This window comes from Antechinus flavipes, chromosome 1 (assembly GCF_016432865.1).
Source record: "Antechinus flavipes isolate AdamAnt ecotype Samford, QLD, Australia chromosome 1, AdamAnt_v2, whole genome shotgun sequence".
Lineage (NCBI taxonomy): Eukaryota > Metazoa > Chordata > Mammalia > Dasyuromorphia > Dasyuridae > Antechinus > Antechinus flavipes.
The window spans coordinates 346,723,904-346,868,082 of NC_067398.1; the positions used below are offsets into that span (position 1 = coordinate 346,723,904).

A 144,179-nucleotide genomic window follows, 5' to 3' on the forward strand; every position below is an offset into this window, starting at 1 on the left:
AAAAGTTATCAAACTGTGCATACCCTTTGATCCAGCAGTGTTCCTACTGGGCTTATGTCCCAAAGAGATCTTAAAGGAGGGAAAAGGACCCACATATGCAAAAATGTTTGTGGCAAGAAACTGGAGACTGAATGGATGCCCATCAATTGGAGAATAGCTGAATAAATTATGGCATATGAATATTGTGGAATATTATTGTTCTATAAGAAACGATCAGCACGATGATTTCTGAGAGCCCTGAAGAGACTTGTATGAACTGATGCTAAGTGAAATGAGCAGAACCAGGAGACCATTATACATGGCAACAACAAGACTATACAATGATCAATTTTGATGGACATGGCTCTCTTCAATAATGAGATGATTCAAAACAGTTCCACTTGTTCAATGATGAAGAGAGTCATCTACACCCAGAGAGCGAATCATGGGAACTGAGTGTGGTTCACAACATAGCATTCACACTCCTTTTGTTGTTGTTTGCTTGCATTTTCTTTTGTTTCTCTCTCTCTTTTTTTTTTTTTTTTTGCTGGTTTGATTTGATTTTTCTTGTGCAGCATGATAATTGTATAACTATGTTTGCATATTGGATTGGATTAATATTCCTACCATGTTTAACATATATTGGACTACTTGCCATCTAGGGAGAAAAATCTAAAAAGAATTAATACAAATATGCAAGAACAAGAACCATTCTCCCATAGATAGGGAATCAACAATTCAACAATGTTGAAGAATTGTCTGCGCGTATGTTTTGAAAAATAAAAAGATTTTTTAAAAATATGCAAAGATAGTTTTCAACATTCACCCTTACAAAGCCTTGTGCTCCAAATTTTTCTCCTTCTCTTCCCTCTACTCCCTCTCCTACAAAGCAATTAGTCTAATATAGTTTAAACATGTACAATTCTTCTATACATATTTCCACAATTATCATGCTGCACAAAAAAATCAAAAAGGAATCAAAAAGGAAAAAAAAATTAGAAAAAATTAAGGAAACAACAACAAAAATGGTGGGAAAACTATGTTTTGATCCATATTCATTCCCCACAGTCCTCTTTTTGGTTGCAGATGGCTCTCTCCATCACAGGTCTATTGGAATTGGCCTGAATCACCTCATTTCAGTAAGAGTTTTTATGCAATGTCTCGCCAACTCCCTGGTATTGAGAACCAAGGAGTTGGCGAGACATTGCATAATAACTCTTACTGAAATGAGGTTGGAGCTATGAATTCAAACAAATGTAAAGTATTATGTCCCTACTTGGAAACACATATTCTGTTTGGACTAAACATCTCAGAAGATGTGGTGTAAAATTTACCATACCATATAAGAAGCAGTCAGATGGTACAATAGAATAGACCACTAAACCCAGAGAAAGGAGAACCTTAGTTTAAATCTTGCTTCAGACACTTATTACTTATGTGTTCCTGAGCCTCAGTTTTCTGACCTCTAAAATGGGGATAATAATAATAATCACTCTCGAGGTCATTGTAAAGATAAAATAAGATAATATTTGTAAAGCACTTTGCAAAAAAGAAAATGTTTTTAAAAGACTAGCAATTATTTCCCCAAATACGGAACTTTGATTCTATAGGTTTAATTTTAGCATATATGGTTTAATGAGAAGAAAGTCTCAAGGGTCATGGGTGAAACTGATGAATGAATGAATAAGAAAGAATGAATTTAATACTATGTCTTCAGCACTGGGTATATTAATATGAAAACTAGATAATCCCTGCCCTTAAAAAGCTTACTGTCTACTTGTGGTGTGTCAGAAATGGAATTTGAACTCATCTCCCTAACTCTGAGGCTATTTTTCTAACTAGATTATACCATCATACTAGGTTAGAGCTATACCCTTAATAGAAGAACGATTGATTTAATATTAGGAAAATGAGCAAATAGTAAATCATATTAATAAAAAAAATTACATCATTATTGACATATAGAAAAAGCCTTTGCCAAAGCACATCAATCATTTGGTTTTTTTTAATCACTAAGATACACCTAATATGATGAAAGTAATTAAAACAAGAGTTCATGTTTAATAGAGAAAAACTCAATAAGACCTGTAGTAAAGCAAGTGTGTTCATTATCTCTATTGTTACTTTATGTAGTGCTAGAAGTACTGGCTATAGAGGAGAAAAAAGAACTAAAGAAATTTAGGCAAAAGAAAGTAAAATTATCTCTATTTGCAGATGAGATGGTAGTTTATTTAGAGGTCCCTAAGAATCAACAATTAAAAAAAAAAACTTAATAGTTTTACTGAAGTAAAAGGATTCCCAATTAAGACACAGAAATTATTAGTTTTTCTGTATTTTATTTTATTTTTTAATAATTTTTTATTGATAGAACGCATGCCAGGGTAATTTTTTACAGCATTATCCCTTGCATTCACTTCTGTTCCGATTTTTCCCCTCCCTCCCTCCACCCCTTCCCCCAGATGGCAAGAGTCCTTTACATGTTGAATGGGTTGCAGTATATCCTAGATACAATATATGTGTGCAGAACCAAACAGTTTTCTTGTTGCACAGGGAGAATTGAATTCTTTTCTGTATTTTATTAACAAAGCCTAGAAGGAAAAGTTAGAAAGAGAAATGCCATTTGAAATAATTACACAAATAAAATAAAAAAATCTATTTGGATGTTACCACACAAAAGATTATAAATGCATCTTTAAAAAATCTTTACAGAAATAAATGAAGACACACAGTTGGAGAAACATTCATCATTCATGGTTGGGCCAAAAAATATATAAAATTACTATATTACCAAAGTTATTTTTAAAATTCAGTACTATGCAATTAAATTGCTAATAGTCTACCTTATTTGATGTTATAGAATCATTTCATTTATATCCACTTTGGGATTCCATTTGAAGTTTTTTTGTTTTGTTTTGTTTTGTTTACAATGATACTGAAATGGTTGTCATTTCCTTCTGCAGCTCATTTTACAGATAAGGAACTAAGGCTAAGAGGGTTAAGTGACTTGCCTAGTCATATAACTAGTCTATTCATTGTACCATCTAACTGCTCAGTCTACCTCACAGAGACATAACACAGAGTTTATAATGAGGAACAAAGGAACTGTAATATCAAAAGTGACATTTTTTTAAAAGCAGAAAAGAAGGGCTTAAAGTACCAGTTCTCAAGTTATAATATAAAATGATATTGATCAAAATTATTTGACATTACCTAAAAAATGTAAAAATAAATCAGTGATACATATAGAGTAGATAAGCAAGACAGAAACAACAGTGTTTGATAATCCAAAGGTCAGAAACAAATAGGAGAAGATCTCCCTCTCTGAAAAGAACTACCAGGGAAAATAGGAAAACCCTTTAGTAGTTATTAGTAGTTCATAGTTTTAGTAGTTTTTATTAGTAGCTTATTTTTTTTAATTATAGGAGAATAAAAGACTATCTTTTAAATCTGTGGTGGGGGAGAATTCTTAACTAGGGAAGGTATAAAGCTAATTATACAATACAAAATAAACAATTTCAATTAGATAAAATCTAAAACATTTTCATGGAAAAAACTCAATGCATGAGATATGAAATTATCAATTGGGAAAAATCTTTGCATTAAATATTTTTGGTAAAAGTCTGGTATACACATATAAGGGCAATTAACACAAATATACAAAAACAAGAATCCTTCTCCAATAGATTGCCAAGAGATAGACAATCAAAAGTTAACAAATTGTTTTCAGAAGAAGAAATGCAAATGATCAAGATATATCAGACATTGAAATTGTTTATTTTGTATTGTATAATTGTACAATTAGCAACATTTGTATTGTATAATTTGTTGTCATGCCCTGAGACCATTCCCACCCTAATATAACCTTCTCTCATAATAGGAATTAGAGTTAAGCAAAACAAATCAACACTTACAATATCTGAAAGATTGTATCACATTCTGGACTTGTAGATACATTACCTCCCTAATCAGAAGAGAAAAACAAATTCTATCTCCTGGCTTTGGGGGCAAGTTAGGAAAGAGGGTTGGACAACAATGTAAAATGAGTATCATTTTCTTCTTCTTTTTTTTTTTTTAAAGGAATACATTGTAAGAACAGAGGAAAGACTATTAAAAGTCATTAACTATGCTAGAAACCACCAGTCTAAACCTATTAATTCACAAGTTTCAGTTCTTTTAAGTCTTTATCAAGGGTGAGTCAAATGTTACTTTTCAACCTTTGTTTTTGGAGAGGATAAATGACATCACTAAATAATGTCCTGACAGCCATCTCACTCTGTCTTCCAGAATTATCAAAGTCAGATAAATGACAAAAGTCAAGACAACTGGAAATGACCTGGGATGTGTGGATGATTTTGGCGCCTTCAGGGTTTCATTAGGCTTTTAAGTACTCCACAGCATCTGCTTTGGCTATGCCTTTATGGCAGTTGGAGCAAACTATTCTCATCTATCCATTCAACTGGGGAAAATCTTTATATGTTTGGGATAAACACCCCCCCAGATATGTATGAGGCTTGTTGGTTGGGAAATTTGTGAAGAACTTGGCCATTATTGCTAAGGCTCCAGATAACCTTATTCATGACTTCATATAATCAAGAAAAACTGAAAACAGAAGGGCAAAAAAAAGGACAAGGTAATCTGAATTCTCTGGCAATTTTTGGAGATCTCTGGGATGAACAGGTCTTCAGGGACTTGGTCAACTTTCCCTCACTTGCAGTAGTGTTGGCTTGTGCAGATCCAAGTGTCATCTACGTTACATACTGACACCAGCCTAAAGAGTTATGGAGTACTTTTATATCCAAAGAGCAATGTCTGCTAAAAGCCTATTACATTCTCAGTAAAAAACTCTTTGACAATGAGATTGATTATCCCTCTCTACATATTAGAGTTCTTAACTGTAAAGTGGCTGATCACTACTAATCTCTGAGTTTGTATGAATGTATGCATATATGAAATTAGTACAAATTTGGGAGGAAAAACCATTCTCCCACAGATAAGTGGCCAAGATAATCATATGATTTTTAAAAATGCACCAAATCACTAAGAGAAATGTGAATAAAATAATTCATAATTGATTTAACAACTCTACTTCACTTCCATAAAATTGTTAAAAGATAATAAAAGACAAAAATGTGAAATATTGGAGAGGCTGTGATTGAGGGAAATATGAATTAATCTAACTATGCTAGAGAATGATTTGATGTTATCCTAGAAAAGCCATAAAACTGTGCATCCTTTTTGACCTATAGATATTATTACTAGTCACCATTTTGAACATACAAAGAAAAGAGCAAAGAGAAGTGAAAGAACAGATTAGCTACATTCAAAGCTGAAAATGATCGATGTTACAATTGCTTTAAGTTGCGATAATCATTGCCCCTGCCTCATTGAACAATTTTTAAAAACTATAACAGTTTTATGCATATTTATTTTAATAATTTAAATTTATTCAATTTAATTTTATATTATTTTATTATAATATGACATAACATATACTGTGCTATAATTATATGTGATATTTTAATATATAATTATATTACATCATATAATTAATTATATATGATAATTTAATTTAATAATTTAAATCATGTTGATGTATAATCCATCAAATGCCTGGAATTCTCACATTGGCTTTGTCTAAAATTTATCTCATTCTGCCTTTTAAGTCCAAAACTTCTCTGGAAGGAGAAGAGTGATTGTTTGTTTCATTTTTGTCCTCTGAACTCATAGTTTGTCATTTCATTGTCCAGAGACCTAAAGTATTTGAAAGCTGCTTTTCGTTGTAATGCCATTTTCAATGTATTCAAAGATTTCCTGGTTCTTGTCACCAGGTCATAGACATCTCCCCAGCTTCCTCTGAAACTGTTCATTTCATCATTATTTATGGCAAAATAATTTTGCACTCATATATTACATTTTGTTTAGCCAGGCCCCAATATGTGAGCACTCCTCTCGTTTTTATTTTTCATTTTTTGGTTATGATGAAAAGAGCTGTTAAGTTTTTAATGTATTTTTATACATCCTTTTACTTTTTATTTGACTCCTTTGAATGAATAGGTCTACTAGTGACATAAAGGGTTCAAATATGCATACAATATATTAACTCTCAGGGCCTAGTTCTAAATTGCTTTCCAGAATGGTTGGGCCAATTCATTGCTCCATCAATTTCATTCCTTTATTTCATAACTTCACTAAGGTTTATCATTTTCTTTTTTTGTCACGTTGTCATTCTCATAGTTGTGAGGTGATCTCAGAGTTGCTTTAGTTTGCACTTTTCTATTAGTAATTTGGAGCAATTTTTTTCCTTGTGATTGTTGATATTTTGGACTTTTTTGAAAGCAACTTCTTAATTTTTTTTGGTGAATAAATCATAGTCATTATCACTGTATTAGATTTTTTTATTCAAATGTTTCAACTTCACATAAGCAAAATTATCCATTTTGTCTTTTGTTATCCTCTCTATCACTTGTTTAGTCATGCACTCTTTCCTCATACATAAATCTAAAAGGTAATTTCTCCTTTACTTCTCTAACTTGCTTGTGATGTTACTTTTTTTGTCTAACTTATGTATACCTTTGGAGTTTGGTGTAGTTTTTTTTTTAAGTATATGGTATATATTGACCTAAAAATAATTTCTGCCAAAATGGTATCCAATTTTCCTAGCAATTTTTATTGAATAGAGTACATACCTCAATAGAGATGTCTTTGGATTTATCAAGCAATAGTTACTATGTTTCTGTGCTTCTATATGTTGTACATTTAATCTATTCCATTGACAGACCTATATATTGCATTAATCAATTACTTTATTTTTAATCAAACCCAAATTACTTTAATGATTTAATGTAGACCATGAGCACATTGGTTCAAAACGCTCATAAATAAACGCTACATTGAAATATCACTTGAGCTCTAGTATTGATCATTGTCTTTCCTTCCCACATTTTTAAATAAGGGATCTAGAGCATCAGACTTGGAGTTAGGAAGATCTGAACTTGAATCTTGCGTTAGAGGTTGATAACTTTGTGACACAGCCTCTGGTTACCTGATTCCTCATCTATAAAATAAGGATAAGAATAGCACCTATTTCCTAGGGTTGTTGTGAGGATCAAATGAGATAACATATAAATATAAGTGCTTTGAAAATATTAAAGCACAACGAATGTTTGTGGCAGGTCTCTTTGTAGTGGCCAGAAACTGGAGACTGAATGGAGCCCATCAATTGCAAAATGGCTGAATAAATTATGGTATATGAATATTATGGAATATTATTGTTCAGTAAGAAATGACCAGCAGGATGATTTCAGAAAGACCTGGAGAGACTCACATGAACTGATGCTAAGTGAAATGAGCAGGACCAAGAGATTGTTATATACTTCAATAACAATACTATATGATGATCAATTCTGATGGACGTGAGTCTCTTCAACAATGAGATGAACCAAATCAGTTCCAATAGAGCAGTAATGAACTGAACCAGCTACACCCAGCGAAAGAACTCTGGGAGATGACTATGAACCATTACATAGAATTCCCAATCCCTATATTTTTGTCCACCTGCATTTTTTATTTCCTTCACAGGCTAATAGTACATTATTTCAAAGTCTGATTCTTTCTGTATGGCAAAATAACTGTTAAGACATGTATACTTATATTGTGTTTAATTTATAATTTAACATATTTAACATGTATTGGTCAACCTGCGATCGGGGAGAGGGAATGGGGGGAATGAGAGGAAAAAGTGGAACGAAAGGTTTGTCAAGTGTCAGTGTTGTAAAATTACCCATGCATATAACTTGTAAATAAAAAGCTATTAAAAAAAATATGAAAGCACAACTACAAGTTCTAGGTATTACTATTAGCAATAATAATAATAATAACCCAAGGATTTTTGACTTTTTGTCCCTCCATATGAGTTTTTCCCCTAACTCTATTTAATAATTTTTTGGTGGATTGATTGATATTTCACTGAAGAAATAAATTAATTTAGGCAATGTTGTCATTTTGTTTGTATTGGTTCAATATGTTTATAAAAATGAAAATGCCCATGAGCACATTGGTTCAAAACGCTCATAAAATTTCTCTATTTATATAAATCTGTTTTAATTTCTGCATAGAATGTTATATGGTTGTATTCATATAGTTTCTAGGTGTATCTTGATAAATATATTTCCAAATATCTTATGCCTTCCAAAGTTACTTTGAATGGAGTTTCTCTTTCTATATCTTCCTGTTATTATTGGTAATAATGCATTTTAAAATACTTTATTTTTCCCAATTACATATAAAAATAATTTTAACATTGTTTTTTAAAAATTAAATCCCAAATTTTCTTCTTCCATTCATTCACTCTCCCCCTGTAATGAGCTTTCTAGAGCTCCCAAGTTGGGGTGCCAAAATGTACTATGCTTTCTAGAGTCCCTACACTGGGGTGCCAAAATATACCATCCAGACTAGCTCTCTGGAGGATTTTGGGACCAGCCCTAGTCTTTGGTCTTAATGAAGGAGTGATGAAGTAGGGAACCCATGAGGATGGTCAAAGATGGAGTCCGTTTATTTCAAGTCCTCTCAGCCCCTAAATACCTTAGTACAATTACATCACCACTGAGCAAGTGCCAACTATAGTATCATTGCATCCCCACAGCACAAATGCTAACTATAAGCACCCTGCTATTGATATGTAAATGCCTTCTTACTGTAAGCATCACTTGCTTCAAGTAGAACACAGATGGTCACACTCTTCCTCCCCTCTCCGTGCCCCCCGCCCCTTCCCTACCTCCCTCAAACCCCAGATTTCTCAGGAAGGGTGAGATGCTCCAAGGGGAGATGAAGAGCCAAACCAGACATTGTCAACAGGTTCCCTCTGGCCTGAAAGGTTTTATACCTCATCAAGAGCTTCCTCCTACTGTGGCTTTCTACAACCTCCCCCAATCAAGATGGCAAGCAATTTAACATAGTTTATACATGTACAGTCATACAAAACATATCTCCATATTAGTCATGTAAAAAAAAAAACAAAGAAACATTTTTTAAATTTAGTAAAAAACAAATAGCATACTTGAATTTATATTTAAACTCTTTCTCTGGAGGTAAAGAGAAATTTTTTGTGACATAAGTCCTTCAAAATTGACCTGGAGAGACTCACATGAACTGATGCTAAGTGAAATGAGCAGGACCAAGAGATTGTTATATACTTCAATAACAATACTATATGATGATCAATTCTGATGGACGTGAGTCTCTTCAACAATGAGATGAACCAAATCAGTTCCAATAGAGCAGTAATGAACTGAACCAGCTACACCCAGCGAAAGAACTCTGGGAGATGACTATGAACCATTACATAGAATTCCCAATCCCTATATTTTTGTCCACCTGCATTTTTTATTTCCTTCACAGGCTAATAGTACATTATTTCAAAGTCTGATTCTTTCTGTATGGCAAAATAACTGTTAAGACATGTATACTTATATTGTGTTTAATTTATAATTTAACATATTTAACATGTATTGGTCAACCTGCGATCGGGGAGAGGGAATGGGGGGAATGAGAGGAAAAAGTGGAACGAAAGGTTTGTCAAGTGTCAGTGTTGTAAAATTACCCATGCATATAACTTGTAAATAAAAAGCTATTAAAAAAAATATGAAAGCACAACTACAAGTTCTAGGTATTACTATTAGCAATAATAATAATAATAACCCAAGGATTTTTGACTTTTTGTCCCTCCATATGAGTTTTTCCCCTAACTCTATTTAATAATTTTTTGGTGGATTGATTGATATTTCACTGAAGAAATAAATTAATTTAGGCAATGTTGTCATTTTGTTTGTATTGGTTCAATATGTTTATAAAAATGAAAATGCCCATGAGCACATTGGTTCAAAACGCTCATAAAATTTCTCTATTTATATAAATCTGTTTTAATTTCTGCATAGAATGTTATATGGTTGTATTCATATAGTTTCTAGGTGTATCTTGATAAATATATTTCCAAATATCTTATGCCTTCCAAAGTTACTTTGAATGGAGTTTCTCTTTCTATATCTTCCTGTTATTATTGGTAATAATGCATTTTAAAATACTTTATTTTTCCCAATTACATATAAAAATAATTTTAACATTGTTTTTTAAAAATTAAATCCCAAATTTTCTTCTTCCATTCATTCACTCTCCCCCTGTAATGAGCTTTCTAGAGCTCCCAAGTTGGGGTGCCAAAATGTACTATGCTTTCTAGAGTCCCTACACTGGGGTGCCAAAATATACCATCCAGACTAGCTCTCTGGAGGATTTTGGGACCAGCCCTAGTCTTTGGTCTTAATGGAGGAGTGATGAAGTAGGGAACCCATGAGGATGGTCAAAGATGGAGTCCGTTTATTTCAAGTCCTCTCAGCCCCTAAATACCTTAGTACAATTACATCACCACTGAGCAAGTGCCAACTATAGTATCATTGCATCCCCACAGCACAAGTGCTAACTATAAGCACCCTGCTATTGATATGTAAATGCCTTCTTACTGTAAGCATCACTTGCTTCAATAGAACACAGATGGTCACACTCTTCCTCCCCTCTCCGTGCCCCCCGCCCCTTCCCTACCTCCCTCAAACCCCAGATTTCTCAGGAAGGGTGAGATGCTTCAAGGGGAGATGAAGAGCCAAACCAGACATTGTCAACAGGTTCCCTCTGGCCTGAAAGGTTTTATACCTCATCAAGAGCTTCCTCCTACTGTGGCTTTCTACAACCTCCCCCAATCAAGATGGCAAGCAATTTAACATAGTTTATACATGTACAGTCATACAAAACATATCTCCATATTAGTCATGTAAAAAAAAAAACAAAGAAACATTTTTTAAATTTAGTAAAAAACAAATAGCATACTTGAATTTATATTTAAACTCTTTCTCTGGAGGTAAAGAGAAATTTTTTGTGACATAAGTCCTTCAAAATTGTCTTGGATCATGTGTTGTTGAGAATAACTGAGTCATTCACAATTATTCATCATACAACATTACTGTTACTATATACAGTAGTCTCCTGGTTCTGTTCACTTCAGTTTGTGTCCATTCATGTAAGTCATTCTAAGTTTTTCTGAAAACCTGATGTTCGTCATTTCTTATCACACTATAGTTTTCCATAAAACTTGCTCAGCTATTTCCCAACTGATGGGAAATAAGGTGCTAGAAATGTTTTTGTGTACATGAATTCTTTTATTTTTTAAAATCTTTTTGGGATACAGCATTGTAGTGGTATTGTGAGGTTAAAGAATAAGCAATTTTATAGCCCTTTGGACATAGTTCCAAATTGATTTCCAGAATGGTTGGATCAGTTCACAACTCCACCAACAATGCTTTAGTAGCTCAATTTTCTCACACCTTGTCTAACATTTATCATTTTCCTTTTCTGTCACTTTAATCAATTTCATAAGAGTGAGGTGGTACCTCAGAATTCTTTTTCATTTGCATTTTTCTAATCAACAATGATTTAGAGCATTTTTCTGTGATTATAGACAGCTTTGATTTCTTTGTCTGAAAATTGCCTGTTCATCTTCTTTAATCATCTATTAAATGGGAAATGATTTGTGTTTTTACACATTTGACTTAGTTCTCTATATATCAGAGAAACATGCTATAAAAATTCCTCTCTAGGGGCAGCTAGTTGGTGCAATGGATAGAGGACCCGCCCTGAAGTCAGGAGCACTTGAATTCAAATCTGGCCTCAGACACTTAACATTTCCTAGCTCTGTGACTCTGGGCCAGTCACTTAACCCCAATTGCCTCAAAAAAAAAAATCCCTTCCCCTACCCCCAGTTTTCTGCTTTTTAGATTTTGGTTGCATTGGTTTTGTTTGTACAAAAACTTTTAAATTTAATATAATCAAACTTACTTATTTTTCTTCCTGTAATACTCTCTCTCTCTTGTTTTATCAAATTCTTCACTTATCCATAGATCTGACAAGTAAACTATTCCAGATCCCTTAATTTGCTTATTATATCCTTCTTTATGTTTAAATTACATATCCATGTTGACCTTGTTTTGGTATACAGTATGAAATGTTGGTCTCTACCTAATTTCTGCCTAACTGTATTCCAGTTTTCCTAAAAGTTCTTGTCAAATAGTGAGTTCTTATCCCAAAAGCTTGGACCTTTGCGTTTATCAAACACTATGATCATTATCTACTCTATGTTGTGTACCTAATCTATTTCATTGATTCACCACTCTATTTCTTAGCCAGTATCACATTATTTTCATGCTATCATTTTATAATAGTTTGAGATTTGGTATGGCTAGGTCACCTTCCTACACATTTTTCATTAATGCCTTTGATATTTTTGATCTTTTGTAATTCCAAATAAATTTTGTTATTATTTTTTCTAGTTTTATAAAATATTTTTGGTAGTTTGATTGGTATGACACTAAATAAGTAAATTAGTTTAGGTAGAATTGTCATTTTTATTATATTTGTTCAATCTATCTTTGAGTAATTAATATTTTTTCAATTGTTCAGATCTGATTTTTATGTATAAAAAGTATTTTGTAATATGTTCATAGAGTTCCTACGTTTCTAGGTAGACAAGCATACTATTTAGTATATTAATAGCATTTATTTTTTTCAAATACATGCAAAGATAGTTGTAACCATTCACTTTTGTAAAACTTTGTGCTCCAAATTTTTCTCCCTCTCCTTTTCTTATCCCCCTCCCCAAGACAGCAAACGAGTATAGGTTAAACATGTGCGATGTGCAATTTTTCTAAACATATTTCCACATTCATCATATAGCATTACCTTAAATGGAACTTCTCTATCTCTTGCATTTAGTTGGCTACACACACACACACACACACACACACACACACACACACGTATATGTGTGTATGTATGTATATATGTGTGTGTATGTATCTGTGCATGTACATATGTGTGTATACTGATGATTTTTGTGGATTTTTAATATCATACAACTTTGCTGAAGTTATCTTCACTAGTTTTCTAGTTGATCATCTAGGATTCTTTAAATACATCATCAAGCTATATGCAAAGAGGGATGGTTTTGTTTCCTCATTACCTAGTCTTCAATTTCTTTTTCTTCTCTTATTAGTATACCTAGCAATTCTATTACAATATTGCATAATAGTGGTGATAATGAATATTCATGCTTTATTTCTCATCTTTTTATCATTACAGATAATCCTTGCTGATGGTTTTAGATAGGTAGTATTTACCATTTTAAGGAAAGCTCCATTTATTCCATGATTTCTAGTATTTTTAATAGAAAGAGGTATTGTATTTTTTCAAAATCTTTTTCTGCCCTATTGAGATAATCATATGATTTTTTTCTTGGTTTTGCAAGTTTTGTAATTGATATGGCCATTATGCCAATAGTTTTTCTAATATTGATCCAGCCCTGAATTTTTGGTATAAATCCCATCTGTTCTTGATGTATGATCTTTATGATATATTGCTATAATCCCCTCAGCTAATATTTTATTTAAAATTTTTGCATCAATATTCATCAAGGAAATTGTTCTATAGGTTTCTTTTTCTGCTTTGTTCTTCATGGTTTAGATGTTAATACCATATTTGTGTTGTAAAAGGAGTTTGAAAGGATTTCTTCTTTGTCTATCCAGATTCCTGTATGAACAATACAACAAAGTCCTGCACCCATTGCCAGAAAAGTGTCCCTTATAATTTCTTCTGGCCAGTTTTCTGAACACTTTACAATCTATGGATTGAGAGCTCTAAATTTTGTACTGCAGATTCAGTTACTCTTAAAGTTTGCACTGAATTGCTAAGGTACTATCTGCTGTGGATTATGCTCCACTCTTACCTCATTGAGACAGACCTTTCCTGTCAACCTTCCAAGTTGTTATGGGCTGGAAATAGCAAATAAGAAAGAAGTTAAAGAGATGAATAAAATTTAGAAAAATAGATCTCTAGAGAAAAGGGAGTGAGAATAGAAAGGAATATATCATTTTCTCAGCAGTACATGGCCCCAACACAAAAATTGACCATGTATATTAAGGGGATAAAAACCTCATAATTCAGTAAAGCAGGCATATTAAATACATCCTTTCTAAATCATAATTCAATAAAAATCTATTCAATGAAGAATGTAAAAAAATTGATTTAAAATTAATTGGAAACCAAATAATTTAATTCTAAAGAATGAGTGGGTCAAAGAATAAATCATAAAACAACCAATAATTCCATTAAAGAAAATCATAAAAATGAAACAACATACCAAAATTTATGAGATATAGTCAAAACAATACTTACAAAAAATTTATTTCTCTAAATCCTTACATCAATAATGTAGAGAAGGGCAGTTCAATAAATTGGTTGTGAAATTTTTAAAAAATAAGAAAAAAATTGTAAATCTCCAGTTAAACATCAAATTAAAAATCCTGAAAACCAAAGGAGAGATTAATCAAATTGAAAGTTGGAAAACTATTGAATAAATAAATAAAAGTATGAACTAATTAATAAAATCATTTTTAATGAAAAACATAATAAAATAGACAACTCACTGGTTAATTTGATTAAAGGAAAAAAAAGAAGGAAGCCAAATTACCAATATCAAAAATAAAGAGTGAACTGCCCACCAATGAAGAGGAAATTAAAGCAATTATTAGAAGCTGTTTTGCTCATTATATGCCAGTAAAGCTAACAATATAACTGAAATGGATAAACATTTAGACAAATAGAATATACTTAGATTAACAGAGGAGGAAATAAAATATTTTTTAAAAAGCAAATAAGCAATTAATGAGCTCCTTAAGACAAAATTACTAGAACAAAATAAATTCACAAGTGAATTTTATGAAACATTTAAAGAACAATTATTTTCAATACTATATAAACTATTTGGGAAAATAGGAAAAGAAGGAATCCATCCAAATTCCTTTTATAATACAAATAGGGTATTGATACATAAGAAAGAAAATAATAGACTAATTAAATAAAATACTAACAAGGAGATTACAACAATATACCATAAAGATCACACACCACAACCAGGTGGAATTTATAGGAGAAATGTAGGCCTGATTCAATATTAGGAAAACTATTAGCATAATTGACAGGTAATAACAAAACCGACAAAATCATATGATTATCTCAATAGATGCAGAAAAAGCTTTTGGAAAAATATAACACTCAATTCTATTAAAAACACACTAGAAAGCATAAATGGAACTTTCCTTAGAATGGTAAGCAGTATCTATCTAATTCCATTAGCAAGCCTTATTTGTAATAGGGATAAGCCAGAAGCTTTCCAATAAGATGAGGGGTGAAGCAAGGATACCATTATCACCATTACTATTCAATAGTGTATTAGAACTGCTAGCTCCATCAATAAGAGGAAAAAAAGAAATTGAAGGAATTAGACTAAGTAATGAGAAAGCAAAGCAATCTCTCTTTGCAGATGGCATTATGATACACTTAAAGAATCCTAGAGAATCAATTAGAAACCTAGTGAAAATAATTAACAACTTTAGCAAAGTAGCAGGATGTAAAACATATCCACAGAAATCATCAGCATTTATATATATGTCTGTCTGTCTGTCTGTCTGTCTCTCTCTCTCTCTCTCTCTCTCTCTCTCTCTATATATATATATATATATATATGTGTGTGTGTGTATGTGTGTGTGTGTGTGTGTATATATATGTGTATATATATATATATATATATATATATATATATATATATATATATATATATATATATAATGTGTATGTGTGTACATATGTATTACCAACAAAGTATAGCAACAAGAAATAGAGAAGTTCCATTTTAAGGAATCTAGGAAGATGACACAGTAAGTCAGAAAATTCCAAGCTCCCTGAATCTCTCCCACAAATAAGACAAAATATCCCTTAGGATGAAAACAGATCAGTAAAAATAAACAAGAGTTGGAGCAGAACAGTGGTCCTCCAGGGACAACCAGAAAAATCTGAAGAAAGTTACCAGAACTAAGGTCTGGCCCATGGGAAGTATAAACACCACCAGGCTACTTCCTTTGAAATAGCAAGCAGCAAACTCTGGGACCAGCAGGATTAGGAGGTAGCTGGGCCCCAACCCCAGGAATCACAGAAGATCTAGCAGCAGCATCTATCTTAAAAGACTTTGGATCTTGGAATACTATATATATCAAAGTAAAAAAAAAAAACTAGGATTAAAATAAAAAATATCATACCCAGCAAAGTTGAGCATAATTCTGAATGGAAAAAAAAGGGATATTCAATGACTATCCAGCTGTTCAGGATTTTATTGAAAAAATACTGGAAATCAAAAATGTGATACATAAGACGAAAGAGGAACATAAGGTAAACATCAAAGATTAATTTCAAGAGACTCAATGAGGACAAACTGTATGTTTTATTTGTAGAAATATAAACCCTATTTCTAAGATTATCATTAATAAGTGGGTATTTCAAAGAAAAGCTGGAGAAGAACTGAGTATGATGTGATTCAAAAAAACAAACCATGTAGGACAATGTAAAAAGAGTAATTAGGTTATACAAATGAGGTGTGAAAGCAATAACTGACAGAGGAATTAGAAGAGGGAGGAGGGCTAGTAGTTCCACAATCATACTTAAATTAGGAATAGGTTAAAGAGGGAACTCTGTGTGTGTGTGTGTGTGTGTGTGTGTGTGTGTGTGTGTGTGTGTGTGTGTGTTTAGAAGGGAATAAAAGTATTTTAAATTCAGAAAGAAATAAAAGAGTAAGGGGATAGGGATGGGGGGATGACAAGGGAGGGATTTTTAGAAGGAACCTTACTTAATCAGATCTGGATTAAAGAGAGGAAAATATATAAATTTAGAAAGGAATATTGAATTTATAAATAAGAGGGTGGGGGAATAGAATGGGAGAGTAGAGAATGGTGTATAGATTAACAGGAATGGGATAAAGGGGGAAGGAAAGAGTTGGGGGGAGGGAGAATAAGAATGGAGTAGGGTAAGTAATAGGAAGATAAAGTAGCTGATAGAAGTAAAACAGAGGAGTCAGGAGGAATAGGAACTAAGAGATATATACAAACATTATAATAAAAATCAGGGGTAGAATTAGGTAAAAATTATCAGGGATAGTAAGTATAGGTCTCAAATGTAAAGTTAAAACAGATTTAAATAAAAGAGAAAAATAGGGAAGCCACACTATATTTCAGCCATATTAATCAATATTATTTAAGGATATTTAAAATAACTAGACAGTATAACTTTGGGATGTTGCTATGGTATAGGAAATTATTAATTGGTGAATTTAGAAAAATATGGAAAAATTTGGATTTATGGAGGAAGATTTTATTCACATTCAGAGAAACAGAGGACAAATGAGCAAAGTATGGCCTTACACAGATGTATGCTAATGTGCATGTCTGTGTGTGTGTGTGTGTGTGTGTGTGTGTGTGTGTGTATATATATAATTATAGGTACCTATGTATGTGTGTATGTGTGGATATGTCCATGTTTAATTGTAGACTTCTTGAGGATTAAGGAATGGAAAGGAAAAAAAAAAAAAGAATAAAGTACAAAGCACACAGCAGAGAACAAAAGAAAACTTACAGGGAAGCAAAGAAAAGATGGCCAGCTCTGAACACAATGTATAGTATTTATTGTATAGGTTTTCTTAAAATGGAATTTTATTGTTTTATATTTTGAATCCTCTCTTATGGATTTGAATCCAAGCAAATGCTTGGATAAGGTAATTTTTTCTTTTTCTATTTCCAATTTTAATTTTAAATACATAAAAAAATTAAAATAAAATAATGCTAGACAATATAGAATGCTTAGGCGTATCCTTAGCAAGACAAACCAAAAACTATATGAACACAACCACAAAATCCTTTCCACACATAAAAATCAGATCTAAACAATTAAAAAAATATTAATCACTTAGAGATAAATTGAGCAAATATAATAAAAATGACAATTCTACCTAGATTAATTTATTTATTCCGTGCCATACCAAACAACCAAAATTTATTTCATGCATCTAGAAAAAATAATAACAAAATTTATTTTGAAGGACAAAAAGTCAAAAATATCAAAGAAATTAATGAAAAATATGTGAAAGAAGGTAACCTAGCCATATCAGATCTCAAACTATATTATAAAATGATAGCATGAAAACAATCTGATACTAGCTAAGAAACAGAGTGGTAGATCAATGAAATAGATTAGGTATACAATACACAGTATATAACAACCATAGTCATCTAGTATTTGATAAACTCAAAGGACCAAGCTTTCAGAACAAGAACTCACTATTTGACAAAAACTTCTAGGAAAACTGGAATACAGTTAGGCAGAAATTAGGTACAGATCAATCTTTCACACTTTATACCAACATAAGGTCAAAAATGAATAAATTTTGACATAATGATTTAGATATAAAGGATGTGATAAGCAAATTAAAGGAACATGGAATAGTTTCTTTGTCATATCTATGGATAAGTGAAGAATTTATGACAAAATGAGAGATAAAGAGCATTACAGAAGGAAAAATAAATAAATTTGATTATATTAAATTTAAAAGTTTTTGCACAAACAAAACCAATGCAGCCAAAATTAAAGAGACAGAAAACTGGGGGTGGGAGAAGGGAATTTTTATAGCAAGTTTCTCTGATAAAGGCCTCACTTCTCAAATATATAGAAAACTGAGTCAAATTTACAAGACTACAAATTATTTCTCATTTGATAGATGGTTAAAGAAGATGAACAGGCAGGTTTCTAACAAAGAAATAAAAGCTGTCTATAATCATATAAAAATGGTCTAAATCACTGTTGATTAGAGAAATACAAATTAAAAAAGAATTCTGAGATATCTCACTCCTATGAAATTGAGTAAAATGACAGAAAAGGAAAATAATAAATGTTGCAGGGGATGAGAGAAATTGGGACACTATAGCACTCTTGGTAGAATTGTGAACTGTGAAGACTGCGTTAGTACCTTGGATATTTTAGAATCAGCTGGAGTCAGGATCAGCAAGCTGTACAGCATTACCATGATCTTTATTCTTTTTGGGTATGAGCAGAATGGTGATACGAAGTGAGAGCAATCGCAGCACAAATCCAGCCAGCAGTGATTTTGGCTTTCTCACTCCATCCTCTCAATTCTCCACCCAATCTTCTATACAACAGATCAAGCTTGCACAGAGTAGTGGGCAGGGCCATTCTTTCTCCAAGTATATACTAATATTGTCCAATTGGTAATTAGCCTTAAGTGCTCAGATCTCAGTGCATCAACTGAATTTCGGCCCATTATATCTCTCACTTTCTTTTGTTTTAAAACACAGGTGGTCAAGCTATCCCTAACCTCTCAGGGAGGTGAGAGCCCCCAAGGGGAGGTGATCATACCCTCCCTGACATCTCAGGAAGGGAGATGAAAAGCACCAAAGGGAAGTGGAGATTGCTAGTGGGTTTCTGGGCTGAAGGGTCTTATTAGAAACAGGTAAGCACAAACCCATCAGCATGGGAGGTATTACACAACCACATAGTAATAATGCACAGGCTATTAGTGATGATTCTCCTCACAGTCAGTGCAGGTTCAATGTGGTGTAACAAACATGAATTGTACATGCAAGTAGTGATATAACAAAGACTATGAATCAACATGGTGTTATAAAAGATTTCCAGAAGTCCTAGAAGGAGGGTATGTAAACAACAGTCACACATACGCTTTCTTCAGCAGCCAAGAGATAGTCCAAAACCAATCTATTGTCCATTGCTTCACATGTCAGAGAACCCAATGATCCTTGCAAGTTTTTTAAGTCCTGCAACAGTCTTTTTATGTGTTAGGGAATCCAATGGTTCCAGCAGATTTTGAAGTCCTGTAACAGTCTTCTGGTGGTCCCCTGATACCCAATGATTCTTTAGGGCTTTCAAGTCCTACAACAGTCTTATTATATCTCAAAGAATCCAATGATTGCTGAGGGTTTTCAAGTCCTACAACAGTCTTATCATGTCTCAGAGAATCCAATGATTCCTGAGGGTTTCCAAGTCCTACAACAATCTTCTCATGTCTCAGAGAATCCAATCATTCCTGAGGGTTTTGAAGTCCAACAGTTTTTGATGTCCATGATTCAAACGCCATAACTGCCACACTCTTTCAGTGGTGAGCAAAATCAGCAACGGAACCACCCGATGTTTCATGGGTCTTCTTCATTTCAAGGGTCTGCTCCATCTCTCTCTGATGGACAAGGCGAAAACGGCTCGTTGGCACCCATCTGATTCCTTCTCTACCTGTAGAGATACAAGCAAATCCTCTCCCCCAAGCAGTTAACCTATTTGGTCCCTTCCATTCACCACTTTCTGGATCTCTCCACATCACCTGGCAATTATCTAAAGATAGTGGAACTGTTCACACTGGACACTGACCTTCCAGTGGGTTATAAAACCTGTCTGCCGGAGCCAGTGCATCTTTGTCAAAAATCAAGAAGTTAATAGTATAAAGGGCGAGATTTAGAAGTTCTTTAAGGTTACCTGTGGCTCCCCCTTTCTTTTGTTTTTGGAGCAGCGTCTTAATGCCTCTGTTTCTCCTCTCTACTATTGCCTGTCCTTGAGGATTAAAAGGTATGCCAGTGGTGTGTAAAATCTTATACTGTGCACAAAAGTGTGCAAAATGTTTGGAGGTATATGCAGATCCATTATCTGTTTTTATTGCTTATGGCACACCTATAATTGCAAATGCTTGGATAAGGAATTCAGCGACCACTTGGGCTATTTCTTTTGCTGCTGGTATTGCAAAAGTGAATCCTGAAAAGGTGTCTACCACAACATGGATAAAAGACAGGCGACCAAAGATTTATAATGGGTTACATCCATTTGCCAAATTTCACTGGGTCTCAAACCACGAGGGTTCTTCCCTGGAGGCAGTGTAGGAGCATGGAAAGGAAGGCAAGCTGTACAGGCTTTTACTATGCTCCTTGCTTCCTCTCTTGTTATTCCAAATTGTAAACATAAAGCTCGAGCAGCCTGATGATATTTAGAATGAGATTCCTGGGCTTCTTGAAATAAAGGAGTATTGACCAACATAGTTAGAAGACTATCTGCCTTTGAATTACCATCAAAATTAGGCCCTGGAAGTCCACTATGAGAGTGGACATAAAAGATATAAATCTTACCTTGTTGGAATCTTTACAAACTGCTAACTCATTAGAGTTGATAGATTATTGATCTGATCTTACAAGAAGATGTTTTGGGCCAGAACCTGAAACAAGGTACTAAGTAGAACTAATTGATACAATGCTTGTGTTCACATCTTTACTCATTGGAGTTCACAAGTACAGGAGATTCACAAAGTTAATTTTGTAACTTTGTGAATTCACACCTCCCTTGAAGCTCTTAGGGCCAGAAAGCACTCTGGGAAGACACCCATAATCCCTCTCTCTCATATCCCACAATTCCTCTCTCTCATATAAAAGAAACAGACAGAGGCTCTTGGAGAAAATTCAGCCAAATTACATGGAGAGAAGAGTTTTCAGAGGAAGAAGCTATGTCAAGATTTCAGCGGAATTACATGAAGAGTGGAGCTGGATTGAAGGCTGAAGAAAGCAGAGGCAGAAGCAAAGGACAAAACTGAAAGAACTCTTAGGACCAAGGAGAGAGAGAGGCCTCTAAGAATCTAGCTCTCCGGACCCAAGGAAAGAGACAAGACTTGGAAGGAGAAATAAACATTTGTATTTTTACCAGTTGGCTGCATTTGGGGTAATTATTGATCTGAACTGAAACTAAGGCTGCCTCCAGAAAACCTTCCTCCAGAAACCTGCTCTCTCCCCCAGAGAGAACCTTTATATTATTTTAAAGAAGAACAAGAACACTGCATCAACTAAGACTGCCTCCAGAAAACCTCCCCTGAGAAACCTTCTCTCGCAGAAAGAATTATATTAAAAAAGAAGAAAATCATCACATGTGGTGTTCTTCTCTCTGGGGGAGAAAGAGTTTCTCAAGGAAGATTTTCTGGAATTAATTTTTCTTTTAATATTTTCTTTTGATAAAATTCACTTGTAAATCTATCTAGACCTGGAATTTATATTTAAAGAGTTAATTTCTAACTTGTTCAATTTCTTTTTCTGATATTGGATTATTTGAATACACCATTATTTTATGAATCTCATTATTTTATATTCTTGCAAGTATTCATACATTTCCTCTAAGTTAAGTTTTACTTTTTTTACTATTATTACTATTATGTAATTGGCAAAATAGTTTATGATAATTTGCTTCATATATTTTTCAATTACTGTGAATTCTCCTTTTTCATTTTTTATATGAACAATTTGGTTTTCCTCTGTCTTTATTGAATAAAATTTTTATGGTAATCAGTAAATATCTGGTCATTTTTTGCAAATGTGCTATGTACAGGTGATTAATGTATAAATTCCTTTCTATACTCTATTATACCATACTATAATTTCTAATAGCTATCACCTCTAGTTTAAAAAAAAATTCTATTCAGATATTTAATTTTTTTCTTCTTTCTCTTTTGGTTAGATATGCCTTAGTATGAAAGATATACATTGAGATCCCTCACTATTATAGTTTTGCTACCTATTGCTTCCTCCAGTCTGATTAATTTTTCTTTCAATGTTATGCTATTTAGCTCATATGTATTTAATATTGATATGAATTCATTATTTATTGTATCTTTAAATATAATATAATTTTCCTGCTTTTTCCTTTTCTTTTTTTATTTCTTTTCTTATCATGTCTATATTTAGTGCAACCTTATGTGACAACATAATTGTTATCCTTGATTTTTTGAATTAAGTTGAAGAATAATAGATTTTGTTAAAGTCCTTCCTTTTAACTCTATGTATCTTTGTTTTAAATGTTTTTCTTGTTAAAAAAAGATACTATTGGAGTGTATTTTATTCCATCATGCTGTTTTATGGGTGAGTTCACTTTTTTTTCATTTACTTTTATGATTGTTAATTTCATATTTTTCTCTATCCTTCTCTCCTTCTTCTCTTTGTTCCTAGCCTCCCTCTTTACAAATAAAAAGATGGTTAAAGAAATGGTCTATTTCCACTCTTGTAACCTTTTCTTCCTCTTGTTCTGCTCTAATCCTAATTTACTCTTTATTTCTTTTCTTTTAATCTCTCCTTCATTTCCCTGTCTCTGATATTCAAGTTTATTTTACTTATGACTATTTCCTCATCCATACTGTCTTTCTTATCAAACTTCTCTCTACCCCTTTCTTTTATTTGTCTTCTATTTCCATTTTGGTTTTAATAAATTTCTATACTTAGATATCTCTCTCTCTCTCTCTCTCTCTCTCTTTCTCTGTCTCTCTGTTCTCTCTCTGTCTCTGTCTCTGTCTGTCTCTCTCTGTGTCTCTGTCTCTCTCTGTCTCTGTCTCTCTTTGTCTCTTTCTCTCTCTCTGTCTCTGTCTGTCTCTCTCTCTGTCTCTCTGTCTCTCTCTCTGCATGTGTGTCTCCCTCTCTGTCTCTGTCTTTGTCTCTGTGACTCTGTTTCTGTCCATCTGTCTGTCTGTCTCTCTCTCTGTGTGTGTGTGTGTGTGTGTGTATCTTTGAGATACACACATATTGTAAAATTGTATTCAAGCTTCCTTTATCCAGTTCAAATGAAAAGGGAAGTTCATGAGATGGCCATTTTATCCAACTCCTTTTTCCATGTACAAAAACTATTCAATATGCCTTTTCTTTTATATAACAGTGATTTCATTCTCCTTCCTTCACTTTTCTTTCGTAGTATAATTTCTTATCTTCATGAATAATCAGGGAATCCCACTTTTAGGATTACATTTGCTATACAATGGATGGCATGTTTAAACTGCATCCAGTTTTACTTAGAATATGCTTCTGAAACTCTCTGGAAAACTTTCTAATGTGGCATAGTTCTAATTCTACTTTCCTCATCCTGAGTGGGCTAATCTAAAAACATTTTTAAACAGTTAATTTTTAGAAACCTTGTCTTCTGTTACTGGCCCATGCTTCCTACCCTATCACTCTCCCAGTGACAAGGTGGCTACTACTATAGAATTTGTCTGAAAAATTTTATACACATGGACAGCTATAGACCCTGAAATTTCCACCAGGGAGTACATTTTACCACTTATTCAGGTTATCATACAGAATGTTATCCCAAGGGAAGGTGAGAGCAAGATAGGCCATATGAGACGCTTTCCCTGACCACATCTATCCACACTCTCCTCTGCTGTGCATGATTATGAATATCAGTGAATCATTCTAACCATCCTGATACCTGCCATTCATCCAAATTCTACTTTAAATTTGCATGGTGTTTCTATTTTTGTTTCCTCCTAAAACTATGAAAACAGAACAAAACCATCTACAGGCCTTCTGTTATGCTTCTGAGAAAACATTTATTTCCTATTCCTGTTAGCATGTAAATAATTCATTCCCACATTTTCCCTTTTAGTTAAAAAGATACATTTATCTTTCTATGTTTCTTTGACTCCAGCATTTCCAGTTCAAAATGTCTACTCAGTTCTTGCCCTTTCATCAGGAATGCTTAGAAATCTACTTTTCAATCAAAGATTCATTTTTATCCAATCATTTTATACTTAATTTGTCCAGATAAGTTACTCTTGTTTGCTTAGCCTTTATATTATGAGTGCTGGGATTTTATATTCCAAGCAAGGTCTCTTTTTTACAGTGGTAGTTACTAAGACTTAGGGATATATGGGGTGCTTAAGGAGGACTAGCACCTTTGGTGTGAGGGCTTGCTGATCTCTTTTCAGGGCTGCTCATCCACCTTTGGTGGATGTCACCTGTCACCCAACTGTAGCATGTGCATCGGGCCACGTTTCCACAAAACTGTTCCAGTACATAGGTTAATTTAGGTTGAGGATAACCTACAGATCTGAAATCGATTGGTTAGTTAGTGGGAGGGTCTTAACCTCTTTATTTTCTGTACCATTCATTTCTTATTTAGCATCTGCTACTCTTTATTGTTTTTATTTGCTTTCTCAGTCAATTGTAAATTCTTAAAGTATATTTCTTATATGTTTTTGTATTCCTTGAGTCTAAAACAGTGCTTTAGAAGTACTAAGTGCCAAATAAATATTTATAGATGACATGTGGCTAAAGCATACCTTTTTTTTCACTTTTTAAAAATTCTTAGTTTCCTTCAAGGCTCAGTTCAAGCAACACCTAAATAACATTTCTCAATCTCTTCCACAAACTAACTGCCCTTTCCCCCTTAAAAAAAAGTTTCTTTATTTCTCTGTTTTGTTATATGTATATATGTAGAGCTACTTCCTCAATGAATGGAAGGTCTTTTAAGGTCAGGGGTTATTTTTCATTTTTTGTTTCATATTACAAGTGCCATACTCAGAATAGATTCTTTAAAGTTATTATAATAATAATAATGAAATGCTTCACTAATTTACATGTCATCTTTGCATAGAGCCAAAGCTAATCTGGATTGTTCCAATTTTAGCAAATGTATTGCTTAAGCAAGCACATAGAATAGACAGAATAAATGTTTATTGCTTGACTGATTCATATTTTACAAAGCAATTTCCCATAGACCTGGTTCAGAACACTATGATATGGTTACATTTAGGATCGCAGTAGTTAAATTCAGAAGAAACTTAGAAACCATCTAATCCAAACTTCCTATTTACAAAAGAGGAAACCTCCAGAGGGGTGACATAACGTCCTCTACAATTAAGGTAAGACTGCAATTCAGGAAAAAAGTATGAAAATATATACGAAAATATATGAATGAAAATATAATAAGAGTTGGGGTAGAGCAGTGGTCTTCCCAAGACAAAGAAGACTAAAGAGAGAGATTAGAATAGAGGCCTGGCCCCTGTTAAGTGAAACACCTCTAGGCTAATTCCACTGAAATAACTAGCTGCTGATCCCTGGGGTTAGCTAGGGAAGAAGCCTTGGTCCCAGCCACAGGAACTTTCACCTCCTGGACAGTATCTGAGTAGAGGAAAATTGAAGGAAACTCTGCTGATAAGGAATACCAAATCCAGCTGTGCTGCCCAAATGAAGCCCTAGGAGAGAAAGAACCAGCATATACCTGCAGAAGCAGTGGAGCAGGTGCAACCTGCTGGCACCCACAAGAGGCTGGAGTTATTGGTTTTGAGTTTGAGGTCAGAGGGGAGAACTAAAGGAGTACCTCAAGACAAAAGCACCATCCCCTATATCCCAGGACTAGAGGTGAATTCACCAACAATCTGCTACAAAATGAGGAGGCAAAGGAAAGAGAACCAAACCATAGAACATTACTATGAAAATAGGGAAGACCAGGGTTCCTCTTCAAGGGAGGATACTGAAATTAAAAAAAAGCCTCTCCTACCCCAAGGAATAATCTCAAATGGTCACCTATCCAAAAAGAATTCATAGAAGAATATTTAAAAGATTTTTAAAAACAAATAAGAAAGATTGAGGAAAAACTAAAAAAAAAAAAGATTTTTAAAAACAAATAAGAAAGATTGAGGAAAAACTAAAAAAAAAAAAAGGAAAGAAAAAAAAAACAATTCAAGAAAAACAAGATTATATAAAGAAAGACAAAGAAAAGGAGATCTAAAAATCTTAGGAAAGAAAATGATTACTTGAAAACTAGAATTGGAAATGAAGAAGCCAGTAAAGTTATGAGATCAAGAAATAATAAAACAAAATATAAAGAATGAAAAATAGAAGAGTATGCAGGGCATCTTATAAGAAAAACTATTAATATGGAGAACAGATCAAGAAGAGAAAACATAAAGAATAATCAAACTATCTGAAAGCTGTGAGCAAAAAAAAGAATCTTGATATGTTAATACAAGAAATAATTTTTTAAAAAATTGTTCTGAACTGTTAAAACAAGAGGGGAAAGTAAAAAAAGAAAAAAAATCCACTGATTATTACCTGAAACAGATTCTAGGAGGAAAACCTACAGAAACATCATAGCTAAATTTTGAAACTCACAGATTAAGGAGAAATTATTACAAGCAAAAAGAAAAAAACAATTCAAATATAATGGTGCCATAATTAGAATAACAGAAGATCTAACAGCAACTACATTAAAAGACTGCAGGTCTTAGAACACTATATATCAAAAAGGAAAAGAACTAGAATTACACCCCAAAATATCATACCCAGCAAAATTAAGAATAATCCTGAATGTAAAAGAAGGATATTTAATGAATTCCTAGACTTTTAGAATTTTGTTGAAAAAATCTTGAACTTAATAGAAAAGTAACATATAAGATGCAAAAGAAATATAAGTTAAACATCAAAGAATAATTTCAAGGGACTCAGTAAGGACAAATTTTATATTTTATATATGAAATTGTAAACCATATGTCTGAAATTGTCATTAGTAAGTGGATAATTCAAAGGAAAGATTGTGGTAGGGCTGAGTATAATGTGATTCTAAAAAGCAAAACTGTGTAGGAAAAGGTTAAAAAAAAGATAAATTATTCATATGAATGAAGTACAAGAGCAAGAACTGACATATAAGGTTTAGATAGGGGAGAGGGGTTGGTAGTTCTGGAATCCTGTTCTCATTGGGAATGGGATAAAGAGAGAACAATACATATACAGTATATTTGGTCATTCCCTAGTAGATGAACACTTCCTCAGTTTCCAGTTTTTTGCTAATAGCAGAATATGTACTGATGGATGGATTTCTAGGAAGAATGGCCTTTTTTGTGGTATTGACAATTGTAAGTTGTCCAGTTTTTACGGAAGATTATTTTTAAAAGATTACATCAGAAACAAAAATATAAATCTAGTTATATGATCAATAATAATAACACATTAAGTTTTCCAATATTAACACTATACGAGATCATCAAAGTTCTGAGCACATTTAGAGCATCCAAAATTGGGGCTAGGGATTGTAACAAAAGGGTAACTCTAGAACCTCATCACCTTCTTCTCAGGGATAGAATAAACAGTCCTATGAACAGTTGTCAGGCTTTACCTCCTAGAGCTGTTGTCTCCTTTCTCAACATCTAAGATTTGAACAGATGCCAAAAAGACACAGTAGCTGAAACAGTAGCAGCAATGCCTATGAAAAGAAATTCTGTTTAGTTTATTTTAGGTTTTTAAAAATATATATTATTGTTATTGTTGTTGAAGAGAAGGAGGGAAGGAGAATATATGAAAGGCATTATGCATTTGGGGGAGAAAGGAATATGGAGAGGGATTGAAAATAACTCCTTTTTAACAATGTATTCTATTGAATAAATAGGACTGTGGGTTTTAAAAAATAAGGAAAATCACACGATTGTACATAGATAGGCTATATTGGATTCCTTGCTGTCTTGGAAAGGGGAGAGAGAGGGAAAAGATTTGGAACTCAAAATTTTGTAAAAACAAATGTTGAAAACTATCTTTACCTATAATTTTTAAAAGTATTATTAAGCGCAAAAAATTAGTGCAAACCTAGTTTATTTTCTTGGAAAAAAACTCATTTGTCAGAATTCTCAGTATTGAGATTATAAACCATTTCACAGTTTTGCTTTTCTGAAACATGTTCTGTTTTGGATAAAAATATTTTTGAAGATTTTGAAATAGTTCACCTTTTTTTCTGTCAGTAATTTGTACCATTTGCCATTGGCTAAGAGAACCAGTATTGGGATTGATGATCTCAACTATAGAGTTTTAACTTTGTTTTTGCTCCCTCTCAGTATGTAGTACTCAAGTGCTCCAAACTTACTGCTTACTATGGCTAATTTCCTTAACCATTCTTCAATATGGTGTTTGATCCCATATTCAAAGCTCTGAGTCAGATGGGCAAATCAAATAGGTTGGGACAGCATGTTAGAACAGGATAAAGATTTCTAAATCTAAAGCACTTCGGCAGGAATATAATGACCTTGATAAGCAACCTCAGCTACTTAAGAAAAAAAAAAATTATTTAAAACTTAGACACTAAATAGAAAAAGAAAAAAAACTGCCATGTGCACAACAGAACATGAGAAAATTCAAAATATAAGAGAAGTTTCCATATCAAGAAAGTTTTTATAGTAAATACTTACACATTGTATTCAGAGCTATGCATTTTTCTTTGCTTCCATGTAGGCTTTGTTTTGTTTTCTGCAGTACTCTTTTTGTCCCCTTTCCTTCCCATCACTTCCTCCAAGAAGGTTACAGTTAAGCAAGGATATATTTATATATGTATATATACGTATGTCCACATACAAACATATACAGATATCTATAATCACACACATATATATATAAATTCATATACATTTCTATAAGGCCATACTATACTTGTTTGTCCAGTTTTTCTGAAGATGGATGATGCCTTTATAATTCCAAGTTTTTCCATATTTTTCTAAATCTACCATTCAGTCTCCTTTGTTCTTTTTCCGGCTGTAGATGGCATTTTTCTGGCTGCAGATGGCATTTTCTGTCCAAAGTCTTTTGGGATTATTTTAGGTCAGTGAACCACTGAGAAGAACCAAGTCTTTCATTGTTGATCATTACACATTCTTGCTGTTATTGTCCAATGGTCTGCTTGTTTCGCTCAGCATCAGTTCGTGTAAATTTTTCTAGGTTTTTCTAAAGTGAGCTTGTTCATCCTTTTTTTATAGAACAATACTATTCCATTACCTTCATATACCACAACTTGTTCAGCCATTTCCCAATTGACGGGCACCTACTCATTTTCCAAATTCTTTACCACCACAAGAAGGGCTGCTACAAACATTTTTGCTCACGTGCGTTACAGATCCTGCTGGGTCAAAGGTGTATGTACAGTAAAATATGCATTTTGGACAAGGTCAACGTCCCTTCCCCCCCCACGTATATTTGTTATAAGAGTTTTTTTTTTTTTTTTTCCTTCAGTGAGGTGGGAGGAGAAAAGTTGTGTGTGTGCGTGAGCATGTGTGTGAACTTTTCCCTTCCTTATCAGGTAAGCAGGGCACAAGTTCAAGAGTCAGATTGCCAACACAGATCGGGCAGCACGCCTTCCTCACCACGCCCCCTGAAGACTCCGCCCCCTCAGATTTGCCCTGCCTCCAGGTGCCCCAGCCACGCTGCCGCCTGGGAAGAAGGCGGTGCTGGTGGGCGTGGTTTCCCTTGGTCCCGAGGAGAGGGCCTGGAGGCTCAGCCAATCACCAAACGCCCTGTTGGCTCTTCGCTCGGTGTTTCGTTCCCTTCGCCGGCGGGCCGCCTTGTCCCAGAATCCAAGATGGCGGGGTCCAGGAGCAAGGGTCCCCGGGCCGGGGCCGGGCCGCTACTCTGCATGCTGCTATTATCTCTGAGCCGTTTCTCCAATGCCCAAGGAGCGGGCGGGGACCCCGTGGCGGGTGGCGGAACTCCTGCCTCCACCCCGACTCCACAGCCCCACCGCCGGTTCGAGTACAAGTACAGCTTCAAGGGGCCGCATCTGGTGCAGAGCGACGGGACCGTTCCCTTCTGGGCCCACGCGGGGAGTAAGTGCAGACCAAACGTAGGGGAGGCAGTGTCCCCTTCTTGGACCCCTCCCGCGATGGCCCTGCTCGGCTAAGAGAAGGGAAGCCCCTGCAGCCGGGGAGAGGGGAGGGGGAAAGGGACAGGAGGGGGCGTCTGAGAGGGGCCCCCTCATCCTCCTCCAACCGTCGCCCCACGACCCTTCCCTTCCTCCCCAGGCCGGACCACCACGGGCCCCCTCCCAGTGCCTTCTCCCCCATTCCATCCCCACCTCTCCGAAACCTTTGGTTTCTTGGATCAGGTTTCCCTGATCCCGCCACGTATCGCTTGGGGGATCCCGCCCCCTTTCCCGGGAAGTGGCCGAGCTACCAACACTCGGTGCTGGTCTTGGGAACTCGGGGTTCATTTCAGCAGACCTCACTTAACTTGCTTTTTAAAAAGTTAAATAATATTTCAGGATAATTGATAAATGTAACTGTTTATTTTATCTTAACTCTTTTAAAAACGTTATTCCGGGAAGGGGTCCTTAGGCTTCCTCATACCCTCAAAGGAAGTGGGGTAGGTCAGGACGCCCGCATTCACTCAACAGATTTAGTCAGTGGTTGGACACTGTGTGGGACTTCAGCTTGTACCTGTGCATAAGCCATCCACCTTTCCCCTACTCCCCCCTCCCCTCTAGAATGCTCTCTCAGTCGCCTCTGCCTCGAGCCTTTTTCCATGCAAGTACCACCTCTTATTTGATGCCTTTTCTGATCACCTCCCCCCTTCCAACTGCTGCTCATGCTCTACTTCGGAATTTCTTTGTATTTACTATATATATATATATTTTTTTTTTTCTATTTTTTAATGTGTTCATCTTTTTCCATTTAGACTATAAGCTCCTTGAAGGCAGCCATGCTTTGACTTATGTCACTTAACCCTAGTGCTTGTCACAGTTGCCATTTAACAGATATTCTCTAATGGTATCTGTGCCAAGCAGGTATTAGGTAGGCAGTTGACAAAATGCCATTAAATTGTGTGTTGAGTATATGTGTTGGCTGGGTGATAAGAAAATTAAAGTGAAAAAAGGATCCTTATTCTCTATCTTATGTTTATAAAGTAGAAAATTTCTTTTAAATCTTAACTTATATATATGATTAATTCCCCCTCCCAACGGCTGAAATGACCTCTGTTGACTTTAGTGTTATTTCACAAATTCTTTTAATGTAGAGAATAGTTTTCTTAAAACTGAAAATCTACCTTCAGTTTGTGGCTCCTTTAAGGAGTAACTTGGCTTAGCCTTTATCTGATAAGTTTTCTTTCTTGTATTGTAAAGGGTGTAACTTTATATGGATTCTTTTGTTTAGAAGAGGTGAGAAAGAACATTTTTAGATGTTTTTGAAGTTTCATATTTAGACCTGCTATCAGATCTGATCATAAGATCTAAAATTTAGATCTAGAGCCATTTAGATTCTCATTTTACAAATGTGGAAGCTTATTCCCCCATGTCAGTTTCTAATAATTTTTCAGTTGGTTCTCTAGGATTCTCTAAATATACCATCATGCAATCTATAAAGAGTGATAATTTTGTTTCCTCATTATCTACTCCAGTCTTAAAATTTCTTTTTCTTATTACTAAAGCTAACTTTTCTAGTACAATAATAGTGGTGATAATGGGCAACCTTGGTTCATCCTGGTCTTATTGGGAATGCTTCTAATTTATCCAATTTAATATATAATGCTTGTTGATGGTTTTAAATAGATGCTACTTATCATTTTAAGGAAAACTCCTTTTATTCCTATGCTCTTTAATGTTTTTATTAGGAATGGGTGTTGTATTTTGAAAAATACTTTTTATATATTTATTGATTGCTATAAATATATATTTATATATATGTATATATATAGACACATATATTTATATATTGATCATTGATGATTTTATGATTTCTAGAAGTCAGTTTTAAAAGGAAGATTTGAATCCAGTTTTTCTGACCCAGAGCCCATGTTGTTATTATATCCAGTTGTCATATATAATGCTAACTTTATACGTTCAGTTGTTCATTTGATCTTCTAGCCCTGAACATAACACATTACAAAATATAGTAATATGGTTGGAATACTTTTAGGATTTTTCACTAAAGCATTTATTGTAGACTAAACTATGGTCATCTTAATTTCTTAATTATAAGTAATAAAACACTGATTTGTATAAGCTTACAAACAATTTTTTATATGTGGATGTGTATGCTTCAATCAAAATACTGGACTTCATGACTGGCTTCTGAGTTGAGCATGTATAGAAAGTATACATGCAAGCAAAAGCTCTCTGTTGCATCTTAATAACTAACATTATAAACTCCTAATGATTAGATCCTGTGCCTTTTGTGTCTCTTCTGCTCAAACCATAGGCAGATTTTTAGGGTTACAATTTATTTTCATGAATGGAGCCCTTAAGGACGACCACATACAGAATCCATAATCTTGATTTCATTAACTTCCTTGTAATCAGCTGATCTAACCAGATACAAATTGTTGAGTTGATGTGACTCTAAATTAGAGTTCATTCAACAAACCTTGAAATGTGATTTTGTGCAATTCCACAAACATTAAGTATTTTACAGGGCGTCTGCCAACACTGGAGCAGATACAATAGTTAAATGCAGCAATTTCCTATTCTTAAGAAGCTTACAACTTGTTAGATCAATAATACTATGTTTTTTAATAAGTGACCATATTCTTGAAGTAGGAAAAGACCTAGTTCAAATCTTACCTCTAACTCATAAAAACTGTGTGACTGGTCAACTCACTTGTCAGTGCTCTATGCAGTCTTCTAAGACAGTCACTTATAAATCAATGACTTGTATGCATTGGTGGAAGGAGTTTTCCAAACCAGAACTGATGAAATTATAAGTACTACTTCTCCCTACCCCCATTTATTTGTGTGTGTGTATATATAGATAGGGGGGTGATGTGTAGTACATAAAATAGATCTAAGCTATCCAGGGATTGAAAGGTATTTGTTGTTTCTCACACTTAAGAATTATAGGGATTTGAGTGGATGGATTTTCAGGGCAGTTTTCAAGGCATTTGAACTGGGTCTTGAAAGATAAGGAGGATTTTGTTAGAGTTTGGTAGAGAGCAGAGAAATATGCTTTAATAATAGGGAAATTGAGGAAAGGTGATGTAAGTGTGAAATATTTGGGATTTCAAAGTGTCCCAAATATTCTAACCCTGGGAATCAGACCTGTGAATTTCAACCTTATTAAAGATTCATAGATATACATAGATTATTAAAATGTTCTTTACAGAACATCTTATTTACCTTTGCAGTTTTTATATGTTAAAATCTCTAAACCCCCTTCTTTCTGTCTTTTCACCTTTAAGTGCACTGAGAATTGGGAAATTAAATAAGTTTAAAGATACTTTATTATAAATTTTTAGAAGCCATGATGTATGTGTTCTTAAATCTCTAATTTAAAAAAAGTTTTTCCTTTTGTATACCTATTATCCCACCAGTGTACAAGGTAGAACTGTTTGATTAAGTTCCCAATATATAGTGCTTTGTACTAGTGAATTAATTGAAGATAATGGTAACAATGAAGAGTATCCAACCTTGTCCAAGTGTCTTAGCTTTTCTTTGCCTCAATTACCCCATAATAATAATTTTTGGCTTAGACAATTGTATGTGCTCATGTAGATCAAATCATGGAACTTAATGCTAGAAGGAACTCTAGAGATCATCTACTCTAATGTGTTAATCTTGAGATAAGGAAACTGAAATTCAGAAATAGTGACTTGTTCAAGATCATATAATCAGTGATAGAGTCTTGAATTCCAGTCCAGTGTTTTTTTTCATATAGCTTCATATATTTTTCATATAGTTTCATATTTGAACTTGGAAAAAAGAATAATAAGCCTTTTCCTTATGAGAATATTACTCAGGTCTTTTTGAGATGTTCAAAGGATGTTATTCACAGACCCTAACTGCAAAGTTATCCTTTTCAGTCATAACCCTTTATTGTTTTTCACACCGAGAATTTTAAATATGTAACTGTAGCTTTCTTTAATCATAGGTTTCAAGCACAAGTTTGACCATATTACTCCCCTGCTTAAGAATCTTCAAAGATCTCCGGTTCCTCCTGGATGAAATATAATAGTTGGGGATTTAATAGCCCTCATGGTTTAGTCTCAGCCTACCTTTCTACACTTGTTTCACATTCCTATAACCACTTGGTTGTGAAGTTTTCTACATTTACACCATCTTTTTGAGAATATCCCTTGTCTCTATATGCACAGTTACCACTTTGGGGCAGGCTCTTATCACTTTATGCTTGGACTGTTGCAATAGCCTTCTGGTTGAACTCTTTGCCTCAGACTTCTCTCCCCTCCAGTCTACTCTCCATTCAGCTGCCAAAATGGTTTTTGTCTGACCATATCACTCCCCTATTCAGTAAACTCCAATGGCTCTCAATTACCTCTAGAATCAAGTAGAAAATGTCCTATTTAGCATTTAAAGTCCTTCCTTTAAATGCTGACCCCTTCCTGTCTTTCCTGTCATCTTATATTTTATTCCATTTCACATAATGTACTATGCAATGACACTGGTCTTTGTGTTGTCCTTTGAAGGTGTTGCTCTGTCTCCTGACCTTTTTTTTTTTTTTTTTTTGGCTGCTCTACTACATGCCTGTTGTAATGTTATTTCTCTTCATCTCTTCCTTCCTGGCTTCCCTTGATTTCTTCAGGTCTCAGTTTCACTCACCTTTGGCAGAATAGCTTTCCAAGCCCTTCTCACTGCTAGTGTCTTCCTTCTGAAATTACTTTCCCTCTACTTGGTATATATCCTGAATATCCATAGTAACTTATATGTTGTCTTCTCCATTAAAATGTGAGTTTTTTGGTGGTGAAGCCTATAATTTTGTATTTTTGTTATAATTTTCTTTGTATATCAAGTATTTAACCACTTGCATGGCACATAGTAGGTACTTAGTGTATATTTGTTGACTTATTTGAATGACTTTATACATTCTGCATACTGGCTTACTTGCTGTTTGTTCCCTGAATTCCTGCCTGTCACCTTTCCATAAGTTTTCTAACTATTCCTTATCACTACAATGTTCTCTTTCTTGAAGTCCCCTTCTTAAAATCCTTAGCTTCCTTTAAGATTCAAATTATGTTCCATCTCTTGAAGGGAAGGGTAGATTCTTTCTTGATCCTAATCTAATTGTTAATTCTCTTTCCCTCCTTAAATTTTCATAATATATTTAACCTGTATATCTCTGCCCCACTTTAAGATGAATGAAAGCTTTTTGAGGGCAGGAATCATTTTTTAAAATTTTCTTTGTATACCAAACACCTAGAATAGTGCTTTGCATAAAGAAGGTGCTTAATAAACATTTGTTAGATTGGGTTTAATTGAATTGTAAACATATGATTTTATTGTTCAAAAGTATTAAATTTTGAAATGCCTGAAGCTGGTTTTTAAATATGGAGTATTTTTTAAACTGAATTGTTCTACTTATTATTGAATTGCCATTTTCACCTCATATTTTAGGGTCCATCTTGAAACACTTTAAAAGATCAGAATTATTATTTGAATATTATTGAAATGTCACTTAAAACTTTTCTTTAAAATATTTTTTTTCAGATGCAATACCTAGTTCAGACCAGATCCGAATAGCTCCATCTTTGAAAAGCCAAAAAGGCTCAGTCTGGACAAAGACAAAAGCTTCATTTGAAAACTGGGAGGTTGAGGTGACGTTTCGAGTCACAGGAAGAGGACGAATTGGAGCTGATGGCTTAGTATGGAAATTTGTTTAACTTTAAAATATACATTAGTATATACTTCTAGCCTCCTAAATTTTTCTGTACTATATTAACAGGCAATTTGGTATACAGAAAATCAAGGCTTGGAAGGTCCTGTGTTTGGATCAGCTGATAATTGGAATGGTGTTGGAATTTTCTTTGATTCTTTTGACAATGATGGAAAGGTATGTTTAATTGTTAGAAGGATAATATGCTTTAATATAGTATAACAACAACAGTGATAGCTTAACATTTATCTAGTATATTAAGGTTTTCAGAATACTTATTTTTTCTTATTTAATCCTTACAACTTTATAATTTAATTCTTTTATTATCCCCATATGAAACTGAGATAGAGAGAGGTTAAGTGACTTGCCTAGGGTTACTTTGGGACACTTATGTGTCCAAGAAGGGATCCAAGTTTACAATGTGATTTGTTAGGCCGTGCTACCTCCCATTATGACAATGATATTTATTGAGTTTATTAATTTTTTTCAAGAGTATTATAAAAGGGATATACACTTTTCCATACATAATAGCAGTTTATTTTTAACTTTTTTAGATAACTTGTATAAGTATTTTATAAAAAGTTGCCAATGTTAGAGGAATTGTGGAAAAACAAGTCCCCTCGTATGCTGTTGTTGAGCTGTAAATTGATGTAGCCATTTTGGAAAGTAGCTATAAAATAACAGAGATATCAGTGATTAAAAAAAAAAAAAGTACATATATCTTTGTTCACAGCAGTACTTTTTGTAGTAGCCAAAATGTAGAAATAGAATAAATGTCCATCATTTGAGAAAACAAATTATAGTATATGAATGTAATACATAGTAGTATGCAATAAAAAATAATGATTCTGAAACATGCAAATATTGAGAAAATGTATAAGAATTCTTATGGAAATAGGTTAAATAGAACCAAGAAAACTATACACCATGCTTACATCAGTGTAAATAGAAGTAATGATGCTCCTGAAAAATTAAAGCTGAATCCTTTGAAGTTATACCTCTCTTTATCTCTACACTCATTTTAGAGGTTGGGGCCTGTGGAGATATAGAACACTGCATATAATTGTTTGGTTTTGCTGGACTGTGGGTTTTTTTTTTCTTTTAAAAAATTCTTTGTTATAATGATAGCTCTTTGAGAGGGAAAGGGGAAAGTAGGATATTGGTAAATAAGAGTGATATAAAAACAAAATGTGTGAACAACATTTTTAAAGTGTTTTATGGTTTATAAGAGCTTTCACTTTATTTAATGCTTATGACAACCATATACATTGTGCCCACAGCAAAACAGGTAATACTTTCCACATTTTATAAAAGAGGAAACTCATTTTGAATGAATTAGATTGACTTTCCTGGACCTTCTCCCCTTTTCTTCTGGCTCCAAGTCCAGTGATCTTCCAGCTCACCACACTCCACAGAATCCTCAAAGGTTTAATCAATATTAAGAATAAACAACTATGAGAATACAAAAACCAGGACTATATATCCATTGTGTGCTTAGTAAATGTTAACTAGCGTGACTGATATTATCTACAGTTCTTTAGATGCCAACTAAAAGCATGTTATGGTCATGCCTTCTGTCAGCAGGCACAGAATTTAGCTTACTATTTTTCCTTTTAGTTCTTTACCTACCAAAATTTATTGCTACCCAGTTTGGCCTGTTAAGTATAATTTTTATTTTTCTTGCCCTATTGCTTTCCCCCTCTAAAATTACATTGATGACTTGATTACTTTTGGTTTGTGCAACATGATCATTTCATCATCTGGCTTCCCTCTTCCAGTGGAATCCTTCTTTGTGACCAAAAAAAAAAAAAAATTTGAAAAGTATTCGGGTAAAGCAAAACTGATCAACATAGAAAAAGCAAGTGACAGACATCATATGGAGTAATGCACGTGTTAGTTCCCTGTCAAGTTACTGAGAGAATGGTGGTGTGTTTTATTTTCCATCATAGGGAACAAAATTGGTCATAGCAAAAAATTTGGATTTGTTGCCTTTTTGATTTGAATGATTGTAATAATTCTATATATAAATCTTATAGTTCTGTATTCTTCATTCTGTATTAGTTTATACCAGTTTTTGTGTTTCTTTAAATTCCTTAAGATTGTTGTTTCTTATACTAGTTATATTCCATTATATTTATTTACCTAAAAAAAAGCTATTCAGCCATTGGTACTCACTTTATTTTCAGTTTTTGCTACCATAAAGAATACTCCTATAAATTTTTTAGTAATAGTAAATTGAACCTTTACCTCCCTTGGGTCTGTTCCATTTATTGAGATCTATGGGTCAAAAGGAAGAAATAGTTTAGTCTCTTTTCCTTTCACAATTCAAAATTATTTTCCAGAACACTTGGCTCAATTTGTAATTCTACCAGTAGTGTATTAGTGCACCTGACTTCCCCACAGCTTTGGCAACACTGATTTTATTTTAACATTTTTGACAAATCAGGAGAAAGGTGAAAGATGCAAGGTTTGTTTGGTTTTTTTTGTTTTTTGTTTTAGTGATTTTTGAGGCACTAAAAAATTTAACTGTTAATATTCTTTGACTTACCGGACTTTTGTTCCTATTTTTGTGTCAATTTCTCATAAAACATCTTGGATATTAGATTTTATTAAAAAAATTTTTTTCAAAATATTCAATTCAATAGTTTTTCCTCATTCTAATTTTTTCATACAGGTAAAAGCTTTTGAATTTTTGTCTGTTTTGACTTTTAACATCTGTCCTGTTTTGGTTATATATTGTCTCATTAAATATAGTTCTCTTATTTTCTAGTTTGTTTTATCCTGTGATTTTTTTTCATGTAGATTAATTTTCCTTGACTTTCTTCAATTTTTGATTGTTTTTTAAGAATTTTTACCATTGATCACCATATGAATCTCTAAAGGACTTTAAAATAATAAAGGGAAAAGTTTAAACATTTTAGAGGGTTTAAAAGCTATCTCAGACTTTTAGGCAAATATAGCATATTTCTTTTATAGCTTTTCTGCTGTTTGCTGATCACTAACTCTCACACTTACTCCCTTTAATATCTTGCCTCCAGAATCACCTAGCCCCAAACCATTTGAGTTTGAAATATCTCAGTTCTCAGGTTTTGGTTTGGCTACTAGGTTTTTCAGTTTTATTAATATCTGTTTCTTAGCACTGTCTCCCGGTGTAGGGTATTTGGCTTGTTATACCTCCCTCCCTATCACCTACCTACCCAGAAAAGAGAATTGCTGGGTGGTGAAGGATTGGGGGCGGGAGACACTGTCTCTGGGACAAGATGACCTGGGTTTGAATCTCAGCTCTGCCCTTGGTATGTGGGTGATCTTGGGCAAGTTGCTTAGCTTCTGTGGACTTCAGATTGCTTATTGTGAAATGAAAAGGTTTGGCTACATAATACTTTGAGGTCTCTTCCAGCTTAGAATCTGTGGTACTATGAATTCTTCCCTAGATGTCATACTACCCTTGCAAAGCACGTTCTTTTACCATAAATCTCAGTGGCTTTTGGCCCATTTGAAGACCCCACCTTCATTTCTGATTCCATGGACAAGAGCCTCTAAAGATTGCTTACATCCTTGGATCCAGGATATTCTACTACTAGGCAGTCACTTCCATCACCAGGTCCTGTGTGATCTAACTTGACCTTGATCTGTTAGCATCTCATTGGTTTTCCTGAAGTGAATTTAGCAGCTGATAACACACCAGTATTTTGTTTAATTCATGAGCCTGGTTCAGATAACCTTTTCTGTCCACTTCCCTGTGTTATCAAGTTAATGATCCATTTTCACATGACCTCACTTTCCTACTTCCTATAAGGGTGTGGTTTTCTAGAATCCATATTACTGACAGAAAAAAGACATTCCCTCCCTCCTCCAAGCTGTTTAATTTGTTTCAGATTCTTATTTCTTATTCTCTTTCCTGCCCAATAAGAACATGTTAAAAAAAGAAAATACAGTTATGCTAATAATTAATTTAAATGAAATAATTTGCTTTATTATCAATATGTGTGCATGCTTAATGGTTAATACATATTTTATAAATGTATTTCTAAATTCAGGTTGCTGGCTACCAGGTACATTCAGGCTAATGCTTCTGATGTTTTACTGAATTTAAAATTCAAAACTGAATTATTTTGAATAACTTATTTATCAGTCTTAAGATAGTCAAGAATCAAACACATCATTAGCTACATATAGTAACAGTATGAAATTTTAGAAATTACCTTTGTTAACTTTTTAGTTTATGTTAATTAAACTTTATTTCAAGCGATCATCAAGAGATTATCTTGCTATATGCTAGGCACTATGCTAGGTGCAAAGTTTACAAATGTTGAGAATAAGAGCCCCTCCAGTTGGGGACCTTCTGTTCTGTCAGAAGACGTGTGTGTGTGTGTGTGTGTGTGTGTGTGTGTGTGTGTGTGTGTGTAAGTAAATAATTATAAGATAAACAATAGGTGATTATATATGGAGGGCATTAGCAGTTAAGAGTCAAGAAAGATAGGGTATAACTAGAGGCCAGCAGTTGACTTTTGTTTTTGTATAGCCAGTGAGCTATACAAAAACACATTTTAAAATAATGTTTTAGTGTTTTAAAAAAAAAAAATGAAAACCATTTTTAGCTCACTGGTCACTTGAGCCTCAAGCCATAGTTGATCCCACTTAAAGGAGTACCTGTTTGAGCTTTATCTTGAAAGGAAGTTGAGGTAAGGAAGAAGTATATTTTAGACATGAGGGATCTCTAGTGCAGAAGAGCAGTGTGTGAGATATAAAGACAGAAAAAGAAGTAGGTTTGGCAATATCATAGAGTATAGAAAGGGGAATGGCAAATAATAAGATTAGAAAGAAAGGATAGGGCCAGGTTGTGAAGGAATTTAAAAGCCAAACAGAGGATTTGGGAGCTGAGATTATTGTATAGGAAGTGACAGTCACATCTGTGATTAAGGAAAATAACTTTGACAGCAAGGTTGAAGACAAATTGAAGTGAGGAAAGAATTGAAGGAGGAAGACAAATTAGAAAGCCATTGCAATAGTTGTGTTGAGAGATGATGAGCGCTTGGTCCAAGTTGGTGGCTACATGAGTAAAGAGAGCAGCTTCAAGATGAGAAATGTTGTGGAGATGGAAAATGGCAAGATTTGGCAACTAATTAATGTTAGACTAGGGGAGAGTAAAGAGTGGAGGATAATGCTGAAGTTAAAATCCTCAAAAGACTTGAACAATGGTGCGTTTGGAAGACAGATGGGTTTTAGGAGCAGGGAAATAAATTTTGTTTTTGACAAAGTGTGTTTGAGATTTCTCTGGGATATATAATTTGAAATGTTCGTTAGCTAGTTGATGATTTAAGACCAACTCCCAAAGGAGAGATGAGGGCTGAATATATTTACATCTGAAAGTCATGTGAATAGAAGTTATAATTAAATTGGTAATTTTTTAGTGAGATCATAGAAAGTGAAATGAGAGACAGAGAGAGAGAAGAGGTTCCAAGACAGGGCTTTGGGACACGCATGCTGTTAGGGAGCATGATGTAAGTGATGAACTAAGAAAGAAGATTGTTGTTGTTCAGTCATTTCAGTAGTGTCAGGCTCTTTGTGATCCCATATGGGGGTTTTCTTGGCAAAGGTACTGCAGGTTACAGGTACTATTTTTGCCATTTCCTTCTTCAGATCATTTTACAGATGAGGAAATTTAGGCTAACAGAGTTAAATAATTTGCCCAGGGTCACACAACTAGTAAGTGGCTGAGTCCAGATTTGTATACAGAAAGAATCTCTCTGACTTCACTATATTGTTGCTCTAAAGAGGACTAAGAGGAGGAGAATCAAAAGCAGTGTCTTGTTTTCCTTTCTCTAAAATTAGGAAAGAGGTCATTTCATAGTATAGAATGCAGCAGATAAGTCCAAAGGGTGATGACTAAAGAAAGACCCTTCAGGTTTAGCAATTAAGAAATTATTGGAAAATTTTGAGAATATAATTTTAGTTGAATGATGAGATTAGAAGCCATACTTAAAAGGATTAAGGAATGAGAGAAGAATAAGCAGAGATAACTGTAGATTTTTTTTCTAGAAGTTTGGCTAAGAGAAGACAATAATTTAAGGAGATATTAGCATAAAGTGAATGTTTTTTTAAGGATTTAAGGGAAGTGAGAATGTCTGAAATCAATTTACAAAACAATCTATAGATACGACATTGAAGATTCATGGAGAAAGATGGAGATGCATGCTTAAAGGTCATTCTCTTGGAGAAGACTGCGGGGATCAAAGACATGTAGGAGACCTGAATTTGCTAAGTTCACTTGGCAAGAAAGGGCTTCACCAGACATTGTGGAGGAAAGGAGGAAAAAGTGGGATGTGTTTTCAAGGTTGTAAGATGAAGAGAAAGGAAGGAGGGACTTCAGTGAACAGCCTCAATTTTTTCAGTAAAGAAACCGTATGCTTAGCTGATAGAATGAGAGGAGTGTGGAACATTTGAAAGAAAAGGTTTGGAATAACTTCTATAGGGACTCAGATTCTTTTCAGAAAGTATTTGTTTAATGCCTGTCATGAGTTCTGATATTGTAAACACATCAAAATAAGGTTTTGCATGTATCTTGAAACAAAATCCATGTAGCCTTGCCAAAGTTAACTTACATACATGTATTCTTACTCCTTTTTTATCCCCGTTTCCTTTTCAGTCTTGTTCCATTAATCATCACCTGCCTCATGTGTTTCTTCATTTTTTTCCCCCAGTTTTTGTTTCCTTCATTTTATTCTATTAGCATTCTAAGGTTTTTTCTAGTGTTTTTTTTAAAAAAAAAAAAACAAAAAAAAAAAACCTTTCCCTGACCCTAAATTCATTGTTTCTATCATCCAATTTCCTTTTTACTGGCAAATTTCTAGAAAGAATAGATTACTTATTGTCCTCATCTCCGCACTCTCTCCATTCACTCCTTATCCCTTTATAGTCTAAGTTCTCTCCCTACTACTATACTTAAAAATGCCCTCTCCAAGATAACTAATTAGCTCTTTATCACTAAACGTGATTTTTTTTTCCTTCTTGCTACATTTCATTATCCCTTTTTGATACTCTCAAAACCCTTTTACTCTTTTACCATTATTTTATGCTTATAATTCTCCTACCTCACTGACTCTTTTCTTTATTCTCATCCCACCCCTTAATGGGTATATCCCTCTAGGTTGTCTTCTTAACCCTCTTCCTTTCATATATATTCAATCAATCAGTAGGTATTTAAAAAACACTCAGCATGTGCTGGGTGCTAGGGACACAAAACAAAAATCAAATTGCACCTCTTTGCCCTCCCCCCTATACTCTTCACTTAAGCATATAGATGCATATGAAATAGCTGCAAAGTAACTTGAGAGGGCAGGCCCATAAAGCATCTCAATAAATCAATACTGACTTCATATAGAAGGTAGTGTTTGAGCTGAGTCTTGAAGGAAACTAGGAATTCTAAGAGGTGGAGATAATGAGAAGGGGAATTCTAGATGTGGGAGACCTAGTGCCAGAAACAGGAGATGATGTATCTCATGGTGATCTTGTCCATATAAACTGCTTTCAGTTGTCATAAATCCCAAAATTCTCTCCCCAGAGTCTTGTCCTTTATTTCTAAATTTTTGTGGGTTATTTCTATTTATATGACATACTAGCACCTCAAAATTAACCTGTCTAATATTCATAAGTCCCTAAAATTTGGCCCTTCTTCCAAAATCTCTGCTTTTACCAGTGGATCTTCATTCCTTTAGTGAATTTGGAATGTTTTATTTCTATGTGAGGGAATAGAAGTTATTTGCCAAGTCTTGTCAATGCAATCTCCAGTATTTCTCTTGTCCTTTTCCTCTTCATTTTCATGGTGGAATATAAAATATATATCTTTGGAATAAGAGGACCTGGGTTCAGATTCTACTTAGGTCTTTAGGCAGTCATGTCTCCTCCTTGGGCCTCAGTTTTGTCATCTGTAAAAAAAAAAAAAAGAGGGGGTGGGGATTGGATTAGATTGGATTAGCTGGCCTCTGAGATCTTTTTCAGTACTGTGTCTTTGTATGGTTTTAGGACCCTAATTCACACTCACTTTTTCTCACCTATGCTATTATAATCTTCTAACTCCTGTCTCTATGAATTTTGTCAGTCTGTTCTTCCTGAAATAGAATTCTCTATTTCTGTCTGATAAGAAATTATTTTCTTGCTTTAAGGCTCAGTTCAGGTGCCTTCTCTTCTGTTAAACTGCCTGACCTTACTTTTCCTTCTTAAGGGAAAGTCAGTTCTTTAAATTTCATGTACCATTTTGCCTGGATCTTTACTTTGCTCTTATTGTCCTTATAGTGTAGTTTGTGCATTTGTCTTCTCTCTTCACTGCCCTCTTCATGCTCTCCATTCTTATTATAGTGTCTCACATGTTATGGGTGCTTAGACAATATTTATTGAATTGTTAGGACTTGAATTTCATGTCACTAATAATAATAGTATTGACTTTTCTCATAGACTAGTTAAAATTACAGTTCTACTTTTATTAGTTTCCTCCTTATGTTTTTGTGTAATGGGCTGAGGCTTGAGTTGATGCACTGAGGTCCCAAGCACATGAGGCTAAATAGTAATTGGACCATACTCTTAATATATAAGCTTGGAATAAGAATGGCTCCCGCTCACTCTTTGTGCAAGTCCTGATGTGTTGTATAGGAAATGACGATTTTGGTGGGTGGAGGCAGGGGAGTGGAAAAGGAAGGGGAGGAGATGGCTCAGTGGATAGAGCACCAGCCTTGAAGTCAAGAGGACCTGAGTTCAAATCCAGCCTCAGACACTTAACAATTCCTGGTTGTATGACCATGGGCAAGTCACTTAACCCCAACTGCCTCAGCAAAAAGCAGTGGGTAGAGCAAAAAAAAAAAAAAAAAGCAAAACGAAGAAGAGAAACAAACAGGAAGCCAGCTAGCAGAGAAGGTGGAGCCTGAGCTCTCCTCCCCTTCCTTTTCCACTTCCCTGCCTCCACCCACCAAAATCGTCATTTCCTATACAACACATCAGGACTTGCACAAAGAGTGAGCGGGAGCCATTCTTATTCCAAGCTTATATATTAATAGAGTATGGTCCAATTACTATTTAGCCTCATGTGCTTGGGACTTCAGTGCATCAACTCAAGCCTCAGCCCATTACATTTTTGCTCAGCCAAATTAAATCTTGTACTTGGACTTTTTTCACTTTTATCAAAACTAAAGGAGCTGTAACTTTTAAGCGTAATTAAATCCTCACAATTTAAACCGCAACAAATTTTTGAACATGGGCATTCTGTATATTGGGAAGGGTGTGTATATGTGTGTGTATGTGTGTGTGTGTGTCTGTGTGTGTGAACAAAGTTAATACTTAATACTTCTATACCATTAAGATACAATGGTATCTTAAGTCTGTGTGTGTTTTCATGTGACAATTGGCAGGAGTTTAGGAATGATGAAAATCTCTGGGTCCTGTGCTTATTTTTTATTTATTCTCATTTAATTTTTTTCAATTGATTATATTTCTATTATTTCATTCTTTGAGAATTTTTTTATTAATTTATGTATTATTTTACATGGGTCTTGTCAAGCACCTTTGCATTTATCATGCTTTTTGATATTAATTGCATTGCACATTGTTAAAAATTTGTTTTGTATTATATTGCAATGAAAATCTGAACATACAGGTCTTTTAAAATTATTGTATTCTCAAAGTTTATATCCCTAGTATCCTTGTATAATTCAGTGCCTTTGGAATTAATAAATTTGATATCTAATAAAACAGTCAAAATTTGAATTGGAAAGGACCTCAGATATCTTCTAGACAAAGGGCTCATAATTTCAGTATTTGTGAATTAGGTTTTTAAAAATATTTTGATAACTATGTCAGTATAATTGGTTTCCTTTTTTACTATATATTTTATTCATTTAAAAACATTCTGAGAAGTTCATAGGCTTCACCAGATTAACAAAGAGGTCCATGACAAAAAGAAAAAAAAATTTAGGCTAAGCTATTGATTCTTCTTATTAAGAACTCTATAATACTATATTATGTTTATTTTGTTTTGTAGAAAAACAATCCAGCTGTGGTTATCATAGGCAACAATGGACAAATACAGTATGATCATCAGAAGTAAGTGTTTATATGTTGTTTCTGACTTGTGGCACTTATTTTTTGTTCTATACAGACCTCAAACTAAGCATTTCCAGAATAGTTCTTTTTTTTTTTTTTTTTAAACCTAAAACCTAATTTTCTTTTGAACTGCCTGATATCTTTTGAGGGTATTGCCATGTTTCTAGCCTACTTTCACCTCCTTGAAGTATCCTTGATAGTCTTCTTTAGTCCAGCTATTCAGTTGCCAGTTCTTATCTAATTTACTACTTTATCTCTAGCATCCATCTTATTTTCTTCATTCACATAGCTACTACACAAGAACAAACTATCATTAACTCTGATTTGGAGTTGGAGTTATTTGCAATAGCTTCATGATTAATTTGTCTACTTCCCATATCTCCTTTATCCAGGCTTTTTTTCCACAAAGCTGCCGAAGTGATGTTCTAGAATTCAGATCAGATCATGTCATACCTTTACTTGGTAAACTCCATGAACTAAACTAGAATAAAATACAGTGATACTTCTTGTTACCATTTTATTAAAGCTCTTCACAATCTGACTCCACTCTATCTTTATTCCACATTAATTCCCTTCATATTCTCTAATTTCCAGCCTGTTACTCAAACATGAATATCTAGTCTCTGTGACTTTGAATAAGCTGATTCTCATGTTTGGAATACATCCTCTCATCATTCCTATCTCTTGGAATTTCTGCTTTCCTTCAAAACTCAGATCAAATGCTATTTCTTACATGAGGCCTTTCCCTATTTTATCCAAATTTCTAGTTTCTAACTCCCTGACTTTTTTTCCCCCTGAGGCAAGTGGGGTTAAGTGAGTTGCCCTGGGTCACAGGTAGGAAGTGTTAAGTGTCTGAGGCCAGATTTGAACTCAAGTCCTTCTGACTTCAGGGCTGGTGCTCTATCCATTGGCACCACCTAGCTGCCCCCATATGTTGGCTTTTTATATAATAAATCCTTTGGAATTGTTTTGGAACATTGTATTGATCAGAATAGCCAAGTCATTCACAATTTCCCTACATCCTCTTTTCTCCCCTGTATATACTTTTGTTCTCTTTTTCCACCCTGACCTTAGTAGTAGATTGTTGTTTTGTTTTTTTTACCCACCCCGCCCACTACCTTGTTTTCTTTTATCTTCTCCCCTTCTTTTATCTTTTTTTTTGTCTTCCCTTTTATCCAACCCCTCCCTTTTCTTTCTTCTTTTTCCTCCTACTTTTTTATAGGGTTAGATCAATTTCTATATCCAACTGAATGATTAAGTTATTTCCTCGTAGAGCCCAAACTGATGAGCTCAAGCTTCAAACAATGTTCATTCCTGCCCATACCCCAATTCTTTCCCTCAGTTGTAATAAGTCTTTTTTTCTTTGATATCACATTAGAGTCCATTCACAACCACATCTTCTGTCCATGTGTTATTCCCTTCTGTCTGCCCCAGTTACTGATAGGTTTCATTCCATCAGACTCTATTCAGAGGCTTCGTTCCATATAGTTTTCGAGGGAAACTGGGAGAGCTCGAACAGCTTCTTGGCTTCACTCCACCATCTTGGCTCTACCAGTTATTCACAATTGATCATCATACAGTAATACAGTTGTTGTGTTCATTGATCTCCCAAAGTGCTCATTGCACTTTGCATTAGTTCATACAAGTTTCCCCAAGTTTTTCTGAAATTAGCCTGCTGTCATTTCTTTATGCTACAGTGGTTTTTCATCACAATCATATAACACAACCTGTTCAGTCACTTCCTAACTAATGTATATACCCTCAATTTGTAATGCTTTGCCACTACAAAAAGAGCTACTATAAATATTTTTGTATATATAGATTCTTTTTCTTTTTTTATTCGATCACTCTTCTTTCTCACTAGCATATTTTCCTTTTTACCCTCTTTTCTTTTCCCCCTCTTCATATCCTAAGAACAAAATCAATGCATTCCCAGAATGCGGAGGGGGGGAAGAGGGGGCCAGGTAGGGAAGGCTGTTTTCAATTTAACTCTCTTAACAACTTTTGAAGACATGAAGATTCTGATAAGGCTCCTTATTTCTCCTTTCTTATTAGAATATTAACACTAGCTCCTTCTAGTTACTCAAATTTACCTTTTTTTAATTTCATCTTAAGTCTTGTGTTTGTATTTCATAGTGCCTACTCCACTCTTGTCTTTTCATTAGGAATGCTTTATGTCCTATTTCAGTAAAGTCCTTTTTATTCCTCTATAGGATTATGCTTGGGTTGGAAGGGTAAATTATTCATAGTGATAAATTTAACATCTTTTGCCTTTTTGGAATATTGTATTCCAAGAGCTCTGGTTTTCAGTAGAAACTGCTGGGTCTTCTGTAATCTACACTTCTTGGTACTTGAACTCCTTTTTTGATATTTGATAATGATTTTCACTTTAACATGGAAGTTCTGGATTTTTTGTGACTTTTCTAGGTATTTTCAATTTTGATTTCCTTTCAAAAAGTAATTGATAGAGCCTTTTCATTTTTACCTTGTTCTGTGGTTCTAATATATCTGGGCAATTTTCATTTATGATTTAAGGAAACATAGCATCTAAGCTTTTTATTTATTTATTTATTTTAAAGCATGGTTTATTAGAAGTCTGATGATTCTTAAATTGTCTTTCCATGTCAGTTGTTTTTGATGGAAGATACCTTATGTTATCTTCTTAATCTTTTGATTTTATTCTAATATTTCTTGCTGACTCATGGAATCATTGATTTTTGATTAGTCTACTTTAATTTTCAGGTACTTTTGGGATAGATTTTCTGCTTTCTGTTCTAAGCTATTTATTTTCCTTCCAAGAACTTTTTATTTCACTTTTTGTCTCTTTCTTTATTTCCTATAGATTAGGTTATTCATCTCCAATCTTAGTTCTCAAATGGAGGTTTTATGCCAGAGCCAGAGTCTGATACATTTTTTGGTGGCATAATTATACCTGCTTGGTCTTGAATTGTACCATTTAGGTTCTTATGCTAATCTCCCACTTCTTTCAGTTGGCCCTCTACCTCTAAGATCTTAAGTTTCAGAGCACTGGTTCTTTAGAGACTTCTATGGGATCTCAAGATAAAGTACTGGGGACTTTGGAGCCTTCACACCTGAGCTCTTTCCATCTGAGTGGTATAGCTGCTGTCAGCCTAATTAATTTATAAGTTACCTTGCTTGGTTTCAGACCATCCTCCCTCGAGAGAACCTTCCATTCACTGCCTTAGGATACAGAGTCCTATAGGTTATATGTGAGTGTCCAGTCTCTGGTCCACTAAAAGGTTTCTAGTTTTTTGTCCTATGCCAGGGGCTGGCTTAACTGAGAGGGAAGGCCCTTTTTCCTTTTGAGTTTGGTTTTCTAACATTTTTATGCAGTTCTAGAGTGGATGAAGTCATTCATTGAGGTTTCTATTTGGATTTCTTAAACATCATTCAGTTTGGTGTGATTTTTAGGGTTTTGCTGAAGAAGATGTGTGGCAACTGGGTAATCTTGCCTCTATTCAGGAAATCACCTTACTTAGAGATTTACATTTGATCCTAGGCTTGACGTATTTAAAAATTATTAGTGGATTACAAAGCATATGTAATCATATGTGGATCATTTTAAAGATGGAATTTCTTAAGGTTTTTTTCCTCTCTCCATAATACAGTGATGGTGCTAATCAAGCTTTATCAAGCTGCCAGAGGGACTTTCGTAATAAGCCATATCCTGTCCGGGCAAAGATTACTTATTACCAGAAAACACTGACAGTAAGTAACAACAATTAACAGTGATAATATTAGTAGTTGACATTTAGCTAGCTTTTTAACCTGGAATAAGGCTTTTCATACATTTTCATTTTAACCTCATGACAACCCTATGGGATAGAAACTACAGGTGTTATTGTTCCCATTATACAGTTGAGGAAAATGAGACTAAGGAACTTGTCCATAGTCACCTACCCTATAATTATTGGAGGCAGGATTTGAATCCAGTTCTTCCTAACTCCCAAATCTAGCATTCTATTCATAATTGCCATATTGCTTTTGCAGGAATGATATTTGAATTAGAGTTAGGCGATATTTTCTTTATACTAGCTTCCTTATACTAGATCTACTTGGTAGCCATTTACTTGATACCTCAGGATTAGTATAAAACAGTAATAATTGCCTCAAAAGTTATGCTTAATATGAACATCAAACATGCAACCTTATTACTATCTCTGTATAATAATATTTCCTCTTTTAATTCTGGACCCTGCCTTTGAAAGGCTTAATTACTTGGTGATTCTTTACTTGGAAATAGAAAATCAATTCAAAATTTTTTATTTGGGTCTTTTTCTTTCCATGGTGCCAAGAGTCACTTTGCCTACGCCCTAATTTTAGCACAAAGTCAGTATGAGATGACCCCTATTTATATGACTTAAAACATAAAAACAAAACAAAACAAAACAAAACAAAAAAAAAAACCCTCTCCCTACCCTTTTAGATATCCCCTTGATTTCATAGCCAGAATCCTAGCAAAACCTTGTTTGTTCTCTCCTCCACTTCTCTTCTCAGTCCCTTACAGTGTGGTTTCCAACTTCATTATTCAATGGAAACTGCTCTCTAAAGTTACAATGATCTCTTAATTGCCAAATCTGATAGCCCTTTTTCAGTCCTCCTTATTCTGAACCTCTTTGCAACATTTAATACCTTTGACTACTCTCTTCACTCTGAGTTTACATGACCCTGCTTTCTGTCAGTTCTCCTACCTGTCTGATCACTTCTCAGTCTCCTTTGTAGAATCATAATCCATATCATTTCCCTTAATCATAATTGTACCCGAAATATCTGTGTAGGCCACCTTCTTTTCTCATCCTGCATTTTGTCTCTCCTGGTGATCTTATCCTGCGTTTAATTATCATCTTTATGCAGATGAAGCCTGACACATTCTCTTTTCCTGAGCTCAACCAGTTGCCTGTTGGACATCTCAGTGTATCCAAAATAGAACACCTGTTTTCCTCTAAATGTGCCTTTTGAGTCTTCCTATTTCTGTCAGAGAGTTGTCATTCAGGTCCACAACTGCAGTCATTCTTGATTCTTCATCCTACTTATCAAATCAGTTGCTAAATCTAGCTCGTTCTGCTTATGCAGTATCTCTGTGCTCATACAACCACCAATCTCATTACCTTTTTTTTGAATTCTTAAGAGTAGTCCCCTAATTGTTTTCCCATAGCCTCTCCTCTTCATTTCATCTGGCCATGCTCCTTCTCCCTGCTTATTAAATTGCAGTAATTTCCCTTTTCCTCTAGGATCAAATCTAATCTTTTTTATTTGGCTATTAAACACCTTCTATGAGTCAGGCATTGTGCTAGGCACTAGAGATACATGGGGGGAAGAGATAGGAGGCCCCATTACCAAAGAAATTATGTTATAGAGTGGTATGGGAATGGGTGAGAAGGAAGCATCAGTACACAGAAACATGTATAAACAGATACAAGCTAATTCTTTTGTGGAGGATGAAGGCACTTAAAAGTTTTAGGGAATCAAATATAAACTCTTTGATAGCAGGGATTATTTCCTTTTTTTTCTTTTGTATCCCTAGTACCTAGCATAGTTGATAAAATATAGTAAGTATTTTTAAAATGCTTTAAATTGATGGATTATACAAAAGTGGGGGTTGAAAAGAGTAAATACTTTGCTTTACAGGATCCAAACAAATCTTGATAGACTGAATCAAATAAGATGACAGTTGAGGATTTATAAACATGTCTTCTACTAGAGTTAAAAAAAAATCAGCTTCTCAAGTTCAAAATAGAAGAGGCGTGGTTTATCATCATTATGTCTGAAAAAAGTCTTAAGAGTTTTGATGGACTGCAAGCTCAAAATGAATCAGCACTATAATGTCGTGGTCCAGAAATGTAGTTTTGGGACTACACTAAGAGAATCAACTTCCAGGAATAAGGGAGGAATATTTCTTCTATAGTCTATCCTGGTGAGACAATATCTAAAATATTGAGATTAGTTCTGGGTGCTATAGTTATTAAATGCAAACTATGTTCTAGGCACTGTGCAAAGCACTGGGTATACAGAAAGAGGCATAAGTACAAATAGGCTACATTTAGGATAAATAGAAAGTATTTAACAGAATCAGTTCTAGAATTAAGATGGCTTGGAAAAGAGTTCCTGTAGAAGGTGGAATTTTATTTGGACCTAAAGGAAGCCGCCAGACAAATTAGATAATAGAGATGAGGAAAGAAAGTATTTCAGCCATCGGAGAGAGCCAGAGAAAATACCTGGAGCTGAAAGATGGAGTGTCTTATTCATGGAACAGCTAGGAGGGCAGTGTCCCTGGATCAAAGAGTACAGTATGAAGAGTAAAGTACAAGAAGACTGGAAAAAGTAGGAGGGGCTACATTATGAAAGGGTTAATGGCATGCCAAAAAGCCATTTGTATTTGATCCTGGAGGTGATAAGGGATCAGTGGAATTTATTGAGCAGGATGTGTTATGGACAAATAGGATTTAGTAAAAAATCACTTTGGCAATTTTGTGGAAGATGAATAGGATTTAGGAGAGATGAACCAGGGAGACCATGGTCATGTAAAAAGGCTATTGTAGGCATGCAACTGAGAAGTTACAAGGATTTGAACTAAGGTGATAGCTATATAAGTAGAAAGAAATGGACAGATAGATACAAGTGATGTAGAAATAGAAAAAAAAAAAACTGGAAACTTAGAGGATATATGTGGTGAGGGAGAATGAATTTGGAAGGTACTGGAATTATGTGGGTTACTGAAAGGATGGTAATGCCTTATATAGAATACTTTGTCACAATACATACAGAAATGTGTGTGTGTGTGTGTGTGTATGTGTAATAAGTTCGCAATTAAAAAAGAAAATTTTAGAAATTAGAATAGGGAGCTTAGGTAAACAGGTAGATTTGAGGGAAAAGATAAATGTAATGAATTCTGCAGTCGATCACAATCCATTCATGCCTACTTATCCTGTTCTCTGTCTTACCCAAAATTCCTGCTTCCCCATCAGTCATAGCATAGTGATCCTGTCCTCTGCAAAAGGTTACTATCAAAACCAAATTATGAATTGAGGATCAGAGGAGAAGTATGCTGAGGTAAAGAAATGTAATTTTCACAATGATACCCATGAGACTGCTGTTGTAGGTGTCCACATGTCTTGTTGTGTAGTTGTCATGAGACACTGATCCCTAGTTCAGAAGTAGGGATATTGGAACCTTTCATAAGAGGGAAGAGTAGACAGTGGGGAAATCAGATTGGAGGTAATAGTAGCTATGATCATGTTGAAGGAAAGCACTATAATTTGTCTACAACTCATCTTCCTATCCTCTGGTTGATCAGAGACTTCTTAGAGTAAGGCCATGATACCTTATGATCAAACCATTGCCTCTTGGAGGATTCCAGTCCTCAATGTTTCAGACTACATCCTGAGTATTTGATACCTTTCTTCTAGACCAGAACCCCAATATGGGGTCATATAACTGAATGTAGAGACCAAAATATTTGGCAACAAGTAAAAGATTTCTGAATCTCTGTGTTCTGCAATATTCCACCAAGATTTAGTTCTTTATGTTTAAAAAAAAAAAAAAAAAGCACATCCATCTCATTGGTGTGCATCTCATCTTTAATAAGTGATAAAATTATATGTACACCAAAGAACTGTTTTAAAATAAACATTATTAAATCAATAAATGTTTGATTTGTATTGGAATTTTATTTGGACCTAAAGGAAGCCGCCAGACAAATTAGATAATAGAGATGAGGAAAGAAAGTATTTCAGCCATCGGAGAGAGCCAGAGAAAATACCTGGAGCTGAAAGATGGAGTGTCTTATTCATGGAACAGCTAGGAGGGCAGTGTCCCTGGATCAAAGAGTACAGTATGAAGAGTAAAGTACAAGAAGACTGGAAAAAGTAGGAGGGGCTACATTATGAAAGGGTTAATGGCATGCCAAAAAGCCATTTGTATTTGATCCTGGAGGTGATAAGGGATCAGTGGAATTTATTGAGCAGGATGTGTTATGGACAAATAGGATTTAGTAAAAAATCACTTTGGCAATTTTGTGGAAGATGAATAGGATTTAGGAGAGATGAACCAGGGAGACCATGGTCATGTAAAAAGGCTATTGTAGGCATGCAACTGAGAAGTTACAAGGATTTGAACTAAGGTGATAGCTATATAAGTAGAAAGAAATGGACAGATAGATACAAGTGATGTGGAAATAGAAAAAAAAAACTGGAAACTTAGAGGATATATGTGGTGAGGGAGAATGAATTTGGAAGGTACTGGAATTATGTGGGTTACTGAAAGGATGGTAATGCCTTATATAGAATACTTTGTCACAATACATACAGAAATGTGTGTGTGTGTGTGTGTGTGTGTGTGTGTGTGTGTGTGTAATAAGTTCGCAATTAAAAAAGAAAATTTTAGAAATTAGAATAGGGAGCTTAGGTAAACAGGTAGATTTGAGGGAAAAGATAAATGTAATGAATTCTGCAGTCGATCACAATCCATTCATGCCTACTTATCCTGTTCTCTGTCTTACCCAAAATTCCTGCTTCCCCATCAGTCATAGCATAGTGATCCTGTCCTCTGCAAAAGGTTACTATCAAAACCAAATTATGAATTGAGGATCAGAGGAGAAGTATGCTGAGGTAAAGAAATGTAATTTTCACAATGATACCCATGAGACTGCTGTTGTAGGTGTCCACATGTCTTGTTGTGTAGTTGTCATGAGACACTGATCCCTAGTTCAGAAGTAGGGATATTGGAACCTTTCATAAGAGGGAAGAGTAGACAGTGGGGAAATCAGATTGGAGGTAATAGTAGCTATGATCATGTTGAAGGAAAGCACTATAATTTGTCTACAACTCATCTTCCTACCCTCTGGTTGATCAGAGACTTCTTAGAGTAAGGCCATGATACCTTATGATCAAACCATTGCCTCTTGGGGGATTCTAGTCCTCAATGTTTCAGACTACATCCTGAGTATTTGATACCTTTCTTGTAGACCAGAACCCCAATATGGGGTCATATAACTGAATGTAGAGACCAAAATATTTGGCAACAAGTAAAAGATTTCTGAATCTCTGTGTTCTGCAATATTCCACCAAGATTTAGTTCTTTATGTTTTAAAAAAAAAAAAAAAGCACATCCATCTCATTGGTGTGCATCTCATCTTTAATAAGTGATAAAATTATATGTACACCAAAGAACTGTTTTAAAATAAACATTATTAAATCAATAAATGTTTGATTTGTATTGCTATTTTATATACCTATATACCCAGAGTCACATATACATTTCTCAGACAAAAAGGGATCACACGTGGAAAAAAAATTAAGAAATTGTGATCTAGAGGGTAATTCTGAGTTGGGAAGTCATTATCATTACAAAGAACTTAACACAATAGCCATCTTACTCCTTGGTACTTGTACTCAGAGCTTTGTTAAGAATTCTATCTTAAATAACTTTGGTTATCTTATTTTTCAACTTACAGTATATTAAAAGCAGCAAACTAGAATAGTGGTTAAGTACAAAAGTCAAGAGACAAAGTTCATAATAAACATCTTGCCAATGTGCCAGACCTTCCTCTGACATACTAATTATGTGACCACAGGGAAATCACCTAACCTCCCAGGTAATTCTCTGCATTTAAGTTAAAGACAAGTTGCAATTTTGTATTGGTGAAATGAGTTTCTACACCAGGAGTTCTTTGCACAAATGAAACTACAAGTCCAGGCCATTACAGAAAAAGGTCCTTTGCATTTTAAAAATTCTATTCTAACTCTTCCCTGCAATAACATATTAGAAATAATATGAAGATCAAATTCAGAATTAAGTTTGAAGTTTGAATTAAGTTTCTTAGGCTAAAAATTAATTCTGTATCTATTTAGCATAATGCTGAATAACTGTTTTTTAAAAATCTGTAACCAAGATGTGTTTTTCTAGGTGATGATCAATAATGGCTTTACACCAGATAAAGATGATTATGAGTTTTGTGCTAAAGTGGAAAATATGGTAATCCCTGCACAAGGGCATTTTGGAATATCTGCAGCAACAGGTGGTCTTGCAGGTAAATTTTTATAACCTTTAAATATTGAAAGTTTGATGGTTAAATTTTACTGGGAGCCTTGTATTTGTTTAGATATGCTAGAAATTTTTATTTTAATTTGGCCTTGCTAGAAAATAGTTGATGTCATCTTATGCCTGTTCATCTTAATTTTTTTAATTGTATTTTTATTTTCATTTCCAAATTCTGTCCTTCACTTTACTCCTTCTTGATCTATTGAGAAGGCAAGAAATTACAATACCCATTATACATATAAAGGCATGTAAATCTTATTTCCATATCAGCTATGTTCAGGGGGAGGAGAGATGGGAAACAAGAAAGGCAAGAAAATAATAAAGAAAGGGGGGAAAAATAAACTTGAGTCTGCATTCTGAGTCTATCACTTTTCTATCTGGTGATGGACAGCATTTTTCATTATGAGTTCTTTGGAATTATGGTGGATCATTGTATTGATCAGAAGTAGTTAAGTCTTTCTTGATTGGTCATCCTTAAATGTACTGTGTACATAGTTCTCCTGATTCTCACTTTGTATCACTTCATATATGACTTCCCAGGTTTTTTGGAAACCATCATTTCTTATAAACCAGTAGTATCCCATTATAATCATATACAACAATTTGTTTAGCCATTGCCCAGTTGATGGGCATCCCCTCAATTATCAATTCTTTATCACTGCTAAAAGAGCTGCTATAAATATTTTCTATATATGGGTCTTACATACCTACCTTTTGCTAATGATTTACATTTTCATATTCCTGTACCCATGTCATAAATATACCGCATTCAATGCTTGGGGAAGAAAACAATCCAAGATTGAATGTAGAGAATCCCCTTTGTTTTTTTGTAAATATGGCCAACTGAGAGTAGCAGTTTGCTAAGGCAGCATGAATTCTACCAGTACACATTTTCAACTAAAGTGATGTAAAATTAATTTTTCTCTGAGCTTTAAAACTAAAGTATTAAAAAATATATATAAAAAATATATACTTGGTATCTGTTCAACACTTTTTGCAATGACAGAGTTTAACCAAGATTACAAGCTTAAATACCTATGTAGCTTTGTAGAACACTGACTACTTAAATATATAGGTATAGCCTGTGATAGAACTTGATGTAATTTTTCAAAGGTGTATAAACCTGTCCTTTAAATTTCTCTGATTCTTTTGCCTCTCTGTACCTCCATGTGTCAAGTGTACTCCCCTCCACTTCCCTTCCCAGAATACCTATTTCCCAGCAAATCATATCTCAGATACTGATTTCCTCTGCAAAGCCTTTCCTCGTTTTTCCCTTGCCCTAAATATTTTGGTCATTTTCCCCAAGATATTTTGTGTTTACTTCTCTGTATACATTACTTCCAGTAGAATTTAAGCCCCTTGAAAGCAGTGACTGCTTCTGCTTTCCTAGATTACAAAAGTTTCTTGAAAATTGAAGTATATTTAACAGATATCTGCTTGAATTGGGTTTTGGGATGAGTATCTTGTCTTTCAAGCTAATTCACTGAATAATTTTTCAAATCTTAGATTTAAATTAGTTCTTAGATATTAGTTCTTAGATTTTTCCTTGGTTGTACATGATTATCTTCATGATTATTTATTGAAGAAAAACAAGTTTTAAAGACAACAGAAATTATTAAGTAAATGAGTGATTATATAGAAAAATTAAATGTGATCATTTAGTTCAGAGAGTAGTATAGGATGGTGTATAATGTACAGATTTTTTTTTTTTTTAATTTGTAGACGATCATGATGTTCTTTCTTTTCTGACTTTCCAACTGACTGAGCCTGGAAAAGAAACAGTAAGTGCATAATATATTATGCTTTTTTATTTAAAAGTGCTTTTTCTTTTTAGCACTTATAAATATGCTATAGCTTAAGTTAGACTCTAACAATTTTTTATATACTTTAGTATTGCAGCTTGATTTTATCACTATTTTTATAGTAGAAAAACAGCAAAAAACCTTTTTGCAAAGGTTTTTATAGTAGTTCAAAATAAGTAAAGTTAATTATAAAATATCTTACTAATATAATTATTTTTTTCCTTATTTATTCTTGAACTATAAAAGCCTGCACCTGATAAAGAAATTCCTGAAAAAGACAAAGAAAAATACCAGGAAGAATTTGAGCATTTTCAACAAGAGCTGGATAAAAAAAAGGAGGCCTTCCAGAAGGACCACCCTGATATTCAAGGGCAGCCAGGTAAATTTAAATGAACTTAACTTAAGTTCCATAGGAGAATATGTGCCCATTCATGGAGCTCCATTCCAGCTAGTTGCCTGGTAACTGTTGCATAGATCCTATTTCTGCTCTGTATTAAAGTAGAATGGCTCATAATAAGTAATTTCTTTGTCAGTGACCAAGAATTTTTTTGCAGATTAGTTAGGCTGTTGAATGTTTAAGTGGCTTTGAGAACTATCTCCAGCTTTTGATGAGTATCCTGTTGTTGGTCTCTTTAGAGAAATAAACTGATATCAAGGGATTAGAGCCTATTTTGTCTTTGGAGATTGACAAATGATAATTACCACTGAAATCAGAATTATCTTGGGCCTTCGCTAGCACTTGACAGAAGTCATTACAAGATCCCAAAAAATTAATAGGCCTTAAAGGACATTTGTTCCCCGAGCAGATAGTCACCTTAAGTATACTCCTGGAATTGAGATGTTAGGCAGGGGAAATCATTGATTGTTCTTCTAGGCAAAAGCATACAGTCAAAAATTCACTGAGCTCTCCTTGTGATAATGTTTATTGGAGAGACCAGAATTCAGAAAGCATTCAATTGTGTCATTGTGCTTTCTGTTCAATAATACTGGGAAACTTCCTATAATCCAGAATGTCAACTTTTGGGAAGCCATAGCTGATTGCTCTGAAGAATCACTTCGCATTGATAATTGAAATTTACTTAGTTGTTATTCTGTTAGAATATAAGTTTCTTGAGAGTAGAGATTCTGTCATTCTTTGTATTTATATCCCTAGTATTTAAAGATACAATGTGCCTGGCTTATTTAGTGATTGTTTAAACCTAAACATTTCAAATGATTCTTTTATAGTTTTAGTTTTTGAAAGGACTTTTTCAAATGCCTCCCCCCTTTTTTTAAACAAACCACATTAACAAATATACTTTATTTGAAATTAATGAAAAAGTAATAAAAGGTTGTACTTTGGACCAAAATTCAGTAATATTAGGTTCATTCCTATCTTCATAAAAGTCTTTTATTATCTTTCATCCCTGTATGATAGAGATTTATTAATTCAACTCTACCAGCTCTGTTGTAAAAGCAAAGTGTTTATTATCTTTGGCAGATTATACTACAAAATATTTAATTATTTAATAAATGTGAAAATTAATTTTCTTAAAACCATCACAGGCTGTCTTATTCATAGCTTTACATGATTCTGGGCTGTTTCTATGTCTTCATTTGCATTAGTGGATATGTGCTTAGGGAATACAGATTAATTTTTAACATTAAGCCAAACCCAGTATATTGAAAAGTAAATATGGGGGGAAGGGGCGGAGGGGAGGAGGGAGGAGGGGAAAAAGTCATAATGTATATTCCTAAACCAGAGATTTCTTTTGGATTATTTTGTTTTTAAGACCTTTTCATTACCAATCACTCAGCAAGCATTTATTAAGCACCAGTGACAACTAAGACAAAAAATGATGCAATCTCTGTCCTCAAGGATCTTAAATTCTTATGGAGAAGTATACATAGAAAATATACCAAATAGACACAAGGTAGTTTGGGGAAGGATATATATATATACTCACTGCCAGGGGACCAGAAGAATCTTGAAAGAAATCAGAATTCCAAGCAGAAGGAGTGAGGCTAGAATGTATTCCAGTCCAGGGAAACAGCTAGGGAAAAGGCCTGGAAACTGGAGATGGAACATTGTGAGTTTGGAACAAAAGAGAGCCAATGTTCTTGGATCACAGAGTGTAAGGAAGGAGAAATGCACTGGAAAGATAGGAAGGAGGTTAGCCTACTTAGGTAGGGGCCAGCTTGGGCACAACTTAGTGTCACATAGAAGCACCTCTCTTTGATTTTTGTGGCTTTTGGGATCCAGGAGTTTATTAAGTTGAGAAGGGTTGATGACATGTTTAGATCTTCATTTTAGGAAAGTCACTTTGACCAGTCTGTGAAATATAGTTGGGAGAAGGAAGAGACCCAAGACAGAGAAATCAAACAGGAGACCTGTGGCAGTGATATAAGTATGAGGTGTGAGGGCCTGAACTTGGGTGGTAACTATAAAAGGGCAAGAGGGGACACTTGTAAGAGATTTTGAGGGTGTAGACAATAATATTTACAACATATTGGCTATATGAAGTAAGAAGGAGTCAGAGATTACATTGAAGTTGTGACCTTGAATGATTGGAATGATAGTAGTCCCCTCAATAGGAATAGAGTAGTTTGAAAAAGAAATATGAAGCAGGGGGAAGAAGAGGATATTAATAATAAATTCTGTTTTGGATATGTGGGATTTAAGCTTCCTGTGGAACATCCAAGTTAAAATGTCTCATAAGGAGCTGGAAATGCATGAGTGGAATTCATTGGAGTCTTCTGCATTTAGATGATAGTTGAGTCTAGTAGTTAATGAGATGAACAAGGAAAAGAAAGTATGTGGAGAAAAGAGAAGAGAAACATGTATAAGACTGCCTGCCATCTAGGGGAGAGGGTGGAGGAGGAAAGGGAAAAGTCAGAACAGAAGTGAGTGCAAGGGATAAATAATATTGTAAAAAATTACCCATGCATATGTTCACTCAATAAAAACTTAAAATAATTAAAAAAAAAAAAAAGAGAGAGAGAGAGAGAGAAGAGAAGAGGGCCCAGGACAGGGCCTTGGAGTTTACCTATAGTTAGTGGGTGTGATGTGGCTGATGAATCAGTCAGTAAAAGAGACTGAGAAGGAACAGTCATAGAGGTAGGAGGGGAACCAAGAGAGAGAGAGGAACATCCCAGAAGCCTAGCAAGGAACATATCCAGTAGAAGGTGGTGGACAGTAGTGTCAAACGAAGCAGGAAAAGTTGTTAATGTTGTAGTGCTGTCTCTGAATCTCTTATAGAAGTTCTATAGTTCCTTATGTGCTGAGCACTGGGAGGGAAAGTTTAAGTAAGGCTTGGTGTTATGTGGTATTTAATCAAAGACTTTGGTCCATCACTAATCATTATTCTTAAAATGGAAAATCTGCCCTGCCCTTCTCAAAATTTGTCTTTTTCTGTTGCATTATCACCACCTTCCTGCCTTTGTTTCCCTCAGACTTCTGTTGATTCTTCTGCCTGTTCAGAGCCGATTTAGGCATTATTCTCTGTGTTCCACACCTTGTCTGGATACTCTTGGGAAAAGCAAACACTAAGGGATAAATGAAATTGAATTTTCTGCTTTTCATTAGCTCTGTCATTGATACTTTGCCATCTATCACCATGCTAGGTATATAAGTGCTGAACTTTTTTGGAATTGACTAGAGAAAGAAAGAGAGAAAATGATACAAGAAGGAAGAAATTATGAGGGAAAATGCATTATAAGAAACTTTGTTTGGGCCTTTGGGATTAAGGGTATCTTCATCTTTTTTACCATAGGTTAGAAAAAGAAAAGAAATTATATTTGAAAAGGAAGAATGTGAAGAAAAAAAAGACAGTCATTTTAATAATGACGGCTCCATTTGTGACTCCAAGCAATGGAATCATTGAATTTTCTTTTCTTTTTTTTTTTTTTAAATTTTTATTTAATAATTACTTTATATTGACAGAATCCATGCCAGGGTAATTTTTTTTTTTTTTTTTACAACATTATCCTTTGCACTCGTTTCTGTTCCAATTTTTTTTTTCCCCTCCCTCCCTCCACCCCCTCCCCTAGATGGCAAGCAGTCCTTTATATGTTGGATATGTTGCAGTATATCCTAGATACAATATATGTTTGCAGAACCGAACAGTTCTCTTGTTGCATAGGGAGAATTGGATTCAGAAGGTATAAATAACCCGGGAAGAAAAACAAAAATGCAGATAGTTCACATTCGTTTCCCAGTGTTCTTTCTTTGGGTGTAGCTGCTTTTGTCCGTCATTTATCAATTGAAACTCAGGTCTCTTTGTCAAAGAAATCCACTTCCATCAAAATATGTCCTCATACAATATCATTGTCGAAGTTCATGTCGTATAATGATCTCCTGGTCCTGCTCATTTCACTTAGCATCAGTTCATGTAAGTCTCTCCAAGCCTCTCTGTATTCATCCTGCTGGTCATTTCTTACAGAACAATAATATTCCATAACATTCATATACCACAATTTACCCAGCCATTCTCCAACTGATGGGCATCCATTCATTTTCCAGTTTCTAGCCACTACAAATAGGGCTGCTACAAACATTTTGGCACATACAGGTCCCTTTCCCTTCTTTAGTATTTCTTTGGGATATAAGCCCAATAGAAACACTGCTGGATCAAAGGGTATGCACAATTTGATAATTTTTTGGGCATAATTCCAGATTGCTCTCCAGAATGGTTGGATTCGTTCACAACTCCACCAACAATGCATTAGTGTCCCAGTTTTCCTGCATCCCCTCCAACATTCATCATTATTTTTTCCTGTCATCTTAGCCAATCTGACAGGTGTGTAGTGGTATCTCAGAATTGTCTTAATTTGCATTTCTCTGATCAATAATCATTTGGAACACTCTTTCATATGAGTGGTAATAGTTTCAATTTCATCCTCTGAAAATTGTCTGTTCATATCCTTTGACCATTTATCAATTGGAGAATGGCTTGATTTCTTATAAATTTGAGTCAGTTCTCTATATATTTTGGAAATGAGGCCTTTATCAGGACCTTTAATTGTGAAGATGTTTTCCCAGTTTGTTGCTTCCTTTCTAATCTTGTTTGCATTAGTTTTGTTTGTACAAAGGCTTTTTAATTTGATGTAATCAAAATTTTCTATTTTGTGATCAGTAATGGTCTCTAGTTCATCTTTGGTCATAAATTTCTTTCTCCTCCACAAGTCTGAGAGATAAACTATTCTATATTCCTCTAATTTATTTATAATCTCGTTCTTTATGCCTAGATCATGGACCCATTTTGATTTTATCTTGGTATATGGTGTTAAGTGTGGGTCCATGCCTAATTTCTGTCATACTAATTTCCAATTATCCCAGCAGTTTTTATCAAATAATGAATTCTTTTCCCAGAAGTTAGGGGCTTTGGGTTTGTCAAACACTAGATTGCTATAGTTGACTATTCTGTCTTGTGAACCTAACCTTTTCCACTGATCCACTAATCTATTTCTTAGCCAATACCAAATGGTTTTGGTGACTGCTGCTTTATAATATAATTTTAGATCAGGTACAGCTAGGCCACCTTCATTTGATTTTTTTTTTCATTAATTCCCTTGAGATTCTCGACTTTTTATTGTTCCATATGAATTTTGTTGTTATTTTTTCTAGATCATTAAAATATTTTCTTGGAAGTCTGATTGGTATAGCACTAAATAAATAGATTAGTTTAGGGAGTATTGTCATCTTTATTATGTTCGCTCGGCCGATCCAAGAGCACTTAATATTTTTCCAATTATTTAAGTCTGACTTTATTTGTGTGGAGACTTTTTTATAATTTTGCTCATATAATTCCTGACTTTCCTTTGGTAGATAGATTCCCAAATATTTTATGGTATCAACAGTTATTCTGAATGGAATTTCTCTTTGTATCTCTTGCTGTTGGGTTTTGTTGGTGACATTGAATTTTCTTAATTATTTTTTAATAATTCAGCCCCTAGAACAGGAAGAATCAGACAATTGAGCTCAGTAATCCAGTGAACCTTGAACCTAAGAACAAATATTACTTGGGGAAAAAACTCCCTGTTTAACAAGAATTGCTGGGAAAACTATAAATTGAATATTAAAGGTCACAACATTTTATTAAAAATAAAGAATCAAGGACAGCTAGATGGCACAGTAGATAGAACACTAGCCTTAGAGTTCAAATTCAGCTTCAGACACTTATTAGCTGTGACCTTGCACAAGTCACTTAATCCCAATTGCCTGCCTTTCTTAACCCTTCCCCACCAAAAACTAGAGAATCAAGTTAACAGACCTTTCACAACTAGAGCTGGAGGGAAAATTTTTTTTCTTTTAAATGTAAAGTTTATCTTTTTAGAGGGAGAATTTTTAACAAAGCAAGAGATAAAAAAATTACAGAAGACAAAATAGGTAATTTCATTTACATGAAATTGAAAAACTTTTGCACTAATAAAATATTCAATTGGGGGAAAGAATTTTACATTAAATATCTCTGTTAAAGATCTTATATCCAAGGTATATTAAAAAAAGAAAAAGTTAAAGCAAATATATTGTTCAAAAGTAGTTCCAGTGGTAAGTACTCAAAACATATGAACAGCCTATTCGCAAAAGAAAAAATGCAAGTTATTAATTACCACATAAAAGATTGTCCCAAATCATTGATAAAACGGAATTCAAATCAAAACAACTTTGAGATTTCTTTTCATAGTTAGAAAATTGGCAGAGATGACAAAGAATCAAATAGTTAATATTAGAAGGAACTGAAAAGACAAACATTAATATAGTATGGTGGAGCTGTGAACCATTCCAGAAAGCAATTTGTGTAATTTTGCTTTAAAAAAAAAAATAGTAATTATTGAGCCCATATCCTTTGTCCAAAGAGCCTTCAGCAAGTATATCTACTTCAATAAAGCTTTGCAGAAGTGGGAACTCTGGTTATTTAATATTGTGTGAACTGATATATGAGTTAGTATGTTGGTTAGTTTTAGTGAACTGTATTTTTTTTTTTTTTGGCTTTTTTACTCTATGTTATAAGGAATGGCTTTTTAGGGGAAGGAGGCATATATTTGGAAATTTAGATGACATAAAAACAAGATTTCAGTCAAAATGAAAAATTAATCATTGGAAGTGGTACAAGTGAATAGCATTTTATATTGTCTAAATTATCTACTGGCAAAATGTTGCTGTACTTAGTAGATTATGGTGTTCTTGTGCTAATTTTGAGATATGTTAGAACTATATTACTTTAACAACTATATATATATATATATGTATATATATGTATGTGTGTGTGTGTGTGTGTGTGTGGTTCTGATACTCTAAATTTACTTTTTGTAGCTGAAGAAATCTTTGAGAGTGTAAGTGATCGTGAACTAAGACAAATTTTTGAAGGGCAAAATCGTATCCATCTTGAAATCAAGCAACTCAATCGACAATTAGATATGATCCTTGATGAGCAAAGAAGGTATGTCTCTGCCTTGACTGAAGAGCTCTCCAAAAGAGCACATGGAGGCCCAGTACAAGTTGGACAGGTGAGCTTAAAAATGTATTCACAGCTCAGCACATGAGTGAGAAGTGGAAGAGAAATAATGGAAGATAAACTGTGTGAGTTGCATAGTTATTGAAGAAGATAATCAAAATTTTTTGCATATCTCATTTTAGGCCCCTCAACAAGAACTTGATACTGTAGTGAAAACTCAGCAAGAGGTCCTAAGACAAGTGAATGAAATGAAGTAAGTATGCATAAAGATAGACAGTATAAAACAGGTGACTTTTTAAAAAATTTATGAAATAAAACAAGCTTTTCCATAATGTAGTAAAAGAAAAAAAAATGAATGCATGTGAAACCACAAATTTACTATGTACAACTAGCTATTCCTTTTAAATACACAACAAAGTTTTCATGTAAATTTTCTTCCCCCTGCCTTTTTTTCTTCCCTTCCCCCCACACCCCTTCAGAAATGACAGCCATCCATAGAGACAAATAGGTATATGTATAAAATTATTATACACATATTTCTATTAGTTCTTTCTCTGAATGCAAATAGCATCTTTCTTCATATGCTCTTTATAATTAATTGGGTTATTCATTCATAATAGTCAAAATGACTTATTCAAAGTTATTCTTAAAACATTTCTGTTACTGTATACAATATTTTCTCAGTTCTGCTCATTTCACTCTATTATTTTGTGCTTTTTTTCTAAGATCAATGAGCTCATCATTTCTTATAAATATTAGCATTCCATCACAATTATATATCACAGTCTGTTTAGCCATTCCCCAATTGATGGTCATCCCTGCAATGTCCAGTTTTTTGCCACCACAAAGAAAGCTGCTATAAACATTTTAGAATATATAGGTTATTTTCCTTTCCCATTAATCATCTTTGGAAATTAGTAATGGCATTCCTGGGTCAAAGAGTTTAATAATTTATACTTTAATTTTAATTAAATTTTTATTTTAATAATTTTATCATTAATATTTTTATCAGTTATTAGTAATAATATTTATTTAATAATTCTTTGGGCATATTTCCAGATTGCTATCCAAAATAATTGGATCAGTACATAATTGTACCAACAATGAAATAGTATACCAATTTTTCTGTATCCCCTCCAACATCTGTCACTTTCCTCTTCAGTCATTTTAGCCAATTTGATATAAAATGATATCTAAAGGTTGTTTTTAATTTCATTTCTCTAATCAGTAATGATTTATAGCAGGCTTTTTTTCCTTATAACTATAATTTGTTTTTATTTCTTGATTGGAAAATTGCTTGTTCAATGTTCTTTGACCATTTAAAAATTAGGGAATGGCTCATATTCTTATAGATTTTACAAGCTTATTTATATATCTGAGAGATGAGATCTCTGAGAAACTGGTTTTTTCCTCTATTTTCTGCTTTCCTTCTGATCTTGGTTTTAACAAAACCTTTTTAATTTAACGTAATTGCAATTATCCATTTACACTCCATTTTACACTCAAAAAATTGCTCTCTATCTCATTCCTCTATCATTAAGTCTATAAAATATGTTCCCTGTTCTTCAAATTTTCTTGTAATATCTCTTTATGTCTAGTTCATGTATGTTTTGATGCTATCTTCGTAAATGGTGTAAGGGATGTATGTGTGTGTGTGAACACACACATATGTGTATATATGTATGCAAGTTGTTTCCTATAATAAAAATGCTAATGAGATACTGAATTCATATATGTCTTAACAAAGAATTCAGATATTTTCTTCTCCAGCTTATCAGGATCTTGTACTTATGATATTTTAGAGAAATTTTAAGCTAATCCAAAACATGCAAAATTACTTTTAAGTAAAGAGGGAGCTTCAAAGAAGAAGGCATAGAAGGAATTAGCAGAAGGGATGAAATACTAGTAGTTCTCACAGGGATCTCTTCTTGATCAGAATAAAAATATGGGGCAATACAGCTTTTTGGTTCTCTGTTTTTCTGCTGTTTTCCTCTGATCCTTGAAGACAGAAAGTCCAGGTGAATACCAGAGAGAAGTTAAGTGGAGAGAAGATTGCAAAAGGAATTTTATTTTTATTTATTGTGATTGACATTTTTGTTTAGATATCAAAAACTTATTTATACTGCTAAATTAAAAACTCCATGAGGCCAAGAAAAATATTTTGATTTTTTTTCTGTTTTTTCTGTTTTACTAGGTTTTTTTCCATGTGATACATAACAAAATGTTGATCAAATTAATATTCTTTTGAGGCATTCTTAAATGCATCTATTTGATGACCATAATAAAACATCATGACCATTCTACAATATTTGATTCTTTAAAGCATAAACATAGATTCCTTATTATTCATATTATGAGCAATAATAACAATACCTCTTATTTAGTGATTAAAGTTTTATAACACTTCACAACAATCCTGGGAAGCAGATTACAGGAATATTAATCCCATTTCAAAGGTCAGAGAGTTGATATGACTGTCATTGTCACAAACCTGGAACTTGTAAGGTGGGCTTCAAACCCAGCTCTCTAACCCCTGTTCTGGCATTCTTCACTGCCTCACAACCCCTGCCCTCTCAGTTTATATCATTGAAAAGCTTTTTTCAAAATGATCTGTCAGATTTTTCCTGTTTAGCCTGTTAAGACTTGACTAGTGAATTTTCTTAATTTTCAAATAGGTAAGACTTTTTTTTAACGTTGTTCTCCATGACCAACTTGTTGTTATATTGATTTCTGGACTTTGATAGTGCTTTGATCTCACACATTCTGTCTTAACATAATTTTATCAAGTGTTGGGGATTTTCTTTTTCAGGAATTCCATGGGTGAAACCCTCAGGGTGGTCAGTGGAACTCAGCACATGGGCACAGCAGGCAGTGTGTATGAAACAACACAGCATTTCAATGATATCAAAGAACACCTTCATGTAGTAAAGAGGGACATTGAACACTTAATACAACGAAATGTGGTAACTTTATTTTCATTGAACTTTTTACGAACTGTATCCTTGTCTGGTTTTAATTTCATTTAAGAAAAGAAATCACTATTGGCTTTTGATTATTCAAACTTCAGGTTTTCATTTTTTTTCTCTCTCAATAATGAGTTTTAAAATCATAAAATGAACTGAAATACTTTATATTTCCTAAGTAGTTACCTAATAAAGAATATTCTCAGCTCTTTTGATTTTTTTTTTTTAAGCAGAAGTGTTTTTTTTACTTTTTTAAGCAAAATAACAAATATGAGTTGTTAAGACTAGTTGTAAGGTTGTTCCACTCCAGGTTTTATTTATCATTATTCCTATTTTCTATATGCTTTTGAAATGCTGTGACTAACATTCAGGCCTTTGAAGAGGAAGAAAGTGTTAACCATTTTAGGCTGCTATTTAGCAGAATAATATCATACCCTGAGTAAAAGTTGCTGGTCACAGTGATCTGTCTTACTTTTTACATATCCTTTTACTGGGCAGAGTAAGACTTATTGAGGTTTATAATAGTGTTAAAAATTGTTCAAAAATGAAATGCACATATTTTTATTAGAAAATTGTATACATGCTTAACATGTTTGAGACTGCCTGCCGTCTAGGGGAGGAGGTGGAGGGAAGAAAGGGAAGAATTGGAACAGAAGTGATTGCAAGGGTCAATGTTGAAAAATTACCCATGCATATGTTCTATCACTAAAAAGCTATAATAAAAAAAGAAAATTGTGTATAAGATAAAGTAATGGCCAGTGCTAAGTGGGAGAATGTAAGAGAAGAAAGTCAATTTTTTTTTATTTTGGTGAATTTTTACTGTTTTTCTTTCAAGTAATTTTTTCGGTAATCTTAAGCTTAGTTAGCTGAGATTCATAGACCTTGAGTGATTATTCCAAATACCATTTCTCTTTTGTTTTGCAGCTGAATGGGGAGGGTTGGGTCTGAGATCTGAAAGATTTGAGTTCAAAATCCAGCTTCATTCGGACACATACTAGCTGTGTGACTTTATAGTCTTCAAAATACTTTGATAAACATTTTCTCATTTGTTTGTTACAACTCTATGAGTTAGATAGAATAGGTATTTTCCACATTTAACTGATAGGAGAACTGAGGCTTCTGGAGACTGTGACATGTCTGAGTTCACTGAGGTAAGAAAGTAATAAAGATTAGTCCAAAATACAAGCCTTCTCATTCTTCTTCCGTTTTTTTTTTTTTTTTTTTTTTTGAATGAGGCAATTGGGGTCAAATGACTTGTCCAGGATCACACAGCCAGGAAGTATTAAGTGCTTGAGGCCAGATTTAAACTCAGGTCCTCCTGACTTCAGGAGTGGTGCTCTATCCACTGCACTACCTAGCTTCCTCTAAGCCTTCTCATACTTCATCTATTTCTCTTCTATGCCATGCTGCCTTTTTGCAGAGATTTTATATATATAAGTTGAGTAAATTTACTATATCCAAGTAACCTCAAGTCATTTTCACAAGGGTATGGGTGTGTATATGTGAAGGTAGAGAGGATTAATTGCAGTGACACATGAGAGTGGCAAGTAGACTAATTAGTGAATTTTGGAATAAATTGCTTGCAAGTCATTGATCTGGAAGTGACTAAGATCTGATTTTTGAAATGCTAAATGTGCCAGGAAATTCTTTAAATATTGTCTCATGTGCTTTTTTTGTCTTGTAGCCATCGAATGAAAAAACAAAATGCCCAGAACTACCACCATTTCCATCTTGTTTATCTACAACACACTTTTTAGCATTTGTAGCAGTACAGACAATGTTATTCATTGGTTATATCATGTATAGGTAAGTTCCTTTTATAAAATCTGACCAGATTTCCCCCTTTTTCCATACATAGGTAGATTAATGGTAGTTGTCTATTTTAATGAAAACAAAGAATTTATCTTAGCACTAGTTTCCAGGTTCAGTGATGGGATAGAGAGATTTCTGTATTTTGAAATATGCCAAAAAAGAAGCTCTATAGAGGAAGGTTTTATTTTTTTACCCTTAGTTAATGATATTTTCAGTTAGAGGGGCATGTAAAAGTTTTTGGAGGAGAACATAACTTATATCTTAAAACGTCTTGGTTATGCATTCTAACAAGTAGTAAAATAAAATAGGTTGTAATAAAGTGTTATGTTTTAATTTGATTTATAATGCTAATTTAAAGTATTTTAACTTGTCTTAATATGTTTTGTGTGTGTATTTAGGACTCAGCAAGAAGCCGCAGCCAAAAAATTCTTTTGATCACCATTTTTGTACATGTACATGTATGTATGCACAGAATTTTGACTGTAAATGAGGGAATTTTTATGTGTTTAAATTGCTTCAGTGGTCTAAATTATTACCTTTTTGTTAAAATTACCTGTTAAAATGTTAAGTTGTGGTAAGAATAAACCTTACAGAAGTGAGAACTACAAGAAAAACTGTGCACAGTATATAACTTTATTTAAAATTTATTGAGTTGATAGTTGATGGTAGAACAGCCATGAAAACAGTACGTTTATTTCCAGTGTGATTAGGGTAAGAAAAACTAGGGATATGGCTCCCAAATGATGATTAGTATATTTGATTTCTGGGACAGAAAGTTTACTTGTAAGAATATAATGTTATAAGTAAATTTATTTAAATGAAAATTTATCCACAATTAAGAAGTTGACCTAAAGTCCAAAGTATATAATTCCCCTATAGTGGTAGTTAGAGTAACCAAAGTCTTACAATGTAGGAATCACTGTATCCTAATCAAAGACTTACTCCTGTCATCATTTATGTTGACGTAACTCCCTCTGAAATCAAAGGTCATTTTGCCCAAGTGGAGCTTTTTTAAGATCAAGTTGTTAGCATTTCATAATGCCTCTGTAGAACTTTCAGGGTTTTTTTCCCCCTTTCAATGTGGTTATAGTACATTTTATTTTGAAAGGAAGCTGGGGAGGGAGAGACTTAAAGCTGCTTTTTGCCTAATTTTCATTCAGATGAAAGGCATTCTTTTGATCAACGGTTCTTACGGGTATTTTGCCTGCTAATAAATTCATTTCATACTCCTAAATGTCTTCACCTCAAAGAAAGTCGCTTAAATCTTCTTTTAAAAGAGCTTTTCTTTTTCCTCCCAATTCATTGTTTAACTCAATCTTACTATATTTTAAAGTATAGCATGTAAATTCAGCTCTAGTGTGCACAGGATTTGAATATTGTAAATAACTCAAAAGTAACCACTGCATTTGAATTACAGTGCCATTTCACTACACAACCTTGAACACGTGAATTTGTACAGCCCTTAAAAATATGGAATATTCTTTCTCATTGTAATTTCAAGGCTTTCATGAACAGTTTTTAAGAAATAAAAAAGGTAGACTTTTGTGAATTTTTTTTAAAAGAGCTTCAAGTATTATACATTTGTCAATAGGGTTTGCCTTTTAATGTCTAAGTATGAAGGGTCTTCATAAAGTTCTTGAAATTTTTACACTTCTACCTTCTGAGCTTTAATGATTAAATTTGTATGCATGATAATAATTTGTTCAATTGAATTTAAAAGATTGTCAGTTTTTTTTCCTCTCATAACTGAACCTGATCTAAGTGTTTCATAATTAACAAAACTTGCCTTCTCATCTATTCCAGCCATTTTTTATTTGTCACAGATCTTGGAGTAAAAATATATGGTATGTAACTCCATAAGGTCCCAAGCTAGTGACTGTTTAATACCACTTAGATGTTGATCCTTTTATGCCTATAGCTTACATGAGGACTCTATGAAGACTCTAGTTTTGCAGTATTCTATTAGTGCTATTATGTGAACTGACAGTCTTACAACTTTTGTGAACATTTGATCTGGGGTGATAAATAAGATTATTCCAGTCAGTGATATTTCACTCTACCATATTTACTTAGCTATAATAGGAATTAATTTTTCCCCCTTTATAATGTTAACATTTTAAAATCTATTTGGGCACATGGATCATTTTAAAGACATCACAAATTTATTCTTTTTTAGCAGTCCATAAGAAATTTTAATAGGTTCAAAAGGAAGTTTAGATTGTAAAGTAAGAAATTCATGCTAATCACCTCTAAAAAAAAAAAAAAAAGCTGCCAAATCCAGTATTAAAAACTCCACAGTCACACTGTGCCTGAAACACTGAAAGGAATACCAAATCTATGCAGAATATTTTTGTCAGGCTAGAATTCAAGTGGTCTCATTCTGATTACAGCCTAGACAAGTGGATACCTGCACTATACTGAGAGGGCATAATCATGCATTTTAAACTCCCTATTCCCTTAAATATTGAATTGCTTTGAAGCATTGTAAGTCAAGTAGTTGGTAAGGGGCAGTGGTGTACCATTAATTGGGTCTGGTTTATCTTCCTCAAAATAATTGAAGATAAGTAGATTACTTATGAAGAAAAATGTTTAAACTTGGTAGGGGAAAAAAGTCACTGCCAGGATTCTTTAACTTCTTTGTTATTTCAGATAATTAAATTTATTCACTCTCACACCAGCAAATATTTTACAGGGTGCCTTGGATTAAAAAAAAATTATTTAGAATATATCAGTGTTCTTTGTGCTCAAAAAGTCACTTTTTAAAGAATGCAATAACACGATTGTCAAATATTGATTTGATATACCTTTTTTTCATGTTCCAACCCTCTATAGCTGTTTTATTCAATTTGAAATTTTAAAATAATAAAACCACACCAGTATATCATGTATTATCTGTTGATAGGGTCTAACAACGTCTTCCCTGGTTTAGAACTAGTAGCATAACATAGTACTTCCATCATTGATCCCATAAGCTTTTGTGCACTGATTCTTTTGTACACATAACTTCTTACATGCTCTTTTTTTAAAATTAGGAACAATTCTTATATGTTATTAGTCACCCAGAATGATGCCTGACTCTTGAGTCAGTTTAATAGATGACTTTTAAACTCATTGATATTCAGCCCACTGTGTTAAATTCCATCCAAAACCTGCCTACCAAAAAACTTATTGCATTTAATGGTAGTCACAGTTGTGTTGTTTTGTATAAAATTAAAGATGACTTTTTAATTACAAAAGCAAAATAAGAACAGGAGAAACTACTTGAATAAGAAGTTGCCTGGCATAATGTGTTACAAAGATAACAATCTTGGGGAAAAAAATGTAATATTGAATATTAAAATCTGGTGACTGGATTTCCCTGACCAAATGTTCATTACAGGAACATAGTAATAAAAAAAAAGTTATATTGTTTTTTTTTTAATTGATATAAAATCTATACTTGCAACTTTTTAGATCTGTTGCCTATTTAAGATAACAATTTTATTGATGTTGCTGTAAAATTGAAATGATTTTCTAGCCACTGTCAATTGGATACTCTTTCTCAAGTTATTTTGTTTTCTGACTAATGTTACTTGATGCTAGCTGGAATTCAAGAAAAGACATTAACCTTATTCAAATAAAGAAATATTTTATTAAAATTATTTTCTCTTTTATTGAACTCTGATAATAACATAGCCATATATTTATCAAGGCAGTATTTCATTTTTTAAATTGTCATATAGGAGATACTATGCTGGTCGTTGTATAAAGTACCAGTATATAAGTATCCCTGGCCAAAAGAATTAACACTCTTGGTGAGAGGGTGAGAGGGTGTGTGTGTGTGTGTGTGTGTGTGTGTGTGTGTGTGTGTGTTTTACTATAAATGTATAGACACATATAAAACATGTTATGTTTTTCTCTCTCCTGCTGAAAATACAGTATTAAGTTTCTTAATCTTTTTTTTTATTATTATAGCTTTTTATTTACACGTTATATGCATGGATAATTTTATAGCATTGACAATTGCCAAACTTTTTCTTCCAATTTTTCCCCTCCTTCACCCCACCCCCTCCCCCAGATGGCAGGTTGACCAATACATGTTAAATATGTTTAAGTCCTTAATCTTTTTTAATGTAGTCCTGATTCTCACTGGCTTTTTTTTTACCCCAATTTTCTCTTCTCATTTGTTACTTTTTTCTCTTAAGGGTTTGTTTATTAGTTCCTTTTTTTCTCCTGCTTTTGTCAACTTGTATATTTCTTCTCAGTTTTTTTTTTCTTTTTCAATCAAGTTGCTCCCTCCTTTCTCTCCCCTTCAGTTAGTCCTTTTATTTTTAACTGCTTTCCAAAAAGGATTTCTCTCACTTTCTTCATTATTCATGTTCTCTATTTATTCTAGACCACCCCTCCCACCCCCCATTCTCTGATTCCTGATCTCTATATTTATCTGGTCTCTTTATTCTTCAAACAATCAAAGCTTCCAAGGTATCCATTCTAGGCTTTCTCCTTTAGGGCTTTCTACCATTTCCTCATATAGCTAACCCCTTGAATTCCCCTTTTCCATGGTGCCGCATTTCTAGAACAATGCAAATTATTGCAGGTATCAGAAAGGGCACTGCCCCATGGTAAGACCCTTCCCCATCATGTCCCTAATTACACAGCTTACCACGACATTATATCTTCTCTTTTTGACCTTTTTTTTTTTTTTTCACATTTGCTTAGAAATCTCCCTGTGTCCAAATTCTCCCATTCCTTCAGGTTCAAGTTGCCCATGGGATTCCAATTCTCCACCTCCCAGGACGAATAGACTTTTCAAATCCTCCAGCCTTCATCTAATATGTTTCTCTTCTCTCTTCCCAGATATCCTCTTTACCAAATGAGCTTCATCCTCATATCTCCTAAGTAAAACTTCCTTCTTTCTCCCCATCCTTATCAATCCTTCCTTCCTCCATATCATTTATCATCTAGAGTCTTCTCTTTTTGAAACCACAAAAGTCACCTTCCTATGGCTAGCCCTTAAAACCCTGGCACATCCCACATCCCACTTAACCCTGCTCTCCTTATCCAACAACAACAAAAAAGCATTGATTCACCTAAAGGCAGGGTATGGCCAGCTTTTGTCAATAATGCCTCTTTTCTGCCTCTTCACTGTTACCTCTACCAAATGTCTACCTTCATCTCTGTCTCACATTTTAAAAAGAAGTCACTTTCTGGTGATCTCTTTGTTGTCATTTTGTTGCTGTTGCTTTTCTTGCCTTATATAGTTATTCACTTCTGTATTTTTATTGTTTAGGGAGTTTAAGAAGCAAATAATCTCTTCTGGATTTCTTCCTAAAAATGTTTCAAACCCTTCTTTATTATTGAGCATCTTTTTCTTGCCCAGTATGATTAAGCTCAGATTTGCAGAATGGCTCATCCTGAATTGTATCATGAACTCCATAGATTATATTATTCCATTCCCTTCTCCTTTTTTCTAGTGAGTGTAATCTTACATTATTCTAATATCTCAAAAAAAATTTTTTTTGGACTAGGTAAAAAAGGCCACTTTTTGCCTTATTACTTAAATGGACATTGTATCATTCAGACCGAGAAGTGGGAAAGATCTTAGCTTGAAAAAGCTCATCTCCCATTACATCTGGGGCCATTTCCAGTCATTCTAATTTATATCTTGCTATTGAACCCAGATGGTCCCTTCACTCCCCGGAGCCAGCATGGGTCACGTTCAGACCAAGACTGAAGACAGCGTGAGTCATCATTGAAAAATATTATACCCGCTTAGGCAGTGACTTCCACACCAACAAGTACTTGTGTGAGGAGATTGGCATCATGCCTGGCAAGAAGTTCTACAACAACATCGTGGAATATTCTACCCATGGGATCAAGCAGATCTGGAGAGGCCCCATGAGAGAGATCTCCATCAAACTGCAGGAAGAAGAAAGAGAGAGGAGGGATAACTGTTCCTGAAGTTTCTGCTTTGGATCAGGAGATCATTGAAGAGATCATTGAAGTGGACTATGATACCAAAAAAATGTTGAAACTCCTAGACTTTGGCAGTTTGTCCAACCTGCAAGTTACCCAGCCCACAGTTGGGATGAATTTCAAAACACCAAGAGGAGCTATTTAATATTTACGTTTGTCTTCTTTCCAATAAACTTGGGAAACTCCACTCCCCCCCAAAAAAAAAAAATCTTTCACTTAAATCCAATTTATTTGTATGTCATAGCATCAATCTTTCTGATGTCATGATCTTCTTTAAGAATGAAGGAGATGGTGTAGCTAGGTGGAGCAGTGGATAGAGCACTAGCCCTGAAGTTAGGAGGACCTGAGTTCAAATCTGGCCTCAGACACTTAACGCTTTCTGGCAGTGACCCTGGGCAAGTCACTTAACCTCAATTGCCTCAAAAAAAAAAAAAAAATGAAGGACAAACAATAGTAATAAGGTTTTTGTCTTGTCATAGTCTTTTTTTTCCCCATGTTTTAATATTTTTTATCTTCCCCAGTTACATTTGTTTTTAAAACTCTTGAGTTCCAGATTCTCTTCCTTCCTCTCTTTACCCCTCATTGAGAAGGCACATGTGAAGTTATGTAAAATATTTCCATAAAAGTCATGTTATGGAGAAAAAAACCCCACAGATCTTCAACCCCACCCAACCCTCAAGAAAAGTTTACAAAAACTATGCTTCAGTCTATATTCAGACACAATCAATTCTTTCTCTGGGTATGGGTAGTATTTTTTGCCATGAGTCATTCAGAGTAGTCTTTGTTCTTTGTACTGCTGAGAATAGCAAAGTCATTCACAGCTGATCATCCCACAACATTGCTATTACTTTGTACACAGTACATTTCACTTTGGTTGCACTCATGGAAGGCTTTCCAAGTCTTTCTTAAAGCATGCTGCTCATCATTTCCCATAGAACAATAATATTCCATCATAATCACATACTAGAATTTACTGAGCCTTTCCCAACTGATGGGCATTTCCTAAATTTCTAATTTTTTGCCCTGAAAAAAGATCTGCTATAAATATTTTTCTACATATAAGTCCCTTCACTCTCCCCCCCCTTTTTTTTTAAATCACTTCTGGGATTCATGTGTAGTCGTAATATTGTTAGGTCAAAGGATATGCATGCTTTTATGGCCTTTTGGGCATGGTTCATAGATTTTGACCATTTAACAGCTGGGGAATGGCTCTTTTTTTTTTTTAAATAAATTTGACTCAATTCCCTATTCATTTGAAAAATGAGGCCTTCAGAGAAACTTGCTTCAAACTTCTTTAAATAATTACTCTTGCTAATTGTATCTACCCCCCACCCTGTTTATTTTATTTTCTCTCTCCTTTCACCCTAGCCTTCCTCACAAGTATTTTGCTCCTGACTGGCTCCCTCTCCAATATGCTCTCTCTTCTATCACCCTCCCACCTTCTCTTTTCCCTTTCCTTTCCTACTTCCTTGCAGGGTAAGGTACTCTATACCCATATTGAGTGTCAGTGTTATTTCCTCTTTGAGTCAATTCTGATGAAAGTAAGGTTCCCTCTTTCTCTTCCCTTCTCTTTATAAAGCCTTTTTCTTGGCTCTTACGGCAAATAATTTGCCCATTTCACCTCTCCCTCTCCCTTTCCCTTTCTCCCAGGATATTTCTCTCTCACCCTTTAATTTTTTAGATATTATGCCTTCATATTCAACTCACATCTGTGTCCTCTGTCTATATATACTCCTCCTAATTGCCATAATAATAAAGTTGTTATGAGTTACAAGTTATTATCTAACCATTGAGGAATGTAAGTAGATATACCTTATTAATTTCCTTAAGATTTCCCTTTCCTGATTAACTCTTTATGTCTCCTGAATCCCATATTTGAAAATGAAATTTTCTGTTCAGTTCTGATCACTTCATCACAAATGCTTGGAAATCTTCCATTTCATTGAATATCCATCTTTCCCCCTGAAGAGCTATACTCAAGTTTTGCTGGGTAGTGTGATTATGAGTTGTAATCTTAGCTACATTGTTCTTCAGAATATCATATTCCAAGCTCTTCAATCCTTTAATGTAGAAACTGCTAAATCTTCTGTTATCCTGACTATGGTTCCACTATACTTGGAATTGTTTCTTTCTGGATGCTTGCATTATTTTCTCTTTGATCTGGGAGTTGCAGAATTTAGTTATAATATTCCTGGGAGTTGTTTATCTTGGAATTTCTTTTAGATGGTGATGGCTAGATTCTTCAAGTTCTATTTAACCTCTGGTTCTAGAATATCAGGACAGTGTTCGTTGATAATTTCTTGAAAGATGATGTCCTTTTTATTTATTTTTTATTTTTTTAATTTTTGATCATGACTTTCAAGCAGACCAATAATTTAAAAATTATCCCTCTTGGATCTGTTTTCCAGGTCAATTGTTTTTCCAGTGAGTTATTTCACATTGTTTTCTAATTTTTCACTTTTTTAGTTTTGTTGTATTTTTTTTCTTGATTTCTCATAAAAGCATTAGCTTCCATTTAATCAATTCTAATTTTTAAGGAATTATTTTCCTCAGTGAGATTTTATACTTCCTTTCTCATTTGGCCAGTTTTGCTTTTTAAGGCGTTCTTTTCCTCATTAGCTTTTTATGTTTCCTTTGGCATCACTTTGATTTCTTTTCTCAATTTTTTCCTCGACTTGATTTTCAAAGTTCCTTTTCAGCTCTTCCAAAGCAAAAGACCAATTCTTATTTTTCTTGGAGCCTTTGGATGTAGGAACTTTGACTTTGTTATCATCCGAGTGTGTGTTTTGATCTTCCTTGTCACCATGGTAACTTTCTATGGTCAGAATCTTTTTCTGTTGCTTTTATTCATTTTTCCAGCCTATTATTCAGCTTTTAACTTTCTTAAAGTAGGGTTTTGTTACCAGGGTGGAGGGTGAATGTCTCAAGCTTCAGGGGTTTTGAGCAGCTGTTTTCATGGATCCTTCTAGAAACCTGTACTGTGAGCCAGCACTGCTACGGAGATCTGAGTATGGACAAAGCAACAAAGTCCTGCCTTAGTGCCTGCAAAGCACCAATTTCCTTCTGACCAGTTATTTTGCCCCGCTACTTATGGATAAGGTCTCTAGAAGCCACCTTGTTGCTGCCTCTGCTGCTGCTGCTGCTGTTGATTCAGTGGTTCCCAAAGTCTGCTTATGGTTTGCTGGGACTCCCCTCATACCCTGGTGGGAGAAACCTTTCATGCCAATCTTCCAAGTCATCCCTGGTATCTATTCCATGAGAGGTCTGAAAATTGCCATCACTACTGCCAGTTACACTCTAGACTCACCCTGATGCAATAGACCTTCCTGCCAACCTTTCAAGCCACTTTATGCTGGAAAATTGTTTCATTCCATCTTTTTGTGTGTTCTGGTGCTTGAAAAAAATTGAGTCATTATTTAAAGGTATTTGAAAGGGTAGGGAGAAATAAGTCCCTGCCTTCACTCCATTATCTTGGTTTCACCTTTTGTCTTGTCATGTTCTTTTGGAATTTCTATGATCCTTAGATTGTCCCTATGTATTCTGTCTTCAAGGTTAGTATGCTTTATTTGCATAGTGAGCATATTTTCTTTTAGTTCTTGTTTTTTGCTTCTCTTGTAGATTATCCTTCACGTCTGCATTTTTGAATTCCAATCTTTACTCTCTTTTGTTTCTTTGGTGAAGTGTGCCATTCCAGATTCAAGTTTTTCTATTCAATTCATTATTTTTGCTGTGTGGGAGGTAAATTCTACTTCTCATTTCTCTTTTAAATCACTCAGTAACAGCATATTGCAGCTCCATGTTTTCAAATTCTGCAGGGCTCTCTATCTTATCAAGTATTGGATCATTTTTCTTTATTTTGTAGTATTTTGATCTGGATGCCCAGATCAAAAAAAAAATCATTTACTAGATTTTAAGACTATATTTCCTTATTTTGTTACTAGTTTTCCTAGGATTTATCTCTTTATATTCAATGTCTTTGTTTATTCTTCCTGAAATCTGTAATATTTTTAGTTTACCATTGTTCCCTTGCATTGTTTTCCTTACCACTCATTTTTTGACTTCCTGCCCTATGATGGCAGTTTTGTTGGGGACTGGATCACAAAGCATCTCATCTTCCTCTAAGATTGGGCAATTTATGAGTAATCAATTCATAGTTTGCCTTAAGGAACTTTTGGGTGGTCATAACCAGCCCTAGCTCCTTCTTTCAGGTTTGGTGTAATTCTGTATGGACACATGGCATCAAGTTGGTGACTTGTCCAACTTCCTCTGTTGTTCAGTTCTCTGGGCCAGCATTGGTATTTAAGAGCCTGTTTTCTCTAGCTCAGAGATATACAGCACTGGTGCTCTTGGTTTGCAGCCCCTGGCAGACTTATACTCCTGAAAGGATGTCACCAAGCTGACTGTTTTAACAGGCCAAGGAAACATTCACAGCTTAGAGCTGGGATCTCACAACACTGTAAAGAGGAAGGGAGAAATGAGAAGTAGAGAGGAGTTGATATAAGTGAACCAAGGCTGTACATTTGCACAGGTAGTACAACCTTGGTACTGGTAAGATGGGAAGTGGAGGAGGAATGCTAAGCTCAGGGTTAGTGAGCATCAATTTCTGGATTATTTGTTTGTTTTTAACCTTATTTTGGATTCTGGGTGAGTTAGACCATAGAGCCAGCTGAAATTGGTTTGCATTTGGTATATAATTTGTTTTCGAGAGATTCACAAGGTTGTGGGGATTACAGAAAATGTCTAGTCCACCATCTCTTGTCATGTGACCCAGATGTCATGTATCCACCACTGTACACATTTGCAGTTCAAGGGACCACTCCTATTTCCTTAGAAATAAGTTTGTCACGGTATTCAGCACAGTAGCTATTGAGCAGGACAAAAATTAAGCAAGCTCAAAAGCAAATCCTTGCCCAGTGCTTAGAGCCCAATGAGATAAAATGATAGATAAAAAAGGATTATTTTTGTTTAATGAAGCATTCTGGTTCTCAAAGCTCACTGCACTGTTTTCAATAGGAATGTTGTAATAAAGGGTTGGAATTTGGAAATTCCTTCAAGTTTTTTTTTTTTTTTTTTTTTTTTAATGAAAAAGTTCCTGATAGCAGCCTGCTGCACTTGTAATAAAATTTAAAAAAAAGGATATAGAAAGTAGTCAGTTTCATCTAATGGTGGTGGGATGGGCTTTCCCCCCAGAGTAATCTGAACCATCTGCCTCTGTACACTAAGGAGTTCACTGCTTTAATCCAGCTTATGGCCGACAAACCAATTTTGGCAACCTCTTTTCCCCATCATTATGTCCTTGAAGAGCTGATGAGGTTGTGTAGAAAACCTTTTGCTGTTAAATTATTTACTATCATTAGGTAAATTTTGAGAATTTTTTTTAAAGATTTTATTTGAGGCTTGGTTTTCACTTTTTTGGAAAGAGACCATGACTTTCTTCATTAAAAGCATGGTAAGTAACCAAGTCAAGAATTTAGGCCTTGGCGGTGGTGCTGAAGAAAAAAAAGAAGAAGGAGGCACTTCTGATCCCGCTGCTGCACAGGGAATGACTAGAGAGGAGTATGAGGAATATCAAAAGCAGATGATTGAGGAGAAGTGAGTACATGGTTGTGGCTGCAAGACAAATCTGGGCGAACTGCGTGTTTGAGTCATTTCCTTTCCCTCCTAGGTGACAGGCTTCCCCCTCCTTATAGATCTCTGTTTTTCTTCATATGCTAAATATGGATTCAGAACAGCAATACTCACCAGGAGGGCACAACCAAAAAAGAAATCCCAAAGTCAAACTTTCTCTCTGCTCCCCTTCTCAGTGTTGTGGGTGAATGCCTAGCTAACTTGTTTGTATTCTGCTTGCATGGATTGGAGAAAATTCATTTTGGTCTATTAGGCAAAGATCAGAGAAGCAAATTTAAGTCAAAATTCCATAGTCATGTTCAGGAATGTACTGGAAAGCATGTAGTGGAACTTCCATATCCCAGAGAAATCAAGTGCCTTCCTCAACATCAGATAGATAATAATTGTAAATGATAAGGTTTGAATCAAGTACTCTTTTCCTCTGTGCCAAATGCTGGGTATGACCCATTTTCATTTTCAAAATTGAAAGTAAATAAATACTAGGAAAAATGAGCCCAATTCTTCCTCGTTGCAGTTCATAGAAGACTGGGAGTTCAGAATCCTAGAGAAATGATAAAGAACCTAAGACTCGGGGTTATTTTGTGACATTCATTTGAAGAGGTGAAAAGTACATTGGGCTCATACAAATTGTCTTCCAAATAGTTCTATAAACTTTGAAAAAGGAAAAAGCAAATCAATGTGGCAATATTCCAATATACACACAGAGATATATGTGTGTATGTTTTTATATATATATAATTTCCATTTCCTTTAAAGCTCATAATAATGATGATTTGTTGATGATGATAATATATCATTTGGGAGAAAATTGCTTTTTTCAAGCTAGAGAATTAGTGGTTACTAATGCTTAGTAAAAATCCATCTTTTTTTTATACGAAAAAAGTTAATTAAAAGTGTGTTTAACAGTCAACTCAGAAGTGAAGCAAATAACCATCACTTAGAGTTTGAACTGGACAGCTTATGATTTCAAGGACTAGCATTTCTAATGCTGTGTTTTGCCATTGCAGCTATTTCACTAATAATCAATTATGTAATGGTTTTCTAAATCTGATACTAAGGTGATTATGGGTGAAAAGGTTAATGACTTGAGAGATCTAAGACGTGTAAAGGGTTGAGTTTAATGGTCACTATTCCCGTTGTTTTGTTGGGAAAAATATGAGTGTTTCTGTCCAACTCAGCCTCTCGGAAGGGGCTATGTAGAGGAGCAGACCTGAAGAAAAGGGGATGCTCCTGTTCAGTAATGTCTCAGGGTAAAGCCAGGGATTGACAGTCAAATAGAAAGAAACTGCCTTATGCCAGTTGAGACCCTTCAAGTCTGCAGTGCAAGCATTTGTAATACTCTTTCATCACATCAGAAAAACAAGTAGAATGAAGAAACAGTAATTGATCTAGAATCCTCAGTTCTCAGACTTCTTGATCTCAGGACTTTTATACTGTTAAAATTATGAGGACTCCAGAGAGTTTTTGTGTGAGTTATATCCATCTATATCAATACAAATTAAAACTGATAAAACTTTAGAATATTCATTTAAAAATAATAAATTCATTATATGTTAATATGACATATTTCATGAAAAATAACTTTTCCAAAGCAAAAAAAAAAAAAAATTATGAGAGTGGTGTTGTTTTTACATATTTTTTTTTGCTAGTCTCTTTAATGTCTGGTTTAGCAGGAGACAGCTGGATTCCCATATCTGCTTCTATGTTTAATTTGTGCATCTGTTGTTTTGGTGGAAATATACAAAGAAAATCCAGCCTCTACAGATATGTAGTTGGAAAAGGAAGAAGTATTTTATAGGCAAATGATATCTTAATATTAAAATGAATTATTATGATCAGACTCCCTATAAGGGTATTGGGGACCTCCAGGGATCTTCAGATCACCCTTTAATAACTGCTGGTGCAAAATCTACATATTATATAAACACATACATATACATACACATGTATACATACACACATATATGTAATGTGTATATATGTGTTATAAGTACATAAATATTTATATCTAATCTCCATATAATCAAAGAAAAGCTGTTTCTAGTTAACTGACTTCATAGATTCTTCCTAGATGCAAATCTAACCAATAGCACAGTGCCAACATTTCAATTATTTTAACCCTTGTACCTTATCATGTAAAGAGTGCTCTAGTTTAGCTACTCAAAACACTGAGTCTCTGAAACTGCATCTGACCAGACCATGCTTCGCAAGAGTCAAAAAGCATGTAAGATCTGTGACTTGTCTTGAGTTAGGATGCAAGTCCCTTCCATTTAGCTTATGACCCATTGTCATCTAGTCCAACCCTTTTCCTTCTGACAAGATTACCCTCATTTGCCCGGAAGCTATCCCTTGAATGATATATTCACCACTCACAGGTCATATTTTGACTTCAGAGGAAAATAGTAACAGACAAGTGGGCAAGACTATTGTGATTCATAATAATGACTATTATAATGATGATGAGAATATTTCACTTTTATAGAACTTTTAAAAAGTATTTCATCTGTTCTTCACAATACTTCTATGAGGTAGGTAGTGAATGAAGTAATCTCTCTCTAGCTCTATTTCAGGTGAAGAAATTGAGACTTTAGGGAGATTATGTGACTTGCTCAAAGTCATTCAGCTAAAGCAGCAAATCTGGAATTCAAATTTAGGTCTTCTAGTTGCAAATCCAGGTTTATTTCCATAGTACTATGCTGCCTTGTAAGCTTTGTGAGATCGGAAGTTGTAGAAATTAAGTGGTTTTCATTCTTTCCTTCTCTTATAGACTTAAAAGAAATGTTAATTTAATTTAAGGTCCCACGAAGATTCGTTGCTGAAAGCATGGCCTAAGGATAGGACTGGCAATACCTACATTCAAATTTTGCCTCTGACCTAGACTAGCAGAGTGATGTGAACAAATCAAACAACTTTCTAAGGCCAAAAGTTCAGGACAAATTGTAGATTTATGGAAGTCAGTTCTCTACATTGATGGATTTGTATGACATCAAATTAATATTTAAAATTTTAAAAAATTGATTTTGTCTAAAATGGACATTAGCTTATAAGTTCTTTAAAGGCAAAGATTGGTTTTTGATTATTTTTTGCTTTCCAAGTCCTTAGCACAGTGCTTGGCACAGTAGATATTTAGTGAGAACAAGTTTGGATAACTGTGGCAGGACCCAACTAGGGCGAACCTAAGGGGTTTGGATTACACTTTTTTGGCATTGGGGAGCTTTTTGAGCATAAGAAAGACACAATGAATACAAAGTTTTAGAAATATTACTTGGGAAATTTTTAGGGACAGGTAAAGCAAAGCTCTTGTAGTATGATTGGATTGGGGTGAAGACAAAAGGAATAGAGAGGGATGGACTAGAGAGTTATGTTAGGTGGTTATTAACCTTTCACAATTTTTATTGCTAGCTTTTACTTTTATATGGTCATCAATCTCCATTACATACTCCTTTCTCTGAGAGAGCCATGCTATAAAAAATTAAAAAAAGGAAAAAAAAAATCCTAACAGTTCAGCAAAACTAACCAATATGTCAACCAAGTCTAATATTATGCTCTCCTTTCTATAACTTTAGTGGCCAACCTATGTAAAAATGGAGGAAAATTTATTCAAATATCTCCATTGGGAAAGGGCCATGCTTGATTATTATAATTTCAAAGTATGCAGTTTCAATTTATTGTTGGTATTCTTTCCAGTGACATTGTGCAGTAATTGGTCATATCATTTTCCTAATTCTGCTTACTTTGTATTGCATCAGTTTTTCTAAATTTTCCCATGCTTCTTTATATCCTTCATTAATATTTTTTTATATTAATAATTTTAACATTTCTGTTAGGTATAAAACATTAATTTAGGTAGAAAGTTTATCCCAGGGTATTGACTTTTATTTCAAACTTTCACTTTTTACTAATTAATTTCTTTCTTTTTCATACACACTCATCCAGAGTCATAATTCATGATGACAATGATTAGACATTATACATTCTTGGGCTCATCCTGTCATTTTCAGTATGAAATCTCTTACTGTCCTTCAGTGTTTAGTGTTGAGGACAAAAAGTTAAGCCACTGCAACAAAAAGGGAAGGAATTTTTTTTTTTTTAAGTTTATAGGATCATAGATCTAGCACTAGAAAGGTAAAAATCACATGGTCTAACCTCTTTATTTTCTTTTTTTAATTTTAATTTTTTATATAAAACTTATTTTCAAAACATGCATAGTTTTCAGTATTCACCTTTGCAAAACCTTGTGTTCCAAGCTTTTTTCTCCCTCCCCTGCCTCTACCCTCTTCCAATGGCAAATAATCTATGTTAAACATGTGCAATTCTTCTATGCATATTTCCACAATTATTTTGCTGCACAAAAAAATCAGATCATAAAGAAAAAATGAGAAAGAAAACAAAATGCTGACAAAACAATGGCCAAAAAACATGAAAATACTATGTTGTGGTCCACACTCAGTTGCCACAGTCCTCTCTCTGGGGCAGATGGCTCTCTTCATCACAAGACCATTGGAACTATGCTCTAGCTTATTAAACTTTGTTTGTGACTCTATAAATAATGGATAATCATTCTCAATTCAGGAAGCCCTGGATTCAAGTCCTACCTTTGGCATATAGTTTGGACAAGTCACTCAATGCTCTAAGTCTCAGTTCTTTGAGGGTCTCATAACTGAATTGGAAGTCGCAAAATTATGAGTTATCATCAGTAAATGTTTGATTTGAATCTCTATATACTCAGAGTCATATAAAAGTTTCTTAGGTGAAAAAAAAAAATCATGGTTAGAAAAAGTTTAAGAAGCCCTGCTCAAAAAGAAAGGAAGGAAGGAAGGAAGGAAAAAAGGAAGAAAGAAAGAAAGAGAGAGAGAAAGAAAGAGAAGAGAAAGAGAAAGAGAAAGAGAAAGAGAAAGAGAAAAGAAAGAAAACAGAAAAAGACAGAGAAGAAGAAGAGAAAGAGAGCAAGCCTTAGCTAGATAGGCCAAATGCAGAACTCAGTGAATGGCAACCCTGCCTTGCCTCTTGCTTCAGTTTCGATTCTGTTTTAGAGCACAGGTCATAAGATCAAGAGATCTAGTATCCATGATCCATTTCAGGCCAAGGCAATCACATATCTGGTTTGAAATCAGATTTCTCAATTAAGGGATTCCTAATGGGCATTCTGTAGATTTCTTGCTTTCAGGTTTCTCCTAGGTTTTATTTTGTTTTGCTTTGTTTTTGAAAAGGAAAGATAGGCAATAAAATAAGTATAGTTCATGGATTGCTACTGGAAACAGGGAGATACTGGGAAAGGCACTGGATTTCAGCTGAGGCTATAGTCCCAGCTATTCCTCTTGTTCAATATTGATCACGTCAGTTCTCTGAAGCTCATCTTTCTCAACTGCAAAAAAAGGATGGAAATAATAAGTAATACTACACACCAGGTACTATGCTGGATGCTTTACAAATACTATATCCTTTGTTCCTTAATGACAAACCTAGAAGCTGTTATTATCATCCTTATTTTATGGTTGAACAAACTGAGGCAGCAGACAGGGATTAATTGACTTTTCTAGGGTCTCACAACTGATAAATATCTCTAGGATTTGAATTCAAGTCTTTGTGATTCCAGGCTCAGTGCTCTGTCCACTAAGTCATCTAGGAGAGTTGATCCCTTCTAGATTTAGATCCTACACTTTAAAAATTCTCTAAAGATACAGAATTTTATAGCTGAAAGAACTTTAGGTATTATTTAGTCTTAATTCCCTTGTTTATGGAGGCACAGAGAAGCTAAAAGTTACTTGTCCAAGTCATCTAGCTACTTAGAGGCAACTAAATGGCTCAGTAGATAAGAGTGCTGGATTTAAAGCCAGAAAGAACTGCCCATTGGCAAGAAATTTAAATTTTATAAACTTCATTTTCCTCATTTATAAAATAGGGTTATAATAGAATCCATTTTACAAGGTTGTTGGGAGAGCCAAATGAGATAATAAAATGTTCTGCAAATCTTTGAGTGCTATGTGATTGCTAGCTGGAGTAGGGAGCCCAGAAAGATGAAGGGATTTGTTAATTACTTAGCTCCTTAGTGGCAGAAAGCAGACTGGAACCCAGGCCCCTGACTCCTTCTCATGCACTGGAATCCACAGACCTAGAGGGAGGAAGAAAGAAAGGAAGAGGGAGGGAGAGAGAGAAAGAAACAACAGAAAGAGAGAAACAGAGAGATTGAGAACAGAAACCAAAGGAATTCTGAAAGTATGGTAGTTTTGTCAGACTCTCTCCAATCCTGTTCTCCTCTTGGAGTCATTATCAGAGACCAAGGTGGGTGGTTTATTTGCTAATGACAAACAGGTTAAGGAAAGGCTTCTTCCCAGTGGTATCTTTCATAGAGATCTGCTAGAGATCCATAATCTTTCAAGATCAAATGGAATGAAATCCAAATGGAATGAAATCTAATATATATATATATTTTTTTCATATATATATATGAAAACACCTTACATGTCATATATTTTATATGCACATATGGTGTATGTATATATACAGATATATGATATTTAATTCCTTTTGGTCTTGAAGTCAGATTTATCTTTAAAGATATCTATGATAAATTCCCTGGGGAGGAAGATATAGATGAGAGAGATGAGAGACAGAGAAGAAAATATATACATATTTTAATTACTTTTGTTCTTGAAAACTTGTTTGTCTTTTAACATCATATGTCTGTGTGTGTATGTATACATATGTATGTGTGTGTTCTATAAAATTAAAATACCTATATATTGTTTATGTATATATAATACTCATAATATTTATACATATGATTTATTGTTATATATAACATGTAAAAGACATTTTCATTACTTTTAAGTATATACATATATGTGTATATATATATACATATATATATAAAATGTACATCTATATTATTTTATAAAATGGTGCAATTGGTATTTGGGGGACTGGAGACTTTCTTCTATGGTTCATCTCTTCTTGATATGACTGACATTGGTTTCTTAGGGGCTTCCTTAGGGTCTTCCAGTGCTTCTCCTCAGTCCTTTTTATTCTCCGTCCTCTTCTGACTGGGACCCATTCTGGTTCTGCTCTGACTTTCAGAATGGAAAGGGATGCTGCATTTACACAGAAAAAGGCAGAGAGGGCATGCCTCAGAGTTCATCTCAGAGAAAAGTACCGGCTCCCAAAGGTAAGACATTCTTACAAAGAGTAGGTAAATATTCTGTCTATTTGAGAGGGAAAAAGAGGTGGAGGGAGAAAAGAAAATTTGCTATTGAAGTGGTGTATTTTGCTATTTTGTTACAGCATTTGTTTGCTATTGAAAGTAGCATATTCTCTAAATTTATATGACATTTTCTCTTCTGTGTCTTAAGCAGCTTAGGTAGCTCAGCATATAAAATGTTGGACCTGGAATCAGAGGCTTTGAGTTCAAATTCTGTCTCATGCTTACTGACTATATAACCCTGGATAAGCCACCTAACTGTGTTTAACTGTTTCCTCAATTGTTAAAATAGAGATAATAATAGCACCTACCTTACAGGAAAGGTTAGTGTGAAGATCAAAGTGCTTAAAGTGCCTGGCACACAGTAGGTGCTTAAAAAATGCTTATTGTTGTCCTTCCTTTCATATCTTTGCACAGCTCTTCCCCAAGCCTAGAAGTCAATCCCCACCTCACTTCTGCCTTGTGAAATCCCCATTTTCCTCCTAAACTCAACTCAAATGCCATTTCCTACATGAATCCCCCTTTAACTGATCCCTTCATTTAAAAGAGTACCTCTTCAAAAGTTACTTGGCATTTATTTCATACACATTTCATACACATATAAGAGAGGACACTTTTCCTGATGGAATCCAAGTTACATAGGGACAGGACTATTTCATTTTTGTCTCTGGAATATTGAGTTAAATACTCGATAATGTGATGCACTTATCTATCAGGAGAGTGTGGATGTTAGGGAGGGAGCTCCAGAGCTGAGACTCTTTTAAGTCCCATAAACTGGAGATCCAGTGACCAGGAAGGTACCAAATTAAAGAGATTACAAGACTCCTCCAAAAATACAGAAGACCTTGAAGGGTCTGATCTTATATCTGCTGTTTTCACATTCAGCACCTGCCATCCTAATCTCCCTGAGAAAGAAGTAGTTGGCATTCTGACAATTAGAGTGTCTTCATTCTGGGGGGTAAGACAATAATCAAAATCTACAATGAAAAAAGAGAGAAAAGTTTCAGGTAAAACACTGCCAAGTATTCTGAATAAGGCTTTTTGACTATGCAAAAGTGGCTATTAACAATGACACATTATAAAGGGTCACTTTCTCTTGGGTTTTCTGAAACCAAACACACAGCCTTATTATTCTTGAACTGGAAGGGATCTCAGAGGCCATCTGGTAAACTTCCTCACCTTTCAGAGGTCTGAGGAGGTTAGCATGGTCACACAACTTTGATAAGTGTCAGAATTAACATTTTGAATCTAGGTTCTCTAACTCCAAAGCTTATGCTTTTCCCACTGTACCAAGAAAATGAAGGGGAAGGAAATGAAAAGAGAAATATCATGGAGATATAATTGAAAGGATCTGAAAGGTAATTAAATAACTCTTCTTATCTCTTCCCTTAATCCACACATCCAAAGTTACAAGCTGGGTTGACTGGGAGAAAGATGGTGGCATCTGTAGTATGAGAAGTTAATGAGACAGATATATATTTGGGAAGGTGACAAATTCTGTTGTGTTAATTTTGAGGTGTTGATGGTTCTGCAAGTAAAGATAACCTGTAATATGGAACAGAGGTTCAGGGCAAAGTTGGGAGGCAGAAATAGATTTGGGAATTGGTGACCATTAAAGCCACTTAATCAATCAATAAACATTTACTAAGTACCTATTGTGTATCTGGTACCAGGACTGAAGAAGATAAGATCACCAAAGGTCACCTCAGGTCAGCTTTCTGGGAAGATTATGTAGGGCTACAGGTTTAAAACTAAATGTAACCTCCTCCCTCCCTACTCATCCCCATAGGGAATAATTAAATCCACTTTTCAGAGAAAACAGCTTAATTCTAAAAGTTTATCACTGGGCACTTGTCTAGGAAGTCAGGAGAAATGCGGCCATGTTTCAGGCTGTTTCACCTCAATGGACAGTAACAGGAAAGACTTTGAGAATTCTAGCCAAGTGTATTCAGACAAGCCAGTGTTCCGATCAGGAAATCTGGAAGGTGCCACCAAACTGGGTGACCCTCTGTAATCCGAAGTCTGACTGTTGACAATGCATTCTGTGTGTGTTTGTGTGTGTGTGTGTGTGTGTGTGTGTGTGTGTGTGTGTGTATGTGCCTTAAGAGAACTAAAAGCCAAACTGGCATGGACAGTATCTGGTGCCATCAGGTCTCAGATATATTGCTGCCCTCCATCTATACTGAAGACTTTATGAGAAAACTAGATTGGGATAGCAGCTCAGAGGTCCTCAAGCAGACTTGAGAAAAATCCTTTCCCTGCTAAGGGCAATGAGTTACTGGTATGCATTTGCCCAGGAAACTGGCAGATTTCTTTCTGGAAATTTTTGAGAACAGAGAAGACAAGATTTCTATGTGATATTTTAGATGTAGGGGCTGTGCAGGGACAGTGAACCCTGAAGTGAGATGAATGGCAAGAGAACAGAGCAGCTCAGGGCCCAGGATACAATCACAAAATCTGTGAGTAGGAGGGAATTCATTCCTGTATATGCATTCCATTCACAAATGAGATCCTCATTAGAACATAGCCAACAAGAGTTCATATAGCCTCTGGTCATATTGCTCACAATCAATCTGATTCTGATCAAATCAGAAAAGTAAAATTCTAGATAAAGATTGGATTAAGAAGTTTATCTCAGCCATTGGGGAAGGGGATGTTTGGAGAAGAGAAGAAAATGAGTTGGCTTTGTCAAATTATTTCCAATCAGGAGGATGTCAAGGAAGTAAATTTGGTATTTCAGATCTGCTTTGGGCCAAAACCAAACCATGGATCTGCTTTGATCCAGAAGCCCATGACATGACTCAGAGTTTTATGGACTGAAGATTCCCTTTCCCCAAAACTGTCTAAAACTGGTAATGTTTCTAATTCCCCATAAAATCACACCTGATGTATTTGTTGAAACATAATTGGTGGAGCTGGAAGGAATCTTAAAAGAACATTAATCTCAAACCCCTCATTTTATGAATGAGGAGACTGAGACCAGGAATTGCTCACACAGAAGAGTGACAGAATTAGAATGGAATCCACATCTTCCAATTTCAGAGCAAGAGTTCTCCCCTTCACCCAGTGCTTCATTTTCCCCATCCCCACCCCAAATTTCATTCAGGAATGTAGATCCAATATTTTAGTGAAAAGCCAAGTGTTGGAAGCTAACACATTGCCAGCTCCTTTTTAGACATTTCTCCTCATTCTTTCCTGTGGTTTTCTGGGGCTCATCCTGAGAGGCATGTGGGTGAGTGTTTACCTGAAAGAAAAACCAAATTTGTAATTAAAACAGAACTAGGGGACGATAGTTCACTTAATTAAAGGAGTCACCATAGGTTTCCTTTAAACACAGAGCTCCCCCTAGTGTATTGAAAACAGAATTTTGTGTCAACAATGTTTTCTTTATCTTTTATTTTCATTTATCTTTTCAGAAACACATCTATTGTGTAAAGGTCAGTTCAATGGAAATGTTTCTTTGAAATCTGTAAAACACTTTTAGATGTTGCAGTGATGGACCTACCATCATGTTCTTTTTTGAAAAAAGAAATTAAATAAAAAATATTTGCAATACCAACTTTGCTATTATGTGGCTAATTCTACTGAATTATTCCAGTTTTTCTAATTATCTCTAACCCTGGGTAACTTTTGACATCACTAACACAATAATAACTTACATTTAGTGCGTTTTGTGGCTTATGTAATGGTTTCCTTATGAAAGAACTGAAATTCAGGCAAGGGAAATTACCTACTCTTGGTCACAAGTAGTAGGACCATGGACCTAGAGTGACCTTTAGTAAATATATCTTTTTAAGTGGCTTTCATGGGTACAGTTGTCCAAATCTGTATCTCTATCCCCCAATTTTGCCTTAAGTGGAACTCAGGTCCCATATTTTTAAAAAGCTGAATGAGATCTCAAATGTCACTTAGTCCCTCCCTCCCCTCATTTTACAGATGAGAAAAAGTGAGGCACAGAAAAATCCATTGACTTGCCCAAGATCACTTAGGGAATAAGCATCATAGCTGGGTTTTGAATCCAGGTTCTTTCTATTGTATTACCCTGCTGGGCTTCACTCCCAATTTGCCTGAATAAGTCCAGCACAAATAACCCTTTTATCTTTTGCCCTTGACAAGCTGTCAGGGATATTTATTATAATGGTACATCACTTTAAGAGTTATTCTCAGGGACAAACAGCTCTGTATACTCTTGCTTCTATTGCAACAAGAAAAGAAAATTGAAATTCAGATGGGCTGTCTAGTCTGTCCCAGAGTAAAACGAACGATTAGCAGCTCACACAGGAGGGAGGGAGATAAATGCTCTGAGATTCAGGTTGACAGCATGTAACACAGCCCTCCCTGTGGTTGCAAAGGCCCCGCCTCTGAGCAGAGAACACATGGAGCCCACATTGGGGATTAGGGAAGCATCTGGTCCCCACTGTTAGCCGTGAGTGTCTGACCCGTTGCGCCACCTGGTGTTCCTGTTACAAACAGCCGGTACAGCATTATTTTAGTGATGGAGAAAGAATTTCACTAGGAACCAGATGGAGAAATGGGGTGAGAAAGAGTTCTTTGTAGGAGACTGTGGATTGGGGCTGGCCGATCTAACAGCACTCTTGGAATATCCAGGTGAAACTTCAGATAGTTTCTGGTTTATTCCTATGAGTCAAGGCCAAATCCATGGTAATGTGAAATATTGTATTGCTCCTAGACTTCTTTTTTTAATTAAGCCATAGACAAATCAAACTGGAAAAAAAAGTCTTAAAAGACAATTGACTAGTTCAGTTTTTCTCCAAATAATTGATATGATACTGGGACAGAATGAAAGATATTTTTAACCCATTTAAGAAATTGTACAGCACTATCAATGATTCCATGTTGTTCCATGATATGCAAATTTTTTTTAAATACTAGTGTTCTCCAAGTGATACTCTATAGTTACAAATCAAAGAATAACACAACTATTCTAAAAAAAGTCAAAAACTGCAAGCAATCCAAAAGCCAATGGAGAAACAGAGCATAAATAAATAAGTAAGTTACAAATTATTACAATTATGATGTGAGCTTAAGAAGTAGTTAAATAACATAAAGGCAAAAAAATGAGAAATTTTATGTTATGAAGACTTGCCTGAAGAGATGCAGAGTGAAATAATCAGAGCCAGAAATATTTTTTTGCAATGACTGCAATAAAAGGAATTAAAATAACACTAATACAAAGTCAAAATTCTGCTTTAATATAAGATCAATCTTGGCCATGGAGAAAAGATGGCATATGCTTCCTTTCCTTTCTTGGAGAGGCAAGGGCACTGGTGCTGAATATTATATATTCTATGTTGTTCAGTTTTGTTTAACTTTATCCCAAGGACTCAGTCCAGTATTGTGCATATAGTAGGAGATTAATAAACATTTGCTAATTGATTCAGTGATTTGTTTGAAGAAATAGTTGGTATTTGACAAATTGATTCCTCTTTTCTCCAGTTGATAAACTCATTGAAAGCAAAGGGCAGATAATAGAGGTAAGGAAGTATAATATGTTCAAGAGACATTAAATTAACAATAAGGATTTATCTATGCCCTTATAAAGTGTGAAAACATCTTTAAATATTTGATTTAGAAGAACTTGAGTTAGTTTGCTGAAAATGGCTTACACCTTTGGAGGAATTTAAATAGCTAGTTTGTTAGTCTCAAAGTCATTCAGAGAGTTCAAGGATATTTGGGCAAGAAACAGCTTTGTAGGATGTGGCCTCTGGGCCAGACTAAGAACAGTAATGTCTCACCTATCTACCAACAGAAATAATCACAAAATAAGCAGGTAGAGAGTTAATTTGAGAAGGTTCAAGTCACAGTTGAGGGAGCAGAGATAAACTTATTTTGGATAAACCTAGATATAAAGAGGCAATCAGTAGAGGTCAGAAATGACTTTAAGAAATGTGGCTTCTCATTCCAGTTGATAAATGGTCAAAGGATGTGAACAGACAATTTTCAGATGAAGAAATTAAAGTCACTTTTAATATGAAAAAATATTCTGTCACTATTGATTAGAGAAATGCAAATTTAAGCAACTCTGAGGTATCGCTTTATACCTCTCAGATTGACCATGACAGAAAAGGATAATGATAAATGTTGGAGGAGATATGGGAAAACTAGAACATTAATACATTATTGATGGAGTTGTGAAATGATCCAACCATTCTGGAGAGCAATTTGGAGCTATGTTCTAAGGACTATAAAACTGTGTATACCTTTTCATTCAGTGGTATCTCTACTGAGTTTATATCTCAAAGAGATCATAAAAGAGGGGAAAGGAAGGACCCACATATGCAAAAATGTTTGTAGCAGCCCCCTTTTTTATGCTAAGGAACAGGAAATTGAGTGGTTGCCCATCAGTTGGGAAATGACTGACTAAGTTATGGTACATGAATGTAAAATGGCATATTTCTATTCTGTAAGAAATGAGGAGCAAGCTGATTTCAGAAAAGCCTGGGAAGACTTACATGAATTGATGCTAAGTGAAGTGAGTAGAAAAAAGAAAACACTGTACACAGCAACAGTAAGATTGTGTGATGATCAACTGTGATGGACTTGGCTCTTTTCAACACTGAGGTGATTCAAGGCAATTCTTTATGGAAAGAGCCATCTGTATCCAGAGAGAGAACTATAGAGAAAAACTATGGAGGCTGAATGTGGTTCAAATGTGGTAGTATTTTTACCTTTTTGTTGTTGTTGTCTGCTTGTTTTTTTTCTCATATTTTTCCCTTTTGATTTGATTTTTTGTGCAGCATGATGAATATGTAAATATGTTTAGAGGAATTGTACATGTTTAACCTATATTGGATTGCTTGTTCTTTAGGAAATGGGGAGAGAAAGAAGGTTTTGCAAAGGTGAATGTTGAAAACTATCTTTGCATGTATTTGGAAAAATAAAATAACCCATTATAAAAAATGTGGCTTCTGGCCAAATTGATTATGGTTTCAAAGAAGAACTAATCCTAGAAGTCAAGAATCAAACAGCATAAGGACTTCATGAAGAAAGAAAGAATATTGCCATAATAGGGGTGTGAGTTGCCTTTGTCATATATATTTCTTAAATATTTCTCTCAGTACCATTATATCCTATTTGTTTTTTATCCTTAATGATACTAGAGGTTAATTTTATTAATTTATCCTTTAAAATACTTTCACAGGCTACTATATATAAATTCTTCTAGACTTACTCTTATGAGAGAAGCATTGAAAGTTATATTTAAGGACAGGATGGTGGAGTGAAAAGTCACAATAACCAAAGTTCCCTCAAAACTTCTATAACAATGAAAGACAATGTAAAAAATTGAATTCTGAGAAAAAAAGAAATGAAAAAAGAATACTGAGTCAGGGCAAATTAGAAAGAGAGCCACTGGAATGAGGGATGACTGAGAGCTCAGGTCAAGAGAAGTGGCTACAGTGAAGGGGAACAATAAAGGGACTGAAAACATGACAAGGAAGACATCCCAGTATATCTCTACACCACACCAGTTTGGAAGTACCAAAAGTTTGAGAGTTCTCCCAGAAGAAAAGATGAAAGTATCAGAATGCTATAAAAAGACGTTTGGGCCAGATATCTTTCCTAGAAGAGGGCAGATCCCAACTTTAGCATAAAGTCCAAAGTCAAGAAATAGGTTGGAAAGATGAGTAAACAACAGAAAAAGAACATAAACTTAAAAAAAAAACTATTTTAGTGACAAGGAAACTCAAGACACAAACTCAGAAGACAATAACTATAAAACATCTAAAAGGAAACATTAAAAAGATAGGAAACAAGCTCAACAAGAATTCCTAGATGAGCTAAAGAATGAAATAAAGAGCAAAAACAAACAAAAACAAACAAACAAAAAAAACCCCTGAAATATGTCTGTGTAAGTGCAAACTTCAGATCCGGGCCACAATTTACAATTTGGCCACAAGATATAATTTTGATGCTTAATCCAGGAAATATTTGATCCTTTCTTGCTTTGAAAAATAAGCTGTTTATAACAGCAAAGATTGAAGCAGGTCATTCTTTTTCTTTTAAAGTAGTATTTTCTTTTCCCCCCTTAATTGCATGTCAAGACAGTTTTTAACATTCATTTTTACAAGATTTTGAGTTTCAAGTTGTTCTCCTTCCTTTCCTCTTCTCTCCTCTTTCAAAAATGTTAGGCAATTGATATCGTTTTTACATGTGCTATCATGTATAACATTTCCATATTAATCATTTTGAAATGATTAATGTATTGTGAAAGAAAAAACACTCAAAAGAGGGAAAAACAAAAAAGAATAAAGTAAAAGAAAAAAAACAATTTCTGACTTGTATTCAAAGTCCATCAGTTCTTTATCTGAACGTGGATTAATTTTTCTTTGGGAGGCCTCTGTACTTGTCTTGGATCATTATGTTGCTGAGAAGAACTAAGTTATTCATAGTTGATCATTATACAATGTTGCTGGTAATGTGTACAATGTTTTCCTGGTTCTGCTCCTTTCACTTTGCCAGGTTTTTCTAAAACCTACCTGTGAATCATTTCTTATTGCACAAAAGAATTCCATTACATTCATATATCACTGCTTGTTCAACCATTCCTCAATTGATGGGCATCATCTTAATTTCCAATGTTATGATCTCTTTGGAATGTAGACCAGTGAGCCAAGGAGAATGAGTGAAGATACAGCCAGTACTGCAAAGGATGGCCAGAGAGTCTGCATCAGTAGAAGGAAATCAGGTTTTAATAAGAGCTAGTAGAGGGAAGAAGTGAGATCGGAAAAGATTTAAGAGGAAGGGAAATTTATTGCCTATGAAACAGACATTCCAGAGGGCTCAAAGAAAGGACTATATGGAGTTAAGATGAAACTTTGGGGTAAGAAATTGAGGGAGAGAGAAATGATCAGTCAGGTGATAGGATGTGTGGAATAAGGTTTGGATGGTGATCTACAGGAGTTCAGAGTCACTGGGATGTGAGAGTATGTTCATCTTGAATGGAGGGCAGCACTTTTCTACCCTCAAAGAACAGTTGTAGTAAGAGGTCTGAAGTCAATAGAAGGATTGTTCTTTGTACTGGAGGTTCTCCACATCCCAGTTGGGAGATTGGGTCAGCAACAGGAAGGGAAAGATGTCCTGAGCTTCTACAGATAGAGGTCTGAGAAGTCCCTTACCTCCTGTTTGCCCCAGTTTTCTTGACTATAAAATGAGGATTACATTAGCACCTACCTCCCAAGCTGTGACAATCAAATGAGATAATATTTGTAAAGCCCTTAACAAAGTGCCTGGAATATAGTGGGTATTAAATAAATGCTTATTTCTTTCCAATTAGAAGTGGGATAGACTGCCTCATGATTTCTCTCATTAGTTATCTTTGATCTAAGAGATCACTTGGAGATGTTGAGGAATTAGACAGGGAATGGGTTAAAATCAGGGATGGAGACTTTTTTTTTCTTCTCAGGGTCATTTAGATATTTATAAAATCATTTGTAGACCATACAAAATTATCAACTTAAAAATTCAAGCTCTGGGAAGTTGTCCCTAACTTTCAGCTCATCATTGTGGTTGCTTGGTGGGACCAGACCAAATGATTTCCTGGGTTGCACATTCCCTCCCTCTCAGTTATATGAATGAATGCATCATAGATCCATTATGCTGGGGAAGGAAGCTGGGGTATTTCATAGGAGAATCATATATAAGAAACTTTAAAATTCCTTTCGGCTTTGAGTTTCTAGAGTAGAGATCAAGAATCTCAGAAGGCAAACTTGGGTCATTCATACCCACCTGATTCCTGGATGAAGACTATTTCTTAGGGAATGCTAAAATGTTATTGTTAACATTAGTATCAATCTATATCAATTAGGAAGTAATAATGACATTAATAAACCACAGGGAATGCAACATATTCAAAATGTCCCCAAGCTAACAAACAATTAATCCTTTGGGATACTTCATTCATAATTGCTTAGCATTGCCATCTCAGAGGTTAAATAGCAGCAGGATTCAGTTCTTGCCCCCCAGGACATCTCCCTTATTAGGGCCCAACTTGGAAAAATTTGAGGAAAATGTCCTCCCAGGAGCTGTCACATCTTATAAAGATTACTTCGCCAAATTTTCGATTGGGGAGTGAATTTTTTAAAGGAACTATTTGACTGGGATCTCTTATTAAAAAGGCCATACTCTGCTGACTGAGGAAAAATAAACTGAGTGATTATTAAATGAAATGATTGGCTCACTTTGACAGTTACTAAAAGTCTTCCTAGGATATATTTTCTTATTCCCTACTTATGCATGTCATCAAACATACTAATGATACCTGGTGACCATTTTTAATACCACTAATAAGAAAAGAAGAGTCTTTAGAATGATGAAAGTGAACAAATATCTAGATTTTTAAATTTCTAAAGTTTCCCCCACAAAAATCACACTTCATTAAGAAATATATTGAACTAGATGTTCTCTAGTCTTTCAGATCTAGAATTCTATTATCCTATAGCACCTAAAAATAATTAAAGTAGTCCATAGTCATGTTAAATTCAAAATTAGTTGTACCCATTGTATCTGAATCTGACTCAGTGAGTCAGTCTCTCAATACCCAATAAGGACTGCAATTCATCCATGATGAAGATGCAAATCTTCAACAAGTAGATAACCCAACTTTGCTGAGATCTTTTGATTTTTTTTCTAGAACTTTTAGATCTTTTGATATTATGAGGGTACCAATACAATGTGTGACCCACCCATCTTTGATCCCTTTCTATTACTACATAATTAAAACAATCTCATTTTCTAAGCACACATCTTTTTGACAAGATCTTTTTTGTTTTTTCCTTATAAAAATGCAATTTTTTCTTTTACTGATTCTTTTTGTTGTTATACCTCTTCATTTCTGAAGGTACTCCTCTCTTCTGCTTACTCAGAGAACCATCTCTTGTAACAAAATATTTAAACAGGTTGGGTAGGGACAGATTCAGCAAAAACCAATCAGCATATCAATTTTTCTGTCAATACACATAATGTTGCATGCTTGTAATCCTCCATGATGGCATATTTTGTGCCACTATTTACACATAATTTATCATTTGGTAGCATGCTGCAATATATGCATATTCACCATATATCTTTCTCTCTCTCATGTTTTTTAAGTGACCTTCAATTTTTATTCCTCAGATCCTGTGGTATTCTATGATTCTAAGTCATATAGTATTTGATCTTAGCTATTGATCATTATAATGGTCCACCATTCAAAAGATTATGATTTCTTCAAAGTAACTGTTGGTATCATAAAATTATTATGTGATTCTCCAACTATAATCCAGACCCTTTCTGTTTGAGTATAGTTAGTATAGTCATTGTGGGATAGAGTCAAGATAAAAGTTGCCTGAGCTCTTCTGAGTTTCTTTTGGAAACAACATTAAATCTCTAAAAGAATTCTGGAGTGACAGAATGCATAAAAAGACAGAGTTAAACAACTTTCCAGCCCAAGACAATTTAGAATGGCTTCACAAAAGGTCTGTCTGTCTTGGGTAACAGGGAAGCACAGCCCAGATCAGGGAGTATCTGAGAGAGCCATTAAAAGCCACAGCACAAATCAGTATCTGAGACCTTTTGATTCTGGCTCAGCAGATCAGTTGTAAGACATCCAGTCCCAATATTGTGGTCAAACTGCAAACTCTGAAACCCAGGGCATAACAGAAACAACTAGGCTAGGCTACCCTAATGCAGTGAAAAACTGCCAATCCCAGAGGCCCTGGCAAGGAAAATGACCCGGATCCTGTCCTTAGTGCAAGAAGTTTGGGACAATGTCCCTTGTACTCTAGAAGCAGAGCTCAACTTTTAAAAATGAGCCAAGAGAGAGAGAGAGAGAGAGAGAACCCTGATCATAGAAAGCTACTATGATGAGAGGGAAGACCCAAATACAAATTCAGAAAAGGACAATGTCAAAAGGCCTACATGTGAAGCTTTAAAGGAGAATATAAATTGGTCTCAGACCCAAAAAGTTCTCTTGGAAGAGCTCAAAAAGGATTTAAAAAATCAAGAGAGGTAGAAGAAAAATTGGGAAAAGAAATGAAAATTATGCAGGAGAATTATTGTAATACTCTCTCTAAAATGTACAGTCCAAATCCTTTATTGTCTCTTTCAAAGTCTTATCTCCTTTCCTGGAGCCCAGTTAGCTTTCTTATAGTCCAGATCCTTTATTATCTCCTTCCGAGGGCTGGGCAGCTTTCTGGAGACCCTTTCAGAGTCTTGATTTCAGTGGAAAAATGAAGGAGAGCCTGCCACCAAGGTGGTGTGAGATGGGATGAATGGATGTGGCTGTGAGTCCCCACTTATAAGCTCCACACTGAGTACAGACCAATCATTGTTTCACTAGGAAACTGTTATTTGTTGTAGGATCAAATCAATGTTAAACTAGATTTAGCCATTGTCTCCTCACTTCCACTTAGTACCCTTATTTCAGGTTCCAGGCCCATAACATCTCCTTATAGAATTAAATCAGTCATACCAAACCATGCTAAATTAGCTAACTATTGTCTCTGTCAATTCCACTGACTTAGTACCTTTTAAGAATCCTTTGTTTCAAGTTCAGAGTTCTGGCCCATAACAAATTATAACAAAAGAATCAACAGCTTGGAAAAAAGAAGCACAAAAATTGACTGAAGAAAACAACTCTTTTAAAAGTAGAATTGCCCAAATAGAAAAGGAGGTACAAAAGTTAACTGAAGAAAATCATTCCTTTAAAATTAAAACTGGGCAAGTGGAAGCTGATGACTATGAGACATCAAGTATCAATCAAAATCAAAAGAAAGAAAAGATGAAAGAAAATGTAAAATATCTCATTGGAAAAATGACTGACCTAGAAAATAGATTTAGGTGATATAATTTTAAAATTATTGGACTACCTGAAAGTAATGACCAAAAAAAAAAAGCCTGAATATCATCTTTCAAGAAATTATTAAGGAAAACTGTTCTGATGTCTTAGAATCAGAGGGTAAAATAATAAGTAAAAGAATCTACCAATCACCTCCAGAAAGAGATCTCAAAGTGAAAACTTCAAGGAATATTGTATTCAAATCCCAGAACTATCAGGTCAAGGAGAAAATATTGAAAGCATCCAGAAAGAAACAACTCCAATATCAAGAAGTCAATTTTGGATTATACAGGACTCAGTAGTTTCTACATTTAAGAATTGGAGGGCTTGAAATATATTCCAGAAGGCAAAAAATCTTGGATTACAACCAAGAATTAACTACCCTGCAAAATTGAAGGTATTTTTTTCAGGGGAAAAGATAGATAATCAATAAAATAGATGACTTTCAAACTTTCCTAATGGAAATAGTAGAACTGAAAACAGTTCATCATCTATTTGCAATATCTGCTCAAAAAAATATGTACTGATGGACTAGCTGTGTAGAAAATCCATCCAATTGAATTTGAAAGAGAAAGACATTTCATTTTGGACTCTGGCTCCTGAAATATGCAAGTTTCTAAAAAGTACCACAGGCAGAAATCCTATACTTTTACAAAAAGAAGAAAATGGGGAGGATAGAATTGTATATGTGTTTTCCAATTTTCACTAAAGTTTTTAAAAGATGATCTGAGGTTTAACCAGAGGCAATGTCAATGGAGCACAAACTCTACCTAACCTTTCCAATCTTCCCAAAGAACAATATAAACTTAGTGATATGTCAAGAACTAACCATACCTAGGTTCATAGAAGGCATCACTAATTCGGTTAAAGAATGAAGACTCTTTTAGCCATAGCAACTCTTGAAGATCATTTACTAAGTTGAAATAGTTCACAAAAATTAAATGCTGGCTCTGTGAAGGATTGAAGTATATATTAGTTAAAGATTAGCGGATTAGCCTAGCAAGACATCTAAATGTGCTTGTGGTTCTCTGAATGGCATGATTAGAGAAGATACACTGTCCCAAATATCCTCCACTCCAAAATTTTTTTAAAATGTCACTATTAGAGTTTCATTTCTTTGGATTCCACTTCCCACTAACATCTTTTAAAAATATAATGGATGAGTTGCTGATCAAATGATTTCCTCTTTCCAAACTAGACTTAGTGCAGGCCTTGTATAACACTTAAAAAGATAATTTTCAGTTCTGATTGGCACAGCTTCATTAGACACTTAAAAAAAAAAACACAGAATTTTTATTGCATCCCTGGATCAATTAGGAAAAAAAATGTATTTGGTTTTGTTTGAGGTTCAGCAATTTGTTTCAAATATGTTTTTAAAAAGGATTTTTTTTGCAAATCATTGAAAAGATAACTAGTTATAAAAATTTGTCCAAGGGAATATTGTAAATAATCAAAGAAACTCAAACACCTCCAAAAGAATATAAAATCAGTAGAAACAAGTTTTCTGTCTTATCATATTCAAATTAGTCCCTATAAGAATTACAAATCTTAGTGACAAATCATTATTTTAAAGTAAATGGTGTTCTTGCTATAAGGGAGAAGCAAAGTTGCTAGATTCGCATTGGAATGATATCATTTTCTTCACTTGAACTAAAATAAAGAATTATTTTCTGAACAAAACCATCAGGCTATTTTGAGACTAAAATATGCCCCTCCTCTTAGCAAACCCCAAATCCATATGCAAGTCAAACCAAATTAATAAGAGAAAAGGGTTCCATAATGAACCATAATCCTATTAACAGAATTGTCAATCTTGGTTAGTCATTGAAAAAAAATGTCTCACCCCCCACTGAGGAATATGATTTATTTACACCTGGTGTTTGTCTCTTCTATGTAGGGCATCATTTATTTGGATTTTGCCATGGGCCTTCTTTGAATTTAATTGAAAATGTATTGAATAAAGCAGTTGTCTTTAAAAGTATACATTTAGAAGATAGATAGATAGATGACAGATAGATAAATAGATAGATAGAGATATATATTATCACAATTAAATCCTTGAATTGTTTTTAGAAAAGAAAAGTCCCAGATGTCCCTAGCTTGAATCTTGGAGAACTGGACTCGTCTATTATTCAATACAATGCCTACTTCATGACAGATACTCAGTAAACACAGATCATCAGAATCTATTTTCTAATAATTCAAACCCTAAACCAGTGTGGGAAAGTAATGACTGAGTAACTAAGGAGGGGAAGAACGATAGTAACAGCAATAACAGCAGTAAACCTCTGGCTTTCTTCTTGAAAACAAGTATTTCTGGTGCATCTTTCACAGAACCCCCACTAAAATCAAATATGTGTATCAAATTTTTTGGTAGCTCATCTCCAAAATTCTCTTACCTTTGATTTCATAGGTGTGTAAAATTTCCACTTTATCTTTGACTCTCAGTTGCTTGGAACATTGATAGGATAAATCACTTGTCCACAGTTGTGTGGCATCAGAACTTGGACCCAGGATGACTTTGAGCTCCTTTTTCTGTATACTATGACTTTTCCCTTGACATACATTTAAATGAAATACTATTTATTTAAGTTTTCTGGAAGAATTTTATTATATTATTTGATGGCTTCTATGTTTGGGCATATCAATGACTATGTCTTTGATTGTATAGTCTTTAAGGGTACACCCTGCACAATCTAAGGTGTTTTTCCACCCTAACAGGACCATTCACAACAAAGTATTTGATGAATTTTTTTTCATTAATGACAACGACAATTCCCATTGAGTCTGAGGCTCTACAATGACCAAATACCTAGTCCAAAACAAAAACAAAACAAAAATATCCATCATACTAGTTACTTGTCACCATGTAGACCACAATCCCAGTTGTTTACTGAAATATTTTTTTTCTTGTTTTAGTCAAACTTTTTTTAGACAACTCTACCATGTAGAGAGTGAGATATGGTGTATGCAAGGGTCTGCTGAACGATTTGAGACCCCTCCCCACTTTAAGAAGCTATGATACCATCACTGGAACATGATGGAATATGAGTTTAGAATCCCAGCTCAAAATCTGTACAAAGACTAATGCCACTTTGGGAGATCTGTGAGGTGTCAAAGATTGAAATTCACAGCACAGGAACAGTAAACAGTTATTTTACTCTTATGGAGAAAATTAACAGTAAATGTCTGAAAGAGAAAAAATAGTTTGTTTGTTTTTTTTAAATAGGGCAGTTTCTTATACCATGGACACAGCTAAAAATGCTTTATCTCATGAACATAATTTCTATTTTTGAGAGTTTGGAGAGATTATGAGGATCAGAGACAAGGTCTAGTTCCTCATATTTCTTGTCATATGAATCAGAAAACTCAATTTTATATTTACTAGTGCTAAATGGTTTTGATGACTGGCACTTTACAATATAGAGGTCTGAAAATGCAATTTCTCTTTCCTTTCATTAATTTCATTATTTCCCCTGATATGTTATATCTTTTGTTCCTCAAAATATACCTTTGGAAATTTGATTGGTGCAATATTAACTCAATAAATTTTAAAAAATAACAGAGTATCTGAGGTTGGCTATAAAGGACAAAGTGGGATAATACATGCTAATTCTACAATAGACAACAAAAAATTATCATTTATTAGCTTAGTTAAACAAAATGCAGATAAGTTTCCAAACACAAAGATTAAGACTAGGAATTCACCAAGACACTGTGGGACTCCAGTGTTTATGGGTAAATAAATGGTTAACATTAATCATCCCACTCTTACTTTGGGCGGGGGGGGGGGGAAGATGGGAAGCGCTACCAGCCCCCTGATGTTGCCAGTCTTTCATTCATTCATCCATTGGTTTATTCAGACTTGGGACGTCCATCCCCTCTTGAACACTTCCTGCTGCTAGCACTGATGTTGGCTCATATCAGCTTGTAACCACTGTCATGTCTCATTTTAGGGATGTAATGAGGCATTAATGCTGATCTTTGATGTGTGAGCTGTGTCAAAATATCCTGGTTTCCCCAGCACTGGATTGGTCCACAGCACCAGTAAACTTAGACAAAACAGTCATTGTTTGAGTTACCAACACTATCCCCATCAGGAGAGCTGTTCAGCAGGAAAACAGGAAATGGGCCTGAGTGATGCCCACTATATATATATATATATATATACACACTCTGCCTCTGTTCTTTTAACTATTTTATTCTGGTTCCTTCTTTCAGGTTTAGTTCCATTTCTATGTTATTAGTTGTTGTATTCTTTATCCCATGGACTCATTCAGCAGAAGGTAGTATACTAGAAGGGATGTTTGACATGGAATCAAGAGACATGGGTTTGAATTTATACAATAGCCCTTATTAATCATATAGTGAAGCAAATCCCTCTACTTCCCTTAGTGTTGATTTCCTCATATGAAAAGGTGAGAAAACCTTAAAATACTACAGAAAGGAGCGATCATCAAGAGCAAGAACAACAATCTCAAGATGTCCAATGCTGTTTTCTTTTTCCCACTGGATTGTGACTTCCTTGAGGACAGAGATTGTCCTTTGGCTCTTTAAATATCCCCAGTGCTTAGGACAGTGTATGGCACAAAGTAGACATTTAATAAATGTATATTGATTAATTGGTTGGTTTCCTGTAAAAACAAATGATATTTTTAAAAAGCAAGCTGAAAATATTTGTTGTTAAAGTAGAAATATAATTATGCCTCTTTGATCCAATAATTCCATTGTTGGCAATATACCTTGAAAGTATTAGTGAAGAAGGGAAAGGGACCTGTATGTGCCAAAATGTTTGTGGCAGCCCTGTTTGTAGTGGCTAGAAGCTGGAAAATGCCCATCAATTGGAGAATGGTTGAGTGAATTGTGGTATATGAATGTTATGGAATATTATTGTTCTGTAAGAAATAACCAGCAGGATGAATACAGAGAGGACTGGTGAGACTTACATGAACTGATGCTGAGTGAAATGAGCAGAACCAAGAGATCATTATATACCTCAACAATGATACTGTTTGAGGATGTATTCTGATGGAAGTGGATCTCTTCGATAAAGAGAGCTAATTCAGTTTCAGTTGGTCAAGGATGGACAGAAGCAGCTGCACTCAAAGAAAGAACACTGGGAAATGAATATAAACTGCTTGCATTTTTGATTTTCTTCCCGGGTTATTTCTACCTTCTGAATCCAATTCTCCCTGTGCAACAAGAGAACTGTTCGGTTCTGCACACATATATTGTATCTAGGATATACTGTAACCTATTTAACATGTAAAGGACTGCTTGCCATCTGGGGGAGGGAGTGGAGGGAGGGAGGGAGAGGAAAAATCAGAACAGAAGTGAGTGCAAAGGATAATGCTGTAAAAAATTACCCTGGCATGGGTTCTATCAATAAAAATTTATTTATTTATTTTTTATTATTATTATTATTTTTGCCCTTCAGGAACTTACATTTTATTTATTTTATTTTATTTAATAATAACTTTATATTGGTCAAAGGATATGAAAAGACAATTTTCAGATGATGAAATTGAAACTATTACCACTCATATGAAAGAGTGTTCCAAATCACTATTGATCAGAGAAATGCAAATTAAGACAACTCTGAGATACCACTACACACCTGTCAGATTGGCTAAGATGACAGGAAAAAATAATGATGAATGTTGGAGGGGATGCAGGAAAACTGGGACACTGATGCATTGTTGGTGGAGTTGTGATCCAACCATTCTGGAGCGCAATCTGGAATTATGCCCCAAAAGTTATCAAATTGTGCATACCCTTTGATCCAGCAGTGTTTCTACGGGGCTTATACCCCAAAGAGATACTAAAGAAGGGAAAGGGACCTGTATGTGCCAAAATGTTTGTGGCAGCCCTGTTTGTAGTGGCTAGAAACTGGAAAATGAATGGATGCCCATCAATTGGAGAATGGCTGGGTAAATTGTGGTATATGAAAGTTATGGAATATTATTGTTTTGTAAGGAATGACCAGCAGGATGAATACAGAGAGGCTTGGAGAGACTTACATGAACTGATGCTAAGTGAAATGAGCAGAACCAGGAGATCATTATACACTTCGACAATGATATTGTATGAGGATATATTCTGATGGAAGTGAATTTCTTTGACAAAGAGACCTAACTGAGTTTCAATGGATAAATGATGAACAGAAACAGCTACACCCAAAGAAAGAACACTGGGAAACGAATATCAACTATTTGCATTTTTGATTTTCTTTCTGGGTTATTTTTACCTTCTGAATCCAATTCTCCCTGTGCAACAAGAGAACTTTTCGGTTCTGCAAACATATATTGTATCTAGGATATACTGCAACATATGTAACATATATTGGACTGCTTGCCATTTAGGGGAGAGGGTGGAGGGAGGGAGGGGAAAAATCAAAACAGAAGCGAGTGCAAGGGATAATGTTGTAAAAAATTACCCTGGCATGGGTTCTGTCAATAAAAAGTTATTTAAAAAAAAAGAAAGTATTAGTGAAAGCAAAAAAAATAGAGTTTCATAGCAGCATTATATATAATTTCAAAAAGCTGAAAGCAACCTGAATGGCCAACAAGAGGATGCTTAAGCAAATCATGGGTATTATAATGAAATTTAAACTAACATGCAAGCAAACTATAAAGAAATATGAATACATGTTCATGAAGTTATACAAAGTGATCAAAACAGAAGCAGAAAAATGGAATAAACATTTAACTATGACCACATAGGAAGAAAAGTGAATGAGAATAAATAGACAAAGAATGCTGATGTGACTTTAGAGTGACTGAAAAACTTTTTATTTTGCATTGAACTTAGTTGATGCATAAATAGTTAGCAAGAAAGCTTAAAAACTTAAAAGAAATTTTTGCTGGTTGTATTGATGTTCAATTTTAAATTTTAATAAAATACCTCATTATAAAGAGCAAATGAGTAGTCCATATAGACTATCGTTATAAGAAAACTAGAACCTCACAATCGTTTCTAATTACATTGTTATCTACAGGTTAATTATGACACAGTGTCAATGAAACCAAGTCAGTGAACCCAATGAAGTCATGGGCCTAATCCCAATGTGAGCCAATTAGCTTCATTCCATTTCATAATCATAAGCTAACCATGTCTTTCAGTCTAGGCTAAGGGTGGAGGAAAGGGGAACAGAGAAAGAGGAGAGTTTGGGTGACTCAAAATCATCTCTCACAATTATTTGAAAATCAATTTGAAGCATATCTTGCTATTGGTAGGTCAGTGTCACCATCTTTGTTAATGAAATCTAGCAGCTAAGGAGTACTTTTAAGATCTGCAAAGTACTGTACATATATCATCTCATTTGATCCTCATAACAAGAGGGCACTATATTATTCCTATTTTACAGATAAGTAAACTGAGACTGACAATGCTAAGTAACATGCCCAAGGCCACCTAGTAAGTGTCTGCAGGTCTTCCCTTATCCATTCAATCACCTAGCTGGCACATGAAATGACATCATTTTATCATACAAGTCCTAGTTGACCGCATCCGGGAAGCTGTTTTTTGTTTTGTTTTACTGCAATTTTAAGCACACTTGCCTAGTAAGAAGCAGCTTCACATGTACCAATCATGCCAACTCAAGCCTATAAAAGGAGAGCAAACATTGCAAGTGGGTGGGGGATATGTTGAAATGAGAATGAATACTTCTTATGGTGGGAAATTCTCTGCCACATGCAAAGAACTCTATTCACCTCAAAAAGATTTGGATTAAACTCCTCGATCTCAGAGTCAAAGGATCAGAGATTTCAACCTGGAAGGAACCTTCAAGGTTATCTAAACCAACCCTTCATTTTACAGATGGGAAAAAGAGAACTGGAGAGGTGACATTATGTGCCCAAAGTAACACAGAAAGGACGTGGCATAGCAGGCATTTGAAACCTGCTCTTCTCACTAACATTCAACATTATCCCCACGCTGAGGGAAAGTACTTGGCAATCTGCAAAGTGCTACATGAAAGTTAGCTATTGTGATTAATCACAACTATAATGAAAATGGTGGCAATTAGTTTAGGCCAGGACTAGGAGTCAAGGTCTGAGTGTGAATTCTGCCTTAGACACTTAGCTGTGAGACCCTAAACAAATCCTATAATGTATCTGTGTCTCGGTTTTCTCACTTGAAAAATGGTAATAACAGTAGTACTTACCTTACCTTACAGAGTTGTAAGAATCAAATGTTAACATATGTATTTTGCAAAATTTAAAGTGCTACATAAATGCTAGCTATTGTTATTATCATGTAATGTGAATCTAGTCTCCCCACTTCACAAGGTAGGTGTATAACATCAACAGGAACCACTAGTCATCCTACTGCTCAAGGAAGTGACAAAACAGAGCTAAGTCCAAAACAAAACTATAATTTTTGACATCATCTGTGCCCCTCAACACTGCACAGCAAATTCTTCTATCCATCTCTGATTGAGCCCTCTGGATGCTCTGTCAGAGCTCTTCCAAACTCTCCTCTCTTCTCATGCTTCCAATTCTATCCCCATCCCATTTCTCTTAGCAGGTTTCCTTTGCTTGCTACATTCCTGAAGAGATTGAAACCATCTATTATGAGCTTCATCTCCTTTCCTGCCATGTCCTTAAAAATCCATTTGCTCTCCTCTCTCCTTCTCTCTTTCTTTCTGCCTATTTCTCCGAGTCTGTCTGTCTTCCTCTCTCCTTTTCCCCCATGTCCTTAAAAGTCCCATTTGCTCTCCTCTCTTCCTCTCTCTTTCTTTTTGCCTATTTCTCTGAGTCTGTCTGTCTTCCTCTCTCTCTCTCTCTTCCTCCTTCCCTCTTTCCCTCTTTCCCTTCTTCCTCTCTCTTTTTTTCTCTCTCTCTCTTTCTCTCTTCTCTTTCCCTCTCCTCCTCTTCTTTCTCTTCTATTTTTCATCTTTTTAGCATTCTCTTCCCTCTTCCTTTCCTTCCTCTTCCTTCTCTAGTCTTCCCCTTTTATCTTCTCTTTTTCTCCTTCATTCCCTCCTTCTGCTCTACCTTTCACTTGTACTTCTTCTTCATCCTATCTCTCTTCCTCCTTATATCTCCTTCCTTACTCATCTTCAGTCTTTCTCCTTCTCATAGCTCAAGTCTCCTGCATCTAAAAAAATCCTTCCCTTCCAATTGATAAATGGTCAAAGGATATGAACAGACAATTCTCAGATGAAGAAATTGAAACTATTTCTAGCCATATGAAAAGATGCTCCAAGTCATTATTAATCAGAGAAATACAAATTAAGACAACTCTGAGATACCACTGCACACCTGTCAGATTGGCTAAAATGACAGGGAAAGATAATGTGAAATGTTGGAGGATATGTGGGAAAACTGGGACACTGATACATCGTTGGTGGAATTGTGAATACATCCAGCCATTCTGGAGAGCAATTTGGAACTATGCTCAAAAAGTTATCAAACTGTGCATACCCTTTGACCCAGCGGTGTTACTACTGGGCTTGTATTCCAAAGAGATCTTAAAGAAGGGAAAGGGACCTGTATGTGCAAAAATGTTTGTGGCAGGTCTCTGTAGTGGCCAGAAACTGGAAACTGAGTAGATGCCCATCAATTGGAGAATGGTTGGGTAAATTAAAGTATATGAAAACTATGGGATATTATTGTTCTTTGTTGATATTGTTGATATTAATGAGCAGCAGGAGGATTTCAGAAAGGCCTGGAGAGACTTGCATGAACTGAGTGAAATGAGCAGGGCCAGGAGATCATTATATACTTCAACAACGATACTATATGATGATCAATTCTGATGCTCGTGGCCCTCTTCAGCAATGAGATGAACCAAATCAGTTCCAATAGAGCAGTAATGAACTGAACCACCTACACCCAGCAAAAGAACTCTGGGAGATAACTAAGAACCATTACATTGAATTCCCAATCCTTATATTTTTGCCTGCCTGAATTTTAGATTTCCTTCACAGACTAATTGTACAATATTTCAGAGTCCGATTCTTTTTGTACAGCAAAATAATGGTTTGGTCATGTATATTTATTTTGTTTTAATTTATGCTTTAATATATTTAACATGTATTAGTCATCCTGCCATCTAGGGGAGGGGGTGGAAAGGAGGAGGGGAAAAATTGGAACAAAAGGTTTGGCAATTGTCAATGTTGTAAAATTACCCATGCATATAACTTGTAAATAAAAAGCTATTTAAAAAAATCCTTCCCTTGAATTTGCCATTCCATCCAACTATTGTCCTACATCTTTCCACCATAGTATAGCTAATTTCTCTTTCTCTCTTTTTTTTTTACTGTAGCCCCTTTCATTTTATTTTTATTATTAAAACTTTTTATTTACAAAACATATGCATGGGTAATTTTCAACACTGACCTTTGCAAAATTTTGTTCCAAATTTTTCCCTCCTTCCCCTCACCTCCTCCCATAGATGGCAGGTAGTGCAATACATGTTAAATATGTTAAAATATATGTTAAATCCAATATATGTATACATATTTATCCAGTTATCTTGCTCTACAAGAAAAATTGGATCTAGAAAGAAAAAAAACCTGAGAAGGAAAACAAAATGCAAGCAAACATCTACAGAAAGCGTGAAAATGCTATGTTGTGGTCCATACTCAGTCTATGGTCCTCTCTCTGGGTATATATGACTCTCTTCATCACTGAACAATTGGAACTGGTTTGAATCATTTCATTGTTGAAGAGAGCCATGTCCATCAGAATTGATCATCGTATAGTCTTGTTATTGCCAGGTATAATGATCTCCTGGTTCTGTTCATTTCACTTAGCATCAGTTCATATAAATCTCTCCAGGCTTCTCTGAACTCATCCTGTTGGTCATTTCTTATAGAACAATAATATTCCATAACATTCATGTACCATAATTTATTCCAGTATTGGAATTCTCCAATTGATGGGCATCCATTCAGTTTCCAGTTTCTAGCCACTACAAAAAAGATCAGCCACAAACATTTTTGCCATGTGGATCCCTTTCCCTACTTTAAGATCTCTTTGGGACATAAGCCCAGTAGAAAGACTGCTAGGTTAAAGGGTTTGCACAGTTTGATAACTTTTTGAGTTATCAAATTGTGCAAACCCTTTAACCTAGCAGTTAAACTTGCTCTCCAGAATGGTTGGATCCATTCACAGTTCCATCAACAATGTTTGTGTCCCAGCTTTCCCACATTCCCTCCAACATTCATCATATCTTTTCCTGTCAGGTCTGCCTGCTAATCTGAGAAGGTGTGTAGTGGTATCTCAGAGTTGTTTTAATTTGCATTGTTCTGATCAATAGTGATTTAGAGCACCTTTTCATATGACTAGAAATAGTTTTAATTTCTTCATCTGAAAATTGTCTGTTCATATCCTTTGACCATTTATCAATTGGAGAATGGCTTGAATTCTTATAAATTTGAGTTCATTCTCTATGTGTTTTAGAAATGAGGTCTTTATCAGAATCTTTGAATGTAAAAATGTTTTCCCATTTTATTGCTTCCTTCTAATCTTGTCGGAATTAGTTTTGTTTGTACAAAACCTTTTTAACTTAATATCAAAATTATCTATTTTGTGATCAATAATGATCTCTAGTTCTTCTTTGTCACAAACTCCTTCCTCTTCCACAGATCTGAGAAGTAAACTATCCTATGTTCTTCTAATTTGTTTATAATATCAGTTTTTATGTCTAGATTGTGAATCCATTTTGACCTTATCCTGGTATATGGTATTAGGTGTGGATCAATTCCTAGTTTCTGTCATAGTAAAGCTAATCTCCAAAAAAGCTTGGACTATTATGTCTTCCTTCCACTTCCTCATCAACAAACCTCTTGCAGGTTGACTTCTGACTCTATTCCTTCACAGTAACTATTCTTTCTAAAGTAACTATTGATTACATTTTAAAAGTTTTATTAAATCTTTATTTATACCATGGTCATATCTCAGTAACATCCACACATAAATGTAGACTTCTATTATGTGACAATAAAAATCAGTTAACATATATCAGTCAATGGGACACTAATACATTGTTGGTGGAACTGTGAACAGATCCAGCCATTCTGGAGAGCAATTTGGAACTGTGCTCAAAAAATTATCAAACTGTGTATACCCTTTGTTCCAGCAGTGCTACTACTGGGCTTATACCCCAAAGAGATATTAAAGAAAAGAAAGGGACCTGTATGTGCCAAAATGTTTGTGGCAGCCCTGTTTGTAGTGGCAAGAAACTGGAAACTGAGTGGATGCCCACCAGTTAGAGAATGGCTGAATAAGTTATGGGATTTGAATGTTATAGAATATTATTGTTCTATAAGAAATGATGAGGAGGATGATTTTAGAGAGGCATGGAGAGACTAACATGAACTGATGCTGAGCGAAATGAGCAGAACCAGGAGATCATTATATACAACAATGTCAATATTATATAATGATCAATTCTGATGAACATGAACATGAACATGAACATCCAACAATAAGATGATTGATGCCAATTCCAATGCGATGAAGAGAGCCATCTATATCCAGAAAGAGGACTATGGGAACTAAATGTGGATCACAACATAACATTCTCACTCTTTTTAATGTTGTTCACTTGCATTTTGTTTTTTTTACTCATTTTCTTTATGATATGATTTTTCTTGTGCAACAAGAGAATTTTATAAATATGTTTGTGGATTTAACATATATTTCTACCATGTATAACATATATTGGATTGCTTGCCATTTAGGGGAGGAGGTGGGGGAAAGAGGGGAAAATCTGAAACACAAAGCTATGCAAGGGTCATTCTGTGCATATGTTTTAAAAATAAAAAAAAAATTATCAGTCAAGGGGTCAGCTAAGTGGTGCAATGGATAGAATACCAGCCCTGAAGTCAGGAAGGACCTGAATTCAAATCTGCCCTCAGACACTTAACACTTCCTACCTTTGTGACCCTGGGCAAATCACTTAACCCCAGTTGCCTCAGGATAATATGTGTGTGTGTGTATGTGTGTGTACAAATACACACACACACATACACACAGATATATACACATCAGTCAATACATTTAATTGCCCTAATAATCTAAACCTTTAATCCACCACTTTTTTTTTTTATTTTACCAAGAGAGACAGTTATTTTCACCATCAATTCCTGGAAACCAAGACTAGGGATTGTCTATAATCTGAATTCTAATTTCTTTCAGTGTTGTTTTCATTTATACTATTTCAGTCAGGGTATGTCTTGTTCTTTTGATCTTCAATTCTGAATTGGCTCATGAAGATCTTCCCATGTTTTTCTGAATTCATATTAATAATATCTTATGATACAATAGTGTTTCACTATATCCACACACCCTAGTTTGTTTAAGCATTCCAAATTGAATGGACACACACATTGTTTCAATTATTTATTACCTTAAAATGATTTTCTCACCTAATCCCAAGTTGTTTTCCTGAGTTGTTGGGTCAATTCACAGTTCCACCAAGAATGTAATATTATTCTTGATTTCCTATCATCATTTCAATATATTTTTCTTTTTTTCTAATAGTATTTTCCATCCCAATTCGATTTTCCTTTCCTTTTTTTATTATAGTAAGTTTATTTTTAATACACATTGCTTTTTGAATCAAGTTAAGAAAGAACAATCAGAGCAAATGGGAAAAATCATGGGAGAGATAAAAAACCAGAAAAAGGAAGTGAACATAGCATGTGTTGATTTACATTCAGTCTCCTTAGATCTTTTTCTAGATGCAGATGGCATTTTCTATCCAAAGTTTATTGCTTTGAACAATCTATATGCTTTGGATCCCTGAACCACTGAGAAGAACCAAGATTCATTATATCACATTCTTGCTGTTACTTCATACCATATGTTCCTAGTTCTGCTTGTTTCACTCAGCATCAGTTCATGCAAATCTTTCCAGGCCTTTTTATAATTAGCTTTTTCATCATTTTTTATAGAACAATAATATTCCATTACCTTCATGTATCACAGCTTGTTCAGCCATTCCCCAATTTATGGGCATGCACTCCTTTTTCAGTTCTTTGCTACCACAAAAAGAACTGCGGTACAAACATTTTTGCACATATGGGTCCTTTTCCCTCTTTTATGATTTCCGTCATCCCAAGACACTTCAAAGAAGTCATTGTCAATATTATTATTTTTTAAAATTGTTATCTTTGTCAATTTAACAGTGGTGAAGTGAAATTTTAGAGTTGTTTTAATTTACAGTATTAGAAATTTGGAATTTTTCATATGATTATTAATTTTAATAACTTTAATAATAATTAATTTTCATTAATTGTATTATAAACTATCCATTCATGTCTTTTGCTTACTATTGGGGAAACACTTTTCACTTGATGTAAACAAATCACCAATGAGTTTTTCATTGCCATCTCCATCAGACCTTTCTTAATCCTCATCTACATAAGTCTGTAATATTTGACTTGCCTCTTTTTGCTTTTTTTTGCCTCCTTTCTCTTCCCTTGCTTTCTGTTCTTTCCTGGGTTTTCTTCCTGATTGTCTGATCATTGGTCAGACACCTTCACTGGTTCTTCCTCTTAGCCGATGGAGGGGGTATCATACAGAGCCCTTTTCTCATTTGTCTCTACACTCTTGGCACATCATCTACTCCCATACATTCAGTAAAGACTTCTCAGCAGATCCATATCCCCAGTCTGTCCCTTGAGTTCTTATATACCCTGGGCTTCTTGTCATGTGCCCTGTTCTTATCTCTCTTCTCCCCACCTGGAAAACCACTCTATGGGAGATTTTTGGAGACCAACTAATCCTTCCCCACAGTTGATTCATTCAACTTTAGAAATGAAATTGAGTTATTCTGATTGATGAGTGAATTAACCATTCATCATATCTTGTTAGTACTAAACAAAACTTCCCAACCCACCTAACCCTCTACCCCAGTCATCTTGCCATCTGCTTGCCACTATTAATGTGCCTCTCCCTACCTCCTTCCAACTTCTACCTCTTGCTCTGGAAACAGTAATTAAATCATAAATTTCATTGTTTCAGCAAAGAGTATGATAGTCTACTACCTTCTGGATGGCTGCATCCAATGCCCCTATTATTCCTCCAACCAAAACTCCCATCCTTGACTCCCTACACTTACACACACACACACACACACACACACACACACACACACACACAAACAGAAAGAGATGGCCTTCCACTATTAGTATGTAAGTTACTCAAGGCACGTACTGTCTCAGTTTTTAATTTGTATCACCAGAACCTGGCAAAGTGGCACATAATAAAAGATTCATGAACTAGTGGGAAAACCAATAGAACGAGTAATAAAGACTTATCTTTTTTAAAAACTGGAAGATTGGCTAGCAACCTGGGTTGGGTTATTGTGAAGATTAATCAATTAATCATCACAACAGTTTGATGAAGAATCGATTAATCTTTTATGCATTTAGAAGATCAAAAAACCTGGGCCCACCCCATTACATTTGTTATGACACAGTTGTTATTCCTTGTTTTTCTTTTTCCAAGGCAGATTTCATTTCATTTCATTATTTTGCAGTCTAATTGTTTCTTAGAGTTCCTCTGGGGAAAAAGTCCTTGAATTCTTTGTCCATCTTCTACTTTTCTCCCTCCCAAATAAATAAATCTTCAGATGACTGGTGACTATTTTCACCTAGTGTTCCCAGGAGCACCTTCAGGCTCATCATGTCCCAAATATATTCCATCTTCTTTCTGGTTGGTTTACCTGTGACAAAACTCCACTCTAATACATTCTGCACTCAGTCACCAAAGTGATTTTTCTAAGGCACAGGTATAATCATATAACTTCCTATGACTTAATAAAGTCTAGTGGCTCTCTATCACCTCTAAGATCAAAAAAAAAAAAAAAGATCAAATATGAAATATTTTCCTTGTTATTCAAAGCCCTTCTTATTACTCACTGACCTTATCTCATTGGTCCCATGTACTTTGGGATCCACTGTCACCCATCTCTTGGCTCTCTTTCTACCAAGCCACTCCATCTCCTAACTTCAGGTATTTTCACTGTTTTTACATGCGATGCATGGAATACTATCCCTCTTCATAACTTCTGACTTTCTTCAAATCCCACCAAAATCCATCTTTTACAGGAAGCCTTTACTAATCCCTCTAATTCTAGAGCTTCTATTTTGTTGATGATTTCTTATTGATCTTGTATGTGTGTGTGTGTGTGTGTGTGTGTGTATCTTGTTTTTCTGCATCATCTCCATCAGTTTGCGAGCTTCTCAAGACCAAGTCTTTTGTCTTCTTTGTATCTCTTCCCAATGCTTAGCATAATGACAGGCCCACTAATAAATGTTTATTGACCCAACTGACTGATTATGTTTTATGACAACAACGTGATTAGAGAGTTTGGTGAATGAGGAGGATTATTGAAAGAAAACAGATACTAAAGTACTCTCAGGAAAAAAGTGTGGCAAAATCAATCAATAAACTAACAAGCATTTATAAAGTATCTGCTATGTATCAGAAATCATTACTGAACTAGAAGAAAATAAAATCTAAGAAGCAAAGTTCATTTGAAACCTTTGAACAGACTCAGTTATCACTGGACACCATTCCTGATAATGAAAACATAGAAAGCATTGTGTTGGAATCTGTATTGCTTTTTTTGAGCAATACTCTGTTATTGCCAATTTCAGAAACACATCATAAGCCATTTTTGCAATTGCTTTATTTTTTCTTACTTAGGGGTGAAAACACCCCAATTTTGAGAGGGCTTAAAGGTAGGAACATACTCAGTATATACTTGGCCTATAAAATACATCAGCAAAAAACATATTTTTCTATACTTAATGAAAAAAAATACCCAGAGGCTCATGAGCTAGTAGGAAAGCCACTAGCAAAAGTAATAAAGACATAAATACATTTTTAAAATGGAAGATTGGCTAGGAGCCTAGGTTGGGCTATTGTGAGGATTAGCCAATTAATCCTCACAACAGTTTGATGAAGAACTAATTAATCTTTTAAGCATTTAGAGGGTCAAAAAATCTTGGCCTGGGCCAGAGTAACATTTGTTATGACACTGTTATTATTTCATGTCTCTCTTTTCCCAAGGCAGATTTAATTTAATTTAATTTCATTGTTCTAAATTGAATTGTTTCTTAGAGCTCCCCTGGGAAAAGAGCCTTCTGAACTTCTTTTTCCATCATTCACCTTTCTCTTTCTCAAAGCAGCTATTCTTACCCTGATGATAGAAAATCTCGTTCCAGTATTTTTCTGGAGTTACTACTTTTGAGTTTGCATGCTAAACCAGGAGAAATATAAACTGCCTGAGGGAAAGCATGTGGCTGATCCTCCATATTCCCTTTAAAAGATCAACTGTTGTTCAAAGTTTCATAGAATTTCAAGCTTAAAGGGATATTGTTGTTGTTTTCAGTTGTTTTTCAACTGACTCTTCATGACCCCGTTTGAGGTCTTAGCAAAAATACAGGACTAGTTTACCATTTCCAACAAACTCAGTGTGAGTCAGAAAATGGCTAAAACCAGATTTGAACTCAGGAAGAATCTGACTCTAAGCCCAGTTTTCTGTGCACTATGGTGCCACCTATCTAATGTCCTTGGAGACATTAGAAATCATTTAGATAAGGTAGTTAGGTGGTACAGTGGAGAGAGCACCAGCTCTGAAACCAGGAGGATGTGAGTTCAAATCTAGCTTCACCTGGAGCGACCTTAGGCAACTCACTTAATTTCAATTGTTTTACAAACAAAATAAATCATTGAGAAACACAGAGAAGTGGTTTACCTCAGGATGAATAAATAGCATATAGGAGAACAAGGATATGAATCTTGATCTTCTGAGTCCAAATGTAGTTTTTAATTGATAAATCACAGAATCATAATAATGATAGTATTTATGTAACACTTTATGTTTCCCCAAGTGCTTTGCATAGATTCTCTCATGTGAGAATACTTCAAGTATTATTGTAATAATTTTACAAACAGTGCAAATGACTGGCTCATCATCAAACCTAGTAATGTCAGAGGTGGGAATGAAATTCAGGTGTGTTGACCCCAGCTACCTCTCTCTTCCCTACTCCACACTAGGTTAAAATTCATTCACTAATTTACTAAGAATTCATTGACTCATTTTATAAATGAGGATGGGGACAGTCACTCTTCACACTGTCAGAAAATGAAGATATTTCTTTTTATACTTAAACAAAATGTACTCCCCTCTTACTGGAAGTCTAATTCTCAAAGTTGTTGTTCAGTCATTTTTCAATTGTGTTTAACTCTTTGTGACCCAATTTGGAGTTTTCTTGGCAAAGACAGTGGAATGGTTTGCCATTTTCTTCTCCAGCTCATTTTATAGATAAGGAAACTGAGATGAACAGGGTTAAGTGACTTGCCCAGGACACACAGTTAGTAAATGTCTGAGGCCAGATTTGAATTTAGGAAGTTGTCTTTCTGCCTCCAGGCCTGGCACTCTGTGCATTGTGTCACCTGGCTGCCCACACATTTACCCCCAAAACAATCTTGTAAATCAATCAAGGCTCATATTTTCCTAAAGCCACAACAATTTTGGCTGATAGCTTGAAGGTATTTCTTGACAAAGAATCACAGTCTCAGAGTTGGGAGTGACCTCAGGAGTGATGTAGTCCAATTAATACCAAACTTAGAATGCTTTCTACAAAACACAAAAAATTAGTCATCCAGTCTTCCTTTAGAAACCCTTGTATGGCAGCTCATGCTACTTCTGGATAGCTCTAATTCTTGGTATGTTTTTCCTGACATCAAGCGTGTCTCTTTAAAACTCCCACCCATTTTTTCCAGTAGTGCCCTGTAGGGCCAAGGAGAATAAGACTAATCCCTCTTCCATGTGACAGCCCTTTAAATACTTCAAGACAGCTATCCTGCCACCTGGCTAAGTCTTTGCCAGGCTGACTATCACCAGCTGCTTCAACCAGTCATCATCCAGCATGCTTTAAAGCAGGGGTGTTCATCTGAAATAGAAATAGGGGTCACTAAAACACATATATAAGGATCCCAGGGAGCTTCTTAATGACCTTGAAAACCACAAATATAAACTATGTTCTGTTGTATTTTTATCTAATTGGTTAAATATTTCTCAATTCCATTTCCGTCTGATTCAGGCTGCACTCAAGAGTGTTATGGTCACATTGTACCTGTGAATAATAAGTCTGACACCTTTGTTCTTGAATACTCTACCCACACTGGTTGGTGTTCTGCAGCTTGTCACCTAGGTTCAAATCCTGCTTTAGATACTTACTAGCTGTGTGACCTGGGCAAGTCACTTAATCTACCAATGAATGCAGCTTCCTCAGCTGTAAAATAAGAATATTAACGGTTCCGATCTCACAGAATTGTGATAAGTCAAATGAGATAAAATACTATAAATAAAAATAAATGCTTGGCAACCTTAAAAAACTACATACATGTTAGCTATCAATGTCTCCCAAAAATATAGTATGCAGAATTAGATAGATACAATCAGACATGGTTTTGTCAGAATCAAGTATGGTGACATGATCGCTTCTCTTTTTTTCTAGACACTTCATTGTCTGAAGAAAAATCACTTTGTCAAAGCTGTATTATCTTTATAACTTTCAGGGTTGGTGTTAAACAAATTACAAAGTTGGCAAAGTATCTGCCTTTTCTCCCTTACCATTTCCCCCTCCTTCCCACTATTTCGTTTCTTTTTATTGTTCCTTCTCCACTCTCTAACCCAAGACACTCAATGCCATCCTTCTTTGAAAATCTACCTTTAACAAGTTATAATAGTAGTCGTTAATATCTTAGTGTGAATCAAAGGCAAGGCAATTACCTCTCCTAGAGGGATTTTCAAATTAAGCCTTAGATTTCTAATTGCAGAATGAAAGGCATTATCCTTTATTACAGGAATTTTAACCAGCTGGGATCAAGCAGAGGGTTCTTTTGGAGAAAAGTGTTCTTGTTACTTGGAAATGAACCCACATAACCTACCAGTTCTAACTACATACTATAGACTTGTTGTTGAGTCATTTCTGTTGTGTTCAACTCTCTATAAACACATTGGGGTTTTCTTGGCAAAAATACTGGAGTGGTTTGCCTTTTTCTTCCCCAGCTCATTTTACAGATAAAGTAACTGAGACAAACAAGCTTAAGTAACTTGCCCAGGGTCACACAGCTAGTAAATGTCTGAGTCTGGATTTGAATTCAGGTATAACTGATTCCAGGGCTACCACTCTATCTATTGGACCACCTACTTGCCCTTTTTACTTTGTGTATGGTTAGGAAAGTGGCTTCTTTTTGTAATATGATATAGCTTTATAGAGAGGTAGCAAAAAATAGTGGCTACAGGCCAACCTCAGAATCAGGAAAAGCTGGATCCAAGGCCTAATTCTGACATGTACTAGCTATGTCACCAATGTCAACTCATTTAACTTTTTAGTGCCCCAGAAATTCTTTTAAGTTTAAAAGTTATAGAAACCTTGTTATTCTACGTTCACAGAAGGAATTTCCATAGCAGGAGTTCCTTATAATAATGAAATCACAGGACTGAGACAAAATGTGTATCTTTCTATTCAGGATAGATAGATATACAGATATGGGGGAGAGATAGAGAGAGACAAAAACAGAGACAGACAGACAAAGAGAGACAGAGAGAGAAACAGAGACACACACAAAGAGAGAGAGAGAGAGAGAGAGAGAGAGAGAAAGAGAGAGAGAGAACTTTGCTACTCTAACCAAGGTTTGTTTTTATGCAGAAAAATATTATTTAATAATAGAAGACCAAATAGAATTTTTTCATTGAATATTTTTTTTCTTCATTTAGAGTGAAATGGATGAGAATCAAATACAGATGGCTGGAGATGATGTGGACTTGCCTGAAGATCTTCGGAAAATGGTGAATGAAGATCAAGAAGAAGAAGAAGAAAAGGATTCCATCCTTGGACATCTGCAGAGTCTCCAGAACATGGACTTGGATACAATCAAAGAAAAGGCCCAAACCACCTTCACTGAAATTAAACAAACAGCAGAACAAAAATGTTCTGTGATGTAAAAAAAAAATTAGGAACTGGCATAGTCTGATGACAGACAGAATCAAGATCCAGCTGAGAGGGTAGGATTATCATGTGTCATTTTAAAAAGCAACATGTACCTAAAATAGTGACTAGAGTGAGAGAGACCAAGGAGCTGAAGCATCAGACAAATTCATAGTCCTGTAGATTATATAGCACCTTGTTGATGCCAGAGGATATATTTCAAAGGCATAAATTTAGAAATTTGTAAGGTGCAGAAACTACCCTATTTAATGAAATAATCCTTAGAATGATTAGTGAATCATAGGGAAATTCAGACTAAATTCTCTCTCAAGTTTTCTCCTACTCAGTGACTTGTATCATTTTGTGTCTCAATGTCTGGCATCCCTTACTGTAAACCAAATATGGACAGCTGAAAAGACCTGGGGAAAAAAGTGCAAAAAATAGGAAGCACAAAAGCTTACTACAGGTTTACTCCCTTTGTTGTTGCAGAGGCATACAGGCACTGTATGCCAACCTAAAAAGAAGACAAAATGTCAAGTAGACACAAAGTAAGAAAAAAATTGACTATAATTTCTCAGTCTCATGCTGCAAATGACAACTCACTGAAGGCCTGTGTCATCTTCTATTCCCATCTCAACAGGGCTGGTTTTTGTCATCATATTAGCTATAAAACTACATGGGAAGTGCCCTCTTTCTCCCACTAGACATAATCCTGCTGTCTTAGTCTCCTATAACATGGAGTGAAATGGACGATTGTTTGTGATTTTGTGGATTTGAGGTATAATTCACACCATCACCATTCAAGAAAGAGGAAGGATGGAAGGAAGGAAGGAAGGAAGGAGCAGCTGCTCTTGATCAGGAAGAATCCCCCCAGCCCATGTGAATCCAGGATGCTCCAAGACCCTGGGGAGAACAGATCTCATGCTCAGGGATGAATATTAAAGATGTTATTTCTTGAAATGACATCCCTTCTCTCACACCCATCCCCTCCTTTTCATTACTCTGACAAGCTTCTTTGTCCTCCTGTCCCTGTCACCCCAACCACAAAAAAGGCCCCTTGAATGGAAAAAGGAGACATTAAGTGTGTCTTGGGAACTTTCAAAGTTTATGTTTTTCTGTTAAATTATTTCTTCTCTATGATTCCTGTTTTTTGTTTTGTCTGCAAATGGAGGAGACCTTCTATCCCAGTAGTCTCTGGTTCTTTAATTTTTCTTTTCTCAAATCCTTGGCATAAATGAATTACGCTGGGAATTAATAATGATATGAAGATGTTCCCAGCCTCCCTAAATTGATCTGTATATTCCTACTTCCTGAGGAATTGTCCAGCTATCTTCACCAACTGGCACCCATCATTAGCCATGAAATTTACATAAATGACTTCCATAGATAGAATAGGACTCTGGTCCTTCTTCTGAGATGATACATTTTTTAATAAGTATTTTATATTTTTGAATGAATTCTAAGGTTCAGATTTAGGAATTAGTAGGATCAAGACATTTATTACTGATTTAAATCATTGTTAATGAATTAAGCAATCCAAAATATTGTAGAGAGAATTGGGGGGAGGGGGCAGGAAGGAAGTACTTTTAAATATGGATTTGAAATCAGGGAAGCATCATGACATAGTAGGTAGACAGCCAACCAAGATGGTCTGGGTTTAAATCATGCTTCTGATACATATTTTTTGTATCACCCACAGCAAGTCACTTAAATTCTCAGTGCTCTAGCTGACTTTCAAGATTGGAAGAAACTGCACTGTGATCTGCACTGATAGAGGGAATTTCCTCAACAATTTTCTATACCAATGAAATAATTTTTCTTCCCAGAAAACCTAATTGACTGAAGGATTAGCAGGAAATCTGATACTAGAAGCAAGCTGCATTCATTTCAAGTAACATAGCAGATAGAAGCACCTTAGTGATTTCTAAACTCAAAGTTATTCTACTGTAAATGTATTAGGATGTGGAATTATACTGAGAGCTGGTTTATTAACAAGAATTTTCCTGGGAGAAAAAAACTGAGACTATCTCAACCTCTTTTCTTACTGAAGCTTAGGAAGGTCCAGTTTGGGCTCAAAATTCACAATTCAGGGATGGGAATGGAAACTGTTTTTATTGAAGTAGCACTCAGCTTATCCTTAGCTATTTAAATGAGATGGAATTGGTATTTTTGTTTACACTCTCATTTCCAGAAATGTTTCAGTGCTCCAGAGAAGAATTTATCATTGTCACTTCAAGAGCATCCCCCAAATACTGGCTTGAATTAAAGAATAACAACAAAATCTGAATTAAAATAAACAAAAATAAAAGTTTCTTTAGCAGTTTTTAGACAATTCTAAAATCTCAGGGATCTGATTTGATTTGTATTATAACATTATTGGGATCTCTAGGGTTAAACCTCAATGGCTATGTCCACATACAGGACTAAGCACTGCTAGTTCAGCTGCACTGTCATTTCACCCAAATTACTGAAAACCAACAAATTTACACAAATATGACTTCCTTAAAGTTAGAGGGATCTTTTTTTTTCCCCCAGGATATCTTCCATTAGACATATTGGATGATGTGGTCATGAATTCCAGCAAGTTCTGAACACAACTAGTTCTTCTGAATTTATCCTTTTCTGATAAGGGGAATATTTCATCTATCCTACCAGAATTCAGTCTTTCTAGGAGTCTTGGGAGGTAAAGTGAGAGCTAAAGAGACTTCCTTTGTAGAACTTGAGGGAGATTTAAGTAACCAGGCTAGAAGGTTCAACAAAGCTGAAGGGGCTAAAACACAGTTTGCCATAACTATTTCAAGGTCTAGTTCTTTTTCTAAAAAAAAATAGTATTTTTTCCCCAAATAAATTCAAAGGGAGTTTTCAATATTCACCTTTGCAAAACCTTATGTTTGAAATTTGTCTCCCTCTCCCCACTTCCTCCCCTTGACAGTAATCCAATATAGACTAAACATGTACAATTCTTCTAAATATATTTACATATTCATCATGCTGCACAAGACAAATCAGATCAAAAGGAGGTGAAAACATGAAAAAGAAAAAAACAAACAAAACAAAAAAAGGTGAGAATATCATACTTTGGAAACACATTTGGTCTCTGTAGTTCTCTCTTTGGATGCAGATGGCTCTTTTCATCACAAGTATATTGGAATTGCTTGAATCATGTCACTTGAATCACTTGAAAAGAGCCAAGTTCATCACAGTTAGTTATCATGCTATCTTGTTGTTGCTGTGTACAATGTTCTCTTGGTTCTGAAAACCACTTCACTTCACTTAGTATCAGTTCATGTAAGTTTTTCCAGATTTTTCTGAAGTCACCCTGCTCCTCATTTCTTATAGAACAATAATATTCCATTACATTCATATACCATAACTTATTCAACCATTTCCCAACTGATGGGCATCCATTCAATTTCTAGTTCCTTGATACTACAAAAATGGCTGCTACAATCATTTTTTTCACATGTGGGCCTTTTCCCCTCTTTTATGATCTATTTGGGTTATAGACCCAGTAGTGATACTGCTGGATCAAAGGGTATGCCCAGTTTTATAGCTCTTTGGACAGAGTGCCAAATTGATCTCTAGAATGGTTGGATTAGTTCACAACTCCACCAACAATGCATTAGTGTCCCAGTTTTCTCACATTTCCCTCTAACATTTATCATTATCTTTTCCTGTCATTTTAGCTAATCTGAGAGGTATTTGCATTTCTCTAATCCTAGTGATTTAGAGCATTTGACTAAAAGTGGTTTTAATTTCTTCATTTGAAAATTATTCACATCCTTTAGCCATTTATTAATTGTGCAATGATGTGTACAAATTTGAGTTAATTCTCTATATATTTTAGAAATGAGGCCTTTATCAGAAATGTTGACTATAAAATTTCTCCCCAGCTTTCTGCTTCCCTTCTAATCTTGGCTACATTGATTTTGTTCATGCAAAAACTTTTAAATTTAATTTAATCATTTTGTATTTCATAATGTTCCCTAGTTCTTCTTTGGCCATAAATTCCTCCCTTCTCCACAGATCTGAGAAGTAGACTATTCCTTGTTTTCCTAAATTGCTTATAGTATCACCCTTTATGTCTAAATCATGAATTCATTTCGACTCAGGGTCTACTTCTTAGTAACAGAATATATTTACTCCCTTTCTCTTCTTTCTGGATGACCATAAGCAGTTTACTCTCAAATCTCCTAGCAGTGAGGCTTGCCTCAAAGTAAGGAATCCCCACACTCAAAGTACCACTAAATTATGAAGGCCAACCCAGGTTCATCCTTCCCTATGCTGCCAATCCATTCTTTTTTTTTTAATATTTTATTTTATTTAATAATAACTTTATATTGACAGAATCCATGCCAGGGTAATTTTTTTACAACATTATCCCTTGCACTCGTTTCTTTTCCGATTTTTCCCCTCCCTCCCTCCACCCCCTCCCCTAGATGGCAAGCAGTCCTATATATGTTAGATATGTTGCAGTATATCCTAGATACAATATATGTTTGCAGAACTGAACAGTTCTCCTGTTGCACAGGGAGAATTGGATTCAGAAGGTAAAAATAACCCGGGAAGAAAAACAAAAATGCAGATAGTTCACATTCGTTTCCCAATGTTCTTTCTTTGGGTGTAGCTGCTTCTGTCCATCATTTATCAATTGAAACTCAGGTCTCTTTGTCAAAGAAATCCACTTCCATTAGAATACATCCTCATACAATATCGTTGTCGAAGTGTATAATGATCTCCTGGTTCTGCTCATTTCACTCAGCATCAGTTCATGTAAGTCTCGCCAGTCCTCTCTGTATTCATCCTGCTGGTCCTTTCTTACAGAATAATAATATTCCATAACATTCATATACCACAATTTACCCAGCCATTCTCCAATTGATGGACATCCATTCAATTTCCAGTTTCTAGCCACTACTAACAGGGCTGCCACAAACATTTTTGCCAATCCATTCTTGAGAAACTCTGAGAGTTATTCCCTTCTTGATTGATTCTTTTGTGAAGACGAAGGCCATCTTTTACCCCAATTCTTAGCTAGAATTTAGCTACTGAATGGGTATTACCTCAGATATACTGAGACCTGGGAAAGACATTAGCTTAAAAAGATCAATGTCTCCCATTGCATCAAGGATCATTGCAAGTTGTCCTGACCTATATCTTGCCACTGGACTCCAATAACTCTAGAGGAGAGAGTGGGGCTGATGACTTTTAAGTGAGCCTCTGACTCATTTAAATCCAGTTCACTTTCAAGTTAAGACATCACTCTGCTGATATCATTGGTTCTCTTGAAGAATGAAGGACAAACAATTTCCCATTCTGATAAGACTAAGCCAATTGTTCTGGATTGCACCTGACTAAGCCAATACTCATAGTATAAGTTGACTATTTACGGGGAAAGGGAAGGGGAAAATGAGAATTCATAGAAAATTAAATAGTTAACAAAAAGATTTACTTAGTCATAACAGGAGAAATATAGTCAACAAAATTAGGGACTGCAAACACCTAAAGTTGATTCAGCTAAAAAAAAAAAAAAAAAAAACTTATCAGCTAATCCTTAGAGGTCACCTGGCATTCCCTGTTGCTGCTTTGTATTCAGGTGATGAGTAAATGATGGCAGTAATCCTATTTCCCTCCACCAGGTCTTGAGGAATGTCTCAATATCTTTTAGGAGGAAATTAACTTAATTTTCATGAGGAGAAGATGTTATCTCTCCTAATACAAGTAACACCAGTGTTTGTAAGTAATACTATCAAGGATACAGTTGGCCAATAGATAGCAGATAACTTCCATTGAAAATGTAAACACCTATAACCTATATAACAATTAGCTCTTTCTGAGCCCAGGAGAAATAAAGATCCCTCAGATCCATGTGTTCCTCTCCTCTACTGCTTTATGAAGTTTATATTAAGTGAAAAGTTAGTAGCTGAGTCCTCAATTAGGAAGATTCCTAAGATCTAGACAGAGACTTGGTTCTCTGCCTAATTTAAATTTATGTTTCTTTTTAACTAATCCATGGCCTCTTTACAGTTGAGGCAGAATTCATGTTGCCAAAAATGTTTGGGTAAAGAAGCAAGCAGTGCATGTTTTACCATTGATGAGGTGCGAGAATTGAGGGAAGAGATCCCGGTCTGTCACAGATTCCTTACGAAAGAATTCACAAACCCGAAGTTTGTGGCAAAAGGTGATTTATTTACACCAAGAAGACAGCTTGCTAAGAAGACAGCTTTCTTAGTGGGCAGGGTCCTATTAAGACTTCTGCAAAAATGAGTTGACAAACCCTGATATATGGACCAGTGTTGGCCTGGAGCTGGAGAGCAGTTGGAGCCACTCTATACAGATCATTGACTGTACCCCAGGCTGGAAATAAATAAATGAGATTATTTATCTTGGGAAGGGTGTTGTCTGGGAAAGGTGTGCCCCTCCCAGGGTTTGAGACTCAGGAACACCCTTCCCCTAAAGATTCCTTTCCAACTCTTCTCCCCCCAAAGATTAAAGAAGTCACAGTTCACATCAGGGCCCCCCAAAAGTTAAAGGGGACATATTTTACATCACCATGAATGTTATAACAGAAGGAAAGATAGGGGAAAGAATAAATCTTTTCTTGGAACTCAGTCACTGAAGAAGTGGCTTCAGCCAGAGCCTTCTGCCCCAAAATATCTATGGGGCTCCAGACAGAGGTAGAGAGATTAGTGACATATATATTGGGGACATATATAGTGACATATCTATGTTACCAGACAGAGGTGGAGAGATTGGCCCTATTGTTGCAGCTGTTCTACACTTAAGGTCTCCCCTCTTTCTGGCTTTTACAACTTATCTCTTTAAGAACTTGGGAGTTTGGCAATTTTGCCTCCTGGCTCAAAGACTGCAATAGATCCAAATCAATCACTCTCAAAGTTAAGAGAGAAATGCTTGTTTCTCTGAACTACAAATCCCTAAATGCTCATCAGATCTCAATTCCCTTTTACACCTATAAGGAGGTTAGGGTTTTGTTTTTTAAAAGGGCTTAACTAGTGCTTGATTTTTCAAGAGCTAACTTACCTCATTTCAGGTGCTCTACTTCTTTCCCCTGAGCACCTGAGTCTTTGAGCACCTGAGAATCATTGCTTTCCAAGATCACAAGAAAATCTGTCCTCTTTCATTCTTGTGAGTAGCTATTTATTAGGGCAAAAGTCTAAGAGAGAGTAAGGGAGTTTGAAATAAAACTTTTGATTATCTATGGATTTCAAATAATCAGAATCACAGGATTTTAGAGTTGTAAGAGAATTTAGTGGCCATTTAATCCAACCTAGTTGTTGCTGGGTCTGACTCTTTCCATTTCCTTCTTTAGTACATTTTATATATGAATTAAGAAACCCACCCAGGGTCACACAACTAGTATCTGAGGCCAGATTTAAACTCATGATGATGAGTCCTTCTGATTCTAAGCCTTGTGTTCTATCCACTTTACCACCTAGCTGCCCCGTTCAAACATGGTTGAATATTCCCAATTCCTTTAGCTGATCCTTATAAGATATGAAATGAATGTCTTTCATTATTCTGATCACTTCCTTTGGATGAGTACCACATTATCTGTATCCTTCCTAAAATATGAGGTCTAAACCAAATACAGTAGTCTAGTTGTGATCTGGCAAAGAAAAAGTGCACAACAACTATTTCTGTAAATTCTTGTAAGTTATACCCCTCTTAATGAAACACAAAACTTTTTTTGGCAGCAATATCCCATTACTAATATTGAGTTTGCAGTCAACTAAGACCCCACGCTGGTTAGCACATTTGTTGGTTCCTCTCCCATATTATACTTGCAGAGTAGATTTCTTGAACCCAATGGTAAGAATTGTGACATAAAAAATTTGAAAGAGTTTCTGGGTAATAAATAATTTTATTAATTATGCTAGGGATACATAATAAAAGGGATTGGTGGCACTCTCGAAAACCAAAGACCCCCTCATGATACACATTCAGGGCTTAAATGCCCTTGGAAGGATTGCAATCAACTGCTTGATTAGCAATTGATGAGAAGAATGAATATTATAATGAGAGACAGATTCAATTTAATCAAGGACTAGAGTGAGTGATTTCCATCACTCTTCCTCCTAGACTGTCCCCAGTTTTGGGCACTCTAGACAAGGATTTATTCCCCATCTGAACCTGACAGAGTGGAATACAATGGGCTTTAGTTCACCTTGGATTAAATTCTTTGTAAAATTCTCTAGTTGGGTGGGGTCTCCTAACCAGGATCAAAAAGCATGTGTATCTTTGTGTGTGTGTGTGTGTGTGTGTGTGTTCTGAAATAATCATGGTCCTAATTCATTAATGATTATTAATATAAGAGAGAAACAGTCATTTCTTTCAAAATTTATATTTATCGTCACTAAATTTCAGGTACTCATTTTAGTCCAATTTTCTAGCCTGTCAAACTCTTTTGGGATCTTGATTCTATCATTCAGTGTATTTATTAGCTCTCCTTGCCAGGTTAGGTCACCTGGAAATTTGATTTAAAATATGTTATCAAAAGATCCCATGGAATTCTGCAGTTTTGGGCAGTAAACCCAGAATAAGCTGCTGGTGCCCACTGCATCCCCAGTTGCAAACTAGTCCAGTAGAAGTGTGATAAGCAACACACTTTGAGTAAAGAAGAATCCTTAATTCAGTGATTCTCATGAGAAATGGGTGTGCTGATGAGTGAGACACATATCAACTACAGAAGTGGGAGCTAGCTTTATACTGTTAGTTGGAGTCCTTATCTCTTCCTTCAAAATTCGGATTGGTTCGATTTACAAACAGAGTTAGTTACAATTGATCAGATTTACAATCTGAGTTACAAGCTTATCTTCCATTCCATATGTGGGAAAATGTCTGTTGTCTCCTTCCCCAGAGTGTGTCGATTAATATGTATGAGATACTTTGAAAAAGCTTGATCTCTTCATTGACCCTAATCAGTTTGGGCCTGGGTCCCTTTTTTCAGAAACTTTATTGTTTAACCAGTTTCTTGACCACAAGGTGATTGGTTGGAGATAATTAACAAACATTTCGCCCCTCCCTTTATCCTGTGTGAAAAGCTAACTTTTCATACTTCTCAGAGATGTTCTTCTAAATCTAGAACATTGATAAAAATGCCGAGGGGCACAGATTCATAGATTGATCCCTAATCGCCCCCTCCCCTCTTCCCCACCCCCATCAAATTTCTTTCAATAAAATGACTATACTGTCAACCAGGATCTCTCTGTGATTCATCAACTTAGATGGACATCAGATGATTGGCATTTGTCTACTGGGAAGATTTTTCATTTAAGAATTTCAAATTTTCTTTAAAATTTATCAAGGCCACTCTCAATACCAAAAAAAAAAAAAAATCTAATTCATTGAGATAAGAACCAGGGTCAAAGGCATCAGAGATAGCATTAGAAGAAAATAAAGAAAAAAATCTCATCACTTATTTGTATCATCAAATGTCATTTTCACCATCACTGTCACTATCCATTTTCTTTTTTTTAATGTTTTAAAAATCATTTTCAACTTTAATACAAAATTTTAAAAAGCCATTTCTATACACAGAGTTAAACATAATAAGAAGATTCAATATAAAGCCATAAATTTCCACTTCAGACTTTATTTTTTTAAACTATGAAATAAATGCTACACATTGTTTTCAAAGCTACCCAGCTTTTTTGTGCTTCCTTCTATTTTCTTTTGTTTTGTGCTGCGCACTATTTTTTCTTCTTCTCTTCCTACCCAGCCTTAGAGAAGATTACAATTAAACATGAATATATACATATATCTTTTTATGTTGTTTTAACATTTTTCCCTCCAATCAACAATGACTTAGAACATTTATTTATATGACTATATAAATAGTTTTGATTTCTTCTCTGAAAAACTGTCTTTTCATCTCCTTTGACCACTTATCAATTGGGAAATAACTCAAATTCTTATAAATTTGATGAAATTTTTTACATATTTGAGAAATGATACCTTTATCTGAGAGACTGTCTATGAAAAAAATTTCCCCAATTTTATGCTTTCCTTGTAATCTTGTCTACAATGATTTTATTTGTACAAGGACTTTTAATTGTCCATTTTACACATTATAATGTCTCTATGTCTTATTTCTTCATAAATTGTTCTAAATTGAGTGGATGCCCATCGTTGGGAAATGTCTGAATAAGCTATAATATATGAACATAATGGATATTATTGTTCTGTAAGAAATGATGAACAGGTTGATTTCAGAAAAGACTGGAAAGACTTACATGAACTGATTGATTTTGGGTGAAGTGAGAAGAACCAGGAAAATATTGTACACAAAAACAAAAAGATTATGTGATGATCTACTGTGAGGGATTTGGCTCTTTTCAACAATGAGATGATTCAAGGCAATTCTAATAAACTTGGGATGGAAAGCGCCATCTACATCTAAACAGAACACTATGGAGATTGAATGTGGATCCAAAGTATAGTATTTTGACCTTTGTTTTCTTGTTTGCTTGTTTTTTTCCCTCTTTTTTCCCCTTTTGATTTGATTTTTCTTGTGCATCATGTTGAATATGGAAATATGTTTAGAACAATTGAACATGTTTAACCTATATTAGATTGCTTGCTGTCTTGGGGAGGAGGGAGGAAGGTAGAAAAATTTGGAACACAAGATTTAGCAAAGGTGAATTTTGAAAACTATCATTGCATATATTTTGGGGAAAATACTATTAAGATGGGGGAAAATAAATTATTTTCCTATTCATGAGTCTGATATTCTTTTTGATCCTCAGAACATTTCTTCATGTACCCACATCAAGGAACTAGAGAACCACCAAATAAAATAAGGAGTGTTGGCTTTCCTTTCCTGCACTCATAGGGCAGACCACTAGGCATATCAAAAAATGAATTGCCTCTTGACTCTCAAATCAAGAACTATGATTGTTATGGATTTTTTATTGTTTTCTTTTCTTTTTTCTTTCTTTCTTTCTTTCTTTCTTTCTTTCTTTCTTTCTTTCTTTCTTTCTTTCTTTCTTTTTTTTTTTTTTTTGGTTATACATGTACATTTCTTTCTTTCTTTCTTTCTTTTTGCTCTATCCACTGCACCAACTAGCTGCTCCTATTAATTTTTTAAAAATACATATTTCTTTATGAATCATGTTGGGAGAAAAAAATCAGAACAAAACCACAAGAGAAAAATAAAGTGAACATAGCATATATTGATTTATCAGTCTCCATAATTCTCTTTGGATACAGATGGAATTTTCTATACAAAGTTTATTGGGATTGCCTTGGATTACTAAACAGCTGAGAAGAACCAAGTCTTTCACAATTGATTGTCATACAATTTTGCTATTATTGTGTACAATGTATTCTTGGTTATACTTGTTTCATTCAGCATCAGTTCACACAAATCATTCCAGGCCTTTTAAAAATCAGCTTGTTCATTAGTTTTTATAGACTAATAATGTAATAAAATTACATTGTATAATGTAACAATAATATAGTGTATAATGTAATACATTATTTTCATATACTGTAACTTATTCAGCCATTCCCCAATTGATGGGCATCTACTCACTTTCCAATTCTTTGTCACCACTAAAAGAGCCACTACAAATATTTTTGCACATGTGGGTCTTTTCCCCTCCTTTACTTGGGATACAGGCCTAGTAATAGCACTGCTAGATCAAAGAGGATGCACAGTTTTATAGCCTTTTGGGCATTGTTCTAAATTGTTCCCCAGAATGACTGGATCTTTTCACAACTCCACCAACAATTCATTAGTTCACTTTTCCCACATCCCCTCCAACATTTATCATTATCTTTTCTTGTCATTTTAATCTGAGAAGTATGAGGTAGTACCTCAGAACTGTTTTAATTTGCATTTCTCTTATCAATAGTGATTTTGAACATTTTTTCATATGACTATAGATGACTTTAATTTCATCATTTGAAAACTGTCCATATTTTTTGTCATTTATCAATTGGGGAATGACTTGCATTCTTATAAATTTGACACAATTATTTATATATTTTAGAAATGAGACCTTTATCAAAGACACTGGTTCTAAGATTTTTTTCCCAGCTTTGCTTGTCCCTTTTAATCTTGTTTGTGTTGTTTTGTTTGTGCAGAAACTTTTTAATGTAATGTAATCAATGTTATCCATTTTGCATTTCATAATGTTCTCTAGTTCTTTGGTATAGATTCTTAGATGCAACTCAATCCAAAGTGTTTAACTGAAAGATCATAATATCCTAACTTTCAAACTGATTGGAAGGTCAGAGGTCATTTATACAACTACCTCTCAAGCCCATTTTACAAATAAAAGTCCCAAGAGTCAAAGTAACTTATTTGTTCAAGGTCACTCAAGCAGAATTGGATTCCAAACGCAGGAGTCATGACTCTTAAATCTGCCTTTCTTTTACAATATCACGCTGCTCCTATACATGCATTCCCTGTGCTGCTTTCTTATTTGTCTTCCTCATTGGTCTCCTAAGAAAGTTCTATCCTCTTTTCTCTCCTCAAGTGAATGACTATTTTAGGTTTTCAGGAAGATTGGTATGACTCTGAATCTACACTAATGTTTTCTTTAAGATTTCATGGAAAGAACTTTCAGTATCATATAGCTCAAATCTTAATACAATACAGTTACCAAAGAAATGTCCCTGTCTAAACAAAGATTTACAAGCCCTAGCCAATGGTCTAGCTATTTTAAGTCCAACAAATATTCAGTACATTTGTACCAATATTCAGCATGACAAAAAAATGTGGTTAGTCCCCTAGAACTGACTGCATTTGGACCTGACCTGAATGTTGACTTCCCCTCACCCTATATTATTTCTTGTATTGGAAACTGCATAGTCCAAAGTTATCTGTGTTTGGATTAGTGGTTGCAGCTTTCTAAAAGTGATCTTAAAGAGCCATTAATATTTAAAGATAGTTTGTAATAATCTGAAACAGATTAGAAGTTAGTAAATCTGGCTTTCTGACTCAATTCATGAAGCACTGTCAAACTTTTAATTAATTAATCAATAAGCATTTATTAAGCTCATTACTAGGAGATGCTCTAGGTCCTGCATCCAGGAACAAAATGAAACAATCCCTACTCTCAGGAATCTAACAAGTTACATTGTGATATCATTCTAGGCGCATCATGGATCTCTCCACTTTCAACTAGAAATGGCAGGTGATGATAATTAGGACCTACCAATTTCCCATGACATCAGAAAGATCAACTAAGAGAATCTTAGAAAGAGAGGCAGGGTTTTTTGCTTGAAAAATACCATAAAGATACAAGTAGTGGTAGTTGTATTATTATTATTATTATTATTATTATCTCAGTGGACCTTAAACAACCTTGAAGTATACATTTTTAAACTTAGTTCATTTATTTTGAAGCCCGTGAAATGCTTCTGATCCTTACATGAAGTGGATTTAAGGGAGAATTTGGTAGCTAAATGAGGCTAATTAGATTCATCAGTATATATAGGGTCAAGATTTTTTTTTTTTAAGACTTAAAGGATCCATGGAGAAAATACAATAAAATTTAGCAATTCCTTTTAATTGGAAAAAAATTGAAGCTATGAGTCTTCAGGAGAATTGCAACAACTGCTTTTGGAAATAATTAATATACTCTAGGACAGTTCACTGAGCAGGGAAGAAAGTTTTGAGATGTTTATGTAGGTGTTGGCTAGTAGGAATGCAGAGGGGAGAGGTTGGTGGGAGAGGCACCATTTCCTCATTTATGGGAAGAGGACAGACAAAACCATGGTCAGGTCTGATGCTAACAGTATTAGAGTGTTTTAAGATACCTTTTGAAGGTGATCAAATGATTTTTGCCTACTGATCTCTCTCTCTCTCTTCTCTCTCTCTCTCTTTCTCTCTCTCTCTCTCTCTCTCTCTCTCTCTCTCTCTCTCTCTCTCTCCCATTTTAATATATTTTTATTTATTTCATGAAATATTTCCCAAATACATGCATTTTTAAACATTCCAGTTTTTAAAAATTTGAGTTCTCATCCTCCCTCCTCCCCTCTTCTATCCCCTGAAAATACAAGCAATATTATAAGTAATGCAAAACATATTTCCATATTAGTCAGGTTACAAAAGAAAACACACAATGTAAAAACAAACAAGAAGGATAAAAAAAAGTATACTTCCATCTTCACTCAGAGTTCATAAGTGCTCTCTCCTGGATACCATTTTTCATCATGGGTCCTTTGGAATTGTCTTTCAGCTGATCATCATTACAATGTTGCTGCTACTGGTTATGATGTTTTCCTGATTCTGCTCACTTCACTTTGCATGAGTTCATATAAGTCTCCTTAGGTTTATTCTGAAATATTTTGGTTTCATTTCTCTTTCTTTCTCCCTCTGTCTCTCTCTCCTGTTCTTTTTTTCTTTTTGTAAATAGAGTTTTATTTTTTCCATTTACATGTAAAGATAGTTTTCAACATTCATTTAAAAAATCTTACTTAATATTTTATTTTTCTCTATTATATTTAACTATAATTTTAACATTCATAGTAGATCATCATATAATATTGCTGTTACTATACATAATGTTCTTCTTGTTCCACTCATTTCACTTTGTATTATCAACATTCATTTTTAAAATAAGATTTTAAGTTCCACATTTCCTCTCTCTTCAAGACATTAAGCTTAAGTTATACAAGTGCAATCATTTCCACATTACTCATGTTGCAAAAGGAAAAACAGAACAAAAGAAAACACATACACACACGAAAGTGAAAATATATGCTTCCATCAGTTCTTTCTCTGAATGTGAATAGTGTTTCCTATCATGAGCCTTTTGGAATTGTCTTGGATCATTGAATTACAGAGAAGAACTAAGTCATTCATAGTAGATTATCATACAGTATTGTATGTACTCCTGGTTCTGCTCACTTGACTCAATATCAGTTCATGTAAGTCTTTCCAAGTTTTTCTGAAATCTTCCTCATTATTTCTTATAGTACAATAATATTCCATTACATTTATGTACTACATTGATTGTCATTTTTTATAGCATAATAGCATTATATCACATAATCACATTCTATCACATTCATACCACAACTTGCTCGGTTATTCCCCAATTGATGACATTCCTTTGATTTGTTATTTCTAATTCCTTGCTACCACAAAAAAAAACTATTATAAATATCTATGTATAAATAGGTCCTTTTCCTTTCCTTTGATCTCTTTATATCTAAACATATTAGGAGTATGCTGGGTCAAAGCGTATACATAGCTTTATAGCCCTTTGGAAGGAGTTCCAAATTGTTATCCAAAATGGTTGGACTAGTTCACACTCTACCAATGGTGCATTGGTGTTTCAATTTTTCCACATCCCTTCCATTTTATCATTTTTTTTCCTGTCACATTAGCCAAAATGATAAGTATGAGGTGATATCATAGAATTATTTTAATTTCTATTTTTAATCAATAGTGATAACTTTTTATATGATTATCAATAGCTTTGGTTTCTTCTTCTAAATTCCTTTGAGAATTTATCAATTGGGGAATGGTTCACATTTTTATGTATTTGAGAAATGAGGCTTCTATTAAATAAACTTTATATAGATTCCTCCCTCCCCATTTCTTGTTCTCTTGAATTTGGCTACATTAGTTTTATCTGTGCAGAATCTTTTTAAATTTCACACAATGAAAAATTACCCATTTTATTTCCTACAATCTTCTCTATCTCTTATTTGGTTATATCCTTAGATCTAACAGGTACATTTTTCCAGATATTTTCCACACTCCCCTAGTTTGCTTATGATATTACCCTTTATGTCTAATCTTGATATATGGTATGAGATGTTGTTCTATGCCCACCTTCTTCCAAACTGCTTTCTAGTTTTCCCATCTATTTTTGTCAAATTGCTAGTTCTAAAATTTTAAACTTTAGGTTTATCAAACACTAGATTTCTATGGTCATTTACTTTTGTGGATTGGATACCTAATCTATTCCACTGATCTACCTCTCTTTTCTTAGTCAACACTAGATTGTTTTTATGATTACTACTTTGTAATATAATTTGAAATATGGAACTGCTAGGCTGCAATTCTTAACATTTTTTTCATTGATTCCCTTGATATTCTTGACCTTTTGTTCTTCCAGCTGAATTTTGTTATTATTTTTTCTAGATTTATAAAATGATTTTTTCAGAACATAATGGAATAATTAATATTTTAGAAAAATTTCAGATGATTTGGGAGCCAGTGCAGGGTGGTAGTTACCAGCTATGGTTATTGGCAAGTTATTTAGACTCTTAAAAACTCAGTTTCCAGAAGCAGATACACCCAGAGAAAGAACACTGGGAAATGAATATAAATTGCTTGCATTTTTGTTTTTCTTCCCGGATTATTTATACCTTCTGAATCCAATTCTCCCTGTGCAACAAGAAAACTGTTCGGTTCTGCATCTTATCTAGGATATACTGTAACCTATTTAACATGTAAAGTACTGCTTGCCATCTGGGGGAAGGGGTGGATGGAGGGAAGGGAAAAATCGGAACAGAAGTGAGTGCAAGGGATAATGTTGTAAAAAATTTCTCTGGTATGGGTTCTGTCAATAAAAAGTTATAAAAAAAAAACCCAACTCAGTTTCCACATCTTTAAATTGGGGATGAAAATACCTACAATAACTATTTCACTTGGTTATTTTAAAGAACAAACAAAATAATGTATATGTAAAGTTCTTTGTAGTGGGAAAGTGCTACATGAACATAAAATGCTGTTATTATGATTGTTAAACAAGTAAAAAAAAATTTAAACACATGGTGAGATAATCTTTCCTTAAGGATGCAAGTCCTGTGAACTGGGGCATACCCTTTGATCTAGTAGTGTTACCACTGGGCTTATATCCCAAAGAGATCTTAAAGAAGGGAAAGGGACCTATATGTGCAAGAATGTTTGTGGCAGCCCTGTTTGTAGTGGCCAGAAATTGGAAACTGAGTGGATGCCCATCAATTGGAGAATGGCTGAATAAATTGTGGTATATGAATATTATGGAATATTATTGTTCAGTAAGAAATGACCAACAGAATGATTTCAGAAAGGCCTGGAGAGACTTACATGAACTGATGCTGAGTGAAATGAGCAGGATCAGGAGATCATTATATACTTCAACAAAAATACTATATGATGATCAATTCTGATGGGCATGGGTCTCTTCAACAATGAGATGAACCAAATCAGTTCCAATAGAGCAGTAATGAACTGAACCAGCTACACCCAGTGAAAGAACTCTGGGAGATGACTATGAACCACTACATAGAATTCCCAATCCCTCTATTTTTATTCACCTGCATTTTTTATTTCCTTCACAGGCTAATTGTACACTATTTCAAAGTCCAATTCTTTTTGTACGGCAAAATAACCGTATGGACATGTATACTAATATTGTATTGAACTTATACTTTAGCATATTTAACATGTATGGGTCAACCAGCCATCTGGAGGAGGGGTGAAGGGAAGGAGGGAAAAAGTTGGAACAAAAGGTTTTAGAACAAAAATTACTCATGTAAATATCTAGTAAATAAAAAGCTATTAAAAATAATAAATTTTTAAAAGGATGCAAGTCCTAGATTTGGAGACTATATAATTTCTCTCATGTCAAAGAATAAGAGTAGAAAAGTTGCTTCCTAACCAGAGAACTGTCAGCTTCCAAGAAATTGATCCAGTTTTCCCTCTATTCATTCAAATGACACTTTCCTTAGAAATCAGCAGTCTCTTTTTAGCACACTTCCTAGGAATTATCCCTGAGCAGAAACTTGTAAGAGAATTTAATTAATTGTCTATTTGTTTTTCAAATGTCAGATACAATTTAAATTTTGTGAAGTTATCTAGAAATTCCTGGAGGACATATAACGAAATCCTTGACACAAAATCATGGAATTTTAGATTTGGAAAGTACCTCAATGGTTACCCAGTGAAATCCAAAGCAGAAAAGAAAACCCTAATATAACGCCCCCACAAGTGTTTGTTCAGTGTCTTTCCAAATACCTCTAAAGAAGGAAGAACCCAACAACACCTTCCAGAGTACCCATTCTACTTCGTATAACTCTAATTATTAAAAAATTTTAAAACTGATATCCAGTCTACATTTCCCTCTTTCAATTTCCATCCAATACTCTTGATATTTTAATTATGCCACTGAAAAATGGTTCCAAGTAGTATTTTCACTTTTTTTTATTGTTATTATTATTTGCTTGGCTTTTTTCTTTCTCATGTTTTTTCCCTCTTTCAATCTGATTTTTCTCCAGCAGCAAGACAAATGTGGAGATATGTTAGAAGAATTACACATGTTTAACCTATATTGGATTACTTGATGTTTAGGGAAGGGGGAGGAAGGGATAAAAATTTGGAAACATGAAGTTTTGCAAGGGTAAATGTTGAAATATATCTTTGCATGTATTTTGGAAAATAAAAAAGTGATTATCATTTTTAAAAAAGAAAAATGGTTGCAAGAGGGATAATTTATAAAAACAAAATCAAAATTGGAAAAATAGTACATTTGTTTGCTTTATCTGTATGCGAGGCAGCTGTGTAGAAATGAAGAAACAGAACAAGGGAAGGAAATAAGCACCAGATCTCCTAAAAACTTGCAGAAGGGCAGAAGGATGCCATTTCTGGTGGATAAAGAAAAGTTGACAGTCATCCAAGGCAAAACTAGGTGATTTTCTCCCTTCATTTGACACTTTGGATTATTCATACTTTCACTCTCATTAACATGGTAATTATAGTATGTTATATAGTTCAATCATCAAATATATACTTCACACCTATGGATCTGGCACAATGCATAGAATGGATAAATTTGTAGTGAAGAAGTTCCAATTCTGTCTCTGACATTTATTAGCTATATAACCATGGCTAAATCTCTTAAACTCTGTGAGGCTCAGTGTCCTAACCTTTAAAATGGGGATAATAAAAACACTTACTTCACAAGATTATCATGAGAACCAAATGAAAAAATTATATTAAAATTCTTTGCAAATCTTAAAAAAGAATATGGGTGTGACATTATATAGCAATTATTATCATTATCCAAAAGTTGTGTCTCTTAGTATCAATAAGATATAAAAGATACAACCTTAGCAGGTTTCATTTGTTGCTGTTCAGTCATTTCAGTCGTGTTATATTCTTCACAATCGTATTGGGAGTTTTCTTGGTAAAGATACTAGAATTGTTTGCCATTTCCTTTTCCAGTTCATCTTATAGATGAGGAAATGGAGGCAAACAGGGTTAAGTGATTTGCTCCGAATCATACAGCTAGTAAATGTCTGAGGTCAGATTTGAGCTCAGGGAGATGAGTCTTCTTGACTACAAGTCTGGCACTCCAGCCATTGTGCCTTGTCTCTAGCAAATAGAACCCAATAAAAAATGGATTCATATCCTGCCTCTAATACTTAGCTTAGGCAATTCATTTAACTTTCCCAGGCTTTAGTTTTCTCATCTGTAAAAATAGAAAGTTGGACTCAATGACTTCCAAGGTTATTTTCCAGTACTAAGTGTATGATCTAATCATCTATGGGAAAAATAAAGAACAAGTCTGGAGGTCATCTCTGACCTCAAAGTTCTTATAATTTTGATAATAATATTGCACATTTCCATAGCATTTTTTGGGGTTTAAAACCTAAACAGCCCTGTAAAATTCTTCAGAACAGCCCTGTAAAATAATTAATGCAAATATTAATATCCCAATTTGAGAGCTATGGAAACTAGAGTTCAGAAAATTAAGTAGTTTGCCAAAGGTCATTCAGTTAATAAAGATCAGTCAGAATTGGAACTTAAGACTTCTTTTAGTCCAATGTGTTTCTACCATACCTCATTTCATCTATTACTCCAATGTAATCAGTCTGTCTGAGTTTTCAGAACTTGTGACATAAAGTATTTTCCCCTGCTCAGTCTACATGTAAAGGCATTCTTCAAATTTCCTTTAAAAACCCACCAAAAATCCTCCCAAATTTAAAAGATGAGATCTAGCATGTTAATTTGTTCCATTTTTAATGAAAGATTTGAGCTAATTATATCTAATCCAAATCATGTTTATCATTGTGTATGTATAAACACAGAGTTGTAGAATGTGTATATACTCCATATTACCCGTCATTTTATCAGAAGTTATAAACATTGTTGCTGACACTGATATGTGCACATCCAAATACTAGTATGTTAATGTTCTAAGTTCAAATGATTTATTCAGCATACCCTAAAAAACTTTCTAATCACTGCATAATTCAAAACTATTTTTAAGAAAAGTAAACAATAAAAAAAAAAAAGACAATTCTAGGAGGGTCGTCAAGGCCATGCTACTAAAAAGAAAATACATTAATTATTCAACCCTTCCTTTACTATCATTAGCATTTTACAGATAAATAAGCCAAGGCCCAGAGAGATTAGGTGGCATGTATGAGTGAGTAATCAAATAAGAAATAACATATACAATGCCAAAGTTGGTTCTAGCCTAGATACTTGTGGGATATAAGGAAAACCATAGAAAATAGGAATGGGAAGAACATTAAAAGGATGATTTGGAGACAAATCACCTATTTCATAATTTTGACTAAAACAGTTCTAGAGGGTAAAAATGACTAGCTTGACAGAGAGGTAAATCTCCTTTCCAAAGGAAGGGGCTAACAGATTACCAAGGCATTCTGGCCTTGGGGCCCAGGAAGAGGCAAGGCTGTTGCAGAATTGGTATCCTAGGATTGGCCTTCTTAGTGCTAATAGGATAGACAAAGTTCAGAACTGTCATCCCATCAAGATAAATGTCTCTAGTGCTTCCTCCCAGACAATCTGATTTCAATTAGACTAATTAGAAAATAAGTAAAGAGGAATTACATTGCTTCACTTTTTGCAACTCAACTACCCCCACCAAAAAAAAAAAAAAAGGCATTATCTCCAAGGAAATTCAATATTCCAGTTTCTGGATTTTGAAACTCCCTCCCCCTTATACTTCCAAAGGAGAAGTTTAAAGTGCCATATTACTTTGCAAATATATATTTTGCTAGCCTTTCCCCAAATTTAAGTATTTCTATGTTAATGAAAACTCATGTCTAGTTTTCTTCTTTCCTGGAGAAACAGAAGGGTGCCAAGAATTTGGCAGGAAATACATTCAATCATTAAATGTGGTCAAAATCTTCTTTAATTCCATTGACACTCAAGAAAAACATAAGAAATCCTGTAGCTTTGTCTTTTGCTACAAAGAAACTGATTTGTTAGGTATTAACATAGTATGGGAAAAAATGCTCAGAGCCCTGTCTGTTTTGGGCCCAACATTTAGAAATTTCATAGGTGAAATTTATATACCACTTTAAAGATTGAAAAGAACTTTTA

At 34.7% G+C, this 144,179-nt stretch overlaps 2 protein-coding genes, 1 long non-coding RNA gene, 1 other non-coding gene and 1 pseudogene across 5 annotated transcripts; 3 read left to right on the forward strand and 2 right to left on the reverse strand.

Annotated features, from left to right (window-relative positions):
- Positions 1-25,317: 25,317 nt before the first annotated feature.
- On the reverse strand, positions 25,318-25,419 carry LOC127546076 (U6 spliceosomal RNA). The gene has a single exon (XR_007949937.1). It is a non-coding gene; the product is annotated as a U6 spliceosomal RNA (small nuclear RNA).
- A 4,638-nt stretch (positions 25,420-30,057) lies between these two features.
- On the forward strand, positions 30,058-76,028 carry LMAN1 (lectin, mannose binding 1). 2 transcript variants are annotated; one of them, XM_051969558.1, is made up of 14 exons: positions 30,058-30,346; positions 35,950-36,104; positions 36,185-36,292; positions 46,143-46,204; positions 49,834-49,933; positions 56,129-56,252; positions 57,986-58,044; positions 58,312-58,444; positions 65,360-65,553; positions 65,684-65,754; positions 68,311-68,464; positions 70,149-70,270; positions 70,675-70,734; positions 75,937-76,028. In XM_051969558.1, exons 1-13 carry the CDS (start codon positions 30,103-30,105, stop codon positions 70,709-70,711), a joined length of 1,563 nt encoding a protein of 520 aa, XP_051825518.1. In that variant the 5' UTR covers positions 30,058-30,102; the 3' UTR covers positions 70,712-70,734; positions 75,937-76,028. The 2 variants fall into 2 exon arrangements, with proteins under 2 accessions (XP_051825518.1, XP_051825517.1); XM_051969557.1 differs by lacking the exon at positions 75,937-76,028 and having other exon boundaries at positions 70,675-73,914.
- On the reverse strand, positions 50,553-56,112 carry LOC127543461 (uncharacterized). Its single transcript, XR_007949238.1, has 2 exons — positions 54,414-56,112; positions 50,553-52,870 (listed from the first exon to the last, which is right to left on the reverse strand). It is a non-coding gene; the product is annotated as an uncharacterized LOC127543461 (long non-coding RNA).
- Positions 75,964-76,376, forward strand: LOC127543459 (40S ribosomal protein S17-like; annotated as a pseudogene).
- A 5,246-nt stretch (positions 76,377-81,622) lies between these two features.
- On the forward strand, positions 81,623-124,198 carry CPLX4 (complexin 4). The gene is made up of 3 exons (XM_051969559.1): positions 81,623-81,823; positions 88,937-89,024; positions 122,647-124,198. Exons 1-3 carry the CDS (start codon positions 81,657-81,659, stop codon positions 122,872-122,874), a joined length of 483 nt encoding a protein of 160 aa, XP_051825519.1. The 5' UTR covers positions 81,623-81,656; the 3' UTR covers positions 122,875-124,198.
- The last annotated feature ends 19,981 nt before the right edge of the window (positions 124,199-144,179 follow it).

Bases quoted from the DNA above. Each gene is read 5' to 3' on its own strand.
- LMAN1 (XM_051969558.1), top strand. From the start codon at position 30,103: ATGGCGGGGTCCAGGAGCAAGGGTCCCCGGGCCGGGGCCGGGCCGCTA. The intron at 36,105-36,184 runs GTATGGAAATTT...CTATATTAACAG, and splicing joins GAATTGGAGCTGATGGCTTA to GCAATTTGGTATACAGAAAA. The intron at 56,253-57,985 runs GTAAATTTTTAT...TTTAATTTGTAG, and splicing joins AGCAACAGGTGGTCTTGCAG to ACGATCATGATGTTCTTTCT.
- CPLX4 (XM_051969559.1), top strand. From the start codon at position 81,657: ATGACTTTCTTCATTAAAAGCATGGTAAGTAACCAAGTCAAGAATTTA. The intron at 81,824-88,936 runs GTGAGTACATGG...TCTGACTTTCAG, and splicing joins AAGCAGATGATTGAGGAGAA to AATGGAAAGGGATGCTGCAT. The intron at 89,025-122,646 runs GTAAGACATTCT...TTCTTCATTTAG, and splicing joins AAAAGTACCGGCTCCCAAAG to AGTGAAATGGATGAGAATCA.